Genomic DNA, 120121 nt, shown 5'->3' on the forward strand with positions numbered 1-120121 from the left:
TTGTATTTATGCTGACCAAAGGTGGAGTTCCCTGTTGCAGGTTGCTGTGTTTTGCTGCTTTGGGAATTTCCAGAAAGAAAGAGATAAAAATAAGGAAAGACTGAGTGTGGATGTGGAGTCTGAACCATTCCAGCAGTAAGCACCTGAGGGCTGAAACCATCTGTGCTCTGGTGGGAAGGATATATCAGTGCAACACTCCATCCATACCTGGCAGTGCTGCACGCTGCACCAAGGGACAGAAATAAAAGCACTTTCCCACCCTCCTTTCTCTTCTCCCCCTGTGCACACCTATAGCCTTGATCACAGCAACCATTCCAGACTGGGAGACAAGGTGATTAGTAAGCTTTTAAAATCTTCTCTTTGAGAAGAAAAAAGTTTTTGGAAAGAAGGATTAAAAACTCTGCATCATTTTCCACAGCTGAAGGGCTCTCTGCATTGGTTCTGTTTTTTTTTAAAGCCTGGAATGCTTATGCTGGTTAATTTGGGGAGAGCATGGGACTTTTTCAGTAAACAACTTCAAATTTCCCTAAATTAGAAACACATTTAAGTTTTAAAAAACAATTGTTTGGCAGTTGCTTTTACAAGAAAACCATGCTGCAAACACAGCTCCAGACTGTGCTACGAAGACTTTTCATGTTGGATTGCACTGAGCAATGCAGGAGCAGCACTGCTCAATATTTGAGCATGCAAATCCAGGGCTTTGACATGTAAATGTCAAATGTTTACATGTAAATGTGATGCTTGGTTCACACTCCAGTCAGTCTCTTCCCCAAGGAAATCTGTGAATAATTCCAGTGGGGTTTTGTACTTTCAGAAAGTCCAGGACAGATTATTTTTTCAGATACAGATTCATTACTAGTTCAAAAAGGGTTGCATGGATATGGGCAGGTAATAGAGAATAATGGAAGCAAGAATAAGTGAAACTGAAGTGACTGCTGAGGCCACTAAGATAAAGACACATCAGAGTGATTCATTCCTTCCAATAATATTGAGAGGCAACAGATGACAATTAAGTGTTCTGTCATCACAAATAACTTCAAAATTAATTTAGAGATAGCATTACCCAAAGAGATCCTAGTTTTTAATTTAATCCCGGTAACACACTAGATTAACCAAGTCACTAAATCCATTATTGATACAGATTATTTCTCATAATAATAAATCACAAAAAATCATAAGAAATCATAAATATAGACAATAACTGTGCAGGTTTTCTCCTGTGAAGTGCTTGCACTTGATCAACATGAGGGAGGACGAAGCCTTTTCCAGCACTGAATATTGACCTGGCAGGCTCTAAGCATCATATGCTCACTCCAAAGCACATGAGGAGCCCACTCTACAGCAGCACTGGAAGCACACCCACCAAGTACAAACCTGTCCCTTTGCAGTATTATACTCTTATCTCAAAATTGCCAAATTGGGTATCATTTGGAAAACTCAGACTAATTTTCAAGAGAAGTATAGGACTAAATTGCCAGTGAGAATTTGGGAACTCCTGCAATTCACAAGAAAAGAGTTCAATATATAATGTGTGCCTAAGAGTTAAGACAGAGAAATGCATAAAATCTTCTTTCTTTGAGCTTTGTTAAATTTTGAAGATATAAAGTGGACAATAGCAGCACCAAAAACCTTCACTGTATAGCTTTGAAGGTCTCTGCAATCATCCTCTATTTACTCACAAATGACCACAGTTCAGCTTTCAGCAGATTAGATAGGAAGTCTGTGTGGAGCACCATGTCACATTATAAAGAGGAAGGAAGCTAGGAGACTTTTGGAACAGAAGAGAGAAAGTTGGGTTTGGTTTTCTTACATAAACCCTTACAAGTGAGTGTCATGCCCTTCCTTTTGTCTGGTAAAGATTTGTGGTAAAGACCATGGGGAAATACAAATATAGGAAGTAACATCTATAAAATCCTGTTTTCAAATCTCACCACTATCAATACACAGAATTTACTGTTCTCTCATGCTCAGTGGCACTGTATATGCTGAGCTTTCAATGAAAATAGGAAAAAACCTAACCCTTATTTGCTTTATCTCCATTACATGTTTTCATTGAATTGCAAAGGCCTGAAGTTATGTGTTTGGGTCTCCTTCTCACGAATTTTTCTCACACGTACAACTAAACTTAAGACTAATGTAAACTGCTACAGAAAGCACTTCCAAGTACACACAACATGCAAATGGATTCAATCACTCAGAGTTTAGAACCTAAGTTACCTTCTAAAGCATTGGAGAACTAGGGAACATTATTTCATTATGAGGGAACATTATTTCATTATGAGGATGAAATACAGATATTTCTAGTATGACGTTCAAAAAAGCCATTCCAGACATGTATTAGTCAAATATTCATTTAACAACCTTTTTTTTTTTTTTTTTTGAGCATTCCAAGTTCTTGCAATAATGAGTCTTTAAACTGAGGTTCCAGGTCTCATTTGCTATACCTTAGGTACAGATATAATCTGGGGAAATTCCATAGTTGAGGAAACACATTCTTGGTGTGTGTCTGAAGTGATGCAAATGTTAAGGATGTGAGGAACAGGCAGGATCATTATGCAGCACATTGCTTCCTCCCTTTGCCAGTTTGATTGGCCTCAGTAGCTGTCAGGCTACATTGTCAGTGCCAAATCAGACAATCGTCTCACTTGACTTAACAGCAAGCATAGTCTTGCCTGCAGCTGACTAGAATTCTCCAGTTCTAGTACTATATAAAGTACTATATCAACTCTTAAGCTTCATATAAAAAGCAGAATAATCCCCATGAGTTTACTTACAACCTTTCTTGTGGGTTTTGCTCACAGGTTTCCTACAGCAACATATGCAAGTACCAGTTAGTCTTACCCTTGCTTACTCAGAGAGCCAATAGTACATGACTGTTATAGTGTAAAGTTACAAAATATAGTGTAAGGTATAATCATTGAAACCACAAATTATCCTTGCCAGATGCTCAGAATTTGCCAAGCTGAATTAAGTGGGATTTCTAGAACAGCAAAGATAACTTAGGGACATCTCAAAATGGCTAAACAGCTCAAAGAAATCAGAAAATGGTTTTTTCCTCCTGCATTCGGCAGAAAAGAAAGAACACTTCCCTCTCTCTCTAGAACACACCAAAATACCTAAGATTACAACCATCAGAACAACTGGGGACTCTTCCTCACAGCTTAATAGATGAATGACAGATTCCAGTATTATTTTAAGCCTCAATTTTTGCTCTGAGTATGCATCATGTTCTTAACAAGGAAGAGAAGGGTTGCTCTTCTGTGATATCCAGAGAGCAGAGAGAGTATTTGAGTACTCTCAGATTGCAGCATTTCATACTGTTTAAGAAGATGTTTATGAACAGTATTTCCTGTATCAAAAAGACGCAGTGTCTCAAAGTGCTGCTCCCTTTATAAATTCACATTGCTGGAAATACTAAGGGTTCTCTTTTCTACTAAACAGCCTCTGTAAGGTCACACAACCCTCTAGACATAACATCAGGACAAAGACATTTTTGGCTGATGATGTTTAAGTGTTCTTTCCACACTTTCTACATTATTTGTGCTTTCTCTCTTTCCATCATCATGCTGGGAAGTTTATTAGTAAAACAGAATAGGATGATAACAAGCATTAAAATGTTTTGTAGGAGACATTAGACACCCATGTGGATCTCTGCTGAATGAGACTTCAAAGACTTGCTTATCTCTTCATGCCTAATTTTTTCAGTGTGACTTCTGTGAGATACATTTTGATCTTCTGTATGTAACTGTTCTAGCAATGCATAGCCATTGTGTTCTGTCTCAGGACTCTGAAAGGTTCAATTCTATTCCCCTGAAATCTGCTTGAAAGAACTATCTACTTTGTACAAACCCTGTTTATATTCCCTGACAGGATTTTGCATGGAAGAACAATTGATATGATTCTTAAGGACCAATGCTCCCATTTAAAGGGCTGCTTAGTAAAAATTATTCAAGTATCAGAAATATAATAAAATTTCACTGACTTTCTAAGCTGCATTCTTCAATATTATGTTTCTACAAAACTGAAAATTATTTTAAAATAACATATGACTCTGGAGTAAAAGGAAACTACCCACTTTTGAAATATTACAAAACTCTGCAACTCTGAAATTAAAATGAATGTCAGTCTCTTTTCCCAGTTAACAAGGGAAAAGACAAGAGGAAATGGCCTCAAGTTGGGGCCAGGCAGGTTTAGATTGGATATTAAGAAAAAGTTCTTCACTGGGGGCTGTCAAGCACAGGATAAGGCTGCCCAGGAAAGTGGCTGACTCACCATCCCTGGAGGTATCTAAAAGATGTGTAAATGTGGTACTCAGGGACAGGGTTTAGTGGTGGACTTGGCAGTGTTAGGGTAATGGTTGGACTCTATCTTAGAGGTCTTTTCCAACCTAAACAGTTACATGATTTTATAATTCAAATAAATGACACCCATGTGCAAGGAACCATACCTGTTCTGAATATGAACAGAGGAATTAATAAAATGAAACATAATATAATTTTAAAAGAATGAACATATTTATTCTCTATTAAAAAGAGACAACACATCAAGGTAAAAAATATAAATATCAAAAATCATTTAACAGTTAGCCAACCACCCTGACTTGGCAGCAATGTTTTGCAAAAATCATTGCGCAAAAATTTCTTCTGGCAGATTAAACTCCACAAAATCCATGATGTGTACCTTTTCTGTTTACATCATAAATCATCCTACAACAGTAAGGTAACGTTCTGGCATATGTATAAAACATCATACAGTAACATGATACATGCTTTATGAAAGCTGGAAAGAAGGAAAGGAGAGAGAATGTCTCTTAATGCTTCCCTTAAACCTCAGACTCCTATTTAAGCAACAGATATTCACTTTCCCATTTGCAGTCACTTAACACAGGCAGTTCCAAGTACACACACAAATACACAAATATATTAAGAGGATTTGTTATAAATAACTATTGCTTTTGTAGGCAGTTTCAAATATACAATCTTCTGTATGTCTTTAAAAAAATAATGTCCCAGTTTAGTCTATAAAAAATAAGAGTTCATCCACAGGTAAATATTCTTAATTAGAATGTGACTCCATGAATGTCCCAAAGAGTTTGTCCCAGTGTGTGAAGTAAGGAGCATAGTTTGATTTGAATTTCAGATGGTGGAGATCATGATGTGGTGCTCCTCCATACAATCCAAAAGGCACAAGTCGGTGAGTTGACCATGGGAAGTCATACCCAGAATGGTCCTCCACTGACAAACCAATGTTTACAAGGAAGAAAATCATTTCTGTCAAAGGATGGCATCCCAGGAGTAGTGGATTTATAGCAGCAAAAAATCCCAGTGAGAGCAACTCCCATACGCTGGAATACTGTGTAGTAAGGGCGAACGTCGACACGTGCTTGTGATGCACCTTGTGGAAGGTCTTGTAGAGCCAAGGCACCTTGTGATGAAGCAAATGCCACAGGAAGTACTCAAAATCAAATAGCAGCAAACAAACTGCTACTTGCAGCAGGACTTCAGGCAGCTCTGGAGCCATCACTGGTAGATGCATGGGTCTCCAGCACCAGTGTAGAAATGTCACCGGGAAGATCAAAACAACATGGTGATATACACTCTGAATAATGCAAGGCACCATCATTCCAAGACTTGGGTAGTTCTGTGGCTGGATTTTGTATTTTCTCAAGTCTGGCAGTCTAATGCTTAAAAAGTCCAGTGCAATATATGGAAGACAAAAAGCCATGTATGCTGCAAAAGAAAAGAGCACTGGAAAAAACGGTGACTTGATCAAAGGCTCCTTTGCGATGATGAAGTCCCAAAGAGACTGCAGGCACAACCTGTCCTGCTGTGCCTCCATCGGAGAGCTGAGCAGCACTCGGTGTGGCAGGCTGTAGTTCATGCTGATTGCAGTCTGACGCAGCTGGAAATCCTGCACGCTTTTATGCAGCCTGCTCAAGCAGTGACTCCACCCCCAGAAATTCATACATGGCAATATCGTTAAAGGGAAACTTCCCTTTCCTGTCATACAGAAGGTGATATAATGCATTACAATCTCAGAACAGAATTAGCTGGCCAAGGTGATCAGCAGAGCTCTACAAGAGACTTGCACAGTAGGAAAAACAAGCAGAAGTGCAGAACTCTAATGCTGAAATTCAGAGAAAGAGTTGGCATATCTTCCATTACACTTAGTGCAGACACTTCAAAAGTTACTCTTTCTTTGTGTCATCCTTTGTTATTCTTTTACCTTTATAGATAAGGCAATAAAAATTAAAATTTTGGGGTTTTTTTATGTGACTGCTACCTAAACTCCAGTCTGACCTGTGGATATCTGGTGGGTAATGGCTATATGCAAACACACATTTCCTTAATGATCCCTTAGTTATGAAATAGCCTTTGTTAAAACCTTAAGGAGACCTACAGTACACTTCTAGTCTGGATGTGGTGGCTGTGATTTATCTCCCTCTAACATGACATTTGAGGTTATGTTCTCCTTTACGTACCTGTATCTACCTGACATGGAAAAACTCACCTGACATCGCGAAATGCAAAATTGAGTCAACCACTTTTGAAGATCATAAGATCCCCCTGCTGCAGAGAAGATTACAGGGTTAAATCTTATTACGCTTCCAGACAGGTGTTTAGTGGCCAGTAATATTACAATATTCATTCCATATCTCAACAGCTCTACTAGCAAGTTGATAGGAAAATCTTTTACCCATGTATCAAACTAACATATGCACTTAAAAGATTCACCCATTAGTCCTATGTCCTTTAAGGATCTTCCTCTGACCACAGCAAAGCACACAACAGGCAGAAGCCAGCAGGCTTGACTCCAACATTCCTAATTTGCTAAAACCTTTTAGAGATAAATGATGGAAGTTTTGATTTAACTACTAAGACATCACTTCTTTTGTGCTTTTAGAAAAAGAAAGCTTTGAACATCTAGGGAAACAAAACTTGCCATAAGCTTCCTATGAACTCACCTCTTTTGTCAGCATTTATTGTCAGCATTATGTAAAGCATTTAGTCTAATATTGGAAATGAGGTAAACTTCCTGGATGCCTTTATTAGCTTGTTCAGATGATTTTACTTCTTTGATATTCAGAAAATAAATCTGATGGGGCAAATGTGAGACTGTATTTCCTTGCTTCTGAATAATTAAGAATGATTAATTAGCAGTGACCTTTCCTGAATATGCATGAATTTGTAGCACTTAAGTTTGCTTTCAGTTTCAAGTGGTTTCTTTTCAATAGATTCTGTTGTCTCCTTAGACTCCAAGGATTTTACTTTAGCAGTAACACTATCTGTGCCATTATTCAGGCAATCAGTAGGTCCTTATTGGACATAGATATAAACCTGTTCCACATATACTTTGAAATTCAGATTCCTTGCTGTTATGAGACTGTTCTGTTGAATTAATTCATTTAAATTATTTAAACTGCTGTGAATTAAAACCCAGTGCAAGACACTAATCTAACAGGTGATGATTTATATCCAAGAGCTTTGTTTCAATCTTCTGATTCAATTTCACAATAAGGCATTTATAACATGATCTCCACCTGGGTCCAAGAATATTCATGTGATTTCTGTTGATTTATACAGTCACAATAAGAAATTAAGTCTCCCACATGGGATAAGTGATCCTCTCTTATTAGAATTATACAGGGAATTAATTTATTTTACAATGTATTCCAAGTCTCACTAAAGGGAGATTGATATAAATTGCTCAGCTGCTTTAAAGGCACTCCTCTGACTAATCCCTATAGACACATCAAGTCTCAATACGTTGTAGAGCCATTGCTGCCCACAAGCCATATTTTAAAGAATAGGCATTGATTGCCTGAAGATTAGGTCATAGAAAAATATGCTTAAGTCCCTTAAGGAAAAATAACGGAATTCTGCAGTGCTATTTCTAGGATATCCTGCAAGACAAAGCCCAAGCAAGGGGGAGCGAGCAGCACTTACCTGGGAGGCTGGCGCCACCCCGAGCCCGCTCCGCGCCCGGCCCGGCGCCGCAATCAGTCCCCGCATCACAGAGCACCGACCCCCATCCTCCAGAACCCGAGTCCAAGCTGGCTGGCTTAGCCACCAAACAGCATTTATCACGTATCTCCACCCTGGTAACTTCAGTTTCCTTGTCAGCACATACCTTGTGCATACCAAATAAAAAAGGACGGAGCACACACAAACCCCTTCTGTACCTTACTCAGCAACACAACCCCAGCTTTTTTCACTCAACTTACATTGCTGCCAAACTTTCCCATGTGTTGCAAAAATCTCTCAAAAACTCACTCCTGCTACAGAGTTTAGGTTGAAGGGCACATAGTTTGGAATGAGGCCCCACAAAGGTTCTTAAATAGATTCCACATGAGCACAAGATGCAAGCACCTACCCCAGGCTGCACTGTTAGGTACGAGCTATAACGTAAACAGCACAGTACTACAGTGGGTAGGAGGAAAATGAGGAAAAGTTAGCTGGAGAGAAAATTAGAACCAACATACTGAAACGAATGCAGCGTTAGAGGGAAAAATTATTTTTCCATCCTCCTCTTCTATCCCTCTGTATGGTAGTATTATTGTTGTACCAGAGATAAAGCAACATCCCAGAACACGCCGAGCCCTCTGCCGGGAAAGGCGGGCTGGGGAAGAGGAATGGAGACTTGCTCAGGACCAGCACCAGGGAAGCAGGACAGGCACCAGGAGCAGCGGAAAGCGCGGCGGTGCCTGCTCTCGTTGTCAAGGAAGCTGTTCCCGTGCTGGCACAACGCGGTGCTCACACCCGGACTCACCTGCGCGCCGAGCCGGTGAGGGGCGGTCCCGCCCGGCCCCGGTCCCGCCCGGCCCCGGTCCCGCCCGGCCCCGGCCCCGCCCGGCCCCGGTCCCGCCCGGTCCCGCCCGGTCCCGCCCGGCCCCGGTCCCGCCCGGCCCCGCCCGGCCCCGCCCGGCCCCGGTCCCGCCCGGCCCCGGCCCCGCCCGGCCCCGCCCGGTCCCGGTCCCGCCCGGTCCCGCCCGGCCCCGCCCGGCCCCGGTCCCGCCCGGCCCCGGCCCCGCCCGGCCCCGCCCGGCCCCGGTCCCGCCCGGTCCCGCCCGGCCCCGGCCCCGCCCGGTCCCGGTCCCGCCCGGTCCCGCCCGGCCCCGGTCCCGCCCGGCCCCGGCCCCGCCCGGCCCCGCGCGGTCTCCCGGCGAGCGGCAGCGCCGCCCGGCGCCCACCCGCGGCACCGGGTGTTATCCTACTGCCAGAAAAGTGTATTTTCCGAAATACACAAAAACGCTCCTCGGCTCAGCGCCCCAGGGATAACCAACTACACACTGTTTTGCAGCACCGAAAGTTGGTAGGCACGGGTCTGTCCCAGGCTTTATGGGTATAATGGGTTTGGAGGGAAGGAGGGCGCTTAGAGGTCTTTTCCAACCCTAAATGATTCTACGAATCTAAACTCCAGTCCCCTTCTGTTAATCTGCATATTCAAATGCAGATTCGGGATAAAATTAAGCGAGATAAAACTCTCCTCCTCGCATCCCTGGTAAGCAGCTTGAACTCTGAGACATAGAGATGCTGAGAATTTCAGGGTTAAGAACACACATTCCTCTTCAGTTTTGATTAAAAACTTTAGCCTAAACACAAAATACTTTTCATAACAAAACCAACACATTTTCTTTGGCAAATTCTTGATCTCCACCTCCCCAGCCAAGCTTCATTGAAAACCTCTCCAGACAGTATCAAGCATAATCAAAGGTCGCTTTAATTAATTTCCAACAATAGCTGATGATAGAAAACTGCCAGTGAAGTAAATTGCTAATTCTCAAGCTTTACCTTAACAGGATCAATTTTCAAAATAATAACCATCAGGAGAATATCCTAAAATCCTTTCATTCAGAATTCAAAACTCAGGAATGAGAAATTGATTTGTATTCTCAGCAGCATACAGACATAATTTATGGAAGAGTCAGAATACAATGCAGACACTTCCACTCAGAAAATAATTAGGCACCATGTTACAGGTGTGGTTAGTGTCCATCCAACCTTCATAAATTTTTATTTCATTGACAATTTCAATTATATTGGTCACATGAAGTTTATGAAAATAGGCTGACAGGAAGAAAGGCAAGCTCCTGACGGGCAGTTCTGCTGCATGAGTTTGTATTTTATAACACAATAGAAGGAGAAACTGTTATAAATGCTTTCCTTACCAGAAAAATCTTCCACCAGGAGCCATTTTATTAGGTATCCAAAAACCTATCCAGTCATCAAGGTTTCTCTCTCACATCTTACAGAGTAAAACCATTTGTAAGTTTTAATGATATTAAGGAACTTCTGTTTCATTTGGAGGGGTTTAGTTTATTTTGAGGGGCTTTGGGGTTTTTGTTTGTTTATTGGTATGACACATTCACTATAAATAATTTAAAGAAAAAATTGTTCCCAAGCTGACAAAACTGTTTCTCTTGCAGGGCCCAAGTAGGAAGTCTGTTTTACCACCTCTTCCTATGCTGAGGCGCTTCTATACTGCTTGAGTCAATGTATAAACTTTCATTAGTGTTGTGGAATCACTAACCAGTGTAAAAATGCTCTGTGTGGAGCTAGTGCATCATTCAGTACACTCCACTAACACACACTCCACCATCCTCAGGCCTTCTGCGTGAAACGAACACTAAATATACTTGCAGATGACTGCAACAAAATCCTTGTCAAGTTCCAAGCATAACATGAGGACAAAACCAGGTCTTTCTGTCTGTGTTGTCCCTGATATGCCCAATTGTTGTACATCTCTCAAAGCCCTGGACCATGCATTGTCTTCAGCTGCACACAGGTCTGTGAGTCTGAGGATCCATCAGCTGAACAGGGACTAATTTCCTCTGCCTTTCTAGCAGTCACTAAATGCTGAGACCCAGCCAGCAGGGAGTGTCCCACGCCCTCTGTTAAGCCAGTGCATTTTTATACTGTCCAGAGCTGATGTTCAGCCAACCTTCAACAGCACATACCTGTACCACAGAGGTCCACAGAACAGGCACTCAGTTTTTAAGATCTGCTTAGAAAAACATACTATTCATCACTGAACTCTTACTTCCTCACAGGTGATTCTAGATAGACCAAGCTTCTCACTCATGTCTATGTTCAGGGTGCCTTATTTTGCACAATTCTTTCCACTGACACCTCTTCAAGTTTGTCACACAGGGCCTGCAACTCCAGTGAGTCAGGGAGAACTAAAAGAGCTCACAATTTCCATATTCCTTATTCCAGTGAAGCAGAGAAGCTCCATAATGACTTTTGTGTAAAGCTTCCAGTATTCTGGCTTTATTTCCAAGCACACAGGAGTGTTCATCAGCTAACAAAGGTGGCAACACGTAAGATTTAATACACTCTAATGCACAACTACAGTATTCAGAATGTACAGAAAAGTACAGCCTGAGCACATTTATTATTGAAGGTGACAAAGGTCAAAAGCTGGTTCCTGTGTACTGTAGCAAAGTTTAGCTCCCTGCCTTACTATGTAATTAAATGCCTATTATGAGATTACCAAACAGTCTGTTAAGCAATCCAATTACCCAAGGTTTAAGAATATGATACAAGAAGCTTTCCACCACGTCAGTGGTTTAAAAGAAGCCTCACCTGAAGGCTTAGAAAATTACTCCCTCTTATGAGTAATTATTAACAATTATTACCTTACTTAAAAGTCTCAGAGAACTTCACTTAAATAAGAATGGCCTTTTAAGCTTGGGAAAAGTTTCTTTCAGGGAAAAAGAAGTTTACCTAGCTATTTTACTTTTCTCTATACTTGTTCTATGGATTAATAGTTGTGAAAAATAGACTTGGCTTTCTGAATTCTGTCACAAACATTCCCATGCATTTATGAAACAGGAAGTGAAACACCACACCACTCCAAACTCCAAGCAAGTCTCATGTTTATTGAAATAGCTCAAGCTTAATAAACATGATGCACATGGCTCTTGCCATACCACACACCCTCACAACTGCTAAATTAACCACCCTGCTTTCCTAAAGAAGCTTCCCTTCAGCATAGCAAAGTAAAGCATAAAATCTCATGAACGAATGAACCACTTCATCCCTAAACACCACCTAAGAACTCCCTGAGTCTGAATTAGGAATTACAAAAAAATACCCAAAGAAACAAGTCCTAATTTACAACCTGTGTCTATTTCTGCAAATTTTTTTTATTTATTTTTAATTTTTTTACAAAATAAGTTTGCATCAATTTAAAATGCATTAATTCCTATGACATGTAGAAAGGCTCTTTATCCTGTTGGGATTACTGAAGAAATCTGAGTTGAATCCAACTATGGCACAAAAATTATCATCTGGACTGAGGCAACTGACTCTGGAGATTGTTCATTTCGCACAGAACTTTGATGCATCTCAGAGAAACCGAAGTCCTCTGCATAGTCAATGGAAAGAGCTCCAAAGTCAGCCCTCTGAGGCAGATGTGAATCCTCTTCCCCATTAAATGGGGTCTTAGCCCCAGTTTGAAGTAGACAAATCAAGCTGCTGTAATACTGTCAGGCTTCTGCAGGCTGTTATTTGGATCCTAAAAACAGTGGTGGGGAGCACCCTGTAAGTGGTTAAGAAGTAAACAGATCTTCAATGCAGCAGACGATTAAGGGGAAAAGTCCACAGAAATTAAATCATTCAAGCTGTAGAATTAATGCTTTGGCTCTTCTCTCACCAGCAGTAGACTGGGGGAGATTGTTTTCTAGTTAGTGGTCAGTGCAAAACACAAGCATGTTACATCTCTCTCCTTGAAAGCCACAACCTATTGACAAAGTTAACTGAAAATGGTTTTGTTTGAACATTACTCTTGTTCCAGGAATCTGCCAGGGTGAATTGCGACCTCTATCCACAGGTGGTATGTGAAACATTAAAGGTTTCAGGGATACCACCAAAGAAAATGCAGCAATGAATCAGTCCCAAAATGGAAGATTTTAACTGATAATGGCTTCTCTGGCTTCACCGCAGTTCCTCTGTCAATATTGAAAAGGGAAGTAATCTGATTTTATGTGATTGGCTAAAATAATACCACAGCAAAAAGTCACTAAGTGCTTTGTAAAGTGTCAGCACCAAATAGGTCACTGCAGTACAAGAAGTACTTCTCAAAGGTACTTAGAAATGGCCACATACTGAGAAATGGCTGTATTTTATGCACAGTGAAACACTTGCTTTAAGTGTCAAGCACCTGAGGTGCTGAATAGAATAACTTGTCTTATTTGTCTTTCAGACAGGTGACTAAATTTATGTGCACATGACATACTCTTTTTATGCTAGATCCTACTGCTGTGTTTTGAGTACCATGCCACTGTGTGCAAAATAAGCAAAATACTGTGAAGAGGGAGAAAATACTGTGAAAAAACAACTAAATATTAATCCAATTTAGTAGTCATTGCTGGCATTTTAAAAATGCATCAGCCTAAGTAATGTATCATTATTGCCAGTAAAGTGTATTTTCCAAAAATTGACAAATTCCTGGTGAACCAATACCCATGTCAGTTTAGAGATAACTTCCTAATCATGTTAATTATTTCATTATACATGCGGTAAGGTGCATCAAGGCCCCAGATGAAATCCAAATGTTCCCATTCTGGAATGTTTTTGTGGTAAACCAAATTGCTGATCTGAGTGAGCAGCATAGCAACATCCTTTGGGTCTGCCAGCCAGTCCTGTCCACCAGTCCACACCGCAGTTGGTACAGTCATCTCTTTTATTTTGTAGAAAGGGGGAGTAGACTGAGGAGAGGAAAAGTGAAAACAAAGCATTAGAAAAAAAAATCTTTAGTACGATCCTATGTCGCCCTGATTTTTAAAGATTTTCTAAAGCCTTCTGAGTTTCCATTCTTGTAGCAAACTTTCTCACACAACTTTCTGTAAATAACTTATTGTTTTACATTCCTTCATAGAGGAGGAGAAATTTGTTAGACTAGTAGTTTATCCAGTGTTGTTGGAGAGGTAGCACTTTCACCCTCTAATCCACTGTCACCTTTAGAAAACTATAAATATTAAGAGTCAAAAATAAACTTCTCCCTTTATACCTTCACAGAAATAAAAACATACATCGTATTTTCTCATGTCCTATAGTAACAATCCTACATGGCTAGTGTAATGTACTAGCAACTGCAAGAATATGTCAGATACTCATTCTCTCTTGGACAGCTAGAGATGGAGTCCTGGCTCAACCAAAAATTGCAAGAGTCCTGCAATCTCATAGCATGTGAAGCAGTACAGATGTGGTTTGAGGAGTTTACAAAGATAACAGAGTAGCAGGACCTCAGAGTATGCATCCCATTCAAGGTATTTAATCTAAGGCCAAAAGTGACTGCTACTCTGAAAGTATGATACTGCAGTATGTTGCAGTCACCAAGAGACAAGGGGCAAAATACTTTTGGCATTGTACACAGCAACTTAGAAACAAAAATGCATGGAGACTAAACAGACTAAAGATAAACAATAAACATGAACTGACAGCCTGTGTCTTGTGATGAGAAGTGCAGGAGGATCTCATGATCTAGACTGGCAGGACTTCCCCTCAAGAAAGTGTGTGCCACTACAGCTTCATATCCAAATGTGAGCCCCACACTGACTTAGGACCTCTGAGCTCTACAGTCCCAGCTGGTTTCTATTTTTGTTGTTTTGGAAAAAGTGGACCAATAACCCAGTCTGGTTATTGAATAACACCAACAGCTTTTTAGCATGCAGCATAAATACAGCACCCAGAGAAGTGCCCAAGGACTATTTTCTGCGACACTCTAGAATTATAGATGTAAAAGAGGTCTACCTGGTTATAATGAGCCATATTTGCAGCTTTGCTTCCCCAGTCATAAGCTTTGAGTTCCCCAGTCCTCACAGCCTAGAAATAAAAAAATACACATACAAAAAAACTGCAACACTGCTACCAGAAGAACTAAAAAAGTGTAGTCATCTGGAGAACTGGCAACCTACAAGAAACAGTGGAATGCCAAATATTAACAAGGACAAGTGTCACTGCTTTGCCCAGTGTCACAGGAATGGAAAACATTCAATACCCTTTGTCCCTTAAGATTTCATACCCTCTCACAGCAATGGTAAAACGATTATGGAAAACAGTTTAATGTATCCAAAGCCAGGATGTGGAAGCTCCATGTTTACTTCTGAAATATTTACCTTGCTATCTAAAGCTGTATGAATAAAGCAGGGAGCTTTCTTAGCAAGCCTATTCTACATAATTTACCATCTACTATTTTTTCTGAAACAGAAGTTTTTATAACAGGGATCTGGGAAAAAAAAAACTTCACACATTTCTTTCTGAGCCAACCCCTGAAGAGCTGTGTACAATAGAACACATTGCCTCTGATTAGGTGACCAAATCCAGCTACGAGATCAGAAGTAGCACTGACCACTGATTTCATGGGAAATGTCTCACTTGTCAGCCTGCTGACCAAGCTTCAGGCACAACAGCATCACAGGCATGAAACTGCATTGAGACAAACATCAAAATACACTAACAAAATATAAAATGAAGCCAAACAGAATAGAACAGAAAATCTGCTGCTTTTCACTGTCTAAAAATACAGCCTGTAATCAAAACAGGGTTTGCTAAAAGGGAAACAAATACTCTTTACAGCATTTCTCTGAGGGAAGTTATTCTGCCATATTTTTTTGTTGGTTGAGGTACTTCCAGTAACAATATTTTCAAAGAAATAGCAAAGAGGGGTGAACCACCATAAATCCTTATCATGCAGTTAACAGCTGCCATTCTAACTTTTGGCAGTTCCAAATTTCACTTGGGCTAGGCTGCACAACTATTTTGGCCTTTTATTTCACTTAAGTATCAGACACATCAATATTCTACAAACAAACCAGAGTCATGGGCACTTTTAGATTCTGGAAACCCTACCTGGCTCCAGTGGATCATGTTTTGTACAGATGTTCCCGCAGGGCAGTGTGTTGAATACACATCCACTCGGCTCTGCAACAAAATCATTAACATCGTTTACTCCTCCTCACAGGGCATCAGTTCCACCCATTGTTGCTTCCTGAACAACTAACAGACTATTCCATTCCATTTAAACTGTTATAAACAAAAGTTAACTGAGTCATTCATACACATGAGATAAGAAGTTAAAACATTTGGGAGATTAATTACATTGAACAACAGAACTCTCAAGCTGAATTTTAAACCTAATAATGGTATCCCTTAAACATTTTTTATATATTCAGTCAATACCGTGTTAGAGTTCACAATAACTTAGCTATTAAAGAAAGTCACTAGAACACACCATATTCAAGTTTCTCTCATTAAAACCGCACAGAAGAAAGAACAGGTTGCCACAAAGGTCATCAAGTATTCTGTGAGTGCAAACATGGGTAGCAAGCCACTTCAGCAAGAAATTCTGGGGAAGGAATTGTTTCTTTCCAAACATGTCCTACAAAATAACAAACACATAGGACAAGTATGTAATTGAACAAAATTATCTATATTCAGTTTTTATACGACAACACTCTTGAGGTAATTATTTGCATTTGCACTGGTGACAGGTGTATCATATGAAAATCATTGATCTCCTTACCAGCATTGTCATGGTTAGTGCTTCTGCTACAAATGGTGCAGTACATTCAGCCCACAAAGAGTACATGGGAGCTAGGAAAATCTTGCAAGAATCTCAAACCTAACCTCAAATTCAAATAAATTTTAAATTCAATAATTTGTACTTATACTGTACAGCTTTTTGTCATTAGATTGTTTAAGACTAAAGTATGTTAAGCTCTGCCTACTAATTTTAAATGGCTTTGTACTTGCAACTTCCTCTCTTCAAACCATAAGAGAAAAACAAGTTGCATGAGATGGGGTGACCTCTTCCTCTTGATGACTATTTTTAAATTGTTCAAGGATTTTAAAGTGTCCCACTAAAAACTTCCTTAAAAGTGACACAGTTCTTTAAAGAGATGACTGACCCATGGGTTTGTAACTGTCACGTTCTCCCTCCACTGCAGTTTTTTGCAAGTCACCATGAGAATCAAGTTCCTCTGCACAACATGAAAGTCTGCACAAAGCACTGATCAGCTGCCAGGCTCATTAGACAAAGTCCATTATGCAAGGAATAGGAGATCACAATGATTAGTGTTGCTTTTATGTTAACTGCCTTTAGAGCAAGGAACTAGTACTACAGACAGACTTTAAATCAGTACAAGCTAGATCAGAAGGGGTTTATGTCACAGAACAAACAACTCTGTGTGGGAATCTCCAGGGGTGGTGGAAAGAAAAGTGATAGTTAAAAATGACACACAGCAGGGTGTTCACCATGTCTGACTTCAGGCACTCACTGCAGATTGCCTCATTCCCCTTGATGTTACTGGGGAAGAAGTAAACTCCACCAGAGGATGATTCACAGCACCTAAATAAAGCTGTTGCTCTTAATCACACTCTGAAGGACCCTCTCCCTATACTAAATGGTTGATTGTGAAACAATCTGTTGAAGTTCATGGGCAATTCATGAACTGTATTCTGTATAAAGCTATTATACAACTCTTCTAAAACATAGTGACTAGTTAATCGTATGATTTTCCTAACTTAAATTCTAGAAACCTGTAAATGGAAAAACAATTTTATTCCACCTATTAAGCTGTAATTGTAAAATATTATTTTCAACTGATGCAAATTGTCTCACTAGAAAGCAATAAAGCTACAGAAGATACTGTTGACTCCAATAGCATCATTATGGAAAAACTGACCCAGAATCCTTATCATATGTTACTCTCTAATCCACAGCTATTAACATTCTTTCCTATGCTATTTTCAGATAGAAAGGGGAATACCTCATTTGGCTTGAAACATTTACACTCAAATACAAACCTTGAGCAGCATGTCAGGAAACAATCCCAATTTTACCAGAGGGCTAGTGGCAAACTTGACTGTAGCTACTGGTGCCAAGGCAAAGAACATTTTGATTTTCTTAGCCAGCTGTGGCAAAGTTGAAAAAGCAACAAAAGCTGTAAATAACATAAGAACAATTAAAAAAACTCAGCAACACAAGTTATATAAGAATTTTATCTGACAGAAATTCTACAAAAATCTATGAGAAAGTGTGCTAAAGTATTTTTAGATTTATAGTTTAACTACATTGCAGTATCTAGGATTAGGTTATATAATGTAAATTAACCTTGTAACTACAAAGCCTGAATTAAATGCAGTAATTCAGAGGACTTGCTTCCTTCCAGAAAGCAATTTGATGCTTACTAACCCAACATGCCTATCTCTTTCTACAAGAAAGTCTAAAGCACCTGAGGTAGGCATTACATGCAAAATATTCTGGAAATGAGAATATTTATTCTCTGTGTCTGATGAGTCTAATTTTATTATGTATATATAATTCATCAATTTTTAAAATAGAATCTGTACTGCCAGCTACCTGTAACTTCAATTTATCAGTCCGACAGTTTTCTACTTTTAAATAAACACTGAAAGATCATGTCTTTTCATTTTCATGCTGACTAATATTCCAGAAAGCCACTAAAAACCAAAAGCAGTAGTTTTCAAGGGCCCTAGTTTTTAATCACTAAAACACCTATGTGGAACTCGATACTATTTCAAACACAATATATCCTAATAACTGCATCTCTCCACATACCCATTGTGGTGCCCTGTGAATGGCCAATGTAAAATACTTGTTCCTGGCCAGTTTTCTTCAAAATAAAGTCCACTGAAGCTGGAATGTCATACTTAGCCATTTCATCAAAGCTACAAAGCAAAGACAGAAAGTCAGTTGTGTAAGAAGTGAGTGAGAAACAGCTACACAGAGCTTTCCTGCACAGATCCATTGTGTGGACATAAAGAAAAGCTTCTTTTGGATTAAACAGAACTCTGAGATTGAGTTTTCAGTTTTCTACTGACCACCTATGAGTTTCAGCACACCAAACCAACCTCAAAACTCCCCTTCACTGTCCCTGCATGTGTTTTAATACATGTAACCAGAAAAAAATATCCTGCCACTTCACAATGTGACTGAATAGCAAAACAAGGATACCTGAAAACCCAGAACTCTTCCTGCTTCACTGTGAAGTGTGTGTGTTTCCTGGACCAGGTGTTCCCTCTGCTGTTTCCCAGCCATACATCATAGCCAGCATCTGCCAGCACAAAGCCAAGGCTGTTGTAATCCAAGTTTGTGATCCAGTTGCTGGCATCTGCAAGCAAACCATGCTGCAGAAACACTGCAGGTCTTGGACCTGAAAAAGAAAGTGTTTATGATAGATTCCTCTTCGTTAGGCATTGCATACCTAAGAATAATTCAAGTGAGCTATTGAAAGTGTTTTAGGTTTTCACTTGAGTATTTAATCTACTTGACTTTATCTACTAAGAACAGCAATTTGCATAATGGTCGGTCATAGTGCCATGAAATCACATGCTTTTTCACCAAAAGCTACTTTTTATTATTAAGGGTTTTAAACTAGCAACTTCTTAGTTTCATAACTTGAAGCTCAAAACAGACAAGTGTGTAATATATAAACATGAGAAAAACAGGAGCCACAAGAAAAATACAGGTAGCCCTTACAACTGTTTCAAGCTCACAGACTCAGAAAAGTGGCCCAATCACAGCGGCAGTTTTAATAATTATGAACTTTTCCCTGCTCCCACACTTGGGGAAGGCGTTCCAACAGATGTGCTACTGAGGTCTTTGTTTTCCAGTCAAAGCAATGCCAAACTTTTGTGCTGAGCTGTGGAAATCTCTGCAACTGGTACTGATATTATCTCTGTGCAACGCCCTTCCATCACCAAAGCTCTGGCACAACCTGAAGAGCAGTTCAGTAGCCAGTAAAGGAATTTGTGTTTCAGAGGACTTTCTCTCTTTAATTAACTAGTTGTAAGAACCACAGTTAATAATACTCCCTTGACTTCCCCATCCTGAAAAGGGAAACAGCATCTTTATGTGGAATACATATTTTAAAACTGCAGGTTCCTGCTTCTACACAAAGAAAATCAATTACCATCTAATCTCTTAGGAGAAAAAAGGCCTTCAGAAACCACAAAGACCTGTCTCTGGTTCTCACAGTAGCACAGGTGTTTTAGCTTTAACTTCTGCTCTGAAAACTGAAAACAGGTAACATGACAACCAGCTCAATGCCAGAGATTACTCAGGAATTTATCTCCTCCAGTGACACATTAATCTGCCAGGATAAAGACTCACACAGTATTTCTTCCACTGATAATTTAGACTTGGATCTTAGAGCAGAAACAGATAAATCATAACTTCCAGTCACCTCTATCGTCCATCATAGGTCATGTCCATAAATGTTTGCTGCAAGTTTCATATTCCAAATTAACAATACTCCCCCTTTTTTGGAAATCTTTATACCTGTGGCAAGGAACCTTTTGAGTGCCTGCTTTTCCCACTTTGTTAAAAAACCCACATGGCATACTGTCCAGGTAAGCAAAGCAAGTGTACCCAACTGGCATTGGTGACAGTTCAACATAACTGTTTACTCTGCTGAACTAATAATTTATTGTCTTATAAACAGGATTGTCAAGCCTTACATTGAATTTGTATTCAGTAATATTCCTCTTCCCATTGACATCTTCTTCCCTTTTACTAAACTCAGATCAACCAACTTCTGAATTTTTGAAGAACACGCTCTCTCAAGCTGCTATTTCTTGTTTTGTAACATTGGAAGGGAAAAACTGTTTAACTGCCTTAATGCTTTAATTCTGTTCTCATACTAACCTCCAATATCTGCCACTTCCTTTTTCACTTTACCAAACAGTCACCAGATCTCCATGTGAACTGCACAATCATATGACAAACTGACTTGGATGATAATAATGACTTTCTATCACCTATGATCCTAAAACCCCAGAGGGGAAATAAAAAAGGTGAGTCCTTAACCTATCCTCTCTGCATAGAACATTTTGTTCTCTTTGCTACAGACCCAAGAAGCTGAAGACAGATTTACTTCCACACCCTTCTTACCCATGCTATGCAGTTGTTTTAGGGTTTTTTACTAGCAAAACAAAAAATCCTTGATGTTTTGCTTTTAGGTTCTCTTTTTTTTTTTTCCTGAAGAATGGTGGATTTTGTTCCAAAACATCACATGGTACGTAATTCCAAGGAATTCGATTCACATTATGCAGGTATTGCAAAATAAAAATACAGCATATATATGCTAAGTCAGCAGTAACACATCATTGGTATCTGTCTGAGAAAAGATACCAAGTCTATAAAAACTTAAGATCAACATGAACTTTGAAATCTTCATTCTCCCAGAAGCTCATGCTTCAACAAATGTGGTCAGTAGTCCTCGTCTTCTCAAATTAAAGCACTCTGCAAAACATGAACTTGGGGTCGAGGGCGTGGCAAGGGGGGGTATGTGGAGAATTCCCAGAAGTCAGGAAACCTCTATTTATTTATGTCATCGATGAAGGATTCAACAAAAGCAGCATGTACAAAGGTGGCCTTTTTCCTGTGGGCTTCTCTGAAATTAAATACAAAGACAGCTGCCAGTTTTGATGGGGCTCGTCCATGCACTGATCTTTACACACTCCTTGTGAAAGACAACAGACAGTGCAAACATCCTAACTCATACAAAACCAACAGATAAGCTCAGGAAGGCTGTTGCTTGGCCTTTGACAGGGGAGAGGGTTTTTCCACAGGTCTCGTTCACACCCAAGGCTATAGGACAATCATAAATTTCTTTTGGGAGCTTCATGTTTTTATCCGTAATCCTAGGATTTTTCCAGTCCACATTATTCTGAGGCAATCCTTAGAACATATAACTCCTATGCAAGTGGGCAGCTGTTATATGAATGTGTGTAGGAACTTTATCTATAAGGGGATGGTGGCAAGACTGATAAAAAAATCAGCCACTGCACAGACACTGTTAATTCCATATGCAGTTTATGAGGATAGCAAGTCAAAAGGTATGTGTCTCTCGTCTTCACATCTGTCTCATTTTTAAAGCATTCTATCATTCAGTCCTCACAAAAGCCTTTGCCCATATTGCCCCCTTGTAATTTTGAGCTTACAGTACCACTATTCTCTCTGTCCCCTACCTCCTCACCTGCACCTCCTCCATGGTCTTAAACCACAGTAGTCCTTTATCTTCTTCTGGATTATTACAGGAACAAAAGTTTTATAATGCAAAGACAGCATTTTCTTTTTTTTGTTTTCCAAACAGACAGAAATCTTACCTTCGCTTCCTTCACGGCCTTTTCTTCCATAAGGTATTCTGTTAATGGAAAGAATATATCCATCTTCTGTTGTCACTTCATATTCCTCACTAGGGTATCCTCTGAAGGTAATAATTTCACTCTGAGGAGAGAAAATAAACTATCTTGGAACCAGACTGCCAGGCTCCTCAGTCCACTAACACATGCAAAGTACTCTGGGTTTCTTCTAAAGACTGGAATGTGGAATTAAAGGGCATGATAGTAATATGCCATCTGCCCGTCAGGCAGATTTTCTTAATAAGACATTCCAGTACAGACTCAGGAACCAACCAGACTGAATCCTAGAAATCTGCAGGGATTCCCTAGACTGTCCCAGCCACATGGTGCTTACAGCGAGAAAGAAGATGTAGTGTTGAAAAGGAGACTATGGTAATAGGGCAAAACACCACGAGCCAGATCTGCTCTCAAGTAAACAAGTAACATACAAGTGAAGACAGAAGAGAGTCACTGGCATCACTGCAGCATACTGGAGGAGAGAAGGATGTGCCATTTCTTACCTTTCTCCTCAAACCTCATACCCAGTGCAGAGCTTTAAAGTGACCTTGCTGTCAAAGCAAACAGGAAAATAATAATAAAAATCTTCACACTTGTTAAATGCCATTATTTCATTATTAGATTTAATTTTTTGTCTCTTCTGTCTTGGGCTTTATGTTATTTGGATGCTGCTCCACTAGGGCAGTGAACTTGTTATGTCATTGGTTTTATGACACCAACCATGCCTTGAGAAAAATCTAGGAAATGCAAGACATGATCAGAGTTCTTTTCTTAGACTGTTGGGCAAGGAAGAGGAGAAGCCCTAGACTAAATTATTATTTTCAGTCCTTTAGACTATATTTACATGATCCAAGCACTTCTATTCTTATACATCTTAAGCATTTCTATCTTGAAGCATCTTCTCACACATGTGAAAGGCTGGCACAGTTTAGATAGAGCGGAGGAAAGAGCAACTAATACCGGCTACGGACAGAAAATATTTCAGGAGTTAGCTACTGCAGCAGAAGGAGAACAAAGTTACGAGTGTAAATCCCAAATGGGGAGAAAAGCAGTCGTGGGTAAGAACATAGGAGCATGGTGCTCGTTACTTCACCGTGCTTCACCAACACCCGCTTTTATGAAAGACTCTCGCAAAGAGCCGCTAGCAAAACTCCACGGGTCTGCGTCATTAAAAACGTGAGAGAAAGAACAAATATAGGCAACAGCGGACCAAGAGGGCCCCGAAGGAGGAGTAGAGAAAGAGGACGTGAAAGCCTTGGGTGTGAGCGGCTGCAGCAGCGGGCGGGTGGCTGAAGCCGCCGGGGCTCCCAGCCGGCTCCCAGCCCGCCGCAGCGCCGCAGACACGGCTCGGGACCCCGCCCCGCGGCCGCAGCACTCACGATGTTCATGTTGGTTTCGGGGTCCACGTTCCTCCGCCCCGCGGCGAACGCGCCCGAGCCGGCGATGCCCTGCAGCAGGACAGCGGCGAGCACCAGGCCCCGCATCCTCGTCCTGCCAGAAGGAGCCGGGACACGACGGCGCAGCAGAACCCGGCGCTGCAGCGGCTGCGGGCGGGCCCGCTCGGGCTTTTGTGCCACCCCTCGGTGACAGGGGCGGGAGCAGCGGCCGGGCCGGGCCGGGCCCCGCGGGTCGCAGCCCGGAGGGAGCGGCGGGGGCGGCGCGGCCGGGCCGGGCTCGGCCCACACGGCGCGGCCCTATCGGCGGTGCCGGGCCCGGCGTGATTCAGCGTTTCCGCAGCAATCCTGCGGGAATCCTCCCGCCCACCGGGCTGCATTTCCAGGAGCCTTGCAGCTCCGGAGCCCGCGCAGCGCCGCCAAGCCGCGGGCCGCGCTGTGCTGCGCAGCGGGCTCCGAGCAGAAAGCGGCGGCAGCAGCCGCGGCGGCGCCGCCCGGCGCTCCCCGGGCCGCAGCGAGCATCCCCGCCGTGCCCGCGGTGCCGCTCCCCGGGCCGCAGCGAGCATCCCCGCCGTGCCCGCGGTGCCGCTCCCCGGGGTCGCAGCGAGCATCCCCGCCGTGCCCGCGGTGCCGCTCCCCGGGCCGCAGCGAGCATCCCCGCCGTGCCCGCGGTGCCGCTCCCCGGGCCGCAGCGAGCATCCCCGCCGTGCCCGCGGTGCCGCTCCCCGGGGTCCCAGCGAGCATCCCCGCCGTGCCCGCGGTGCCGCTCCCCGGGCCGCAGCGAGCATCCCCGCCGTGCCCGCGGTGCCGCTCCCCGGGGTCGCGGCGAGCATCCCCGCCGTGCCCGCGGTGCCGCTCCCCGGGCCGCGGCGAGCATCCCCGCCGTGCCCGCGGTGCCGCTCCCCGGGCCGCGGCGAGCATCCCCGCCGTGCCCGCGGTGCCGCTCCCCGGGGTCGCGGCGAGCATCCCCGCCGTGCCCGCGGTGCCGCTCCCGGGGTCGCAGCGAGCATCCCCGCCGTGCCCGCGGTGCCGCTCCCCGGGCCGCAGCGAGCATCCCCGCCGTGCCCGCGGTGCCCGACACCTGCGCCCCGGCACCGCCCGTCCCTCCTGAGCGCCCTGCAGCGCCGACAGCAGCCGCTGCTGCTCTCACACACATCATCCATCCGTCATCTGCCAGCATTGTCTGAACACAGCCTACCTTATTCAAACAGGCTTCAGTTGCGTGCAGGGTTACCATCACAGCTTCCTGCAAACCTGTGTCATTTTCATGCTCTGCTGTAACTGATTTGCAGGCACTGCATTGCACAGCTGTAATCTCCCAGAGAAGCCTGCCTGTGGCCAGGGATGTGTGACCGGCCTTGCAAAAACTTGGACCAAATTCAATCCTTTTAAATAAATATTCTGTTACTCTGCCCATTACTGTGGAATAATATCCATAGAATAATACAGAAAACTGATACTAAACACGAAGTGCTAGAGCAAGAGGGTGTCAAGAACAGAAATGTTTCTGTTTATTTAGAAAGCATCAAGATTCTAATTGAAAAATCATAGAAGTTTTCATAGCTTCCCTGTGTTTTGATATATCTAGTGACATATCTACATATGTCACTAGATACAGAGATACTATATGATCTTTCACATTTCTGGATGCTATTTCTTAAAACTGTTTAATTTTAAATAACTTGGATGAAAGAATTACTGCTCAGTGATTCATTTAAGATTTTTTGTCAAATTAATTACAGGTTACTCTTCCCTGCCAAGGGAAGACTCAAATTATAAAAGGCCACAACTGCTGCTGTCAAACATAGTAATTATATGCTAACGAGTATAATGGTTTGACACTGGCACAATGCTAGTGTCCCTATGCAAATATACTTTCTCGAATAAGTGTTGTGAGATGTGATCAGGAACAGAGAAGAGTAAGCTCAGTTTAGAAATAAAGGGAAAAAACTTTATGATAAAAGACATCCACTAAATCTACAATGAAAACTTTCTAAAATATTCCTCCTCTCCTCACCTAAATTCTAACAAACTACAGTGAGACACAACTTGGACTTTCAGTTAAGTTACTACCCTTCAGATAATTAATACTCAGTCTATCAAGGGAGAGAGGAGTTTTTCTTGTACTATAGATTCCCAGGAAACACAATTGCCACCTTTTCTATTTCCAGATTTTCTCCATGGCACTGCCCAGAAAAAAATCTGCCGGTCTGACACTCTGTTTTTATGTTACAGTGTTCTTATTACTGTGCATAGACAGACTGCTCATAGGGCTGCTTTAAGGACTCTTTGCCAAGGACTAAAAGAAACAAGTTTCGTTTCTCATTTTGGGACCACAGTCTCTACTAGTTTCCTCTTCTCCTGGGGCCAAGGGTGTAAATAAAGATTTTTTTTTTTTTTTTTTTTTTTTTTTTTAAGACAGAGGGCGTTATCACATCCTCTTCAGCTTCTCTCTGTTCACTCCATTCTTGTGCTGGTAGTTGCTGAAGCAGGTTTTTTAGCTTACTCTTGCATCTCCTTAAAAATGCAGTCTGTTGCAGGAGAAATTGCTTTAGTCTATTGCTAACAAGAAAAGTCCAGCTAAAAGCCACTCTATCATCTCATCCCAACTTTCTTTTCTTAACATCTCAGGTCTTAGACTGTCTCTCTTCTCTTTCAAATTGAGGAGGAGTAATATTTCATAAAGCTTTCATTTTTCAGGAAAGGGTTAAAAGGCTCGGACTCAATCTTGCATGGCTGCCCCTGCCCACCCAGCCAGGCTGGGCAGGGGAGGTCTGCTCCCTTTGATGACCAGAATCAAAGAGACAGTTCTCCTGGGAGTTCTTGCTTTTAACCCCCTCTGTTCTCAGAGGAGTGCCCAGCCTTCAGCGGTCACTCCAGGTGTTAATATCTAAACCTGACCACTGATTAGTTTTACTCTCTTCTTCTTGAGAAAATTCACTTCCGTGTCAAACCATGACACCTAGGCTAAATGAGAACCAGTGTAAAATGGGATATGTAAAGGGACCCTGTAATTTACTATGGTATAGTTAATTTACATCATTTTTAAAAAGGAAAACTGCATTTCAGGCAATTGTTTGGCTAACCTAATGCTTCCAGGGGGAATTCTTTGTCAGCATGTATCCATTTCAGCTCCAAGAAGATATCCAGATTTGAATTTTCTCTCAAAAAATGTATAGATGTGTTTGAAGACATTTCTTATTCTTCTGCGTGTACAGATCACTCCAGTAACCAAAGACTTCTTATTAAATATGAATGCATTTGTTGTTCCCAGCCCATTTCCAGACATGTTTTCCAAGGAGGTTCTGCATTTGCTGCTATGCAGTGCAGCTCTCCCTGAGAGCAGTCAGCCCAGCTGCAGCTTGCTCTGAAGTGAAAGCAGCAGAGCTGTAGAAATATTTCTGAATTTTCCTGTGCAGTGCCCAGCAAGTTACAGAGATGGCTGCAGAAATGGTTTGCATAGCTTTCTCTTACTTATTCTAATTTAAGCATTTTCCTGCATGTAATTTATTTAATAGGCATTTGTGTCAAACCACAGCATATAGATGCAACTAAATTAATAAAAAATAAGGAAACTAGGGCAAATTTCTGTATTTCAGAAGAAAGATGCCTGCATTTTCCCACATGTACCAAGCAGTGTACATTTCAAGGAAATCGAAATGTAACTTTAAATTGAAATTCAACTTGATTTCATCATCCAAGATGGATATCATGGAAATCCTCAGACAGATCCATGTGAATGCAGCCTTCCCGTAAACTCTCATCAAGAATTCAACTACTCCGGACATTGAATTATTTCTCCTCATCACCAAAAAAAAGAAAACCTATAGACTCTGAATAGAAGAAAAGACTAACTGCTCAAATCTTGGCCTCAGGCGGAGTTTTCCCTATAAAAACTGCCTGTGCCAGGATGGAAGTGTGTGGGCATAGGAGAAAACCTCTGCTGAGGCTGACTCCTTGTTGCACACCCAGGGTCGACCCCGGGCTCGGCTCTGTCCTTTCCGTGTGGCTGACTAGATAGAATTTGACCGCAAATAAAATTATTTTTATTTTTAATCTGGCTGAATAAATTCTCATTTATAACAATCACCTATCAGATATCTGGTTGCTAGAATCTTGAATGCTACTCAGAGTAGTAGCTGTACTAACCTTTATCCTGAGCTCTGAAACATCAGCTCCAACAGTCCCTCCACACACACACACACACACCCCCACACCCACACACACTTAAATAAGACACAAAGGCGGGGCGGGGGGGGGGGCGGCGGGTGTTACCAAGGCTCTCCAAATTCTTGTACAAATCAGAAGTTCTAATATATAAGACTGGGTTAAGAACAGTTACCAGGTACTTCACCTTTGCCATCATGCTGCGGCTTGTAGTTTCTCCTTCCTCTCACCAGGTCTAGTCTGAGTCATTTTTATAAGTTTGGTAAGACCTTTCTTTTTTTCCCCTGGTCTGCAGCTTCAGGTTACATCTGAATTTACTACATATAGTGCCATTTATTTATGTTACAATCTATTTGTTGGTTCTCTTTGTTACTCCCAAAGTCAAGTTTACAGAGCCAGGTCTGCATTTTTATTTTTTTTAAACTAAGCATCAATGAGTTGTTCATAGATCCTCTAGTCCCCAGGCTGTTCCCATCTCTGTTGCCATGTGTGTAGCCTGTAGCAGCATCAGGCTGTAAGCTTTGCACTGGCTTTGCATGGCCTGGGGACCAAGGTCTGCTCAGTTTGACCTTGTGCTGACCTGTCTTCAGTTTTGTTTTGCTTGGCACACCTGTGACAGCAGTTTCTAGTGTGATTTGTGCAAGGATAGTCATGGGTTTATGTAGAGAGCAGCAGCAAACATTTCCTGTAGATAGGATACTTAGTACTCTTAGACAATGGCATAGTGCAGAAAAACACAGGCCTGGTACAGCAGCAGAGACCTCGTGGTGTGAGGCATAGGATGAAGGAGTGCAGAGGGAGATAAGGGTTGTTTGTGTGTGTGTGTAATGTGGGTGACACAACACCAATAAAACAGGAGCCTACAGCACGGCACAGAATTGTGCAAAGATGCATCAGCAGAGACACGAGGGGCAAATGACCCTTCCCTATCCTGTGCATGATAACCAGGACAGCCCCCATTAGCCTGAAATATTCGCTTTATCATGGATGTCTCTGCCTTTGAATATAGCAAACGCTGGGAGCATTAGGAGCTGTTCCCACATTCTCCGCAACACTAAGTAATGCATGGCACAGAGCCAGGCTGAAACAGAGCAGCTTAGGAACTCAGTTTCAATTCCCCACCGGCAGACTGACCATTCTGTTTTGGCAAACCAAGAGAAAAGCGAAGTTTCAGTTTCTTTTTCTCAGTGATTTCATCACAGATCCCATGAGGGTGGGACCAAATAAAAGGGAAGGCATAACAACGGGGGGCAGCACTCCTTTGGCTTGGGGCGATCTGGAGACAAGTGAGCAGAGAAGGAAAGCCATGAGGTAAGAAAGCAATCCAGTCTCTGAAAGATGTATTTTTTTCCTTTATGCCACAGGAAGATAATGCTTATTATTTACATAAATGTAAGCAGTGAGGGACTTTGAGCATCTAAACAATGGAAAATATTTCACAGAATATTTAGAGAAGAATCAAAATAAAATAAGGATGCTCTTGAATGTTGTCGTTATTGTTTCTCTAATGAGGTTCAGTCTCTGTGAGTAGAACAGAAAGTCAGAAAAAGTTTGTGTGTGCAGTGTGGGGATGAAATCCAGGATGCAGCAGGTGCAGCCAAAGAGGTATCATCTGTCTCTCAAACCTGTGTTTGTGATTCCTTCTTGATTTGCTTTCTCATAATTTTGCAGTCTTTCCACTCAGTCCCTTTTTTACCCAAGAGATTTGATTGTGCAGTTGAGCAGCAGCACATGTGCCCCACAGGGTGTTAGACCTGTTAGGAGTTACAGGAGGGACAGCAAGGAAGTGTTTCTCAGGAAGATTTGACTGAGAAGCCTCAGTCATAGAATTGTTTGTCAATCCTTCTTTAATTAAGGGAAAGCACAGTGTGGACTAAAATGTAATGTCTGTGTTGTAAAAATGCCCCCTTGATTGTGTGAAAAAGGCCAGTCTGTGCACCCACACAGGTAGGCAATGGCAGCAAGGGAAAACCAAGTAACACCCTGCCCTGCTGGCTCCCAGGCCCCATTTGGGAAGAAAAAGCTGCTGAATGATGGAGAGGGATTGTCCTGATTTCATCTGGTAGAGAGTTAATTTCTTCTCAGTAGCTGGTTTTGGTTTCATTATGCCAATTACATGTATAACACACTCACAATTTGTTTGTAGTTGTATTTATCCTACTCAAGGACTTTTTTGTGTCTCATGCTTTGCCAGTGAGGAGGTGCACAAAAAAAAGCTGGAGAGGGCACACCTGGGGCAAGTGATCTGAACTGGCCAAAGGGATATCCCACACTAGAGAATATCATGCCCAGTATATAAACTGAAGGAGTCACCTGGAAGGGGGCTGATTGGTGTGCAGGGACAGAGTCTGGCAGCAGGTAGTGAGCAATTGTACTGTGCACCCCTTGATTTTGAGTTTTATTTTTTCCTTTTATCATAATTATTAATATTTACTATTACTATATTTTAGTTTGTTTCAGTTATTAAGATTTATTAAATTCTGATCTTAACCTACAATTTTTACTTTTGATTCTCCTCCCTGTTCCACCAGTGAGGGACAGGAGATGAGTGAGGAGTAGCATCATGCTTGGCTGCCAACTGGGCTTAAACTACACCAGGGATACAGGAGTATTAAGGATCAGTAGAATGTCACCAGGGTCTGGTTAATAAGGGTGTGTGAGTGTGTGTGTCTAGGGATGAGGCACCTGGGGACAGAGAGATGCTCCTTAATCTGCCACTAGACATCCAGAGCCAGCATCTGAGAAGCCACAGGGGTTAGTGAGTGAGTGAGTGTTTTGCACCAGCAAGTGGAATGGGGTTGCATACTCATGGGCTGTGCATCCAAGTGCCAGCAATGGGAGAGGCTGGTGAGATCTGGGACCCAATTCCTGGATATATTAACCATATAATCAGTATAACCATTACATAAGAATGGTGCTATGATCGTACAAGGATTTAAAAATGCAGGAAATTCAAAATTAAATTCATAATACAAACCACAGCATGTACAAAGGTTTAGGAAATGGACTAAATCACATTATTTATAGTTTAAGGGAATCTTATGTGATTAAATTTTTCGGATAAGCTTCAGCAATTTGTTCCCAGCACAGGAAATATGTTCCTGAGGCCCAAGGGTGTGCCACCTGTACTACAGAGACCAACCTTCCATTTTAACATCCACAGCAACATCTGTTTCTGTGTAAGAGGTGCCATCATACACTGGCAAGAAGAATTACTAAAATCACTATTCAGCACTTTGGACCTAGGGCTCCCTACAGCTTTGGCTTGTAGTGTGGGGCACCAAGTGAAGTATTGCCTGCCTTTAAAGTACATCATGCCTGGTTTAAAAATAAGATTAGCAAAAGGTAAATGGGGTGTAAATAACTTTTTCTTTGATTTCTTCTAGTACCATTTCCAAGGATTCCTTGAAGACTTCCCTGTTGCAGTTAGAATGTCATTTTACGTGGGCTTTGCTGAAGAAGCATGTAAGTCTTGAGGCCCTAGAGGAAACCATACTTAATCATATCAAGTTTTTGTCAGAATATGAGATTAAAGATTATAATATGCTCTCCTATGTAAATCACCTAAAGAATTCAAATGAGAAAGCCCTGGAAAACCTCAAAAAAGCTGAAGAAGCTATTCAAAAACGTCATCCGGATGAAATTGCCAGGAGAAGTCTTGTTACCTGGGGGAACTATGCCTGGATCTATTACCACATGCAGAGATATGAAGAAGCTCAAACTTACGTAAGCAAAGTGGAAAACAGCTGCAAGAAGCTTTCAAGTACTGCTCATGGGAAGATGCAGCTTCCAGAGATCTACGCTGAGCAAGGATGGGCATTATTGCGTTTTGGGAGGAATTACTTTGCGAGGGCAAAGAATTGCTTTGAGCAAGCTATGGAGAGTGAGCCCGATAACCCAGATTTTAATGCTGGCTATGCAACAGCCATGTATCGCTTGGAAGGTGACTCTCAGTGGTTTGGTGGAGAGCTAACACCATGCCTCATTGCCCTGAGGAAGGCAGTGGAACTGAATCCACAGGACACTACTTTAGCGGCATTACTTGCATTAGAACTTCAGCGATTACATCAAGGTCATAAAGGGGAGAGGTACATTCAAGAAGGACTGCAGAAAACCCCTGACTTTCCTGTTTTCCTGCGACATGCTGCTAATTTCTACAGAAAGAAAGGAGAAGTGGACAAGGCAGTGGAGATTTTGAAGAAGGCCCTAGCACTGACACCAAACTCTGTCGTTCTGCATCACCAACTAGGACTCTGCTACAAATTCAAGGCACTTCAATTGAAAAAGACAAGACACTCACCTCAAGAGGAAATGGCAAATTTTATGCAGCTTGCCATTTTTCATCTTAAAACAGTGATTGACAAAAAGCCAGTATTTTTTTATGCTTATAATGACCTAGCAAAAGCATATGCAATAAGCAAGAGGTATGAAGAAGCAGAAGAGATATATCAGAAAGTGCTTCAGAAAAATGATATGGCATGTGAAGAAAAACAAGAAATCTACTTGAATTATGCCCATTTTCAGCAGTTTCACATGAAGTCAGAATCAAAAGCCATTAAATATTACATAGAATGTCTGAAAATTGAAGCAGGTTCCTATGCAAGAGAAAAGTGCAGTGAAGCTGTGGAGACATTATTGAAACAGAAAATTGAGAGCGGTTTAGGAGATGCCACCGATATTGGTACACTTGGACTTGTTCATAACCTAAATGGTAAGAAACAAGAAGCAATTGAATGCTATGAGAAAGCCATTGCTTTGGATCCCAACAATGAAGAATATCTGAATACATTAGCTGATCTACAACTTTCCATCTCAAGCTAAAGCTCACAAAAATCCTGTGTACCAAAAAATTGTGTACCCCAAACCAAGGAGGTTTCAACACCATCAAAACTTTTTTTGTTGTTTGTTTTTCTTTTGATAATATAGAAACTGCAGACAATTATTGATTTGTGCATTGACTAACAGAGCATGCTTGGATAGCTATATATTTATAGCTCATCTAACTTAGTCTTCAATGCTAACATGGGTATAAATATTGTATTTAAGTGATGGTCTGTAGAACTTCTATGCTGAAATCAGATACTACCTTCTTAGAAAAAGATAAGGGAATCATATTGTTGTGTTTTTCTCTATCCTTTAAGGGCATGCTTATACACAAATAGATTTTTAAGCTTTTTTAAGTGTATCAAAAATGTCTTATGTAGAATAAACTCCTGTTGAAGGCTTGTTCAGTTTACTACCTCGTGTGCTGTTTAATTATGAAAAATACTTTTTAGCTAGTCCACCGGAAAGTTTACAAAATGTGTATTATTGTTGTGAGTTATTAAAGTCTGTTGAATCTATAAACTGTTGCTTCTGGGTATCTCTCTGATGACCAGCCTTCATGTTAGTAGATTAAATAAAGAGAAATAGCCATTCAAAAAAGTAAGAAGGATAGGGTTTTGATAGGATATGAAAGGCTGAGGAGACAGCCCCATTCATTTCTCTGAGCTCTCAGCAAATCTGGCTCCAGGGGCATTACACCAAAGAATTAAACTGTGCACAAAACAGCATTTGTCTAGTTTTCCCAAAATACCCTATCAGGAACCACAGCAGCAAACATCTGGAGAGGAAGGAAGGACACTCCTTGAGATGCCCAAGAGATGGTTGTGGCCATTCTAGTCAAAAAAGCCAGGGATAGCAAACACACACAAGAAATTACCTAAACTGAACATGGAGGGGAGAGTACAACCAGAGCACATTTGGGTGACCACCACAGAGCAGGGCAGGGGAACATAAGGGGCATGTGGAAAGAGGGGTGGATGCCTGAAGCAGCACTTCAACAAGTCCCAGAGACCAGCCTGCGCTTTTGGGGTCTGGAGCACACTTGCAAAAAAGCTAATGAAGAAAGGCAAAGGACAGATCTGTCTTTGGAGTTCCAAAGGCTATTTATTGCTCCCAAGACAAAGAACAGGGTGGAGGGCACAGGGTTAATTATGAGAAAAAAGGGGTGGATCTGAGGCCAAGGACCAATGGGAACAGGGAAAAGTGGTGCAGGGGAGGAGCAGCAAACAAGGGGGACCAATGGGATAACAGGGGCAGAATGCTGCAGCAAATTGGGGCCAACAGGGATTGAGAAAGGGGAGATGATTCTAGTGCATGTACACATATGTGAACAGGGGCTGAATGGGGGTGGAATTGGGAGAACCAATGAAACTAGAAATATTAACATATGCATGTGAAGGCCCATGGGAGGGAGGCTTGTGTTTCTCCTAGCTTGTTTCTGCTCTTCCTCAGTTAACGTGCTGTTGCTTCAGTGGTAGGATTTTGGGCCTCCACAGGTGCCTATAGGGTATACATGATTGGAAGAAAGTGCTGAAATGCCCAAAGTCTGCAACTGTCCAAGTAAATTTTGATATTTTTTGTAGTATTCTGTTCTAAATAGTGACAGCAAACTGGCAACAGAGCCCATCAAGAAGGATGTGCACTTTAGTTTCTAGCCATCCTGGAGCATTCCCGCCACCACCAACAGCACCCCTGTACAGACAGGATGACAAGCTATGAAGGAGTGCAAAACACCAATGCCAGATCAAAAAAATAACAATAAACCTCCTTCTTCTTAGCTCTCCTTCAGAGAATCTTTCATAACATGAGCAAAAGCAAATCTTGAGGGCTTCTAAGCTCAGCATCATTGCTATCTAAACTCCATGGAGGGCCTAGAGAGTGGAGGGCAGCAGAGAAGAATTTGAGGAAGAGGTGGTGCAAGCCATGGTGACACATCCATTCTCCCCTCTACACTGCCACCAGAACATCTCCTGAGAAAAGAACCTTGGAGAAATAAGGATAAGCTATAAATTATTTTGGAGAAAAAAATAAGAGCCGGAATTTTTATGAAGAGTCATAGTAGCTCGATCTGCACAGTGAAGAAACTGTGAGACATAGTAATGCAAAAAGTGTATTTGTTGTGGTTCACCTTCTTTGCACTCTGCAGGACTGCTCTGGACCACAGATGCCTGGGGATGCTCCCAGATATCCTCCAGCCTTCTGGATTTTGCCTGTCTTGTAAATGAGGAAAAACGTTATTTCCCACTGGGTGGTGCTGCTGCATTGCCTGATATGCTGCCATGGGGAGCAGGTTGAGTTGGAGCTTTGGGAGGTAGAGAAAATAAAACACATTTTGGAGAAGTATGTGGGTTTTTTGGGCAAAACTAGAGCTGTACAGAGGCTGAACATACCTGTTAATTCACACCCAAGTATGAATACATTACTGAAGCTAATGCTAGCAGTGTAGGGAAAAAATGAGTGACAACAACCCTTCAGGAAGTATCAATTTATGACTCACAAGCACCTTCTAAAGTATATAGAACATTTTACTGAAGTATACCAGAATAATCACTAAGACAGTATTATTTATTGAGGCAAACTAAGCAATTTGCTATGCTGACCATGAAGTAGTGTTACAGTTTAAGTTAAACAAGCTCTTCCTTCTCACATAAATTTGTAACACTTTACAAAGCAATAATGTGTGGCAATGTAAAATATATTAATCATATAGTAACACAGCCTTTATCTTTCAGGAGATAAATTATTATCCAAGCTGACAGGAATGTTTCAGGAATACTTCTTCTGAAAAAAGAGTCATTTTTCAGCAGAAGGTGCTTGACTTTTCCAATGATGTTTTCACACAACTTTCCAAGGCACAATTTATCAAATGTTCCAGATTATCACTAGAATATAAATAATTTCAAAATAATTATTATTTCCCCATTTCAAACCTCATGGAATGAAGACACATGGGATAACTTCAGCAGCTGTAAGCAGTTTCACTTACTTACACTGAACTTCTATCCACTGCACAGAACAGAGCATAATCCCAGGTGGGATCCATCTGAGGCAGAATCTGTGTTGGACAGATGTTACCCCAAGCCAAGTCCCACCACGCTGTCCTGGGAAGCTGGACAGGCTCAGCAGTGCAGTGCTCCAGCCGAGCTCATATCCATCAATGCTTGTGTCCATCGGGGCTGGTGGGAACATAGAATTACAGGATCATTAAGGGTGGAAAAGACCTCTAAATCCTCAAACATTCAGTGTTCATCTGGCAAATTGTTCACAGCTAGCTCGGGTATCTTGACTTATTTTCCTACCAAGCCATGCCAGGAAATGTCCTCCATGGAGGACAGCCTGAATATTATGATCTCTGAAAAAAAATATTGCCGATACCATAAATCATTCTTTAAAACCATTGTAAGCCAGAGATTTCTATAATGCATTGCCTGAAATATTTCACATGGCAGGATGAAGGTGATCTGTTCAGCCTGGGTTCTGTGGGGCAGGAGCTAGAAGTTAGTCCTGAGGCTTCACCGGCCTGGATTGTATTCCCATTTCTTCCACTTGCAGATCATCTCCTGCGATGCTTCTCTCCTTCCGCTTCTTATTGGGAGCATTCATGACAGGGCTGATATTTCACAGTGTGCTTTATACACAGAAGTCTTTATTGCAGTATATAAGCTTTTCTCCATTGACTTAAGTCAGAGCAGAAACAGTATTGGAAAGCCCTGAAAGAATTTTACCATTTTCTACAAAAGGTCTGTGGATAAAACCAGTTGAATGTTTGCTGCTAAATAAGATATTTAAAACACTAAGTACTGCTTAAAAACCATAAAGGGAAAAGCCTATGAACAAAAATGTTAAAATAATAAAAAATGCTAATAATGTATTACACAGGGTAATTTACTATGATAAAAATGCACATAGCATTATTCCAACAGGCTTTTACAATATGCAGTTCCGACATGAACAACAGGTAACATGTTATGATGTGGTAAACAAAGTAATTATATTTTTGTAAATTTATTTACGGTGGGAATTTAAAACTTGTTAAAAAATTATATTTTTGGTTCACCACACTATTCTCTACTTTTTAAAATATTAAAATATTGTATTAAGATCTAAACCGTTATTTTCATCAGTACTAATTAATAAAACAAATTAAATTTTTTTCAAAATATGCATGTCTTTCCTAACACATTAAGATAATATTTGGCTTTTTTTACGAATATATGTTAAAAACTAAACTGGGGACCAAGACTCAATTTTCATGCTGAGCTGAAGAAAAGTTATGTCATTGGCTTTAAGAAGATTTTGCACTGCTCTTGCTTATTCTATGGTCTGTGCACATAGATCATCCTACTGGCTCTGACTACATTCCTGAAGCAGGACAGTGAGAAAGGCTTCATTTAAACACAAATTATTTTGTTATATTTGAAATACACTTGGATAATAAAACTACTTGATACACATGCTATTCATATATATATGTGTGTGCATATAAATACATTATACTCCTATGGCTGTACTCTTGGTGTAAATCCAATTGATGAACATCAGTCTATGTTGCTTTCTCTTCCAAGGCACAGGGTGGAAAAGGACACCATGAGCAGCCACTGAATACACTGCAGACTAATGAAACTACTAGTTCAATGTAAGTGAAAATTACTTGGACTCTGATCAATTTGTTAATGAACAGAATACAGCTTGATACAGCATTAAAACACTGAAACTATTTGTATTGTAGAATGTGAAGTTTTCCATTGCTGACAATGTTTTCACTCTGTAAATATAGAAAATCACAGTATTTATTAGACCATCACATCAGTAAGTTACCCCAAGAGCTACATTCACTCCCTAGCTCCGGTGAAGCAGCCAGCTGGAGTATATTCCTCACACAAGCAGCAGGAAACTATCAGCAAGTCACAGCTCTTGTGTTCTGGCCATCAAGGAAAAGTGACCTAACAGCTCTTCAGATGGTACAAATGAGCAATTGGCACCACCTGAAGAGCAGCTTCTGTGTCTGAAAAGAGACAGACTTGCACTGCAATACACAGAAACAATTCTGCCAGCATCCTCTCCACGATCAGCCTGTGGGGTGGGCAATTTCTCAGCCGTCTGGTTCCATGAATTCTAAAGCTCTCTAATAGGTGCTGATTTTACACGAGGAAGAGGCTCTGTGTTTGAAAACACAGGAGCCTCTCTGGTCTCTCGGGCTGCCTTTGGGCTTCTTCCAAGGAATGCAGTTAAAGCACATTTGTCTGTCATCGTGCCTGGTCCCATGGCACAAATTTACTCCTCTTCAGATAAGCAGAGCCACCACAGCACATTTTCCACCCTCCAAGACAAGGATCATCTGAAAGATCATACCCAGAATGTCAGTGTTTAGAAGTTCAAGTTTAAAAGGTATCCAGAAGAAAAAAGAAAAAAAGTAAAACTTGATATAGAGTGTGTGGGAAAGCAGATCTAAAACCATATTTGAAATTAAATTGCAATGTATGTACAAAGTTCAGGCACATTGTAAAAATTAAAGCTGCTCCAGAGATACTTTCAGCATAAATCAGTTTCCTGCCAGATTTTCTAAAAACAAAAACAAAACAAAAGCAAAACAAACAGATGACTTTGGGATTTGAAACACTTATTTGCAAGGACTTTCATGCAGACTGATAAATGCAGAGATTTTTTCATGGTGTGTGTTATTAGTCCATTGAAACATACTAGACCAAAAAATGAAAAAGCTTGTGTCATTAATAATATTTTTAAAAGTAAATGTTATTGTTCAGTTTTGGTCCTGTAGAGATCCCTGTGGAGTCAACATTGTATTTCAAATAAATCTGTGAACACTTGTATCTACAAACTGTATTTTCAGTCTAGCTTTCTTCTATTGCTGCATTAACTTGGCATTACTGTTGCCATATTTAGATTTAAGCCACCTAAAACATGACAGAAGAATCTAATTAGAGGTCTTGTTTCACAGGGAAAGTGTCTTCAACAGTGTAACACCACTGAGTGCCATGTCTGCCTCAGGCTGTGCCCTACTGAAACTCAACAGCCCCTGTCACCTGTTGCTGAAGCTGTTTGTATCCACAGCCAAAAATTCAACATCCCTTTGGTCTAATTCTGCTGTGACAGAATAAGCTATTGCTCCATTTGTCCAGATGTGCTGTTTCAAGGCCGTGTTACCAGTGAAGGATGGCAAATGTGTTTTTTTGATTTTCTTTGCTAGTCTTGCAAAGCACAATAGTGCTGAACTAAATATCATAGAAAATCCACACAGGAGAAATGATGCAGTATAGCTGCCAGTTGTGTCCACAAGCCAACCTGTAGGGGGAAAAAAAATTTTTTTAGAGGTCCACCAGTATTCTCATGGATAATTTACAAATCCTGTTACCCAGTTATAAATTTCTGGAGTTATCACTTATATATACAATCAAAAATACAGATTTACATCACCATCACTATAGTTTTCCATCCTGGGACAGAGAGGGATTTATTCTCAGCAGGAAAATAATATCTTTATTGCCTTTTGTTTGGAGGTCAAATCCACAAGAAAAGGCAGAGCAGTCATCACCACACTACTAAATAAACATCATCCAACTGCCCGGATTTAACTGGCATTCTTTAGAGGGCTTAGAGAGCTCTAAGATCTTTGTAAGATGCAGAAACATTTGTTAAGCTATGACCATGTTTCACTCAAAACAATTATATTTGGCAATATTTTTTGCTATGGAAAATTAAAAGTTTCATGAGCAGTAATTAATTGGAAATTGATGTAAACATCAGACAAAATATGCAAGATATATATATACTTGGTTGTTTGAAAAAGATCTCAGACCTTCCACAGTATTAAAAACTGTGTCAAGTGTTTTCTAAAGAATAATAAGGATACATCTCTCATCCTCACTTCACTGTAATGGTACGGATGGGAAAAATTATGGTTAGATATTACAGGGATGAGTTTATGACCAAACAGGAGTGGAACTGACTCACCCACCTGTTCAAAGAAATGTAGAGAAAAAAGAAAAGAAAAAAAAAAAAAACCACATAAAAAAAAAACAACCTTTGAATTAAACTCTCTTTAGAGAGATTTAGATTTTACAAAATCATGTCATTTGACTGTGAAATCTTTTACTCCTTCTACTTGCACACTTTCTAAACTACATGAAGTGGTGATGTAACAACTCTTAGAAGCCCATTTCATACTGGTTTGTGTTTTAAATTTCATCTCACTCTATATGTAGAAATTTTCCCACTAAGACCAGGATGGGAGATCTAAAGAGTTATGAATGTCCAGGTGTTGCCCTGATTTTCAAAAGTGTTAAGTCTTCTTTTATAGCTCTTTTGAAAGTTTTAAAGTTCTTTTAAAAGTTTTGTATGCCTTCTGATGTTTACATAGTTCTACTGGAGTTCTCACGCACTGTTCATGTAAATAATGATTGTTTTTTATTCTTCTTTGTGGGAGGAGAGAATTGATGGATTGTTGGTTTGACCAGTGTGGTTGGAGAACTGGCAATTTCATCCTCCAATCCACTGTCACTTTGGAATTCTATATATTGTGAGGTCAGAAATAAAATTGGCTCTTTTTCTCTCTTGAACTTACCAAGCTTCTGTGTACTTATTTTGTGTCCAATAGTGACATCCAGGTGTGTTATTCCTTTACCCAGAGGCTGCCTTCACATTCACTGTGCATTTGCTATCCTTCTTCCCCTTATATCACAAAACTAGGTAAGTCTGAAGTACTGATATGGCTATAGGAAAGTCATTTGGCAAAACTTACCTGCCACAGGTGGGCTCACTAGATATGGTATGGCATGAAGAAAATACACAACCCCCAGTGCTGATGATAACAAAGGAGTTCCCACTACATCTGCTGTCACCACAGGGATCAGTGTTACATAGGCTCCATCAAAGTAGCCAAAGGTAAATGAGAAAGGCACAAGCAAGGGGAAGCTTTGGAGAACTGGCAGGAAAAGACAAGAGAGGCCATCCATTCCCACAGCAAAGAGGTAGCAAAAGTACCTATGTTTCTTCAGGCACCTGCAAATTTCAAAACAGAAAAGAAAAATATTAACACTGAAACCAGCATTTTAGCTTCTATGCCCTGGCATGCTTCAGTCTCTCTCTCTTTTCTATAGCTCAAATTTAAGTCAATTGCCTTACACAAGTCTTCACTCAGCAGATGAGCCCAGGTCGGGAAAGTTGCCCACCTACAGCTGCAGAAACATCAGGCCAGCAGCAGCTGTGCTGCCTGCAGTGTTCTTCAGGATGTTCCTAGTGACAGAACGCTGCTGCCAGGATTTTGCTCTCCCCTGAAGTTTCAATGTTCAAAGCAGTATTTCATTGGGCTTTACATCCCACCTCAGCAAGGTGTTCCCAGTATTATGCATACAATATTGCAGTATACCTCTCTTAGCTGTCACCTTTCCTGTCAGCCCTTAAATGTGAGTTAATGTGAGCTAAGTGAGATGGCAATTCTCTTCCTTCCTGCTCCACAAAAACAGTAATTTATTTTTCCCACAAACTAAGTAAGTGCAAAGAATGCATCCTTTTAGAATACAAATCCTTGCTAATTTGGCCAGTATCTACTGATGCTCAGATGCTGTACACTGACATTTGGCATGAGCTGAGTTCACAAAGCATGGTGAGTTCTTATATACTGGAAAATGTATAACAATTTTCAGTTAGTCCTTCCTAGCATGTGCCTAACAATACTGGGCCAGACCCTTGACCCTCATCCATAACTTCTGTGCCTCCCCAGCAGCACAAAAGAGATGGAAAGACAGAGGAAGCAGGGTGAAGTCCCCTTGGAAATAGATATGGAGAATCACACTCAACATATCTCGGGCAACGGGCTACATTTCCACTATCAAACATACAAACACCTCATTTTTCAGGAAAAAAGATATTAAACCAGCAGAATTGAACAAACTCAGAAGAGGCAAAAGATTAAACAGCAAGCATTCCTGAAAGTTAGAGTGTGTTGTTGGGGTTTTTTAAGTTACACATGCTACAGAAAGAGTACATAATGTTAACTTTTATATATTTTATACCTTGCTTGTATCCAGCCTCCCACCAGCTAAAGCTTACACTTGATCAGCCAGAAGCCCTTACCTTCTGTCTGTGAGCCATCCAAAGGTGATATTACCAATGATGTCTATGACACCCAGTATGGACATGAGGAAGGCAGCCTGGTGATGACTCACTCCAACATTCAAAGCATAAGGCACTAGGTAGACAAAAAGAGGGCTGCAGCCATATGCCATAAATAAAATTGACACCGCCAGCACCATGAAGCCTGGCATCAGCAAGAAGTCATATTCCTTCCATGAACAGTAGCATAAACATTCATGAGGCCATAATTTGATTAAAGGTGAACAGATGGACATTCGCTTTAAGTCTTGTTTCTCTGTTTCAGGGACATAATTCTGTTCAAGCAACTCAGAAGCAGTTTTACAATCCTCCTTAAGAGAAATAGGCCGCATCAAGGCACCACAGACACAGAGGTTTAAAACAAAACCTCCCAGGATGAGCAAAGCTCCTCGCCAGGAAAACTGCTCAATTAAGAGCTGGACCACAGGGGCCAGGATGAAGGTACCAATTCCACTTCCTGACATGGCTATTCCATACGCCAGCGCTTTCCTTTTGTTGAAGTATTTGCCCACCATCGCAATGGCTGGAGAATAACAAAGTGCAAACCCAAGTCCTGGAAGAGAAAGCAAAGTGCAGATGGCTTAATACTAAACATGATATATGGAACATATTAAAACAAACCACACAATGTATTTTCGTTACTAGAAATGAATAGAAAGCTTTTTCTGATTCCGTATCACGCAGCCCAGTCTGAGTGTGATGAGAAACTAGGATGATGTCTTTCTTCCACTGGCATGGTCACTGACTTAACAAACCTGATGACCATTAATCCACAATAATAAGACTCAGACAGAAACGATGGGGTTCAGTTCATAACAAGAACAATGATGATCACTAAACATGAGAGAACTGGTGTGCCAGCCTCTCCTGCATACAAGATGAGGTCTTGCCCAAGGGTCTGCACCAGTGGTGGCACTGGACACACTGTCCTGACGAGGCACCACTTTGTGTTTGGGTCTGTTGTAACCCTGACCATTAATTTTCAGGTCTCTGAAACACAGTACAAAGAGCCTATCTCTGTTACTAATATTCTACAAAAAATCTCTCTTGGTCCACTAAACAAACTCCTTGCAACAGCTGCTTGGAGTCCTGACCATTTTAAATCCCTGTCTACAAGTAAAGAGGGGAGGAAAGCCTGAGAAATCCAGATCCAGTTGAGTAAACAAATCAGATTAATCTCTTGGATGGAGAAAAAGATTGTGTTCTCTGCTGCAGAACCAGAGAGCAGGTTTTAATCATCAAGTGGTTGCCCTAACAATAAAATATGTATTTCTGAATCAGTAATAGAAATTAGTTCCTGACTAGGGTTTTGGAACATGTCCTACATTGAGGGTAAAACAGTCCCCAGAGACTTTGGCAGAACTTGCTGATAGAGGATAAAACAGTCCCCAGTGCTGTAACCGGCTTGCCATATCCTCCTCAAAGGCCACACTTTGTGGGGCAGGCACTAAACCTGCCAGGATGGAATAAGAGGATTAGAGGGACTCTGGGCAGCGAGTGCCCAGTCTGGCACCCCTCAGGAGGCAAGGGGACAAGCAGGACACAGAGCTGGGGTTGGACCTGTACAGGCAGCAGAGCCAGTGGAGCAGCCCTGAGCTAGACATCATCACTCAAGTGCTATGAAAATCATGCTTTACTAGGCATACACACCATTTATTTTTCAGTGAGTTGGCAGGGAGAAATAGGTCTCAAAAAAGCCAGCAAATATCCTCTGAAAAGTGGAAAGTTTAGAGCTGAAAACATTTTAATGCCTCTTAAAAGGAACTCTGCTACTTATTGATACTCCCCAATCTCACCTCTGCTTCACTCTTTGGTTTCAAGTCCTGCTGCTTTTGTGGATTTAGACATTTACTAGTTGTGGTCTCATCTGCTCTCTGGGTTGGGGGCACCACATCTAGCCTTTACCAATCAGTCCCCACAGGTTAAAAGTTCACTGCTTGTAATGAAGTTGGATCTTTACCACTCCATGTACAAGTTATAACTGCTTTTCCACCTTGGTATTCACAGCAACTCCACTAAGGAAGCCTCAGAGGTATTAACATGGTTTGTAGCACAGTTCCTCGAGTTACAAGAAGCCTTTTTATTTGTTATGAACACATTTTGTCACAGATTAACATTGCAATACAGGAGCAGCATGCACTAAAATAAGGATTTTTTTTTTTAAACAAATAAGCTGTTGGCAGCATGTGAACTGCAGTAATTCCACCAACTTCTTACTAAACTCCAGGGGACCAAGTACAAGGTCTTATATCACCGTGGCTACCAGGTCAGTATTAATGAGGAAGGAATGTCAGTGTGACCGTGGGCCCCTCTCAAGTTCCTCTGTGCACAACAAACACAGGCAGATAGGACAGAGCAAAGATTTGTTTTCACCATACCTGAGCAAAAATGGAGGAGCTGCTACAGCAAGACTACCAACCAGCAATTTTTTTTGCTGTTCAACTGGAATATAATGCAGACAAAAGTAAGGCATACAGCTGAGGTGCCTGGTATTCACAAAGAGCTCCTCTATCTCTTACTTACATTTATGTTTTGGTTTAAACTTTTTTCCCAAATATGCAAATATATTAGGGAAATCTAGAACTTCTGCTATAACAAATTCCTCCCAAATCCCAGACAAAACAGGGAATCCTTTTCATGTATACTAACTGCAGCAGTCCTTCCTGACCTCCCATAACTTCAGAACTTTATTGACAGTCCTCTCTAATAGAAGGTAAGAGTTGCTTTTGCAGGGTGCTTCATTTGTGTGATACTAGATCAGTCAGTGCTGAAGCTCTTGCTGGCACAACCTCTCGTCTACAATCATGGGATCAAGTCTGAGTATTTTCATTTGACCAGTGCAGTGTCAATATGACATGGAGGAGAGATTACCCATTGTTTTTAGCATTCCTGTCTTGTGTTCTGGCAGCAACAAAGGGGCTGAATGCCTCCTACCTGTGAGGACTCCTAATGATAAGTAGAGGTGTTCCAGACTGGTGGCGAATGAGCTCAAAATTAGTCCAGTAGATGCAAGCAGCCCTCCTAGCATGATACCAACTTGGCAGGATACATGATTACTGATTAAACTCCCAAGCGGGGCTTCAAAGAAACAAATAAAGCAGGTAGTTAATGGCAGGTCTTCACACACAGTTCACTGCAACAGTTAAAAAAGAAAAGGAAGCAGGGGGAAGCAGGAGAAAATAGTATGTGCAGCTACAGGGTAGTCTTCCAACATAACCCTGTCACAATGGCATGAGCACCAAATATAAAGAAAAAACCTTCTAAAAGTAATTCTCCTGAAAGTCAGGATAAACCTGAGATTTACAGGAGCTTTCTCAGCAGCCATTTCTGTAGCTCAAAGTCATTATGGAACACAGCCAGTCTGCAGTGTCAAGGGGTCAAGACAGGCCACAGGAACAGCCCACACTGTTCATTACTCCATGCTTACAACACTCAGACTTTTCCCCACCTGGAATTTGCACTTCAGCCCTCAGTAACTTTATGTGTCCTTCCTCACAACTCCCTAGCCTTGTGGGCTCTGGGTTAGACCCAAACAGGAGAGGTCTCACATCTTTTGGACAATCACTAGGGCTGCTACCCTTCTCCTGCGCTTCTCCCAACACCGATGTCTTCCAGATCACCCTGCATAGGATGTCATCACCAACCCCCTCCCCTTCTACTACCTACAATGCCAGGGCAAGGTTACCCTTATTTCTCTCTTTTACCCGAGATATAACTGGTCACAGGAGAGTTGTTGCATCTCATTCTAGCTCTGCCCCTCTGCCTTTCTAGCAATTATTATGGATTAACCTCTTCTACAGGACTAGGGCATGGATTTTCACCAAGCTGTACAGCTTTAAAGTAAACTCATGAGAAATTCAGTACAACTGCTACATTGATGTACATGATTTCTAATAATAGCAAATTTTCTTTTAAGAGAGAAGACTATTTGTAAATATACACTTTTGATAAAAGGAGGATGGTTGTGACTTGATCTGAAGGCAAGATGTACATCCTGTTCTACATCTCAAATAAAACTCCAATCAAAAGACAAAAGAAACAATTGCTCATTTAATAGCTCTCAAACATGAGGTGTCCCAATAGACCTAAACAAAAGTACGTTTCTGAAAAATTAGATCACTTCACAAAACAAAGTTCTGCTTCTTTTCTTTAGTATGAAGACACTCCCTTGCACAACTGTACTGGGGGAAGCAGCTTGGATATACCATACCCCAGAGATCCCACAGTATCACTCTTTTCCAGCTGACTCCACCAACATGTAAGCATGCTAAAAACAGATGGAGCTGATGCAAAAGTAGCCACATTACTCTTAAAAGGGTAATACACACCACAAAGCATTGTAGCACAGTCGACAATGGAGTGGATCCAAGCAGTTCTGGCATAATCCTGCCCAAAGTATGCCTGGAACTCCACAAAAAAAATGGAGATACACCTAGGACAGAGAACATAAACACCAGTCTGTGAAACATGGAATATTTGCCTCACGGGAAACACCGTTCTCACTCTTCAGGTATAAAAAAGTATCCACTTGAAGGTCCTCTCCAGCTCCCAGGTAAATCAAAATTGTGGTTGTGAACATTATAATTTTCACATTGACTCAGGGGTCACACAAATTCACTGGGACTGACAAAAAGTGAGCATGGCTGTGGGGTCAGAGGGACACAGTGAACCCAAAGAGACCCTACATGATTCCTCCCTCCCCAGCCAAGCTGAAATAGCTCTACCTGCCCCAGGCCTTGGTTCTGTAAGAAATCAAGGAGGGGGTGCTGAAAGCTGGAGCAGCTGTCAGAGGAGGCGAGACTAAAGCCAGAGGGCTCTAATCCCTTGGTTGCCCCCGCAGCCTTAGGGGTTTCAGGAAGCCTTGGAAAAAGTAGCAGGAGAGAGTCTGTACCTAACCAGAATAACCCGCTCAGCTGCAGGACATCGGGGGAGATAACAGACCCTCTTCCCAAGGTGGAAAAAAATAAAAAAGCCACAAAGAGGCCAGCAAGACAAGCAGCAGTGCTTGTACCTCGTCACGGCCCTGGTGCAGATGGTGACGAGGAAGCAGCCAGCAACAATCATCCAGCCCCAGCCGCCGTCGGGAGGGCCGGCGCGGGCCCGGCGGCGCGGGGCCATGGCGGGGCTGCGCTCCTCGCTCAGCGGCGGCGCGGAGCCATGTCCATGTCCTCGCCTCAGCGGCGGCGCGGGGCCATGTCCATGTCCATGTCCTCGCCTCAGCGGCGGCGCGGGGCCATGTCCATGTCCATGTCCTCGCCTCAGCGGCGGCGCGGAGCCATGTCCATGTCCATGTCCTCGCCTCAGCGGCGGCGCGGGGCCATGGCGGGGCTGCGCTCCTCGCCTCAGCGGCGGCGCGGGGCCATGTCCATGTCCATGTCCTCGCCTCAGCGGCGGCGCGGGGCCATGTCCATGTCCTCGCCTCAGCGGCGGCGCGGGGCCATGGCGGGGCTGCGCTCCTCGCCTCAGGGGCAGCGCCCGGCCCCGGCTCTCATGCCCGGCCCGTGGGGCTGCTCGGCACACAGAGCTGCTGGGCGCACGGGGCTGCGGCCATCTGCGGAGAGAAACAGCCTCAGTCAGACATGCTGCACACGCTGGAACGCTGGGGCTGGGCACGGCATCCTGCCTCAGCCCTCCCTGCCATAGAAAAGGGAGCGCTTCCTTCCACATGCAGCTCATGAACATTTGTTGGAAGCAAGAGGGCCATCAGAATTTGAGCCAGTGTCTGGTATCGTGCTTTTCATGATAATTTGGGTGATTTGTCCAGCAGTTGCATCCTAGCACACGGTACTCTCTTCCCCGCTGCGTGCCACTGCATAGATGTGCGAGTCACTTGACTGCTGCCCGTCACTCATTCACCTCCGGCAGGCTCCCCACTCATGCCAAACCTGGCCTGATCTGTATTTTCAATTGCAATCTCTACTCAAACTAGCTACTCTTCCTTGTACACAATTTAGTGCAAAAGTTTTGTTTTGAGAGAATACGGTTTTCACCTTTGTACGCTAAGGGAATGTTTACTCCACAACCAGAACAGATCTGATGATGAAATGACCTCTGTATTCTCACAAGCTAAACCCCAGATGAAAGCTGTAATCAGCAGGACACAGCAACTTAATTTTGTGAGCATGGATAGTTCACCAAAGGTCAGAGCTAGCCTGTCTCTCTCTCCTAGCCACTTCAATCAAAACTGCGTCTGCATCCAGGCCACAAAATGTTCTTTAAACACACACTGGGTGCTGCAGGACACTGCAGGAGAGCCAGTGACGCCCACTGGATGGACCCTAGGTGAGGAACCGAGTCATGGTCTTTGCTAAGGGGACCAACAGCCCTCAGTCCTTTTGCATCCGTGACTGAATGGCAGGGCTCGACTGAGGGATGGGTGCCCCGATTTTCTCAGTGCAGGAACACGCAGCGCTGGCTGTCAGTGCTCAATTTCAGTCCATACTTCCGCCATCACCAGCAAACCCTTAGCCTCTGGATGGATAAAAGGTTTATAAGCAGAATATCTGGGATGTCTTTCCATTTTGCTTGAAGAGAAAGTTTAAATACCTTCTATCTCACCTAGCTACAGCAGATGCTAAGTATGCAAGGCCACTTCAAATGGCAGTTCAAGAAAGCAGCTACATGGTTAACAGTGAGCATCCTTGTCCTTGAAGCTGCTCAGGTGATGCTCCAGGCTTGACTCTGCAGTGCCTAGAGTTTCCTGACCCAAAACAGCAAGACACTCTAGAACTAGCCCTATACACCACCACATCTGAACCTTTGAGAAGTGCTCATCAGTGACCTCCTTGAAATATCCAGAGTTGCAGCTCAAAGCCAAAACCATAATTATTTTAAGAAAACATATACACACTGCCAAACTCAAAGGTGAGCAAAATAGGAGAAAACAGGTATGACAAACAAAAACCACAACACGATGAAAGCTTAGTTGAATTCCTACTAGACTGTAAATAATATCCTGTAATAGCACTGTACAAGAGGACCAAAAGACTTTTTTTGGAAAACAAAATCTTTGGTAGTGTTGTCACAAATAGATTATATCCTGATTTTTCAATGAAATCTACCATGAATTTATCCTGCCAAATTCACTTGAACAAGCAGAGCCAGTACCATTGCTTTGTACCATGTGGCCACCACATTTTGCATCTAACACTGAGGGACTTGAGGTAGATACACTGCATTATTGCAAGTTCAGTAAGTTATGTTCAAATGCCTGGAAGACTGAATAGCCCATAAGAATCCATGAATTAACAGGGTACTCATAAAGTTTAAGGTATTTAGCTCAAGAGTTTCCTGGCAATCACAAGTAATATAGTTAGGTGGAGTTTGCATAAGCACATGATCCATCACAGAGGGATCCTGAGAACTTCTGCAGAGTCTTGGCAAGGAGAAGCTTCTTATTTTGGGTCTGAGCAGTATCTTTCAGTGCCCATTCTACAGGAATGAAGGTTTTGTTTTTTTGTTTTGGGTTTTTCTAGGGGTTTTTGTTGTTGTTGTTGTTTTGGGGTTTTTTGTGGGTTTTTGTTTTGGGTTTTTTTTTGTTTGGTTGGTTTGTTGGTTGGTTTGGTTTTCTTTTTCAAGTTTTGATTATTTAGGGTGGAGGAGAAACTTCCAGGAATGCCAGAATGGATAACAATAACCCTTCAATAAGCAGAAATATATACAAAAATTTTCAGAGGAGTCAACGATCTCTACATACATTAACTTTAATGCACAGACAGTAGTAGCTGGGTGGCATGACCTCAGCCTAGATCTCTGGCCCAACTTCCCAGGCAAGCTTCAGCTCAGGTTGAGTTTACATTTTTAGCTGTACATTAACGTACTTGGGAAAAATTTGATGACATATCAGGCTAAGTAAACATAGATTAGGTGTTTCGTTACATAGTTACTTGCTGTTATTTTCCCAGAACCCTGGCAGCAAACATTTAATGAGGTTACAAGCAACTGAAAACAACCATAGTATAAAAAATGCCTGGCCAACAGGAAAAGGCCACCCAGCCTCCTTACAGCAGATTAGTGCAAACCTCATCTCCTTGACTCCTTGACTTGCTTCAAGGAGTGCTGTGCCTTTGACAGACACTGAACGAATAGGCAAGTTAAATAATTACCTTTCTTGTTGCTGCACATGTCTAAAAGCACTTATTATGTCAACCTGAGAATTTTATTCAGAGGGTAGGAAACTTCATTTGCTTACACCCTGGTGCTGTTTTCTACTTATCTGTATGGTAGATAGTACAGATTGTGGACTCTGCAAATGAAGCTGAACAGCAAGAAAGCACACTTTATCTGTGCAATCATGTCCTCCCCCTTCCCAAATGCCAGTTTACTCTCAATGTTGCATCTTTTTCTTAACCTTTCTGGTATAAGATAAGACTATTTTTTTAATATTTGTTCCACTGTAAGGCCTGGCAGCATTGACTGCTATTATAACATATCTCAGATGTACGTGAAAGTTCCTGCTGCTTGAGACAGATGAAGGAAAGCAGGGTTAAAATATAATCTCATGAAACAGCTCTATACTTTGCTAGATAATTTTCACCCAAGCACTAAGTAAATGTGCTTTGCTGTGAGTTCAAAGAAGATGCAAGTGAGGTAAAGATGGTACAAATTCTGCTGATCCCTTAGAAAGCCTCAGTTACCCAATGTGCCCTGGCAGCTTACTAAACAGTGACTCTATTCCCCCAAGTTAAAACATTAGGTTTAATTTGGCAGGATAAAAAAAACCCTATTAGTTACTTCAGCAGCTGTTTTTGAGAAGCCTAGAAAGAAGGCAAGTGCTCCTGAGAGCACCTCCCTTACTCAGTCTTTCAGCAAGCAGAAAGGAGGGGGTGAGGTTACTAAAAAGGCACTACCATAACCTTGAACCTCATCATAAGGTCCCTTTTGCCAGGAAAAGGAGCACAAAAATCCACAGCAGCTTAGCAACCTGCCAGCACAGCAACAGGAGCCACTGACCTTTTAAACAGCTCACGGCCAGCAAAGTGTTCACTGCTCCCTCTGCCTACCTCTCCTGCCACCCTAAAGGTTTCCTTCTTTGGAGTAATTCATTCAATAATGATATCACAACGATGTGACAAAGGACAGAGGAGCAGCAGGTACAGTCACTGTGGCCTGCCTGGGGACCAGGGGTGGCACTTTTCCTACCTTGCTCACCTGCTCCATATACAGTGCTGGCAACTCCCTCATCTCAAGAAATATCCCCTACAGTGCCTGACAGTTTGGATGCTTTTTGAAAATGCTCCATTTGCAGAGGGATACAGCTTCAGCCAGAGGAACAGGCAGAGAGTGGTGTTTGTATCACAGTTGTCCCACAGCAGGAGAACACAGAACATAGTGGGCATCCCACTCTACTGCTTTCTTATTCTTCACCCTATCCTGATTATACAAAATAATAATAGTTCTGTGTGTTTAGACGTCTTTGCAATTTCTTTCACAACTGCATGGAAGGATTCTGTGCAGTTTATCCCAACAGAACTGGGAACTGGTCCAAATATCTATTACCAGCATAAATAAGCACAGACTCCAACACTTTTACCTGTTCCATAATGCAGAGATGTACATCTCAGAAAAATGAGAAAGAGACTTATCTAGATTTTTTTTTTTTTTGTGGACATACAGTTTATCTATTTGGATGTGAGATACATCCAAATAGATAAACTGTATGTACCACTTGCTGTCTTTACCATGAAAATGGGGTGGGAGAGGCCTGAGAAACCTGTGACAGTCTCTGTGCCCAGCATGCCAGGACACGCTTCCAGAACAGGTTCATACACACCAATGAATTTAAACTGTACTTCTCTGGTGAACAACAACACATACAGATTTCAAGGTCACTTTAAGAACATTCGTGCAGATGAATTTTATGAAGAACAAATATAAAGCAGCTTAAGCATAGCTGGAGAAGATTCATTAATGCGTGAAAGGTAACAGAATTGCATATATTTACTACATTTAACCTATGCACCTAACTCTAGGGCAGTTTAATAGCTTCTTGTATTTACCCTGTTCACATAGCTTTAGGACAGATCTTCGTTCTTGTTCTTCAGATTGTGCCAATTATTATTTCTAGGCACTTGTTACATTCATGTTGATCTCTTGTTTTAATACTCTCTTGCTTTCTTTTCTCTTTGACTGCTGCATCTTCAATGAAATGAAAAATGAACAAACTAAAGAACTATCAATAAAAGAAAAAACCAAAAAGGGTGTGGTATGAGTATTAAAGAAAGAAGGGAGAAGGAGGAAAAAGCTAGCTAACAAAAATATGTATGTTCTATGGCGTAGTGGAGCATAAGATTAAATATTTTACAGGTTTTGAAAGAGTTCATTTCTTTTATGTGTCTTGACGGATCAAGGATGACCATATCTGACCACTGACCAGAGCCCTTCCCAGAAGGTGGCTAGCTACCTTAACTTTTACAGCAGAGCACATTTAAATGGGACATGGTATTTGATATGAGAACAGCTCTATTGACTGGTCTAGTGAGGACAAAAGGAGGTACTCTTTTTTGGGGTTTTTCCTGTTTGGAAAAAACAAGACACTTTTTCAGCCTCTTTTGCTTCCCCATATTTTCCCACTAGCAATCATGGCAGGCACTACAGCCAGCAGCATTCTGGCAGACAGCTAAATTCTAAATTGTTCTTAAATACATGGAAAATAAAGACTTAAATTCTGTGCAGCTCTTGGGATGCAAACACTATTTCTAATCTAATCTATTTTCTCTAGTCAACAGCTGTCCCATTCTGCACCCCAAGTTAGCTATTTAACTCAAAAAGAACAGCTTGTTTTGATTTCAGCAATCTTTTTATCAAGAATCATATGATTATGACTTTGACTTGTTTAAAAACAACCCAAGAGGTTTTCTGCAACCCTATGTTCCTAAATAAAAATAACTCTCTTGAGCATCTTAAGGCTATTACTCTATATTGTCAGCTTTTTTCTGTTTAAATATGTGTCTGTCCAGTCTCTAGACAAAAACAAAGTTTATGTTTTTCTGAAAAGAATGGCTGATGAATCCATGGAAATATTCATTGTGTGAGTAAGTAATCTTACAGATTATGCACGTCTTCACAAACAGGGTACACATTCTGCTTCTCTGATGCCATACAGTCAATATCTGTCCAGCATTGTTACAAATGGTTAAAAAAATAACTGCTTACCTAAAAGTTCATTTAGGGAATTGTACCAGAATCAGTAAATAAACAAATACCTAAAAAAAAAATCCCAAAACAAAACCAAAATCCAACCTGACTTTTAATTGTTGCCATAGTACTACGACAAGAAGTACATTAAGACAGATTGTACTAAGTGCTTCATACTTTTTCCAGTTTTTTATCCATATTATTCCTGAATAAATCTGGATGTTTTATTTTGATAATGTGTAACCACTTTTATACTTTTAAGGAGGGATTTCTCTATGATACCAAATAAAAGCAATATTAATCATCTATTTTTTTGCAGAAGTACTTTGAGGCTTCTAATCATAGAGCAGTGTCACAGGACTGGGCATTATGCAAACATCTGATAAAACTTTCCCTCCATCCAAAATGTATCCAGATAGAGAAGATGAAATGTGTAACAGCCCAGCTTATTGACTCCTGTCAGTATGCTGAACAGCAAATGTTCTTTGTTTGCTTCAGTTAATGCATTAGAGGGAGGTGGTTGCTGGAGACAGACTGAACAGGAAAAGCAGTCTGGGAAGCAAAGGGGTGCTAAGCAGCTGGTAGAGAGTGGAGGTGCCAGAGAGGGGATATAGGTGAGTGGGGTGACAAAAGAAGGGCGAGAGTTTAGAAGACTCTAATTTACCCAAAAAGTTAAAATACTAAGGGCTGAACCATGAAAAATATGGGAAAAGGAAGGGCTGTAGAGTAGCACAATGTTCATTAGCTGCTCCTGTACCAAGCAGTCACTGGGAAAGGAAGGGCCTTGCTTGCCTCCCACAACAATCACTTTGCCACACAGGCTCCTTAATTTGTCAAAGCTGCCAGAAATTGCTAAATCAAATGATGCAGCTGGAGCTACAGCAGGAGTAGACACTGTTAGCAATGAGAAATGCAAGGTGAATGTCGCTTGTCTCTTAAAACCATTATGTGGGGCTTACAGAAAACCAGCAACCTGACAAAAGGGGTCTACAGAAATAGGTTAAGCAAAAGATAATGGAACCCTCTTGACTCTTTTACATAGCTCCAGGCTAGGTTAGACCTTAAATAATGTAGTTTAACTACAGAGGGTAAAGACCGCAAAGGAATATTTTTGTAGGAAAACATCTTTGCAGAGAAAGCTTGACTTTAACTTAACTCCACCTGAAAATGTGCATTTTTGATGTATACTCTTAAGGATTTTTAAACAGGTACAGTTCTCACCATCTCATTTCTCACTGTGATGAAAAGAATAGAGAGTCAGATAATTTTCCTTGAGCACATGTCTGTTACTGAAATCTGAGCTGAGACTGCCAGTGAGCACACCCTTAGCAAGGCTGTGGTCACACATGTTCTATCTTATGATGTCAACATACATATGTGTCAAAAATCTCTGATGTTTGCTATTTTTCTAATATCTCTCATTTTTTCAATATTCCTACATTTTCCTAATGTAGAAACAGATGGTGGGTAGACAATGGTTTTTTGAATGTTTTTTTATTTACTTATAATTACATTACATTTATCTGTTAATTTTTAGTTTGAAAATATATCATTAATGATGATTAAACATTTCTTCAAACACTTCTCATTTACTGTTAAGCTTAAATATGTGCTAGTACAATAATTTTTCTGAGTTGTTCCTATCTTTTCAAGGATCTGTGCACTTCTCTGGATCAGGAACTTATTAGTGCTTTCTTACATCCTTAAAAAATGTTAACATCTGACCATAATTGTTTGGAAATTCTGAAAAAGCTTCTTAATCAAAGTGGTCTTCAAGTTTTCATACATCTGGTATAGAAATTTTTCCATCTCCAGGACAATCTTGCCCTGAGAAAGAATGCCACTGCAAAGCTGCAATGGAACATGAGTGAATAGCACATGTTTTTTCAGACCATTACATAGTTGGTCTGTGGAAATCACTACTAGCCCGTTTCTTCACTGATTCTGCACCCCAGATTCTACTTTGGTGATAAGGATCCAAAAATTAACCTCTCTTAGGTCAGCTGTAGATGACCTGGTGAATCATATAACAAAAAAATGCTGTTCTGATCCCTGAAGAGAAAATTAAGGTGTCCTCAGGCACGCCAGGAGTGCTCAGGCACCAACAATGCAGCTGTGCCTGGGTAAAACTGAGGGGCTGACAACATGGAGACACATCTCCCTGAACATACCTGGAAGTGCCAAAGGCCACACAAAAGCTGAGGTTGCTGCCAGCTTTTGTGTCTCATCTCTGAAAAGAAATGAGTGCTGACAAACACCAGTTCCAGCAAACCTCCTCGGTGGGGAGTCCCAGCCTGGGGAAGCACTGACAACCCTTCTGCAGTGTCCTGGGAGAGGTGACACTCAGTCCAAGCTCCTGCTCAGCAGAGGAGATCCAGGAAAGCAGGAGCAAGGCCAGGGGACACTTGTATGCCCTCACCTGGAGCTCTCAGTGGTATGCTTAGAGAACTTGTCCCTGTACTAGGAGCTCTTTCACAGTTATCACCTTTTCAGCCTTTCTGTTTATGGAAAAACCTTGTTCAAGAGATGCAAAACTAATTTGGTTTATAATGTCCATGATGTGCCTGGCTGGGTTTTAGTAAGATTCACTTAAACAAAGACATATATTCCCCATGTTCTTGAAGAGCTCAGAGCCCAATTGGCATTGTTGGGTTTTTAACAATTCACACAGAAAAAATACTTTTCACAGTTCATTTTCAAAATGTACATCTTATACAAGTACTTTCTAAAAGGAAAGGAAATTATTGTTTTAGAAAACAAATTCTGTACCTACAGAACAAGTTATCCAGAAGGTTGTCTCTATTTATCTGATGGTTTAGGGCTGCTGATAGCATCAATTCATCATCATCTTCAATGTGCAATATTTGCCAAAGCTAATCAGGCATGCAAAGGCAAGGCCGGTTATTTCCGTTTGTTCACACAAACTTATGTTCTAAAACAAAGCTATTAGGATCCTTGATGCCATGCCTGCTCTTCTAATGGACAATATGCACCACATGATAGCAAACTGTCACTGTGACTATTAGGGGGTTTTCAGCTGAAATCTTAAACTCTGTAAAAAAGTCAGCCCTACTATCATGTCAGAGCCACAAATTATTTTTCCTTTAATAATGTTAATATATAATCATTGTATATTGTAACTGTGCATTAAGATAATCCTCAGCAGGAACGGTGGGAAAATATCTAAATACTGGACAGACAACTGTTCAAGACAAAAAAACAGGATGTCTGTAATTTCCTGAAACAGACTTTCAAAACCAACTACTGATGAATGTGGCTTTACAGGGTTAGGTATTTCTGAGAAGTCATTGCACAAATCACATTTACCTTACAAAAAGAGCATAATATATTATAATAGATCCATAGGTACATTCCAATGAACATATCTCTGCAAGCAGGCTCATGTGTGTCCCTGAACAAACCCTCAGAAAGTAACAAAGGGGAAGCTACTAAGTTGGGAAGGAAGCATTAAATACTAAAATGAAAGACAAGGAAACAGATGACTGAAGTCAAGAGGAAAAACTTCTAGCATGCCATACAAAATACATCTTTGACCAGGAAGAATGTACACAGTGAAATATGCATCTACTCACAAGTAACTGTTTTGGTGAAATCACATGCTGGAAGTTAACAAACAACTGAAGTGTCTTGGGCAGATCAGCACATTCTTCATGCTCGGTCTTCCAATCAGCCTCACTGAGCCATCCATGTTTCAACTAGATCCTTGCTTAATACTGTATTTTAGTTTTTAGGAAAACTTAAAAGCCTTGAGAGAAGCGCCCCAGGTCCCCTTTTCTGAGTGAATACTGGTGCAGCTGCTCGATTACATCATTTTCAGAAATGATCAGCAGGAACTTTCCATGATACTTAAGGGTGTGCTCCTGCTAGTCAGCAGCCCAGAAATATAGTTTCTCAATGTTATTTTAAAGAACATTTCTCTTCATAGAATGTTTTTGCTTTGATAAGTGAAACACAGAAAAAAATCACCCTGTTATACCTTAAGTATGTTTTACCATTGCTCTCCAGATTTCTATTTTAATTTCTTTAAAAGTTAGTCTCCTTTTTCATTTTCTTAGATGTTCCCATACATATCCTTAGCTTGTATCCCCTCAGCTCCACAGACACACAGAACTGTCAGCAAGCAGAATGGTATAGTAAGTGTTCAAACAAGCCTGGGATGGAGATGTGATTGGAAAGAATATTTGGAAAAATATCTGACCACAAGAAGCACAGGATTATCTTAACTCATAAAAAGCATGAGACCAAGGGCTTTGCACCAAGGGACTCAAGAGTGCCTCTGGCAGGAAAACAAACCTGTAAGTAGTGAGGGCAGAAATTTTACAGAAGAGAAGTTTGAGTTACTCTAATAGTAAATGAGACAGCGTGTAGAAAAACAGGAAACCACTTTCCCCAGATTGTATCACATTTGTCTTTTCTCTTCACCATCTACACTGTAAAGGCAGATAGCTATAAAAGAAGAAGGAAAAGAGCCCATCTGGAGGAGCAAGACATCAGGGAGTCATCTTGTTAAATGTTAGAAAGCAACGATAAGAGAGCCCATGAAAGGTGACATTTTAAAGTACTTGAAAACTGAAAGAAAGAAAGAGGCTGATGCTATCTAAGAAAAATAACCTAGAAATTTATGTAAGAACTGGTTATAAAAACATTGGTAAAAATTCTCTGTTTCCTCTTCCTTTTAAACCCAGCCCTAATTACAACAGCTGAATATTTACAACCCCAGAACAAGCGCAGCCTGCCAAATCTCCCATAAAACACCCAAAGGCTCCTATGAGCAAACTCTCAAATGGAAACATTTCAGAATCAAACTATGTAGCCTCTGCTTTTTCATCTGATCCTACAGGCCAACTTGCTGGCCATTTATCATAGCTCTTGAACCACTGAATTGGAAAGTTTATAAAAACAAAAATCTGGATAAAAAATTCAATAATAGATTGTAGAACTAACAATAGGCTTTCAACCTGGTACCATGCTCAAGGATCTACTCTATACAAATTAGAAGAAAGTTTAAAAAATAAAAAAAAAAATTGTCCTGGCTTTTTGCTCTCAGCTTCATTATTCACATTACTGTCAAAGAGCCATCGGGAAGAAATGCATTTGCTGCCTGTTTAGACTGGAGAGTCAAATGAGTGTTATTTGGTCAAAGCCTCACCACATGTCAGCTTGGGAACAAAAGAACAAGATTTAAAAGGACAACCCAACAGTTATCCTCTTGTCCTGTTATTCCAGCGAACCTTGTAAATGTCTCTTACCTAGATCTTGTTATCAATAATCCTTTTAGTGGGATCAGTTTCACTTTAAACAGCTTATTACATGGATGAAAAAAGGAGCAAAAATAACTCACGAATTATCAGAAAGCAAAAATAATTTCTAAAACCAATATTCATATATTGATACACAGAGGATGATATTCCTTAAAATCTTCTCACTGTGAAGTTAATTTTTTTCTCTAAAAATGAACAGGTTCTAGTGATTTTTTCAAGAAATCTTCTATTGACAATGGAAATTCACCCCATGTAGAGAATAAACTGTAACTATCAAGAAGGCATTATTTAAATTGCATCTTCTGAATTACCTGAAAGAGTAACTTGGAGCATCCCAAAGAAGAGTTGTTACAGGGAATTTTTGGTTTACCCATAAATTCACTGGCACCATAAGAACAAAGGGATAATCTTGATCTCACACTAAAACTGTGCAAAAGCAAAGGTTCAATTAAATTATTATATTGTTTTTTAATGATGAAATCTCTCACTGAGTTAAGTTTCCATTTCCAATTTAGTACCACTGGTGTATCTTGGTACCCTAAAAAATATTGGAAAGGTATTGGCAGCAACACCTGCCTATGAACCTAACTAAAAAAAGCTCTATTATGCTCTCCAAATCCTTCATCATTAGGTAGTTTTTCTTCTTTTTTTCTTGAGTGGGCATTTCATGTTAGGACAGGTTGCATTTAATACATTTTAAATTGTTACGAAGTTCTAAATTCACCTGAAGCAAAAATAGAATCCAAACAAACTTTTAATGAGTCCAAAAGCATCAGCAGATTTCCTTTTCCACCTCCACTGCCGCCCTAAAACACCTTCCACTGGTTTCACACACTGTCTTGTCTGTCACCACCTTCACATCCTCTGTTTTTTCTCCAGACAGATTTTAGTTGGTGCATTGGTGCCTTTTCTGTCAGGAGGCATTGATACACTGACTACAGCATTCACATGCTTGCTATATTCTCTAAAAATAATAAAACTAGGGGATTTTTTTTTTTTATTTTCTAGGAGTTGCTTCATGTACCAAGTTTTCACAACTGTCACCCAAGATTTACTTTCTCATTTAGGTAAAAGTAAAAATTGCCTACTCAAGGAGTACTCTGCAAAATACCTGTGCTGATACACACAAGGTGCCCATGCAAGACTTCTCATCTGAAATAATTTGTTAACCCACACTTTCTGGTAAACAAAGCTTGCAAACTGACAAGTGTCATTTTACCAACAGTCAAGTGTGGGCTGATTTTATGTAGCTTGCATGATAAACCAAATGCAGAATTACATCATATGGGTTGCAGTCCCTCAGAGATTATTAATTTCATTAAAAATAGACCAGATGTGTAGGATAATTCTATTTATTCTTTCCAACTTGCTACTCCATCAGGTTAAATTAAATGGGCACCGATAGAAAGAACCCTGACCACGAAGAGGAGATGAAACACTGGCTTCATGAAGAGCAGAGGATGGTGGAGCAGGCAGGGAATGAATCACAGCTCATCCTAGATTTCCCATTCTCACTTGCACTGCTTTGCTCTACTGCCCTGCCTACTCTACACCTGGCTCCCTAAGCTAACCAGAATGGGAACTGTTCAAAGCTTTGGATCTGTGCTGTGCCCCACAGAGCTAAACAGGGTACAGAAACAACGTTTGCTTCTACAGGAAGCTGGCTGGCATTCACAGGGATGTCTCTGCTAACAAAGCATTTTTGCCTTGCCAATTTGCAGCACAGCCATGTGCCAACCTGCAAAAATGAAAATTAAATTTGACCAATTTAATTGTTCTCCAACTGCATCCTCTTTTGACTGCTTAGAATTTCACGTATTTAGGGTGGAAGCCAGGTCCTTCAATACATAATGACAGAAACTGCATATTTTTGCTGAGAGTTTCAGGGTCCTTGGTGATCAGCTGTGATGCTGCAATCAACACATTGTTCATCCAATACTAATTTTTCTGCTGTCATCAAATTGTATTTTATGGCAGCTGCATTTCCCAAATTAAATATTTGGGCTGCTTTAAATGCAAAATACCAGATGCACAGAGAAATAGTCTGAACTGATTTAGATGAGGAAACAAAAAAATTGTTAATTCTATACTTAACACTGAAAACAGCTTTCATACAAATAACTCCAGGTGCTATTGGAGCACAGTATTGATATTGGTCAAGTGGAGAGACTACCTGGTCTTTGTAGCCACTCAGTCCTTTCAAGAGGGAAAGTGTTGCTCCTCTCAGCTGCCTTTTCTTGCTCAGCTGATTTCCATTCCAATATTCTCTCTGCCCTCAGGACAGAATTCGAGAATTTTTTTCAGTCTCTTTAAAAATGCACTTTGGATTTCTGCTAGGTTATCACACTATAGCTGCCCCAAGGACCATTCAGACTAAATAAAGAAAAATTATTACAAAAGTTTAGAAAGAGAGCAAAAGGGAGTCAACAGGCAGAGAGCACTTTATGGAGAAGCTTCCAAATGGTCTTTAGTCAAAACAAGTAGTGTTGACTTGTTAGATGAAGCAGGTCAGATAGTGTATCTTTCAAGCTTTTATGGAAAAAAGTGTAATTTAAGGAGATATTTGCATGAAAGCAGGGTTGCTGAGAGACAGTCAACATGGAGAGAACTCTCCAGGAACGTGTGGCAGCAAGAACATGATCATGGTCAACACTGATAGGCAATGGTTTGTTATCCGAACTGACAGGATTGCATCTGGAAGGCTGCAATGTTTAAAAACAAAACAAAACAAAACAGGAAAAAAAAAAAAAAAGCTAACTACCAGAAATGTTTATTTCTTTAAAAAACTGAAAAATAACTGCCTATGAGAAGTGTAACAACATCAACATATTCAAATGACAATAGCACATCAATTCTTCAAGGGCCAGCTCAGACCAGTTAGCCCACATGATGAAAGGGAAACCTTTATGCCCATCAAGCTCAGGGCAGTAACTAATTTTAAAACCAGCTGGGGATGTTCATTGAACACTTAGGCACGCTGGTATGGCTGAGTGTAATGTCCCTGGCCCAGCAAACTTCAAGCTTAATAGCTGAGAGGCTGGACTCAGCATTTCAGTGACAGAAATTCAGCACCTGAATGTGGGACCATTTTGGGTTTAACTCTCCTTATTTCAGGCCTTCCTTTTCCTGTTCTCTTAATGACTTTTACGGGAAATAAAGGTGATGAGCTTGAAGGGCTGATAACAGTGGCCTCTGGAGGAGGGGAATAAACAAAAAGTCAAGAAATTACCAATCCAGATACTGTGGTACTTTTGGAAGTGCATAGGAGTAAGATAAACATGGAACCCACGCTCAATTGCAGCATCAACCAAAGAAGCCAGAGCAGAAAGGAGCTGGACAGTGACCCAGAGCAGCAGCACAGCCCTGCACTGCCCCTTCTCAGCTGTGCCCCCACCAGCAGGTCCTGAACAAGCTGCAGGCACTCCTCTGCCAAAGGAGCTTGATATTGTCAAACACGACAGCTTGATGAGATGAGGCCTAAAACAGGCACGAGCAGGCATTTGACTCTGCCTACAGATTAAATTGAGGACTTTTGTGAGGTCCTCAAGAAGCTCTCAAAGCCAACCTAGTTTAAGGTGTGTTTATAATGAACAATCTAAGACATGACTTATTAGGTACTGAAACAGCCCCAAAACACTGTGGCCAGTAGGAAAACTACCTGAATCAGGAGAGATGTTAACTAGGAAATCCACCATCACCACAGACTACGAGAAATCCCTAGAGAGGCAAGGGATAGATCCCACTTCCTATATTTGCATTTCACATCTGGGAAAAGTGAATCATTACATCAACATTTAGAAAAATCCAGAAATAGCAGAAGGAAGGAAACTTTGTATTAAAAAAAAAAAAAAAGTGAAAGACAGGGGACTGTTTTCATCTTAAATAAAGGCAGAGAAAGATGTCACCACTGCACTACTTAGGATGAGAAGCTGAATTCTCAACTCCAAAAATACTTCCAACTCCAAAAATACTTAAATACTTCCAGGTCCTATTCAGAAAGGGGGATGCAGGAATTTGGTGGTTGCTAGATAAAACATCTTCTCTGTTTTGATACTCAAAATCTGCCTCTAGGATCTTCTGCAATAGCTGGGAAAGCACTTTAATTTTTTAAGTATCCAAAGAAAATGTCTTCTTCTTCTATTTGTTTTCTATCAGGCACTTTGCTTCTGACTCTGCACTCTCACCTAATGCTTCAAACGAATTTGAGAAAAGATTTCAATCATTATGTACACAGTTACCCCAGAAGAAATGGAGTGTAAGTGGTGTATGTAGGCAAGTACATTGGCAGTCTGTGACAAAAGTTGAGGAATCCCTGAAGTTTGGTCACATCTCTTGGGAAGATATGGAAATAATTTTGATAGTATCCCAGTCACTCACAGATTGCACAAGAAACTTGGAGAGCTGGAAAGAAAAGGGTGGCAAATGGATTCTCTATAATTCACCTACCTGTAGGTTAAAAAACCAAATATGTACATTATAAATAAATATCCACATATGGTCTAGGGCTTCCCATGATCATTATTTCTGGACAATTATGACAACTCTCTGGTAGCAACTAATGCATTTACCATTCAAAAAGCATTCGAGGACAGTATTCCCCAGAAACTGAATAGATGCTACTAATAGATGAGAGCAGTTAAACAAAATACTGTTTAATAGCAAAAGGAGACCAGATTATTTCCCATGTCTTGTTTTACATCAGTTTTTAATCGTATCCACTTAAAGAGCATTACCCAACTTGGAAGTTGATGCAGAATGTAAGCCTGATTTCTGGTGCATAAAGGCATGCATGTACATCCCTCACACAGACTAGACATACAGTTGCTTCATTTTTTCTTATTTGCATAATGCTCTGAGACAGCATTCACACCAAAGCCCAGAAAATCATGTTACAATAAAATACTAAAAAAGGAAAAAGACCAACAGTTTTTCAGTGCAAACAGGTAAAATTGTCTAAAAATAAGCACTAAAGACTCTTCATTTACTGCTTTCTCACTTCAATATCTCATCAAACAAAATAAGCAAAACCTAATAAATATGACACATAAACCAAATAAGAACAAAAAATTCTTTTACTTTTTTTTTAAAAAGTCAAGTAAAAGTAGCAAGAATATCTTGGTTTGTGGATAACCAATAGTAGTCCAACAGTAAACTGCAGCTAAGAAATAACTATGCCATAGCATTTGTATTGTATGCAAAGTAACCCATAGAGTTTTACTAACTAAGACTAAATTCATCCCAACTCACAAAATACATTGTTGCATGCCCTCAATCCAGTTCTACAATTCCCAGCTGCTGCAGGCTCTGGGGAAGAAATCTGCCACAAATTGCTGGCTAATCTTACCAATGAATAGCTCATCTCTCTGCTGAAGAGATTATCTGCTGCCTCAGGGGCCTGCACAGTTTAAACTGCTGCAGAGGCAAAAGTGATGGATTTTGATCTTACAGTGTAAGGAAAGAGAAGTTCCTCCTGGCTATATCTGAGTTCTGTGGGCTCCTCTCTACTGCCACAGAGTGGGTGCTGAAAAATGCTTCTTCCAAAAACAGGAGGATGAGAGACCTGAACACCAAAGATTTCCTACTTAGAAGATCACAGCTCTCCCTGCATGCAGTTATATCCAGCATCCTACAAGCTGCAGAGAGACAAGGAGCCAGTCCAGGAGAGGAGAGTCTCCCCCTGGGTGTCCTCACCCAGAGCAGCTGACTCCTTGCCCCACTGCCACCGCTCTCCCACTTCCCAGCAAGTGCAGACTGCTTCCGCAGAGGAAAACTAAACCAAGAGTTCAGTAAGCTCCACAGGAGCACCTTCATTTCCAGTGAAGAAAAACAGAGTGATTAGCTTGGACAGCTTCAGTTTTGGTTTTTAAAAATTTCATCTTTCCAATGTCTCCATCCCACAGGCTGGGAGCCCACCTACTGCAGGCAAGCTTAGCTTGCAGTTGTACTGCTCACAGTCACATCAATGTGTGCCAATTACCACAGGTAACAATACAGCTCATAAAATAGGTCTTTTGCTCTTGGAAGGCTGCTGTAAAGAAAACCCTCTTAAAAAAAAAAAAAAAAAAAAAGATAAAATTAAGATTTTTGTTTCTTTTAATCTGCTTTTTTAAATTGACGTGAGACTTTATAAAGATAATCCAAACTGCAGCTGTAGTGGCCCACCACAGGATAGAAAAGGTAAGATATTTTTCTTCAATGCCATGAACTTTCTTGTTTCAGGTTGGAAGGAAAAAGTTATTTTTCTCTGTTGAATAAAGACACTAACAGCATGGAATTTCTTCTTCAAGTTCTATGAACAGGAACACGTACCATCATCCTCTAAATACCTACTCCTGCTAAATGGACAATGTGCTGTGTTTTCCTACTGGTTACAATAGGATCATGACAGAGAAACAAAGTGTCTCAAGTAGAAATGAAAACAAGTCCTAAAGCAAGGCACAAAATCATCAGTGCTTTCCAGACTAAAATAAATGGTAGGAGATTATAGAAAGCTTACATTAAACTGACTTCTTAGTCTCACCATATCAATTAAACCTGTGCTATTTGTCTAATTGCTTCTGACATTCATAATTTAACAACAGATCTACACTACATTCAAAACTATATTTAACAATTTAGGTAAATGTTAAACAGAGTAAAGTGCATGCATGTAACAATTATGCTCTCTAGGATTAGAGGCACCCTCTTAGAGGTGGTTTCATCTTCCCTTTCAGAATTTTAGGCATTCACCTATTCCAGCTAAATATAAGTTGATTAATAAAATCCATACTCTTATCATGCCTAGATCTATATTCCAGAAAAGAGAGAATACTCCAAGAGAGAACAGTATAGGGAACATATCCTTAAGTTGTACACATGGCTATACATCATGAAAGTGAAATCATTAGGTAAAAACTCAGAGTTACAACAGAAACAGATAATCGTATTTTTGTGTATACAGCTAACTGACTGCACGTGCACACAACTGCACTAAGACATCTGAGCATTCAGCTACATTTTTCAGGCAACTGCCATAGCCACATGTCATCATCCCCCTCTGACCACAGTTTGATAAGCAATTACTTCTTTCAGCAGCAGTGATGCTAGCAGAAACAGCCCTTACCTCCTGCTCCCTGCCACGTGTTCCTTCCTTTCAGGCCACCTTCTCAGCCCTTGATGCAGCAGCCACACAGTCAGATAGATCAGGGTAAAAAGTTATGAATAAAGAGAAGAAAAGGTGCTTTTGAACCCAGTGCAGCCCCCGATGCAGCTCCCCAAGAGCCCCAGGAACAGTTGTGCTAGGCCGGCTCAGAGGGTGGCAGGGGGCTGCTTACGCAAGCACGGTTCTCTCAGGAAACACATGCCAAATCTCTCCCGCAGGAAGCAATTGTGTTTGCACCAAAGCATCTGAAAAATCTTCCCCCCCTGTGCCCAGGCTGTTGGACCTTGGCCTGGGAATATGGATCCGGAAGGGATCCCTGGGGGTGTCCTTGTCCCTTCCTCGCAGCTGCAGGCAAGAACCAGCTCAGCAAATCCGACCAGCGCCGAGCCTGGGCTGCAGCAAGGCAGCTCTCAGGTGAACGGTGCACAGCTTGAAGCTGAAGTGAATGTGCAAGCTGGGGCAAAAAGAAAGTTCCTGAGGTTTCCCCTGTTTACATATCAGCTGAATCAATTCTGATAAAGCTTTGTAAAATCAAATTACACATTGGGCTATATTGTTTTTCATCATCACTTTCTACCTTCAGGTGAAGGCAAAAGTCAATGATTGAATTTTAAAGTCATTAATTTGGAAAGCCCTTAGGGAAGCCTAGAGAAACCTTCCATTAAAATACAGCTTCTGTTACACTGCTGCAAAAAATGGAAAAGTAAACATTAAATACAATGCAACTGAAAAAAATATTGAACAAGAACAAATTATGAGATATATAGCACTAACAAAAATACAAAAAGACAGTTAACAGCTGATGATTTGAGGTGAGCAATAACATTGCCCTAAATGAGGCATAATAGAATCACTCTGAGGAAAATGCAATCCTGTTTCACTTCATTAAGTTTCATGTTATCCTCCAACTTCCCAGCACTAACAGAAACCTTTCCTCATTGCCATTGTAGGAGTGGATTTACAACAACAGACTCAGCTCTGCCAACCAGCTTGTTAACTTAATAAAATCAATTCAGCCAAAATCCTATCACAAAAACCCAAATTCATCCCAAATACCTAATTAACAACTTTCTGATAATTTGCCGCTCATTTAGAACAGGTCGATACATGAGCGGCAAATTATCAGAAAGTTCAAAATAAAGATAATACTTCTTTTTTTTCATTGAATCAATTCCCTGAATTTAGTCAGCCTGTGTAAACACACAATTTCCTACAAGACACATACCACTTAGCCCGAGTCTATTAGTGCACACCTGGTTGTCCTACAAGAGACTAAGAATCCTCCTGGAAATACACTGTGTTAATATCCCAGAAGAAATATCCAGGCTGTCCAGGACACGGATCGCTGTGATTTAGCCACTTCCACAGCTCACTGTGCCTGCGGAGGCCCGAGGGCAGCTCTGCAGCTGCATGGAGCAGCCTGTGCCTCGGGTTGCGGAGCCGTGAACACACACAAACACACATAAACACACACAAACACACACAAACACACACAAACACACACAAACACACACAACGCGGGCATCCCGGTGACAGCCGCGGGTCCGCACGCACGGGGACGGCACAAGACGCAGCACAGCCTCTCACACCCGCCTCGGAACAGGTTTGTTCTGCTTATGCAACACAAAGAAAAGATACCTGAGCTTCCTTGTACCATCCAGCAACTTGAACCGCTGTTTATCCTTAAACGCTGTTTACCTGACTAGCATCTTACCTAACCAACAGCTTATACATATATATATATATATATATATATATATATATATATATATATATATATATATATATATGGATGTATATACAGTTCTGTCGTTAAATACTGGGGTTTACATTCATTTTTATTGATTTTTCAATGTTTCCGCAGCTCTAAGGCTCACGGCACAGGCAGGGCACGAAAGCGACGCTGCTGCAGCCGCACCGCCGGGGAGCCGCGCTGCCCGGGGGCCACCCCGCTCTGTCCCCGCTCTGTCCCCCTCGCTGCTGCCGGGCCCCACGCCCTACCTGCAGGCTGCAGCCCGCGCCCGGGAGGAGCCCGCGGCCGCCCGAGCAGTGCCCGGGGGGCGGTGGCTCCGCGGGCCGGTGCGCCCGCCCCGCCGCCGTGCCCGCGGCCCCCGGCACTGCAGCGGGCAAGCGGCTCGCTTTCGGCTCAGCCCGTCCCGGGACAGGAGCGGGGAAGCGGCTCCCTTTCGGCTCAGCCCCTCCAGGGACAGGCGCGGGGAAGCGGCTCCCTTTCGGCTCAGCCCCTCCCGGGACAGCGGCGGGGAAGCGGCTCCCTTTCGGCTCAGCCCGTCCCGGGACAGGAGCGGGGAAGCGGCTCCCTTTCGGCTCAGCCCCTCCAGGGACAGGCGCGGGGAAGCGGCTCCCTTTCGGCTCAGCCCCTCCCGGGACAGCGGCGGGGAAGCGGCTCCCTTTCGGCTCAGCCCGTCCCCGCCGGGGTTTGCCCGGCCGCCCCGCTCGCCCACCTGGCCGATGCTGCCCCTCCCCGCAGCGGGGCCCGGCCGAGCGCTGCCCCTCGGCGGCTCCGTCAAGCTGTTCTTGGCGGCAGCCGGAGTCCCTCCTTCGTGGTACCTTCACCAACACGAAGTGCGTCTCAGCAGTGCCACGGGAGCTTTCATCGCATTAAGAGGGATTTTTTTTTTTTTTTTTCCTTCCTATCGAGGCAAAGTCAGTACTGGGATTTGTGGATCAGCGCTTTCAGGTTTTTTGTTAAGTTATTTTGAACAGTTCCCAAGTCAGGCAACATTCAAGAGTGGAAATAACACCAGCACTTGTACATAAGGAGAACTTATAAGAACTTGTACTTTCTCACACCTACCAGCCCTTCCTGCCTATTAGGGATCATGCTGCTGTTTGGCATTTTTTAAATTTTCAAACACAGTTCAAAACCCCAGACCAGGGGAAGGACTCACACCGATTTGGACCCTAGACTCTTGGAACAAGTTTCAAATTCCAGCAGCCTTCTGTTTATCTAAGAAAGATAAACTAAGTGGCCTGCTGAATACTGCATGTGTTTTTGGGCAAGATCTGGAAAGCAGCAGGTCTTTGCTCAGAAATGACACTAAACATCCTGTGACACTTTCCATGAGATAAAATGAGATTTTTTTCTTACCCTTCTTGTTGCCAGACAAGAGCTGCTTGGTCCTTGTCTTTCCCCAGGACTTTGCTGCCTTACAGTGCTGCTATGAAGAGCAAATGCAAAGCTGCCAGGAGTGTGGAGGGTGGCATGGAGCTGTTTGCTCTGCAGGTCTTCAGGAAAAGTTCAAGCATACATGATTTAGGTAAGCGTGGCAGCTTCAGGGCAGATTATTAACTGGAAAAGACTTTGCTTTCTAGATGACTTTAGAGCTACTCTAAGAGAGCCAGGAGAGATTGATCTTTCTTCTCCTTCTGCACATTGTGGCATGAAGCTGCACACCACATATGCACATCTTCCCTAGTACCAATACACACGCCCCTGTGACATGTGGCCCACAGCAGTCTAAGAAAAAAGGTCTAAGTTTTCCCCACCATGCACGTGGCTGATAAAAACTTGTCCTTGAACAAAAAAGCTCTTACCTTGCAGCTCTTATTTTCTTGTTGAGTTTTTAATTTCCCTCCCCACTCCTTCCCCCCACCACCTTTTTTACAGTTCTTTAATATTTTGGAAAGATTTTTAATCTTACCTGTATTATACTGTGCTTCATGTTGGAAGATTTACTTTGCCAAAATACCCTGGTAACATAATTGCAGCAGGCTTTATTTGAACTGCTTAACACTGCAAGATAAAATTCTGAACAAGAAGATCTGGCATCAAGCTGCTGATCAAGAGATTGGGAATCTCAACATTGCAGTGAACTTCCTCTGCAAGTCTGGTTGGCAGCACCTCTGTGACAACTCCCCATCAGCAGGGGGGAACAGCAGTGGTTATCTGTGTTGGCTACTGACATTTTGACATCTGGCTCAACAACAGGTAATGCTTCTCTGTGGTGTGGAAAGGATATTGTCAGAGCACTACAAAACATTGTGCATTGTACATGCCAGGGAAACTCAAGACAGGCAGAAAAACCACTCACGCTCTGCTGACCTGTCCTCAGCGCTACAACAACAACTTTAAAACACTTCTGTGCTAATTAATTTTTATATAAATTAATTTTAAGCACTGAAGTGTCAGAAGCTAGCTATCGTCAAATTGAAATGCATGACTTCATTTGGTTCTTGGATCAAAACTCTTACACTAATAGAAATACCAGGGTTTGGGTTACATGCATGTTCACACATTGATGACAGGCTTTCTTTTCACACTGATTTTTCTCATGCAAGTTTCAACTGCTGACACCACATAAATGAGCAGGCAACAAAAGAAGTCACAGCCTTAATCTTCCAAGATGGCAAGACAATGAATGTTGTATTCCCTAGAACTGCAATCAAAATAGGAAAGGAGCACACGCCCCCACCTGGAGTGCCTGACCAGGCAAAGAAAACACAACTGGGCAAGGGCTTGTTTTGGTTTTGTTTCTGTGCAAACAAGAGTAATTCCTTTACACTCTTTCACACTTCGCAAACCACAAAAACAAAGTATAATACTATAGAATTCAACATGTAAAAGAAAAGTTTTTGTAGTTTGGAGAATGGTTAGGTGCCATGAAACAGTGGATGAATGGCCTTTCTACGCAATGAACGTCCTAAATTTGAACCCTTATGTACAAATACCTGTTAAACACTGAAAACCTCACTGCCCTTCTCTCCCAATTCCCTGGGAGCCAATCAGCCCTGCACTTGCAGCCAGCCAATGTACAGGGACAGGCTGCAATGGCATGCTCAGAGGAACATTTCCAGATTGGGTCACTAACATTTGGATCTACAACCTTTGGCATTCTATAGCCAAAGGAACCCATCTTCCCTGGCATCTCTTAAATATTAAGCCAAAGACAAGGGAAACTACAAGTCCCTGTGGTCTCTTCAGCCCCCTCTCTGTGTCTATAGTCCAAATTTTGCCAACTCCAAGGCAAGAAGGCAAAGTATCTGTGCCTTGAGAGCTGAGGCTCCTTTCTGGAGGTGAAGGCAAGCTCTGCTCTTACTGCCACACAAGATTTTAGCAAGAGATCAAAAGACTCTTACGCATTCCTAAAAATACGTGGCTGTGTAATTCATATATGTAGCTTGGGAAAGAAAAAAGAGGGTATGTAATGTTCTCCTCACTTTTTCATGGACACTAGCAATTCCTGGAACATAAGACCATCATTCGGCATCAGACCAAAAGATGCATTTAAAACCAGGCAGTTTCTAATGACAATCTAAACTAGATGAGGGAATGCCTTGCTACCTACAGAGTGTATCATCTTCAGAATATTGAGAAATTTTGGCAGAACCATCCTCTCTTTCTCAATATGAAATAAGTATAGGCAGATCAATACTTAGTTGAACAACAGGATGATTCATCTCCTTTTACCAATTACAAACTTCCACATTTCAAATCTTTAACCCACGTGTCACAGAAGTCCTTGCTCCAAGCACACACTGGAAGACTTCTGGACACATTTATATGCACGTATTTTAAAAGATCTCCATTCCAGCTAGCAATAACTTTTCACTGGAAAACACAGATTCATCACTAAAAATGTCCTATGGAAACATAATTTAACAAAATTTGGCTGTAGAAGTGCAGAAGCTTTTAAAAAACTTATATTTCAAATGACTTGTTTTTGGCAGCCTGCTAGGTTTCCTTGCTAGCAGGCTTTATTTTGGTGGAGAAAATGAAATGAAATGTGGACATTTTGAAATTTCCCATTAGAAGAAAAACTTAATTAGACACTGGAATTTTTCACAGCATGGGAATAATAAATTTGTATTAGTCTTACTTGGAAGCAAGCCTTTGCACAGCTATTCCAGTTCCATATTCACCAGAAGCTTGTGCTATTTCAATCCATACAGGAATCTGACACCAAATATAGGCTGTAGTATCTCTCCAGTCTGAGGAGACCTTACCATTTTCATTGTTCTTCAACTTTTCAGTGCATCATGTTTTTGTTCTAGGTGACAAGTATGGCTTGCTGTGCTCTCAGAAGAAATGGTGTTGGCAGCTTGTCCTGCCCATCATGAACACCCCTGCCTGTAGCAGCTTTCAGGGAAGTGCACAAGCTAAAGAAGGGTGAACTGGGGATCAAGGCCTGAAAGCAGTGCAGGTGGTCTTTATCCTGTTCACAAATCAGCACACAAAACCAAGTAAAAGAAGATGGCACACCACCATCAATTCTTCACACCCCCACAACACAGAAAACAAGTCCTTTGGCAAGAATTTTCTGCACTTCAGACAAAACTCTGGCTGGTGGTTGCTGCTGCTGGGGCTTTCAGAGAGAGTTCCTACCCAGCCTGGGGTATACTGTGTCCCTGGGCAGGTTTTTGCTCCAGCTCAGCTGTAAAATACACAGCTTAACACCTAGGACTACTTTCAACAATTCAGTTTTTACTACCTAATTGTTGTATTTGTTGTGTTCACAGGCTTGGGGAGAAGCTTCTTTGGTTTAAATTTTAATACATTACTTTAAATAAAAGATTCCCATTGATAGTATCTACAGCAAACATTTACAGAGTTAACAAACACATAAACTATTGTCATTCCACACAGAAAGTTACAAGCATCAAAGATTTCTGTTTTATTTGGAGATGTACCAGATTATTTCCAGGGGCACTTACGCAACAGAGAATCCTACAGATAATTTTTTTCCACCTGTGCTTGGTTCAACATTTTTTCCCTCCATTCATTTGCTTTTTTCTCTGAGTTATGCTTGTACAGACACAAGCCTAAACCAGAGCTAACTAAAAGAAATTATCTGCTCTGAGTAGCCCAATATTTTGGTAAATATTACAACATTGATTATCCATGGTCTTGCATTTCAGTATCAGCCACGTGGCTGCAAGGCCGCTGCCATCCCAGCACTGCCAGGGCTCAGCATTCCACACCTCTGTGCTCTCCAGCCAGGGCTGCCAGCTTTGGAACTGGCAACACAAACTTCATTGACAGATTTCTGATTCAAGCCTGAATCACAGTTTAGTACAGTGTTTTCTTGTGTTTTAAAAAAGTTCTCTGCTGTTCTGCCTTTGTGTGTGTGTGTGTCCCAAATTTCCCTTTACTGAGTTGCCAGTCATACACTGCTGCTTTCCAGCATGGCAGGGGAAGTGGAATGGTCAGGGACTGAAAGGGAACTGACTCTGAATTACCTGCTCTCCTCCAGTGGGTCTGTAAGGCAGCAGGCTAGAAAAGGAAGAGCCAGTTCTTACACTTTTGTGAATAAAGATATTTTAATGGCATAACAATCTCCACACAGGACAAACTTTTACAGTGTCTCATGCCCATTGTCAATGGACTCCAGAGGAGAATCAGGAACAGCTCTTCTGCTCCTAGCCTGATCAAGGGGCTTATCATGCCAGACTTGGTGTCTTAGAACTTTATAGTAATGTACATAAAACAAAGCTTTAAGCAAATTCCCTTAATGCTGTGAACCAGATGTTCACAAAAACCTCATAAAGGCCTATAATTGCCTTTCAGTTAGGAGAGATGGAATAGAGAGGTTTTGTGGCACCTTAAAAAAAAAAATCAAGCTCCAAATTGAGGAGGAAAAGATTAGAAATTGAAAAAAGTTTTCTTGACTAAAACTAAGCTGACCTCTATGGTTCATCCAATCAATAAAAGGTGAATTAGTCTGCAGGGTTTGCTGCCTTTTCTGCTTAAATTTTTTTATACAATTTCTTATGTGATGAGAGCAAGGAGTGGAGAGGAAATTTAGTTCCTGAATGTTTTCTGCCCTAGCTGCAAAAAAGGTGTGAAGTGTATTACAGGTCAGCCTGCAGCCACCAACAGCAAGCAGCTTTAGCTTTCCTTGCACTGCTTTTCTCCCTTCTAAGAGGTAAACCAGTGATGCTTAGGGGCCACTACACTGCACAGGCAAACCTGCTGGAGAGAAGTTACAAACCTCCTATAATTGAAGAGAAGAGAAAACTTATTTTCTAAGCTAAAACAGAAGTGACAAACACCGGGAACTTGGGAGTGGTTTTGGTTTATCTTGTAAATACTTCTGGATTTTTTTGTGCACAGCCTTTTGTAGCCAAGTGCAATATGCTGAAAGCTAGCTGGGTAACAGCATGCTCCATGCTTAGGACATAGGAACAGCATGTTTTTGTTTACTTATTCAAATAGCAGTAGGGGTGAGGTGTTCAAAAAACAAAACAATTCTACTAAAAGGAATTAAAGTTTTTTAAAGGACACTCAGCATTTTGTGATTCATTTAGCCAGCCACCTGTGAAAATGCTAAATTCATTTGTTTAGGGGCTTTCAATTAATATGCAGTATTTCACAGTTAATTTATAAAATATAAAAAAAGAGCAATTTTCAAAAGAAGAGAGTGTTCTCACTGTTCAAATCATTACCAATAACAAGGTTTTATCTCCAGGTGAAGCCTATCCAGTCTTTTCAGAGAAGCCTCTCATAGCTTCAGTTGCCTTGTCCACATTACACGACTGCATTTCACAAATCAGATGTTCACAGACCACTTTGGCTGGGCTGCCTCCATTGCCTCCTGCTGGCAGCCAGCATGTCAGTGGGGCAGTGCCAGAGGGAGGACAGAGGGGGCAGATGAAGATAACACCATTATCCCAACTCAGAATTACATCTACAGCTTGGTAATGGTTTACTGTCTTCATGAGAATATTTCCATTGCAGTCTCCTAACTGATGCAGCTGTTCTAAAAGCCTGTAGGAAAGCATTTTGGTCAGCATCTTTCCTATGGGCTTGAGATACTAATTTCTTCATCCTTACTGAAACACAGGTATTTCCACTTCCACCCAACCTACCACCTGCATTAGAAACTCCTACAAGCTGAGACCAGCTGTTTTGGTTTTGTGCAATTTGTTAACATATTAATGCAAAACAAATCTCCTGACCAAGTCACAGGACACCAGTGGCCACAGCACCTTGGTGCTTGAAGCTCTGATATGTCTGTTGTGACAAAATGCATTATCAAACCAGTGCCTGCCCATGATGAGACTTGATCTAAGCATTGCACCCCAGTGTTTTCAAAGATGCAACAGAAAATCTGTATTCCCTTGCAAGGAAAAGTTAATCTCACAAAAGATTTTAAACCCAAAAAAGCATGCCATTTTGGAAAAAAAATTCCTAACATATTGTATGAGAAAGTGGTAACATGGTTAGCTGTGACCACATCTTCACGTTGGCATAAATGGGAATCTCGGGAATGGGTAAACTCTACTCTGGATGTGCACTGCCAAGGCTGCTTTGGTACCTCAGCATCTGCTAAAGGGCAAATTCTGCTTTGTATTAAATGCCCAGATTTGCACAAACTTTTAAGTTTGAAAAGAAATGAATGGGTAACCCACTCAAACATCTGGAAGACTGCAAAGTTGTCAACTTGGAACTACGCTTCTGAAGGTAGAAGTCATCACAACAAAATAAGCAAAACCACTTAAGAGCAGGGGATGACACATTGTTTTAAGTAAAACATGATGCCATTTCATGCTGTTTACCCACCTTCATTCCAGGTACCAAGACACAAAAGAGACTTTTTCATAGCCTGTGTTTCATTTAATTCCAAATTCAAAGACACCTTGTACTTTAAAAACTGAACACAGTAGAACTCCTCATCTGACTGGAAACAATCATGTATGTTTATTCTGTCATCAGTTCAACCCCATATGGTTCTCCCATCTCTAAAGTTCTGCTGTGTCCTGCCAAAAATCACTTGCAAGTATCTTGTGACAGTCTAATGGGAAGAGAAGTGCTGATAACAGTGAAACACCACGACAGCTTTGCTGAGGTTGGAATGAACTGCAAGCACCCTACTTGTCCTAGAAGTCAGATTCTTGTATTGCCCCCATACTAGCTTTCTCCATCAAATCTGATAAAGTAAATTCACTTAGTTGTTTCTCACTCTTTATCTAGCATTAGGGGTTTTCCTCTAATACTTTTGTCCAGAAAATCTTACTTTAGAACACAGACCTTTCTTCCTATGGGATGTAATTAGACTTTTTGTCAAAACCATTTGAAACGGGGCTGTCTTGCTGGTGGTGGGGAGAGAATGAGGAGAGTAGCACGTGATTCAAGAACAAATATTCAAGTGCAAAAGAAGAATAGACGATGAAAATTGAGAGTGATGAGTCTGACTCACTCTGCTCCAATTTACCTGAATAATTACCTTACCATATTTCAGAAAGAGAAGCTGGATTAACAAAGCTTGGTCTCTTTAATTTATATCAGTACTTTCAACACATACTAAATCTGCAGACTCACTGATATCCCTTAGGGAAATATGCTTCTTCAGCTTCACCATTTCCAAAACAAGAAAGAATCCAACAAGAAAATCCAAGAACCTGGATACTTCTAGGTTCTCAGTAATACTCTTGGATAGTGCTGGAGTTGAACTTTGCTTGCACAAACTTCCAGTTTGTACCAGTTATAGGAGAGGTTTATCTGTGTAGTTGAGCAAGAATGTTTTCAGATTCTTTAGATCCTCTGGATGAAGTGGGGAACGTTGGGAAACCACTTCCAACAGGTGACTGTAGTCAGCAACTGGATACCAAACACAAGCAGAAAAATTCAAGACAACACCAATGCTCTCAGAAATGCCTCAAAGGACTCCCCTGTGACAAAAATACTGTAACAGTGCCAGAAATCAACCATACTGTCATTTATCCAATACCTTAATTACAGAAGGGGGTCATGAAGGAGAAAACCAAGAGCTGGCATTAGTAGAGGCAGGCACAGTCTGAAGGTAAAGAAGCAAGTTCCAGTACTAGCAGATTCATATTGGGGAAACAGGAAAAAGTAGTAAACTGTAGATTTCAAGGAAACAAAGAAATTAGGCTTTTCTCCCTCAGGAAGGGAAGAACTGAACATACAGTGTTACTTTCCTCTAGTTTTTCCTACTTTGTGACTTTCCGAAACTCTCTATCCTACTTAAAGTCTGCTAGTATTTTTCCCAGTCAGGCGTACTCATTTATGTAATCTACAATTCAGAGTACTTTTTATCATTCTTTAGCTACAGAAATTCACCTATCAAACTCTTTAAATTTCAAATCAGATTTTTAAGGTAAAGTTCTATTTGTGTTGCTTTTCAAACTGTGATCAACTTCCCTGACAGTCCTAAAATCTTAGGGCTAACTTCAGGGCTACCACGATTGTGCTTTTCTTCTTCAACCACACAGCCTCAATTCGTGCATTAAAAGTCCTTATATATTTCTCTGAATGGCTTGCTAGGATTTTTTCAATTTATGTGGATTTTTTGGGTTTGTTTTTTGCAGAGGACTTTAATCTTAAAAGAACAGCAGTTTTTTCATATTATTCATCCTTCACAATTCCAAATGTGAAGAATGCAAGAACACTAAAGTGACAGACATTACCATGTCAAATCCCCTTCAGAAACAGACACTGGAGAGAAAGATCCTTCTCTGAAACAAGCAGTTACATGGCTGAAGTCGTGCTTCCCTCTACTGGTAATCGTAAGCACAGTTACCTCTTAACATTCTGAAATTTTCCTTAAAAAACCAAAACAGTGTACAAGTGAATCTTTATTCACAGGCAAAACTTAGCCAATAACCTTAATCACAGTTTTCTTTTCTTTATTAAAAAAATAGAGGCACTGAGCAGAATCATCTGCACTTATCTCAAACTCAATATTACAGAAAATACCAACTTCAATGTGCTAAAATTATCTCCTATTTTTGTTTACAGCCCTTTAAAGTCAACTTCAAGCAGGCAAGAGGCTTCAAAGAATAAAGCTTTGTTATGAAGAGTAAAAACATGTCAAGAACCAAACCATTACCATAGAAATAAATAGCCATGTATGGCACAAAATAGTGCTATGTATGTCACAAGAAAAGTGCTATGTATGTCATTACTTTCAAGAAATGAATTCCACAGATACATTAAAACTGTCAAAACAGTAGTGAGTCTTTATTTCCATCACACAAGTTAACACTTCAGTTAATATTACCATCTTTCAACACTTGGGAGATAAGTAAGTTAATTACTTAAAAAAGTGAAATATACCCCTTCCAAAAATATAGTGAATTTTATACTGTCCCTCTGATGAGTCATTTACATTATATGACATCACATACAGTCTTGCAAGACAAAATAATTTATGAATTGTTTTTCAGCCTCTCATTTATGAACCCTCAAGGTGTCTGAGGAGACCAAGTTTATACATGCTCCGCAGCAACCTAAGTACATGGATTTTAAAGGGATCTCAATTCAACTTGGGAAAACCAATCTAGAGAGGTTCACAAATCCAAAAAGGTAGAAAATACTGTCTTGGAATAAACACTCAAATTTTAGTGTCCTGGAGAGGAAGTTAGCACTAGCTTAAAAGCAGAAAAAACTTTAGTCAGTATTTTTCTAATTTTAGTAATTAGGCTTTTAATAATGATGTTATCAGTTGTTTTCAATTAAGAACAAGTTAAAATTTGCAGACTACAGAAAAATAACTGAAGATAATCGCCCTTTCCCATCTAATACCAAGTGTGAATAACATCTTTACTACAGAACTCTTCATGTTGATCAGAGGATTTGTTCAGAAACTCATTCTCATTTTAGTGTCAATAATTAAAATGTTAGTTCACAACTTCTTTAAAATTTTTTATTATAGAGAAAAATCAGCCCTGCAGAACCAGTTGGCCTTCTCTCCCTGTTGTAATTCATGACCACTGAAAAATTACAATCTTAAACCCCCTATTGTTACAAAGCTTCCTCACAGTCCTTTGAAGAAATGCATTTAGCCACAGAATGATTTGCAAATTGTTTTGGTTTTTTTTGAGGGGGGGGTGGGGCAGAGAGATGTTAAAGTATCTCATCTAATGAGGAAAGGAAAGGCAAAAAAAATCAATTACTAGTTTTCACAGTAAAATGCATCAGCTTTGTAGTTTCATTTGAAACCAAGAACAAATCATGAAACGTCATGAAAATAAGATTAAAAAAATCTCCTAGAGTGATTACTAAATGAAGTTAAAATTACCACACGAATCAGTAAACCCCAGAAGAAAAGCAGATGCCTCATATCACAGGTCCTACATTAAACAGTATCCATTTTTTAAAATAAATCCATAAAATCTGTATGTTTGGCCACTTTGCACATTTTTCCCCTATAAAATACAGTGTACAGAAAAAAAATCTTGTCATTCCCAGTATGAATTCTGAAATATAAGGTCAAAACTCAGAAATTAAAGATCAGTTAAAAGGATTTTAAATTATTTACAAATCCAGCAGGTAGAACTACCATAATGGCTTCATTTCCATCCTTGTAGTGGCTTTCACTCTTACCCAGCAGCATCTGCAGTAGGAATATCTTCAGACAGCTTCATCACTGATCATCTGTCATTTTAAGCATTTCTAGAAGAGCCCCAACAGCTCCAAAATAACCCTTTGAACAAAGGCAAAATAAAACCAAAACCAATCAAATTCCAAATTAAGACATAACATGAACACAAAGTTTTCAGTTCTGTTAAGGCAACTAAAAGAATGTCAGCCCTGCCAAATATTTGCTCTCTCTAAAATATAATTTAGTAAAATCATCCTTAGATAGAAGAAAGGGCCTGATACTGGAAAAAGTCTTTATAGTTCTCCAAAATTATAAAAAAAAAATTACTAAACCACAATAATGATGCTGTACTGAGGCAGGGCAGTTTCCACTATGGACCTGTCCAGCTGGTAGTCACCTCAAAATTATGCTTAAAAAATAATTATACTTGAGGTTCTCTTATATCAGTCCACAGAAATGAACATTGTTGCTGTCATGGTCAGAAAGCAAATATGATAAATGGGCAATGTTTAACAACACATATAATGAGATTAGTGATAAAACCAAGGAGTTAACAAGTAGTACTTTCAAATGAATTTGTAAACTAAATAACATTAATGCAGAACTTAGCTTGTGCGTTCAATTCAAAGCAATGGCATTTCTCCCCTTTCAAGTTCACCAAAAAGAACTACAAGAATTTTGTACTTACAAATACAAGTTTAACACATATTTTCTTACCTCGTGTTCCAAAAACAGAGCTTTTAGCTGTCCCTTGGACCAATAATCCATAGCATATGCTAGGACCTTCATAGAAATCATATTAATTCTGAGAAAGTTGCCAACAAACACCACCTTATCGATATTCTGTAAAATTGAATTTGAAAAACATACAAGAGAAATTATATTCAGCTACATTATTTGCCTCATTTAGCATGTACCTCTGCCTCTACTATAAAGTTAAATGGGAATTTTAGGTTACATTTAAATACTTCAAACTGAAAAGTCAAAAAATATTGCAGTTAGTGATTGCTAAGTAAGAGACATTGCAAGAGCAGGGAGGTGCAGAGTTTTATTTCAAAGAAAGTGAGAGGCTATTATCATAGATGAACAATATTTATTTAAAATATTGAATAAATGTCACAACTTTCCCAACATGATTCAGATTACGAGTGTTTTGGTGGTGGTATTTGGTGTTTTTAATTGTATATGGCTGCACTGAAGACATCCTTCCGCCCTTGCATGTTAAATGAAGCAAGTTTCCAGAGATCACTGTGATTATTAAATCCAGATGGAGAACCTCTGAAGGGTATCTGACAAGAATTACATTAGAGATGAGAAGGAGCATCTTTCATTATCTATTATCAGGACTGTGACTCCATTTTCAAAAAGCAAGTTAAATGAGGCCAACATAATAATATTTGATATGTATGGCATTCCTTTGTTTCAAAGCTCATTTGAACTCAGTTGCCACAGGAAATTAAGATTTTTTGAACCATCAGCACTAGGCTGCCAATGAGAAAGCCACAGACCATCCTTACTTGTATGTACATCACTGCAGTAAGCAGTTCTGTGTGGTGTTTAAACAATGCCCCCAACTATCTTACCAAGGCCAGTTCTGCCTGTTATGCACAAAATTGCACTTGCATTTTGCATTGCTGTACCAGATGATGCTCACCAGACACTAGAACTGGTCTAGCAGATTCAGTGGGAGGCCACATCCTGGAGGTAAAAGCTTTTACAGGAGCCCTGAAGAGCCCTAGGAATGTATCTTCGAGAGTCTTCTGCAGAAGTTTGCCAGAAAGGCTGCACAGGGGCTAGAATTAGCAAGGGCTACCCCTCTGCTTTGATGCAGCTCCATAAAGCCCAACACTTGGCTCTGCAGGAATTCCTGTGCTACAGCCACAGCTGTGCCCAGGGCCATTTCTGTGTCACAGCCCAGGGGACATTCCCAAGGGAGTGCTGGAGAGAACCCATCCCAGCCACCTGCGCTGCCTGAGCGAGGGGCAGCCCTGACTGCCCTCCAGCAAACACAGCAACACAAACTTCACTGAACCATTTCCCTTCAGCCATCTATCTCCTCAGGCTCTGCAGTCACATCAGCATGCATTCATACTCAGGAATTTATGAATGAAAATAAGAACTTCTTAAATTTCAAAATGCTGCTATGGAACACGGCCAAGAGCACCCTGTATCCTTGGATAAGGCAGTTTTGTGTCTGAAGCAGCTTCGGACAAAGGAGGGACAAATATGCAACTAATTAATTTCCTGTAATGCCACAGATAAAACTGATTAGAATCCACATTTCAATTTCACATGCATATGATTTTTTCTGAATATAAAAACAAAGGTACTGTTAACAGAAGCAAGACCTAACACACAGTATAAAAATTACTGCAGATTTTTAATCTAAAAGTACTAGTCATATCTATTAGAAAAACAGTGTAGACCAGCATGCAAATTTCAATTTTGTTTCAAATATTCCTTGAGCTGACAAGGTGAAAAACTGTATTAATGGAAACTTTCCTAAATTTCTGATCTGAACTTAAACAAGTTTAGCATTTTTCAGAAGCTGAAATGCTACCCTTAAGGGAGTTGTGTCAATTTACTTTTAAATTGTCCACTGCTGAAACTTTCAAAGCAGAAATCTTAAACTGCTGAAGAGATGGTGGTGACAATACTTATTTAAGCTAATTAAATTACAGCATCCTGGAAAAGACATGCACTCTTTCACTCTGTGGGGTCTTGTTAAATTGTTCAACTACCCTGCAGCAGAAAGTTATAGTATAGCTTTAATATAGCATATTCACAGTATTTACCAATATAATTGAATAGGGAAATCTGTATCAATAACACAATAAAAAACCTGCACATATTTTTGCAAGGCAGCTTGTTCAGATGCAAACTTACATGTTCTAAGAAAAGTATAAACTATAAACCAGGAGATCAGTTTCCTTTATGCAGTTCTGCTGTGCCTAGGACAGGCCATTTCAAAGGGTCTGTGGCCAAATGGTTTCAGACTATGGAATTTTTCTACCCCACTGCCAACTTTGTGCAAGCAAATTTGCTTTGAAGTTTTGCAGACAGAATATTTCATTTATTCCCCAGCCTCATTTTTTCCTGCACATATGCAAGTCATTTTCAACACAATATTAAAGCTGCAATCACTGGGAAAAAACTTATCAAAAGTCATGCTCCAGGGCATAAATTGATTCTGTCAACCTAAAAGTGAGCTTTAACATAACCCTAATCTAATACATACAAGCTCCACAAAAAATATAATATTCAACTGTTTATGTGGCTTTTATTTGAGGATTTGATTAATCAGGCTTACTGTAAGTCAGGGCATGTCTCCCAAAGGCAATTTAGGTGTCTAGATTATTTAGCAGAGTGATAGCTTTCATTTTTTTTTTTCTCCAAGAGCAAGCTAGCTGAAGATTAGCTTACTTGAAGACTGCATGTTTTTCTTATTAATAGTATGTAAAGCAACTAAGTGAAGTTTTCATTCTCTAAAATTACAAAATCATTTACTTCAGGTGTTGGAGAAATTCTGCTTTGACACTGTGAAATGAAGAATATTTAACACATCAATTCACATTTCTCCATCAAATTCTATGGATCACATCAGTTTTTAAGAGGCCTGCTCCCACAACAAAGATGTTAAGAACTTTTTCACAGCGACTCAGAAGTATTAGTTTAGTTAGCAGCCTGTCTCCTCCTCTGTGGTTCCCTGCTGCAACTCTCCATGCTTTGATAGCCCTGTACAATGCTGCTTGAACTCCATGCCACAAGGCAACACTGTAAAGAAGCTGAAAGCAAAGAGAACACTGAAAGAGAATCATCCTGACTGAAAGAGTCAACTTGCCAAAAAAAAAAAGTCAGTCTGTAGCCACTTTTCACAATGAAGGAAGGTTATCAGTGGCATTTGATAGGGGCAACACTACAACTTCTGCTGATCAGGTCCTCTAGGGAGGAGTATGAGCAAAAAACAAAATAATGGCATACAAAATCAAAAAGAAAATAAAAAATGAACAGCCTAGCAGTGCTGAAGAGACTTAGATCCCATGACTGAGGAAAAGATGGCAGATGAAGTTCAAATTAAAGAAGTGAAATGACACAACTGAAAGGGGGAAAGACAAAGACACTTGATTATGCAGACACAATGATAAGCTCCAAATTAGCCACTTTTAAGATGAGACCATGGAGGGACTGTTGATGATTTCTTAGAAATTCCATACTCACAAAAATGAAATATTTTGAACTGTTAGCAAAGGAGCTCTGAACACAAAAATCTATCCATATGTCATCACATAAATTCACTGAGTAATGACACTGAATATCATATAAAGAGCTGATAACTCAATCCTAAAATCACAACCATAAAAAGATTAAAAAGACAAAAGGAAGCAGTGCATAAAAGGGCATCTTGTCATTTTTTTGTAAGGAGACTAAGTATTAGGACCTTTTGTCTTTTAAAGACCAAGAGGGAGAAATAGCAAAGGTTGATTAAAAATCAAATCAAAACCCACACCCACAAAAAGCACTAGTGATTAATTGTTTACTATTTCTGATAAAGCCATAAGCTAGATAGGACCCAATAAAATGATCAGATGGCAGTTCCTTGCGTTTGTTTTGTTCAATTTTTATGATTCTGTGTGTGTGTTGTTGATTAAAAATATAAAAGCAGCAGCATTTTTTTTCTACCAACAGAATGCTGTGCAGCTAAAACATCTATGTATTAAAAAATTGTATAAATTCATTATCTGCTCAAAGCAGATAAAAGGTATTAGTTACCAAATAATGGTATAGGATGAAATCTGCAGATAAAAGCAAGGGCCTGAATGCTTGGGTCTGTGGTGGGGTTTGTTTTTGGTTCTTTTTAACTGCTGGAAGCTGTAGTGTATGGATGGAACAAGCCATCCCTATTTCTCATGCCTAATGCAAAGAATGTAATAAGCATCTGACAGGAGTCTCAAGCAGGAAAATGAACTATATTTTTCTTCTTCCTGACACAATGCAATGGAACTTGCATCTATCCAAACATTTAACACAATACACAATTTGAACCCATCCTACTATGGAAACAATCCAAGCAAAGTAGTATTTAAAAATAAATTCTATCATGCTATAGTAAAACCTGTAAATAACCACAAAGTAACAGAGTAATAATTAGTATTAAAAACATGTTAATATCTATGTGTTACAGCTTGAGAACAAGCAAACACTCCAGGCTGAAATTCAATGCCTCAAAAAGATCTTTACAGACAATTTTTCTCCCCTCTTCCCTAGCTTTGAAGCTTGAACAGCCTTACACTTTGCATCAAAGCACACACATAACAAGCCACAAGACTTATGACATGACATTAAATATATGCATATTTACCAAGGCCAGTGACCCACCTACCATGTCAGCAATTTGCATTTTTGCATACTGCATTATGTTGTTTCTAAAGGTTTTAAGTTCATGGCAAATAACTTACCTCATTCAATGCACACATGCGAGCAATAGAACCTATGTTGTTGGTGATGGTGACCAAAGTGGCTCTGGCCAAGTCCTCTTTACTGATGGAATCTCTCTTTTCTTTACTCATCATATGACCAAAGCTGCACGAGAAAGATCATGTCTTTTAACATGAGATATTCAGGACTGATAAAAGCCCTTAAAATTTCCTCATTTAGCAAGCTTTGCTTGGATTTGATAACCATTCATTTGTGTCAGATTTGAAATGTGAAAAGGGATCTCATTAGAAAGGCAGAACAATGAGTAAGGACACTTCCAAAATAACTGTAATTTAAATGGAAGCAAACAGTATCAGGCATTACTTACACCTGTTGAAAAAAAAGAAGCACGAAGTAGGTGAGAGATCTAAGGACGAACCCCATGACACATGGAGTGACATTTCCCCATGGACACAGTGCATAGTCCAGGATTATGCACTCAGTTTAGCATGCACAGGAGGTTTCCCAAGGCACTGCTTACAAACAGCTCAATTAACACGCACCTGGACGCTACAGCAGAGCCCTGAAGGCCAAAGCGCTCGTAGTCACCTCCATAAATATCCTTCACCAGTTTATCCACGTTGGTGCTGTCTCCTTTTGCTGCCATTTCCAGAGCTTCTTCAAACGTCTCGCAGCCAGTGAGCAAACAGCACAGGCCCAGGAACGTTCCTCCTCCAAGGCTGCAAAAGCACAGTGCCTTCAGCCCAGCAGCTTCAACCAGCTTTTACCACAGCCCTTCAGAGTGCCATTTACAACATGCACACAGGTGCAGCTGTATCTCACAGCTCCTCCCTCCGAGGAGCAAACAGGCACTCTGCACTGAGCTCCTATTTAACACAAGTGTGGTTTTAACCGAACTAGACTTGTCTTTAATCCCTGAATAGGAAAAATTATACTAAAGCGTTACCTAAGAATAAGGTCCAATCCAACACCTCAGATACCACTTTGCTATTTGTAGCACTCTAACAAGTTTTCTGCACAAGAATAATTAAGCAGCAGAGCATTCAAATGTATGAGGAAAGAATGAACAGTGAACAAAGGTAAATCTATATGGGCTGGCAGCCAAGACAGATCTTGTCCCCCCAGCCAATGGCAGGAAGCAGTCTGGTTGGCTTCTTTACAAAGCAAGCCCAGCATCAGCCCTGAATGTTCTTTCCCTGCAAGAACTCTGAGCAAGGAGCACTCACTTGAATATTTTGTAAAGGCTCAAGTACAATATTTACCAACTACTTAAATTTAGCAGGGAGAATTTAACTGTGCATAACATGTTGCTAACTCATTAAAGCTCTACTTTGAACTTTTCAGTCTTACAGACATGAACTTCAACTTACTAATCTCTACATCCTTGCTCATTCTTTCTTGGCCACTGACAAAGTTTGCTTATTTGCAGTGACTGCAGTCACAGTGACTGGAGCCACTGAAAACAAGGGGATCAGTGAGAGACCACACTTGCACTTGTTGAAAAAGGCACAGGAGGTCACATAGGAACACTATTTAGTCCATGTTCTTGGATTATTGAGTTTTTCAGAACGCCTCTCACAGAACTGTAGTATACTCAGTATTTGAACAGTAGAAAGCTCTGCATACCAGCCACAAGACAGTATTGATTTCATCACCTGTAACAAGTCAACAATACACTGCAGTCATGTTTTTCCTTCCATAGTGGAAAGGATTAGAAGCACGTCTACCAAAGATACCAAAATCTCTGTGCTTGAAAAAGATCCAGAACTGTAAGAAATCCAATGTCTCCCACTGAACTTGTATCCATCTGTACTTCAGACAGAGAAATGGCTCATGGTTACCATTGTGGCAAACGTACGCCCTCGGTAAGGCAATAGAAGATACCTAAGCACGTCATGTGCAGCATACAGGAAAAACTTTAAAATGTATCATACACCAAGAAACAGAAGGCAGGGGAGAGAAGCCTCATTTGCTGGGACAGTTTTATTTTGGTAATTCACAGCAAGAGATGGGAAATAGGTAAAAGACTATCAAAATAAGACTAATAAGAAGAGACTAAGGCAGGTCTAAAATTTAACAGATCAATGATTTCCCTGACATAGATTCTCCCTCTGAAGGTATCCTAGGATATTTTCAGCCTTGCTACTGGTAGGCTTTTAAAAGAAATGGGAATACATGCACAATTTGGAGCTGTAGCTACTGATCACACTCTCAAATTCTACAAGTTCAGTTGTGAAGGAGAAAACAATTTAAAAAAAATCAGAAGTCAATTTACCTGGATCCTGTAACTCTTTTGTAATTGTCCTTAGAATACACAGCTAGGATGCTGACCCCTGAGCCTATGTTAACCAGCAGCATAGGATATGGATTATCAAGGCAGTAAGGCTTTTTCTGGCACTGTTCAGGATCTGTAGGATTTTCAAAATAATAGCACTCTGGTTGGCCATTGAAACCAACAGAATCAACATAAAGGAGGCCCTGGATCAAACAGTCCAATTCATCCAGTTTATAGAGCTGTAGATCAGCCATCTGTAAAAGAATAACAAGAAATTAAGAAACACACATTTCCTGGCATAATACAACACTCTGAAGAACAAAAGGTTCCACTGAAGCACTTTGATCACTTTAATAGTAGCACATTATGCTATTTAAGCAGTACAAAGATCTAGGCGTGAGGTCTGAAATAAAAATTCACTATCTGCCTGATGACAGGTACCTCCCAAAACAGTGACGTGCTGCTACACAGTAATGCCATCCAGCTCCTTTGCCTTTGAGACATGCTGGGCTCTGCAAGCAGGAAGTATTTCTCCTCCCTCATATTCTGATGTAATAAACAGCTTCCCCCTCATTCCCAGCCCAACAAGAGCTGTGTCCTCCAGCTTTTGGGCAGTATCAGACATATGCCTACACAGCAGCATTCTTCAGGATGCAAAGTACTTTAGCTCATCATCCAACTACATTTCCCAGCAATTTAATGAAATTTTCAATAGAAGAATTAAGATGTTCATGTTATGTAAATATGCATTAAACATACAGTGGATTTTTTTCATACATATCACTAGTTATTCCGGTTACAATGAGCAGTTTAAAATGCTACATGAAAATGAGAAGCATAACCCCTGTTGGGTGAAAAACCATATAAAAAAATCCAAACAAAAAGATTGTCAGGCCCATCGTCTCAGCAAAATATAACTTCAAGAGAAGACAGATGACCAGTAACAAAAGCTGACAAAAGACATTCCCTCTGAGATCTCCAAGGTCACCATGACTGTACTTCAACAGACAATACCTACTTGCCATAGCATCCCATTTACTAGAATTAGAAATAACAACCCTTTCTCAAAATAGGATACACTGACCAACTGTAGAAACTCTCCTTTCCATTGTTCGGCTGAGAAGAGGGAAAAAAACCCCAAAACTCTAAAAATCCTGAGGTTATTTCCATCTTCATGCATGCAAAGCAGGTCATGCCTAACTACTTTCTAGCAAAAAAAAAATGCAAGAGTGTATTTGAGTTATACAGTTCACAGCTGGTTCTTCAGCATTTGCATACTGCAGGATGTTTTAATAATGGCTAACAGAAAAGATATACATGGGTAACTGTGTCCTATTTTTAATTCTGGAAGCTATATTAAGTCACTATAAAGAGGGAAGATATTTTTGTGGAATAGGCGTGGTCAATAGGCTACATTCTTTCAAGCTATTTAAATCTCCCCGGTTAAGACATTGCTCTACTTGTACACAGCTCTAGCATGCCCTAAGTGAAAGCCATCCCATTCTTTGGGTCTGTCCTTTTGTTTTACTTGTCACTCCTCAAATCCTAACCTGGGAAAAGAAATAGGACCAAAAAGACCCCAAACCAGCAGTCTCAAAGACCTCAATATAGATCCAGTTACTCATAGGACAAGCAAGAGAGGTTGAAATCATTTCTTCTTGTTTCTGTCTTTCCTCCTGTAACTTCTGCAATACCCTTTTTTTTTTTTGATTACCACATTGCTACACAAATTAAAATTAGAGAAATGCAGCATAAAAGACTTGAACCATTTAGCTAGCAAATACAAAGAATCAGCATAGTTTGTGAGAAAAAGTTTTTCAAGAAATATTAGAAAATTCTTAAGGGTACTTTGCAAATACCTTGGATTTAATCAATTTCTAACTATTAGACCTAGAGGAAAAGCTCCAAGACAAGGTATGATGCAAGATATCAACGTAATAAACCCTTCATGCACTCTTTATCACAATGAACATTGCATGGAGTCCCCCAAGTCCTCACTCCTTACAGGATTTATTTAGTTCAAAAACCACTGCACATACCTTTGACACGAGGAAATATTCTGTCCTACCCATGACCTTTCCCTAGGTTGTGTGCTGTGCAGTGTCAGTTTCCTCACCTTGCTGTAGAAGTTGGATGCAGCATGACCAAACACCATCTAAGACATGCACAAAAGTGCTGTGAACCAGGAGCTGTTGTACAGACGAGCCATTAGCAGGTTTATGGCCTCTACTGTCCAAACCTCTGCTCTAATGTAATGCAAATACCAGCCACAAGCTGCTTGTGTCTGATCCATGCTATACTTTTACAAGCAGGCAAGCACTAGCCAGAGAACTTGCAAGACACAAACAAGTAATGCAATTCAGAGTAGAACATTTCTGACACCAGTACAAAACCACAGACAAAACCCATTGATTCTACAAACTTTCCAGTCACCTCACCAACTCTGTAAGAACAGAACAAGAGAAACTAATCAGGTTCTTTCTCAAGCACTACACATAGGGGTTTTATTAGATCCAGCCCTCCACGTATAAAAGACACACTAAAATCTGTTCTGCTTTTTATAGCTCTGTGCTATATTTAACAGATGATCTACTGTAAGCAGAGAAGTCCTGTTACTGCTTTCTTTTATGTATGATATTCATAGCAGACTGAAAAACTATTTTCCTGTGTCATTGCAACAGTCTGGTTTTGATTTTTGGAATAATCATTGCAGGCATCAGTATTCTATGCAAACCACCTTTCTTCAGAGAACCAAAAGCTCTGCAGCCACCAGGTTCCAAATATCTTATTGAGCCACCGCTGTTCTTACTTCTAAATAGAAATTAGGGTGAAGTTTCAAGAAATGTAGTAAGCTGGTCTTGAACAAGAAGCCACGATCGAGCCACGGTCACAATTGAGTCCCTTTCCCTGCCTACACAACTGTGTATTTGCTCACAATGTCTCAAAGCACCAAAACTGCACTGCAGAATAGAGGCACCTGTAACCATTGTAACTAATTTGCAAGTAGGCAAATATTTCTTCCTGCTGCCATAACCTGACCTACCACACTCTACTCACGCTAACTTTCAGCTGTTCAAACCTCTTCTCCTTAGAGGTACCAAAGTTTATATGCAAATATGTATAGCAAAAATGGAAGCTGTGGCTAGAAGCACATTTTAATTGGATGTTTTTCCTACAACATCTACAAAATGCATTTTCAGGTATTTTCCAGCTCTTTACAATTCCTAATGTGCAGGCAGACAGTAAAATGGTCAACTTACCTACTCTGCACTCCTGTACCTATATTGAGCACAATGCCTCTCTAGAGGTTATGTCAGAAGGTTGTGCTATGAGAACATCAACTGCAGAACAAAGTAGTCTACAGGACCCTAGAGGGAACATTTATGATGATTACAGAGAAACTACATGTACATTTTTAAAAGAATAATTTTTCTGCATTATAGGCAGACTGTAGCTATTCCTCTTTTTTTAAGACTGTTTTTTAAATACTGGGAAAGGGAACAAAATACTTTAGACCTCAAGAAACTCTCCAGGACCATAAAAGGAGTGACTGAGGACTTCAACATGCTTGCAAGCAGGTGCAACACACCAAGAAAAAATAGCCAACATTTCCCCTTATGACCTTAGCATCAAACTCCTGAAAGACAGGTGATTACAAGGATACAAAAAGTCTATTGCTACTGTGTACAGATGCTATTCCAGGAAGAATGAAAGACCATCACTGATACCCTAGCAAGAAGTGCTGGAAAAATGCGTTACCTGCTGAAATTTAGATTTGGATTTCTTTGCTGTTTACCTTGTTTGTTTTTTAAATAGTGTGCATAACATTTTTTTTAAATTATCTGTATTCAAGTACCAAGCAATATAAAAAGAAAAAACATGATACCAGCTTGTCTGTGCTTTCAAGTACGGAAGCAAGTAAGTCAAAGACTTGGGTCCCATTTGTTTCTTATTAGGGGTGAGCAAATCCATCCACTTCAGAAGGCAAACAGGAAGCAGCTCAGTCCTCTAGAAGTGAGCTGAGGGCAGCCATGACATATATGCTCTGGGGTTGAAGTATAATGTATCACCATTGGTGTGCAGACATATCTTCACTGAAACTCCAGCTCAGTAAACATTTCAACCACTTTTACTGTATTCTGGTGAATACAGAAAAGTCTGAGCCTATGTGCAGCTGCAAGTTCATATTTCGCTTAGACTTTCAATGAGAAATATGATTTCTTTTTCTGTAAAAAAAAACTGTTAGAAACATAACATCTTGCAAGTTTTTAATTATCAATTACAACAGCCTCACTTACTCTATCACTCTGGCTTTTATGTCTGCTGGGCATTGCTCCAGTTTGTATTTCTTAGAATAGCTTACAATCTAGCTTTTCCTTCTATCTCCTCCACTTTCATAAAGACTTTGTTTTCTTTATATTTTGATTATCTTAATTTCAAGCCCCAACCATACCACTATGGAGCTGAAAATAAATATTCACATTCAAACAAGACAAAGTCTAATACAAATAAACTTCAAGTCCAACATTCACCAAGACAGAAGATTCACTCTATATCAGCTTTGGGCAAAAAAAGCACTCATCAGGAATCCTGTGCAGAGCTCTGCCCCCTTGCACAGCAAGCCCTAAGGATCTCTCTTCTCTCTTGGCAGGGAAGAAATGCACATTGTTTCTCCCCATACCCTCTCAAGAGGTTACTTTACCAGTTCTGGATGCCTCTTTTAACTGCAGCCCAGCCCCTGAACAGCTGCCTCCAGCCTCCTCAGCAAGAGGATTTTTGAGTCTCACACTAACTGCGACAGAGTTACACAACTTACTCATCCTACAACACAGGACAGTGAGTTTATTTGTTCTAAGATGAACACAGTCTACAAGTCATCCTCAGGCATTCAGCTCATACCACAAAGTCAAGCCTTAGAATTAGCTAATAACTGGCACAAGAAAATCACTATCCAACAGCCAAGCTCACTTTTAAATAATTTTCCTTTACAGGAAGGTCAAGGCCTGAGTTTGAGTCTGTGTTGGTAAGAGATTTCCTTCTTCCCCTGTCCCAAACGTTCTTGATTAAGTGACTGGGCGTTTTCAGCACAGATGCTGCTCCCACTGAAGACAGCAGTAAAATTTCTATTAAGACAAGTCAGGTTCTGCAGGTGTCTGTTCAGGAAAGAAATACAGAGATCCCACCTTTGAGACACTGCAATCAACAGCCATTTTATAATAGAGCAGGTTTTAATCAAAAGTCTGAATAGCCCTTCCTCCCGTCATCCTGCCCATCCTTTACATTGAGTTGCTTTACAAAACTGAGTGGCAGCCTAAAAATTTATTCCTCGTTATTAACAGCAAACTTCTGTGCAAGTCACATGTCTGTGCTACCATGGAGGAGTCACAGAGCACAGAGAGATTCATCTCACAAGCAAGTCTAAGTACTCCTTGCTTTTACAGAAGTGGTTACTTGAGCATTTACAGAATATGTGAAGTGACAGTACCTAGCTGGGGAAAGGAGGAAGGATTATCAGAATTAGGCCGCAGATTCATCCATGCCTTAACACCATTGTAACCTGAAAATAAACACTGCCAGCTATAAAGACCATTCAGAGAGGAAGTAAAAAAAGAACAAAAATGCAAGAAAAAAAACCCTAGGCTGGAAACAGTCCTTTTGGTGAATTACTTACTGATGTTCTCTTCAATGAACATTAAATATAACCATATGGTTGGTAAAATTATTTCTGTGGTCTAGTTTAATGAATATAGTCAATTTTCTTACTTCTAGGGTAAGCACTCAGATCTTCAGAATGAGTCACATGATTTGCCAAGCTACTGACTGACAAAAGATCCAACATACTGCCAGCAATCAGCAAGCAGACCATGGAGACTTCTTCAGGTATCCACCTCTCCAACACTGCAGATCATATAAGGGAGGTGAAATAGCTAAATCTAGGTAGCTTTGTAGATTTAGTTGCCTTTTTATAGAAAAACAAACAATCTTAAGGTAAATAGAATATGTCTCACCATTGTATGTTATTTTTTAATACACAAAAGCAACAGACATGTCTAGATCAAACCCATCTAACTCATTTAGGGATTCAGAACCAGACAAAAGAACAGAAATAAGTAACAACAGGATATTTGCCGCTCTATTTTAAGGTGAAAAAGCTTCTATAATCTTATAAGGCTTCCTTCCTTGAGATTTGAATGTTGTTTCGCAATGTATTGGATCTTTTGTCCTAAATCTATGCAATCTTACAGTCACATTGAGAAATACTGTGAAAAGACTTAAATCATGTACAAAGGAAAATAAAGGGCCGGAATAAAAGCATGTTAGCTAGATCAAGTGAATTTACTAACATTTGGACAGATTTTTTAATGGAAATAATAATATTCACAAACATACCTTAGCTTTTCCACACCGCTTCTAAGTAAAAAACAGGAAGATTTAAAGTCTCCTCCATATAAAGCATTTTACAAAACTGAATCCTGCAGTAGCCAGATCTAGACTTGGCACAAATTCTCTACTTCTAGAGGTGAATTAGTGACCACATACTTGAAACAGATATTTCAGAGCTTTAACAGAGCAGTCCTGAAGTTGTTGTCCAGTGTCAATTTATACACAGCAGAACACACTGATAGCCAGCTGCTGTTACCATGGCTAATGAAGGGTGACAATTTAAGTGCAGTACCCAGAACACGCTGCCCTTTGAGAGAGATTAAGCAAGCAAACTCCCATGTGTTGGATAATATTCTGCTTCTGTAATTCTCTGAGGATATTACAGTTTGAGCCAAGAAACACTTGCTATAAAGAACTGGATAGCTGTAAGAGGTGTCCAAAGCACTCACTTTAGTGGGAGTGTACTTCACTGATAGCTTTATGCTAGAAAACTCCCCAGACAGCCTTTATATGGTTTGTCTTAAACTACCTGTAAGTGTTGTAGCACACAGGATGTTAACAACACTGCAGAGGTGTGGAACTTCATGCCTAAGTCAACCAGTCATTTGCTATGTGACCTCATATTTGTGTTCAATAGCTGGCAAAACAGCCCCAACTCCTCCAGCCAAGGCTCCCCTTGCTATATTGACTATACTGCAGCCGAGACAAGACTGATCTCTCGCCATGGATTGCATATTTACAGCCTGTAAGGCCAAAGCTACAGAGAGAAATGTTCAGCTGTGAGAGCCAACAGGTAACTTCCAGTTCAGTTCTACAGCTGTGGGAGCAAGGGACATGAACTTCCTTACTAAGCTATGGTAGTTTTTATTACATGATGCAGGAAGAATGAATTTGGAGAGACAACCATTCCAAGGGGATAGTCAACCTCTTCAGAAAGTCCTGAAGTGACCTCCCACTGTCAATAAAGAATATGGCCTGAATCATTCCCAGGACATAAGAAAATATACTCAAAAATACCTCAACTGAGGCCACACTGAGTATAATTAAAACTCACATCCTACTGTGGTGCCAATATCCTTCCACAATGAAAGGCAAGCAAGTTTTTGAGGACTTAATAATCAGAAACTTATAAGGGACTTGCAGTCAGCCTAAACAACACGAAATCTTGCACTAGTAGTGGACTACTACACCAATTCAGAAACTTGATAGCCCTTTGTTGGACATGAAAGCAGTCTAATACTCTCTGAAAGTGACTGCACAACCTAACAGTTGGAGTTCATGTTGAGCTCTTACAGCATTCTTTATCCCCCTAAGAATCCTGGTCATCCAGTATGTGAGGATATTGATGATGGAAGGATATTGACATAGAAAAAATCCTCTTGTACAGCAGGAATGGATGCTTGGGAGTTAAAAATGAAGCACGCAGAGCCAAGGACTGCAGTCAACAGCAGCTGGTGATTCAGTATGAGAGCTCCCTAGACTGTAGCAGAGACAGAAAAGCAACTGTAACCTGCCATACCCTCATGATCAGGTCAAAAGTTAGGGACAGAAGTGCCAGACCCATCAGTCAAGTAAATCATTCATATTAGTCTTAGTGACACTGTTCTGTGACAATCAGATTAGATTCTTTTCCACAGAAAATAAATGAAGATATGTCCCAATGCAGATGGACACACAATAGACAACTGCCTCCTGGATGCTTTTGCTTTTCAACACGATTTGTACATGTTGAAAAGAAAAGCTCTTCCATGCTTCTGCACCACAGCCAATTTTTGAAGAGTACTCTAGTGCAAAATTTCACATTTACACCAGCTTCTGGAGTTCCCTGTAAAGGCTATTTTTACAGCCTTGGGGATCTGAGACCTACTCATCTCATTGATTGCCCTTCTTTAAATGGCATGCTTACTGGTACTACTGTGCTCCCACACACTGTCGCAACCCCGTGCTCCAAGAGTCTTCCAGACTCTTCACGTCAGTCTGTTTGAAGGTTAATAGAAAGGGAAGGGAACCTGAATCAAATCTCCAGTCTGCATGATTTCATATCTGGTTTCCAACAGATAACCAGAGTACCTATAGTGTCAGGCTTCTAGGTTGTCATAACATACCCTCAGTTGATTATGAAACATCTGATCATTGCAGCCATTGACTAAAAAAACTCCACATTTACTAAAAACATCCTGCACAGCAATACTTCAATAAAATACCCAGCAAGTAGAATACCCTTTCCTCCCCACTTCACGTTCTCAGCAATGTTGCCAATTAATAAATGTGAATTGATTCTGTTGCTCCTAATCAGTTAGGATGGACTAAAAAAAAAAAAGCTGTTTTCCCAGCAAGTTTTAATAGACGAGCTCTCATGATTTTTTCCAGTTCCTCCCACTGAATCCATGTTCACGTACCGTTCTAAAGTCTTCCTCAAACTTGTAAGCTCCACCTCCCGTGGCACAGAGCGTAGTGTGCAAACTGGAGAAGTTCTTTTCACTGCCCATCTGTATGAACCTGTGCATGGCACAGCTGGGAAAGCGGATGAAGTGCAGGTTTCCTTTGCGTCCACACATAGTCAAATTTTTCAGTTCCAGGTGGACATCGCGAATGCCAGTTTTACCATAGGCTGTATTGGAGGTCAAGTATTTCCTAATGCTTTTCAGGTTTTCCACCTCCTCCTGCTCCTCCTCTGCAGTAATGTCCTTAGGTTCAAAGTAGACCAGTTTAACCAATGTTCCACCAATATCCATTCCAAACCATGGAAATGCTAAGAAAAAGGGGTTTAGGAAGGAAAAAAGAAAATGTTACTATAAATATACAGGGTAGACAAATCACTTAAATCATTTGCTGAATGACAATTCAGTGCAGCCACAGTAGCAGTATCTATTCCTGAGAACTGTGGGTCACTTACGTCCAGCTCCTATGCTTTAAACACATCTCTAGGCTAAGCCTTCATAGAGCCTCAGTGACAAAAAACATAAGGAAAATCTCAAAATATTCTTGTCTGAAGAATCAGGCTTTAATAAAATTAAAACATTTTTTCCCAGGAAATAATTTTATTCTTCAGTCACCACCTCTTGACAGAGCACATTTACTGCATTTCACTCAATCAGCATCAATGGGTGAGAAATGAAATGAAATTGTATTTCACCCCATTGGCTCCAATTCTGCTAAGAATTAAGGGGATGAGGAGGAAGAAGACACAACAAACAGGAGAACGAGATTTTTCAAGTTATATTCCCACTGCGTATCATCTACAATTGCCTTTCCCAGCTCAGTCAGAATTTCCACCATCCCAAGGCTGTGCCTGAAGAGCAGCAATACAGAGCTCCATTATGCTGGAGGCCTCCAGACTCCAATCCACCAGAACCAGCAGCTCTGTTGGACTGCAACACTTGTACACAGCAGCCAAAAGTGAGCTGGCTTATGTTCAGTGTTTACCACTGACAGACCCATCCTTTGAGTGTAGACTCCCTTTGCTGGTATATGTGTTAGTCTATCACATAATTATGTAAGAAATGCCACTATTTCAGCTTGCCACAGCTGGCCTCCGTCCTCCAAAATCTTTGTTTTGCTAATAGCAGGAGAAAATGACTATGGAGAACACCCAGCAGAAGACAGTAACTGAATCAAGCTGGTCTACCTGTTCCACTTATAGATATACATATATTTTAAATAGCAAGCCAGGTAACTTTATGAAACAATAAAAATTGAAAATATAAAAATCTATACACAGGCACTGCAGATGGAGCTAGAAATGTTTATTTTAAAAATTAAAAGTACTGAGTATATGATTAACTTCTAAGGCACACTTCTAAAATAGCAGTCACACAGTCACCTTCCTGCTTTTTAGGGAGAATCAGGCAGACTTGCTGATGAAAGAAAAATGATTCTACCAACTAGGGCATCTCAACTTAGTGTTGATACAAACTTGAAGCCATAAATACTATATGCATAGCTGTTTTTTCTGCCAGTAACCTAAAAATAAACAACTTGGGGCAAACACTTTAATATGCATAGGAGGTACTTATCACACTGTCCTTCCTCATGTGATCACAGATCACAATTAAGTTACTCATCTTCAGGCTGAAAGAGGCTTAGTCTTTTTTTCTTACCCTAAGTGTCTCAGCATCAGCTGGTTGAATAATTTGAAAGTCTAAATTCTCCAATTTTTAATATGCTCTCCCTGCCCAAACCAATCCTTAAATGTCAGACATTTAAAACAGTTATTTCACTTCATTGCGGGATGCCAAGTAATTGAATCATCAGTTTCTCCTCCCAGTTCCCCAAGGACAAGGCAGGCATAATGCATAAACTCTAATGAAGTAGCTGTTATCTGTTGTAAGGTCTAATTTTTTTTCCCATGCTATGCAAGCTGCACAAAGACAGTTAAATTAAGTCTAATTTTAGGCTTGGGAAGACACACCATGCTATGCAGATACATGAAAGTTCCCTGAAATGTGAAGAATTCAAAACAAGTATATTTAAAACAGGATTTATTTTAAAGAAGAAAAATGTTACACATTTTTCTGCAACTCAAACACTTGGGAAAGTACAAGATAAATACTTATGTGAAAGCTGTCTCACCCACACTGCACAACATTGCAATGTAGTGGAGCTCAGGCTGCCAATCCCATTAGTGATTTACACAAATCTTTATTAAAGCTACTGAAAACTTTAATTACCTGTCCCACTGGAACAGCAAGCCTCCTCCTCAGATGTATCTTAACTATGCAAGCAGGAAGCTTAATTTTAAAAGCAGCATGGTTGGACTATGCAATACAGAACCAGACTGTAGCTAAGTATAAGCCATTCTCTACTATATTTCATTAAGGGCATAAAACCTATTACACTCTACCTGCACCAACATTTGTTTGAAAGCCATAGTGTAGATTTCATCTTTAAAAGAGGCATTAAGTGTTCCATCCTATCAAACACAAGCCCAGCAACAAAAGTGTTAAAGTAAGCACTAACAGCTGAGAGTTATCCATAAATGACTGCCAAGACATTTCATTTTACATCTTAACATTTTAAAGAGTTATAACCAAATAATTCACAAAGAATAAGTACTGTAGAAAACAACCATGAAGCTGCTTCAACTCTGCATAATTCTTGGAATAGCTACACATAATGCTCGCATTTATAAAGTGAGCAGAAATACCAGGACACTTTTTTTTTAGTTTATTCTCTCTGTGAATCTAAGTTCCTTTCATTTTGTTGTGAGCCAAATGGACTGCTGCAGAAAGAAAGGAACTTTGCTTTTAGCAAACCAGCCATTTTCTTCAGCACAAATAAAGAGCCCAAGATCACACAACAAAACCAGATATTTAAATTATGCAGAAAACCAGCTTTGTTTTCTCCTCAACTTCTAACACCAGCTCTGTTGGAATTACTTTCAATAATTCAACAACCATCTTGACTGGTTGACCAATTAGGAAAAAAAAAAATCTCAAAGTTTCTAACAAGTCACACTGAAATTCATATAACTTCTGCACAACTGACGTGAGAATAGAAACACTCGTATTCCAGTGATTATTTTAAAACACATCCATTGTTTCTCTTGTTACTAACAGTATGTTCCAAACCAAAATGCACCACTGACCCACCATTAGCTTTTTCATATCTACATATAATTAATCTCATCTTCCTGGTGCCACTGAATGTGGTGCTAATGGAAGTATGCACACAGACTGAAGGTGCTCCTGGGGTTTGCTGCCTCTGTGAATACAGAGAGTAAGATGATTCAGAGGCCACCAAAATTCACAGTGCTTGCCCAGTACTACAACCAGGGGGTAGGAAAGAAAAGTGTTTGTGTAGATAGGTTTTCCACAGACTTGAGGGAAAATGGGGAGAAAATTGTGGATGCTGTTCTTTTTTTGTTTGGCAGGGGGTTTTTTTTTGTTTGTGGGGGGGGTTTTGGTTGTTGGTTTTTGGGGTTTGTTTTTTTTTTTTGGGGGGGGGGGGTGGTGGTGGAAGGAAGCAGTGTTTGAGGTTTCCTGTTGGTTTGTTTGCTTTAAACTGGAAGTCCTGCATTTCATTGATGCCCCGAAAAAGTGTCCCTGAATTGTGAAAAGACAGGAAAACAAGGAGGGGAAAGGAAAATCCATCCCACCCACATCTCAGGCTGATCATAGTTAGTCAAAACTGTGTGATTTACTATTATCAGTAAAGACACCAGATACGTTGCAGAAATGTTCTCACAATGTAAAAAATGCTTTTTAATTAAAATTGTCTGATAAAGCTAATGAGCTAATTTCTCTCTTTTCAGTAGTATGCAACATATCTATTGGATCAGTTGAATCTATAACTGGCAAAACCAGAACTATTCTACTGCATTGCTACACAGAAATAAGTCAAAAATAACACTGTAAAATCTAGTTTTAGGTCCCCTAGAATCAATACAGAAAGCATCAAGACACATCACATGTTCTTAAAAGTCTAACATAAATCAAAGACTCAATTTATCTATTTTTAAAACTTATTTCTCTTTATGTTAATAAACTATGCCAACCAATTAGTGGCTTGTTATTGTGAGATAAAAATCTGTACTACTCCAAAATTTAGCTGCAGAAGCATGTGACAATGCAAACAGAAGGTATCTACAGCATTGCATAAGTAGGTAATCTGATGCACACCAACAGCTGTGTATCTGGGGCAAAGGTTCACTCACGAGAAATTCCATGATACATTTTACCTAGTTTCTGCATTAACTCTGCAGTATCAGGCTATTCCTACAAGGCATTATTATATTCAGATTTCAACACCTTGTATTTTTAAAAATCTTCTGCTTAACACTCAATATAACGGGGGCATGTGTAAAGTAAATATCAAATCGCAACATTCTCTTCACAGACAAGAGCTCAGGAGAAGCAAGAATGAGAGGGAACTCCTGGGTCATCAAGTAACATCTACCCCCATCAAAGAAGATAACCAAGAGGAATCATTTTCATACATTTAAACATCCACCACATAAGGTTAGCTGAATCTTTTTACTCCCCAACATTCAGAAAGAGATTGTGCTCGAATGCTGATAGTTAGAACTTTCTTCTCCCTGAAGCCCTGGATTTATTCCTGACCAGTTTGCAGCAGTTTCTTCTTTTGCCAAAACTGTTTCAACTTGTACATCTTCCTTACAATACCTGTATTTCCTCAAAGACAGACACAGTATTTAAATTTTCTTATCAGTAATTTGAATGGTAGTATCAGTACTTTGATACTTAGTCATAAGTATCTCAGATGAAATACCTTAGTTTCATCTGCTTTTCTTTCTGAACACACATACGTTGAAATCCTATTATTTCATTTACATGTCATTTGCATTGCTTGACACTGACGATCTAGGAAATTCCTGTGTTAACTGGGTCCAGAACAGGTGATCCAAAAACAGTAACAGGGGAAAAAAAATCAAAACAACACACACATAACATGGCATAGTATTCTTACAGCTTCTGAAAGCTGATTTTTTATTTAAAAAATAAAGATAAAATAGTTTACACATATTTTTCAACTACCTCTTCCTATTTTACACAGTTATAAAAAATTAAATGGAAGCATTTTTTTCTTCTAATGAAACTAGAATATGCAACTCAAAAAATGTATTGTATCTGCTTAGTAATTAACGTTTCCTCAAACCTTAAAAAGCTAGAGCTAAATCATGCACACATATCAGGTGAAGCCTTCCAGTTCATCTTCAGTAGCAGGGACATACTGAATGTCTTCCTCCTCACCAGAAGAACAAACAGAACCCAAAAGTTACAACCAACCCCACAAAGAGTTCAAACCCAAAAGCAGAGAGCTTTTTCTTAAAAAGGTGCGACAATCCACACAAATGTAGTTATATTACCAAAAACCAATTTGAAAAAGAAAACTGACACCAGCCTAATATCCCTGACAACCCATATAGTTAAATGAAGAAAAAAAGAAAGCCAAGACAGAATTCCCAGCAGAGGCTGTACCAGGCTTATCAGCCAAACACACTGATTTCATGGGGAACCTTCCCTTCTGAGAGGGGAAAAAGACTTGTGAACATAGAATTCTACCTCACTTTGTCAGAAGCTAAAAACAAACAAGAAAATAAGGGTTTAAAGGAATAATTGCTGCAGAAAGATAGGTTTCACTTGTTGAAATATTGGGAAATGCCAATTATCTCATTAACTTCTCCACCACACACAGCAAACCTTGCAATCAATACTGGTCTCACATGCAACTGCACTTCATTTTGCAATCTGTCCTTAAGAAAAGAACAAACATCTGCAAAGGTCAGGATTAAAAGCACCAAACAAACCAGTAAAAATGGTACTGTGTAGTATTCACTAGGGGAGGATGCAGTAGAAAGGCATGCAGTACCCAAACAATTTCAGTAATAATGTAACGAATTTTTTAAATGGCAACAAAGTGTTTGCATTATTTCCTGTATGACTAATACTAAATTTCAAACTTTTTTTTGTACAAAATAAACCATATATATTAAAAAGCAGATCAGCAAGCATTCACGTATTTTAATCAGCAAATAAACTGCCCACAAAATATTTCTACAAAGCACTTCCCTCAGCTGCTGTTTTCATTAAAGCCTCATTTCACTAAAACTCCACACCTGAAGATTCAGCTTTCATTCATCTTGGGCAATATAGTCAGTCACCTATGCTTTTTACTTTGATGGGCTCTTTCTCCCCTCAAGATGGGATGGAAATTCCAAAGCCTTCATTCTTTCTTAATCAAGTGATTACATGAATCCCTAAAAGACTTATTCTTTGCTTCAAAATAGTTTTTACTATTATGGAGAGTTTGATATGCAAGTGCTGACTCTTCTTAGTCACACCAAATCAAAATGCAAGCCAGTCCAAGTTCTGCAGGTTTTGTTCATGAAGAAAACGTGAAGCAGGACAAAGACTACAAAAACACTTTGTGACAGAGAACAATTTGGTCATTGATAGGTTAAATTTGATGCAGGACTAAATTAACTATCAACAGGTACTGTAAGCACTACATGATTAATCAATCAGAGAACATTCTCAGGGAAAGTGGCATGCGTAGCTCACCAAAAGCATTGTGAAAGTCGGAAAAGGCACTGGCTAATATGCAGTCCTGTAGAAGGTGCAGCTCTTTAAGGCTGTTTCTGAATATTTTGTTCTGTTTAACCAGAAAAGGTTGTTTGTTGTTTTTTTTTTTTTTTTTAAATATTCACTTCAAAACAAAGGAAAAAACGCAAAACCCAGAGTAACTGAATGGACACTACTTTGAACTGAGTAGAAACATCTTTAAATTTTAGCAGCAGGCAGCTATGATACTGACTATCCCTATTATCCTTTTGGAACATGCTGAACTTGCAATAAAGAACCAAACACTTGTGGGTTTATATGAAGGGCTAGCAAAGTGAGAGTGAAAAGAAACTTTTCCCCCTAGGTTGTTTTACTTGCAGGGTTTACCATGGAATTATTCAATATCCCCAAGTAAGCAAGACTACTAATCAAGAAACCATAGAGAACTAAGGAAATATAGAATTAACAAATAGGACGTTTGAGTCTCAGCCTTAAAACCAAACCCGAAATAGATAACCAGTTTATGAACACTTTCTAAAGGAGAAGCACATTACAAATTTAAGCTGTTTAGAAATATCTTTCCCCGCCAGTCCGGGCTCCCAGATTCACTTTTTCCTTCATTCTAGCAACGCCTGGGAAAGGAGCGCACACTAAGCCCGCGGAGCCTTCCCACGCTCCGCAGCGCCCCGGTGGTCCCGGGCGGCCCGGCGTTACTCACAGTGTTTCTTGGGCACTATGAGCTTCATGCGTGCGGCGGGGAGGCGGCGATTCGGGCAGGAGCCTGGGCACCGCCCGACGCGCTGCTCGGCAAGGAGCGGCCGCCCGCCGCCCGTCCGCGTTTGTGCCGGGCCGCCGCTCCCCGCCCGCCGCCGCCCCATTGGCGCAGGGCGGGCCCGGCCCACGCGGGAGCGGGGCCGTGCCCGGGCGGCGCCGCCGCATTGGCCGGCACGGGGCCCTCGCTCCGCCCGCCGGCAGCCGGCGCTGGGGGGCGGAACGCCCGCGGCGCGGAGCCGGGCGGCCGTCAGCGCGGCCGGGCGGCGCTCCGCAGGGAGAGAGGGAGGGAGTGGCGCGGGACCCGCGGCCGCCCGACACCGGGCCGGGCTGCGGCAGCGCCGCGCGGCGGGGGCCGGGCCGGCGCCGCTCCCCGGAGCCGCCGCGGTCATCACTTACGTGGCCTGTGCCGCCGGCCCGAGTCCACCCTCCGGCGCAGCCTGCATTTCTTGGCCGGGGAGCCGTGGCTGAGCGGCGGCAGCTCCGGGCGTAGCAGCAGCGGGTGCGGCGGCTCCCCGCAGCCGCCGTTGCTGAGCGGCGGGCCCGAGGGGTGGAAGCCGTTCTGCAGCAACCCGCCGAGCAGCGAGCAGGACGCGGCGGCGGGCGGCGGCGGCCCCGCCGGGGCGGCGGGCTGGGCGCGGAGCTGCTCGCCCATGGCGGCAGCTTCTCCCCTTTGTCTCCGGGCTCAGGTCCGGCTGGGCGCGGCGAAGCCTCCGCTCATGCCGGCGCCCGCAGCTCCGAGCGCTGGGATGCGGCGCCCGCCCCCCCGCACGGCGCAGGCGTCCTGCCCGCAGCGCGCTGCAGAGGGGCGGCCGCCGCCCTCGCCGGGGACGCGGCGACCCCCCCGCCCGGGCAGCGTGCGCGCTCCCGGCGCCGCGCCCCGCACCTGCGGGCTCCGCCGGCGGCGCGCCGGGGCACGGGCACCGCAAACTGCCCCCGCTACAACTGCGGCGGCCGCCACCCCGCTCGCCGGTGCGCGCTGAGCAGGCTGCCCCCGGCACCGGCTGCCAGGTCATTCTCGCTTCGGCGTGCCATGGCGCACACTCGTATGTGACTCGGGTATCTGTGAGTCGGAGGCCTCGGTGCGTGTGCTCCCAGGTAACGCCTGGCACCTCACACAGAGTTACTTGTGCATCGGTAGGAACGTTCAAGTTTTTGTCTACGAAAGTTCAACTTTTTGTCTACATTGTCTCGTGTCACTCAAACGCTTAGAGGGACTAGTGTGACCTTGAATGTGTCCTCATGCTTTTTTAGTATGTTGGCTTTCACTGCACAGCACTGATAATCTTGTGACTGTGATTTATTCTTTGACCGCTGAGATATCAAAGTACAAAAATGCATTTTCTGAATGGAATATATCAACTCTCAAGTGGAAACTGGATGAACTGTGCTCTGCTGTCATGTGTAGACTTGAAAAGAAGTACTAATTGAATTTTGCTTTGCACATGAAGGTCATTTCTTTATACAAACTGCCAGTCACGATGGCTGTCCTTAAAGTAAAAACACGTCTCATAGTGGCTCCTTCTTACACCTAGAATTAGTACAGGACATGAGGCCTCCATGGTAAAACTCATACCAAGAATTCAGAACTATTATAACTGCCTCCAGAAAGGAGTACAGCATTAAGAAACTGCTTCATGGGAGGTAATCTGGCATTCTCTCCACTTCTTGGCTGGGACCAGAACATTATGTTTAGGTAACTGGGAGCAAGCAACAGAAAAACATGCTCACCAAGTTGGGGAAAATGAAGAAAGACTGTTTGAGAACAAAGTAAAATTTTCTTCCTAAAAGCTTGCAAGTAATATTCTGAAGATTATTTAAATACTTAGAATTTTCTTAATATTCTCATGCATAAGCACTGGTAATTAACAGCCCCAAAGCAATTGTCCTGAAGAGGGTAACAAGGAAGACAGACTACAAACATTTACTGCTACATGGGGGCTTATTGCTTCCAAAACAGTGGAATTCCTTGAGAAGTCCCTAATTTACCGGATTATGTTTAAACTACAAAGCAGAGGCTGCTGCCTGGACTGGCACAGACCTTCGTCATTTAACAGCAGATCTAGGCAGCTGGCTGGGTACACTTCATGAAATTGTCAAGTCTAACCTCTTGGGGCATGAGGAATCCTTGCTGCTACTGTCCCCAGCTGGTAACAGTTGTCCCTTCTCACAGAAACTGACTGCACATACAGCCAGCCCAATATGGAACAGGAGATCAAACCTGTTTATCTCTGCATTTGCTGGGAGCCGACACATGAGCAGTTACTGTATCTCAGCTGAAAGGTGACAACTTTTTACTTTACTCCAATAAAAGCAATAGCACCTTTAATTACACACTTAAATTTTATTCTGCTAGAAGAATAGTCCTTCCACTGACTCACTGGAATACTGTACTCAAGTACTGTGTCAAATTTTAGGCTTCTAAGAAACCTTTGGAATAACAAACAGAATGAAATGAAAACATCAAGTTTTAGTCTGTGAAATGAAAGATTTCAAGGGGTATACATTCTGGAACAGGTAGCAGCAAAGGAAATCATCACAGTTGTTGAGAAATAAGAAAATTCGTAAGTTGCAACTGCAGGAAGGGAAATTTACTTTACACTGGAGGCAGACATTTCCTAGCATGAACTTAGACAAGGATTAGACCGAACTGGAAGCCTTGACTGTTCATTGGTGGCATGTTTTTAGAAGAAGCTAAGTATCTGTGGACAAATGGTAATGGTTTATGTAGAACCAAGCCAGACTTGAAGCAAGGAGAAGGCACCTTTCTGAAGTTCCTTCCAATCCTTTATTTCTAATTAAGTATTTCCCTAACATTTTGCTGCTAATTCTGCACAATTATGCCACAGACAGAAGTGGATTGGAACATGTAAAATCTGTCAATGAAGTCATGGCATGTATTACAATTGAAGTTTCTAACACCTTGTGCAACTAAAGTAAAGGTTTTCTCTTCCTTTTACCCTAGCTTTCTAAACAAACCCTGTTTGCCAGATCAGTTTTCAGTTAAACTTGCAAGACAATCTAAATAGAATCTAGGTGCAATATTGACAAACAAAGTCAAGGATGATTTCAGTTCTTGCACAATAAACATTTACTCCATATTTCTGTCTTTCTTCTTCAACTGAAGCAGGTGGAAGCTCCTAGTTTGTATTTTAAAATATTTTCTCACTGTAAGCCAGCGATCAGGTGGGAAAAGGACTACAAACACATTGTATGCTCAACAATCCAAGATACAAACGACCTTACATCACTGAACAAGTCTGCTGTACTGATTCACTGTATATTATATATTTGCACAGTCAACACTTCATGGATTATTCCATATCTGCCTGTGCTTCAGACACTCAGCTTTCTCCCACCTCTTTTTATTTGTTTATAAACACAGAGGGCAGTGTGTAATTCTCTCTGTCAGTTTCAGCAAATTATTGACTCCCTTGCAGTTAGGATACTCTGTCATGGATCAGAAGTGCTGTGCTCCAGGTGTTACAGTTTCAAAACCAATGGAACTGGAAAAACAAACAAACAAACACACCACCTTTTCACGCATATTATCTTCAGGCAGCCTGGCCTGAAATTTTTTAGGAGCCTCTGAGCGTTGTATCTCCCTCCTTCATTCCATGGGACTCCTGTATCTAGAAGCTAAAATAAGTATCAAACAGGTGCAGTCCACATGTAAAGCTGTTATCCAAAAACAACAACCAAGAAAAGATTTTACAGAGCACCAGTGATGTTATTTAATTCAAAGCTAACCAGCTATAAAGGTTTGGTCATATTCTGGAGAGAAGTGGTAACGAGACACATGCACAAATCTTCTCAAACTACACAGACTGCTTTATGCAATGCAAAGAATGTAAGGAAAGAGACTTCTGCTATAGCTGCCTTAGGATTTCTATTCAAGCAGCTGCTGGCACTCTGCCATTCCTGCTTATATTTCTATACAAATTATTTCCATGTTTATCCTGTTTCTATATTGCAGGCCAGTACACTAGTTCTTACTTAATTTTTCCTCTTTGAAATAAATCAAATACAGTAAAGCAGAATAAACTATTTAGAACATTCCTCATTAAAAAAAAAAAAAAAAGATACTGTTGATTTGTTTTAGGTATATTCACATATTGCACATATCAAATAGAAAGTGCCAAGTCTGAAAGTCTGGTATTTCTTCTCAATTTCTCTTCAGAACTGGAAAAAAACCCATACTGTTTTGGTGTATGCAGGACTTTTGGTAGACACATATTTTTTCAAGTTATTTTTCTCATAAATTGCAGGGCTAGAAGACCAGCAGTATAACATAATTATATAATGACAAGTGATAGATGTGTAAATCAAATGGGACAAAACAACCCTAAAACTGTGTAAAATTCTTACCTGGAAAGTGCAATGTCAGAGTACTTAAAAATGGACCTCTGGAATTATTGGTGTGACTCAGGAAAGCTAAGGAAGTCTTACTATGACAACAGCTAGCTCACATGAGAATTCTGCTTCCCCCAAACACTAATGCATCAGAGAGGGGAAACTGACTGCAAATGACAGAGGAAATGAATGGCATAAATTTAGTCATATGCCTAAATCTTTGTCTGATTGAGGCCAAGGAAGATCATATTGAGACCATCCATTCCTTCCCTTTTCACCCACCTATTAGTACAGGCTTCTTTCAATTATGCCTTCTGTGGCACTTAAAGAACAGCTGTTGGTGTCATGAAGAAAAGCCCTGCATAGAGGGAAAGCTCATCTCCCCCTGTCTTTCATCAAGGGAGACAAACACAGAAAAAGGCACTCTGCCTCAACTGGAACGTTGCTTTGGCAGTCTGAACAGCCCTGAGGAGGAATGCTCTTTCTCTTTGTTGATGATAAATAGATCGCTCTCCTAGCCCAAGTGCCAAGCTCAGTGGCCAGGCAAGGCAGCATGAACGCTACCTGGAATCTTGTCTGGACTAGGACACAAAATTGTTTGGGGTGGAAGGGACCTTAACCACCATGTAGTTCCAAACCCCTGCCACGTAGAGGGACACCACCCACCAGATCAGGCTGCTCATGGCCCCATTCAATCTGGCTTAAACGCTCCCAGGAATGGGGTACCCACAATTTGTTTGGACAACCTTTTCCAGTGCCCCACTATCCTCTGAGTAGAGAATTTCTTCCTAACACCTAATGTAACGCCCTCCTCTGTTCCCCCTCCTCCAATCATTATCTGCCTGTGTAACAGACGACTTACAGATCTAACAACAGCCAAGACTAGGGAATAAGGGTCAGAAGAGTACATAGGTATAGGTTGGTCTTACCATCTTGCCCATCCTTCTGGCCAGACTTTGCAGCAGTCCGAGTAGTTTCTACAGTTCTCCTCTGGCAGTTCTGAGATGAGATTAGGGATTGTGGTTGCTGTCTTTCATCCCAACTGAAAAAAAACATGCCGCAGTCACAAAGCAGTGATAACCTTCTCTCTAAAGCCTTCCCTGCCAATACCTCTGTTTCTATGTCCAACTGGATAATTATAACTTAGTTCACACTTACTCTCTCCAACTTTAACTGATCCCCGGCAGTTAAAGAGCTGTTGGTGCTCTTCTTTTACAGGAAACAGAAAATGTAAGTGCCTTAGTTCAGACATTTCAAATAAAATTCCCAACATGTATAGCATTTAGGGTCCTTCATTATTTCTTTGTGAAAATAAAGCAGCTGTTGGAGGTGAATAATTTTTTTTCCCATGCCACAGTTTATATTCTGCAGAGAACTTTTTTAGAAAGAAAACAAACATGTAATGGACTCTTAGGTATGTAAAAAAGCTAAAAACCTAATTTCCAATGCACTCTCCTTTGCCCCATAAAGTCTACCTTGTACCCAAGTATTTGGCTCAGTGTACTGCTGCTTATCTTAAACTATCAAACTTAAATATACAAAATGTGATTGGAAAACACGCAAGTTCACAACCCACTGATTGAGAAATAATGTTCATCATTATAAGAAAAAATAAATTATTGCAACAAGTGGCAGAGCACTTAGTAGAGAAAACAATGGCCTTTGCTCCTGACTGTTCCCCCACAGACAATTACCCTCATGTATGTGTACATACTGGTTTTGCTCAGCTGAATGTCTTCACTTTCTTTTCAACTCAGCATTTTCATGTGGTCCTTCACAATGCAATCAGGAGGTAAGTGATAGTTTCAAAACAAGCACTTTGAAATAATGAATGGCTGCCAAGTACAAAAGACTACCTCATCCTTATTCAGCACTGCCACATCTGAAGAGGAAGAGAAACTGGTTCTCCTATCAACAGCTGCACAAGAGACTTTTTACTTGCATTGCTCTGTACTCCCAGAGCTTAAATGCTGACAGGAAATTTCCATGGATATTAATGAAAATTAATCAGGTAACAACAGGGAATCAGAGGGAATCAGATTTCCCATGCCTGTGTTTGAAGAGATAAAAAAAGCATCTCTTTAAACTATTCTAACTGCACACACATAACCTCCAATGCAGACAAAACTGGCTTACTCCTCTAACTCAGGAGGGAACACACAGTTCCATCAGAGCCTAGAAAGGACACAGAGGTTTAATTTTCCTTCTTCTAAACTAGCCCAGGGATGGGAATTGGTGTAAAATGGAAACACACCACACCTTTAGTATTTCTGCAGTAGCAAGGAAGCATTATGTCTAAGAGAACATTTAAGCACAGGGTTTAAGTCCAAATAACACAACTCATCTGGAGCTAAAAATTTAGTAGAATATGTGCTTTCAGAAAGATAAACCAAAGATCTGTTTAGGCTAAAAAAATATTATTATGTCCTTGTGAGTTTAAGTTGAAATCAGAGACAATAATAAACAAATGCTAATATTTTTAAAAATACCTTTGTAATTCAGTTTTTTGTAGGAAGGAGCTATGCTACAAATGACAAATTTATCCTTAAACACTCCAACTACCTGGTAACAAAAAAGGGAAACAACCTTATGCTAGCATTGAATGGGTTTGCTATAGTTATATCTTCTGAATATTCCCCGAATATTTACCTTAAAGTATGTTCTGTGGTGTGCATTTTATTATGTTCAAGAGGCCAATTTAGACCTTTCAGGTTTTCAAAAGGTCAATACAAACTATGTGTACACTAAAAAAGAATACCAGCACTGTAATTATAGACTCCTGTTTTTTCATTAGATATATTGTGAAAAAACCTCAACCATTGAAAGGAACTTTCAGGGGCTCTTCTGCATAGGAGGTGATTTGTATTTCACTGCAGGGATCTTAGTGTCACCAAAATATTTGTTTTTTGTAATAAAACATATCTAATACAAACATATGCTTGGTCTAATGGAAATTTAAAACTCAAAGATACCATACGGGTGATCAAAACAAGTTCTTTGGCTCAATTATTAACATGGAAGTGTCTAAGAAATATATGCCAAGTACCATGGAGCACAAAAGATTTTGTATCTTGTAACATATGGCATAACACCCTGGGATGTTACTTTGACACTCACTCACATTTAAAGTTCTGATTATACACATTTATTGTTCTTTTCAACCCAAAATGGTAAATCAGACTCCTTGATCTCATGAACACTGATAACCAAATCTATTGTATTTATCCTTAATTTTGACATGGATGTTAGATAAAAAAGCTACCACTTCTTTTGGTGCCAGTGATCTCGAACATCAAATGAGAAAAAAAAAGCATTGTGTACCTCCTGTAAAACAGGACACAAAGAGACGTTTTCTTCAGTTTATGAAACCTTTTTATATTCACTGAAAACAGAACACATGCAGCAAAGATATCTAACTCTCATATTTTTTTCCTGGCTGCTCTAAAAGTAGTAAGCACCAACTGATTTGCTTTTTCTTCATTTATAAAATTTAATTAATATACCAGAGGAGACATGTCTCTTATCTTCATTCCATTTCCTCTTAGAAGAAAAGGGGGAACCAAACAAAAAACCAAAACCAACCAAACAAAAACCAACCAAACAAAAAACCAAAACACAGACACACACACACAAAAAAAAAAAAACAACATAATTTCGGTGAACTAGAAAGTCTGTGATTAAAACAAAAATCCCAAAAGTCACCACCCCTAATCACCAACCAAGTTTAGATTTGATTATAAGCAGTCACAGCATAGACTGACATAAGGAAAAAGGAAGAAGACAAAACATAGTTCTGAGTTTAAATAATTTTCACCTACATAGTGCTCTGTGCACACAGATCTTCAAACCCTTTACGAACTGTGAATTACTGCTCTTCTCACCTTCCACTTAAAGAAAAAAAAAAAAAGGAACAATTCTAAAATAAGAAGTAGCAAGAGAGCTGAGAAAGGACTTGCAGACAGTTCTCACTTCCAAAATGAAAGCTGTATTTGGATAAGTTTGGCCCAAACCAGAAATTTTAATGTCCATGCCCCTCAACTGAAAAATTTAATAGCAGAATTCCAGAGTCATTCTCAGATATTTAACTCATTTGCCTAGGCAGGGTCAGTGCTGAAATGGAAATCTGAAAGACTTCTATTTGAAAAACATTGGAGTATCTTAATTTTCTTTAAAAAAGAAATTAGGAAACAGCTTCAGTTCCCCAGAACTGAACTGAGAAGCTGCATTGTCAAGAAAATTGGCTATTAATCTAGCAGTGCATTAGGCAGGCTGACTAGCAGTCAAACTTACATTTCATCAGGCAGCGAACAAGCCGTCTTCCATTTGGCATGGCAGTGCCCTGGAAATGCTCCCCTTTCATGCTGTTTATTGGAAACAGGATCCATTTAAGTTTGAATACCAAACAAACAAACTCCCTTGGTTGCAGTTTCAGCAAATTAATTCATCAGTATTAGCTTCCTTTGTTGAAATTCCTTGAGCATATTAGAAACACACGTTTTCACTGACATTTCTTGTTCTGCTTGAAAATTCAGTGAAAAGCTGCCTATTTATCTTTGCTTGTACATCCACCCAAGTTATGTCATCTGGCCATTACCAGCGTGATCAAAGTTCCAGGCACACAGGTAATTGACCTCAAAGCACGGTGTTTGAAGTCCCTGTTTGACATGATTTGTGTTATTCTCTGCGTCAATAATTATTTCATCTGTTGTCCGCTATACTTACAACACAACAAAACAAAGAGAATACAAACTACTATTCAGTGCAGCTTGCTTAAGACATTTCTCCTGTCTCGCTACAGGAATCATTTCAGCTATTCTAACAAATAGCCTACTTTCTGAGAATAAGGCTGTATAGGTATCTGCAATAATTATGATTAATTTCAAATGTTACTATAAACTTAAATTCTCAATTTAAAAATCATAGTTGAGAAACATGAGCTTTGCACTAAAATATGCCTGACTTTCCTTTTCATTGCTTCAGCTGAAAATCATTCAGAACTATTAAAACAAAACTGTTTTCCATTTTTGTTGCAGGATGAACTCCCACCATGGAGGTAACATGTGACTTCTTTAGACTGTATGTACACCCAAATGAAACTGAGTTCCCAGGAAACAGTAACACTGAACTTCAATATGAGTTAATAATACAGAGGAAGAACAGAAACTAAGGGAACTGATGGTGGGGAAAGGGAAAGACTAGCAAAAGACTTGCCTATTAAGAGGCCAGAAATCCCGAGTTTATAGTCTGGGTTCTCTTCCCATCATAGGCAGGCATTGGCATTAGTTGTAGTTTCATCAGATCACACCTGCATTGTGCTAGTACTTTACAGCTGCAGCCAAGGAGGAGCGGGGAGGGCATGGAAAGAAAAAGAAACAAAACAGAGAGAGGATTACAGCTAACAGTCTGGTACTACATTAATCCCAAGGAAATATGGCAGGAATCTTCCCATCATCTCCAGATCAATATTCTCAATCAATAATATTCATCAATAATATTCATCAAACTATTTATTAAGAATCTGAAGTGAAAACTGTAATCAGATAAATGCTCCTGTGATGAGGAGCATTCCTGGATGGAAAGAAATACATACCAGATTAAATTTTGCTTGTCCAAATATATTCCTGAGATTCTTGGTGTCCATGGCTGCTTCAGATACCCAGAAGCCAGCTACACCATCCTACCTCAAAAGGAAAAAAAACACATCAGATGGAAGAAATCTGCATACATAATATGCCCTCAACCAGCACTATGGCATAGATTGCAGGATATAGCTACATTTTTATACACCCAAAATCATGCCTCATGTTTAGTTGTAACAGCAATAGCCATAAATCTATAGCATCTATTTCTGAGTCACTTGTCTTGGATAATTAGTTTGCCAAGAGCATGAGTCACCAAGTTAGAAATAAGTTAGAGTATGACTAATTTTGGATTTTATACTAATATTATCCTTAAAAATAAAAAGGATTCCTCTCTTCCACACAGATTTTAAAAAGTTTTGGTTATTTTTATAATGCCAAAATGTGCTTTATATAGAATATCTGGATCAAATGTTGAAGTAATTATCTCCCTTTTATAATGCCTTTCACATAGAAGGATCTCACAGTAATTTTTAAATGTATGTGTGTTCTTCAGTGATCCACATACACAATGAAGTGAGGCAGTATGACAGTACTTGGCAGCACCGTACAAAGCACCTGACTAAAACTGAAGTCAGATCCTATAATATGTTTAAACATGACAGGAAAATTCAGATGCACAAAAGTGAATTAGCAACAATGGAATTTCACCATTTACCTCTCAATTTTTGCAAAACAGGGTTTATTCTGACTACTGATGGTCAGATCAGCCAGTACTTAGTCGCACTCAACTTTTCCGTTTCTTCAGATTTCAGCTGTGAGCAAAGTTTCAGTAAGGAAGCCTGTCCCATTTCAAAATTCTGCTTATCCTTTACTGCAGCATGTTGTGACAACATCAGGCAGGGCAGCATCAAATTGAGAACAAGATGTTAAACTACCTTCAGAAACACTCTTCTAACTCTGCAAGTCTGGATATGCTCAAAGGCTGCAATCCTGGCAGGCACCTGCACATTCAAGTCCTTGCTGAAGAATTGCCAAACATGCAACTTTACAAACAGTTCAGTCTTTCCAACACTGCCTAAGACAAGAGAAGCAGCCCTGCCCTCCTGTCCCACCAGCATTTCTGCCTGCTCTTCTGCTGCCCCAGCATCTGTTTGGCCACAGGATCTACTGGACAATTTGGCTAAAAATAATGGCATTAGAATGTGTCAAAAAAATTATACTGCTCATTAATCCACCCTTTGAGAAGAATTGAGACTTCATGAGTTTTCATAGCCTTTCATCTTCTTCACTTTGAGTGAAGAAGACTGTGTTTCTCTGCAAGGGCTGCAAGGAGCACTGCAGTCCAGTTGCATGGTACAAATGCAGACTCTTCTATTCAGGACTGTGTTTTTGTTTTATGCAGGCCAGTTGTCTAGCATGCATTAAGCTCTATGCCTTCTGTTTGTTTTTCCTCCAGGATGGCCAATGTCCAGCTGGTAATACAGTAAAATGTAAGCCCTGGCCATTTCCTATTGTCAAAGAATCATTATTTGCCAGTCCTTTAAAGGTACGTCACTGGTTAAGAAATTGGTTTTCTCAATGTCTTGCCCTTTTATCATGCTGTAGGATAACCAAAACTAGACAAAACTGTTACCCACAACTAGACATTCATTTTGACATCTAAGCTAAGAGGCTAGGGAAGAAAGGAAGAAAGCAAGGCTCCTCCTGTCCGAGATTGGAGCACCACGACGTTTCCTATTACCATCTGAGTAGTAGCTGCCTCTGGGCACTTTTCCTTATCTCCTGTTAATAGGCCCATCAATGTCTTGCCACATGACTCAGAGATAACACTCTCAGGAGCCAGTTCCGTTTAACAGGTGATTAAGGACACACCTCATGACTCAGAATAACATCAGCCCGTTGTGAGATGCACCGCCCAGGGGGGAGGAGCTAGGCATTCCCACCTGGATAAAACTGGGGCTTTCTAGACAGAGAGGCAGCCTTTCCACAGGTTACTGAGAAGACACAGCAACCGCATCTGCAATTCCAAGAGGACAGCAGCCACTCCAATTTGGACTGCTACCAGCACACTGGCCAAAGGGGTGTCAGGCTGTATTCTGACTTTGTCAGTGGTCTTCCTTTTGTATCATTGCACGTATTTTTGGTTTTTTCCCTTTTCCCAATAAATTGTATTTCTGACTTGGAGTCTCTCACTGGTTTTGCTTTCAAACCAGAACACCTCCAAAGGGTAATCTGGGATACAATTACATAGCTTAGCTGTACCATGTAGTTTAAGTGCACTTCCAGAACAAGAATTTAACATAGGCCTGAATCCATTCTGAGTGTTTCTCAGGACAGGCTGTACAGGAAGCCCAAGTTAAAACATCTGAAGGTCAGTGGTGTGACTTTCCCACTCCAATCGCATCTTCACCTGAGTTAGAGCAGCTGAGTGCCCAAAGCCAGGGTGACATTCCAAGGAAAGGTATATAATGTCAGGGAATGGCACTAATTCCTGAGATCAAGACAGATGTTTGACATTTGGCAAGAATAAAATAAACTCTGTCTTGTGTGTCAGAGCCAGCAAGATGAGTAATACTACACTAAAACATAGCCTGCTCCTTGGATTTACCCCAGGTTATTTGAGCAGTACATGTCTTGCTCTTGACCCACTTCTTTATGAAGCACCTTATATTTCTGAGACACACAACTGTCCAGTCCTCTGGCTTCTACAGAGAACTTACAGATGTTTGTATGCATTTCTTTACCGGAATTCTTTCAGCTTCTTCACCTAAAAGCTATATATCTGACATATATTTAGTGGTATCTTGGCCAGTTTTCCTATTTCAGAATTGCATTACTCCAGATAAGTATTGAATTCATGTTCCAATTTATTTATCTTGTTAAGCTTTTAGTAAGATGACAGAGTAACAATTGAGAATGTAACTTTTAACAGAATGTCTTTGGTAAAATTTGCTAGGGCTATTCTGAAGGTTCTGGGGCCATTAGACAGCTATTTAGAGCCTGCATTTTACACAGAACTACAAAAAAAAAAAAAAAAAACCACCTAGCAATATTCTTCAAAAAGTAATACTAAGGATTAAAGCTTGAATTTCTTACACCATGAAGAATTTCCACAAGCACCTTGGAAGTGAAGTAAAATTTCTGAAATGTCAATTGAAATAAAACTCAAACATATGTTTCATTTTAAGCAAAGCCAACCCAGAGATTTTACCATCAAATTATAGTAACCCTTGTTGGTATTTATACAGCTCAGCAGATGATTGAAAAAGAATCAATAACACATGGGGAGAAATAAAGTTTTACTAATAAGACTTGGAATGCACCTCCAGCACACTGGAGGTGTACTCTTAACCTGGAGCTAGCACACTGTCTGCAAATAAAATAGTTAACATCATGTATACAAAAAAGCAGCAACATACCTGGGTTCAGACCTGGAAGGTAAAAAGACATTATGCAAATCTTTGTAGAACTTAGGCACAGCTTTAGAAATAATAAAAAAGGGAAAAAAAAAAAGCAGGCAGCATTTCAAGAAACCAAATAAAAGTTGGATGCACACTTCAAATACTCTTCATGAAATATAAGGAACATACATAAAAAAAACTTCCTGAACTGGCAAGTGTTTCTGAACTGTATCTTCTGTATCAACAATACAACTGAATTTTTATGACAAAAGGTTATAAGAACTTGAAATCCACAGGAAAACTAAGATGCAAGATCCAGACTATGGGATAACAGTGCCAAAGCTCATCCTGATTTACACTCAGTACAGTATTCAATTTAATATTCCACCTGTAGAGCCACTTCTAAGAGTACGTCTGAGGTATCAGTATAATGCTGACTAGGAGGAAAGGATATTAACCAATTATTCAATACCAAACACCAGTCTTCCTGCTTGTGGATTCTCTGTCAACATTTCCAATTACGTGATTACCAGTAACTCAAAAATGCCTCATTTACAGGACTCAGCATGATCACAACCCAAAGGGTTGTGACCCACAACTGGTTTAGCTGGGCTGGTGCTCATTTACTGGGGCACAACAAATGCCCCACTGACTATATTTAGCTATGGAAAAACCATCTATGGACACTTGCTCCTAAAAATCACACAGCACACAATTTAAGAGTAGTCATCTTTTCTCATAAAAATCACACAGAATAAAATTGTTGACTTTATATTTTATTAATTATATTATTATTTATTATTCTATTACATATTATTATATTAACAATAGTTTTACTATTGAATACACACATCTTAAACACCTAAAAACTAACAACACCATTTCATCATATGACTGCTGTCAGAAAAAACAGCTGACACATTTATAGGACAAATACCTGTGTCACAATGTGAAAACAGTTCTTACCATTTGTGAGAGGTAGAAGGTTCCGATTTCAAAATGCAAGATCCGACCTTCAAAGCAGTGATTATTTGTATTAAAGCATTACAAAGAATAACTCAAAATTTTTGGCTTAATTACAAGATTTAGAGGTTGGTTACAGCTGAAATGATCTCTTTAGTTCATCGGAGAATTATGCAATAATTCAAAGAGGGACAGAAGGAATTCCAGAATATGGGGGGAGAAACAGGAAGACACAGCAATAGCTTTTCTTGTCTCAACTTTCCAAAGACAAAGTCTTTAATTATGCAAAGTGAAAATCTCAGAAAATATATTTCAAATGTCCTCCTATCTAAGACAACATAGCTCTTGCTGAAGGAGTAATACTCTGTTTGCCATGCACAGATTTTTATGTGAAGCTTTGAAGATTTAAAAATGGTATGCTGAGCACATGTAGCACATTTTCATTACATAAAACGCCAGCATGGGACCAGGTGGCCTCACTCCATTTGTGAGAAGCACAAGCATGGCAGTATCCAGAGGACAAGCATTAAGGCCTAAGTCCAGCCCCAGATGTTAGAGGTGCCTCCAGCTGCCCATCTGTGATCCTTCCTTCCTTTCCAGGCTCCTGACCAGCTCTCTCATGTTTGAATACGCCCCTGAAGGCCCCTTTTTGCAGTGAGCCTATGATTAATTTTCCAAGCAGTATTTTACATTCCTAGAGCACCTCAAAGGAAAAGCCTCATAACCATCTGTGAGTTCTTTCCAGAAAGTTTCCTCCTACCTCACCTGAAACCCCACAATTACTGAGTTAGCAACACTGGCTATAAAACAGCAGCAGTATTTGCAGACTGAGGACAGAAAGCTCCTGCCTCCCCCAGAGAGGGGGGGGTCTGATGCCTCAGCCAACTGCTCTTCTTAGTCCAGCACCAGAGATCTCCCCGTCCCAAAGCCACCTGTCCCCTGGGGCAAAGCCTTCCATGAGAAGTAGCTCATTGCTTAAAATAGATGATAAAGGGAAATATACCTAAATTGCTAAAGAAAAAAAAAAAGTAAATTAACAGCCTGCAATGTTAGGAGTTCCTAAAATCGGCTGTATGTGCATTAGAAGCCGGAAGGCAACTGATGGGAGTGGGGCAATGAGGGTACAGGATCAAATTAAAGGAAGTGTGAAATGCATCCACCAGACTGTGCAAGTAACAGGATAAATTACATGTACTGCTCTGAAAGACAGGAATTCAAAAGGGCTGGCAGACTACCAGGAGGGTTACACAATGCACCACTTTCTTCCAAGGTATCTCTGTGACAAGGAACAGGAGTGCTCTTGCCAGTCAGCTCCTGCAAAAAGACTTGGCTTGCACCCAGGATGAAAGGCAGCACTGTCAGGGAAGCACAGAAGAACCAAGAGTGATGAGAGAAAACTCACTTGGTTAATTCCCTGGGGAAGGTGAGTGGAGTACAAAGAAACTGAAGCCACCTCTGGTTTGGCTGCTACTCAGGTGTGCTGAAGGATGCTGGGGACTGCTGACTGTGTCTCTCATTACTTCTGACAGCAATGTAAAAGCAAGCTGAGATGTGCTGTCTCATAGAGCATCATCTCACTGTCACGAGTAGAATATCCTCAACTTTTGATGCTTGTTTCAAATATAAGGAACATAAGTTTCTAACAAGTCCTTTATAAAAATCTTTTCCTCTTGTAAGTTCCAAACGTGCTATAGAAGTTGTAAAGAGTTTTAAAAGAAACATAATCAAATTTCAGGGGTGAATGAGTTACTGAATGCTGTTTTAGCAGCAGGTATTTTTGTTGCAACTGGTGTCCTTGCACAAACCATTTTAAGAAGAACATTTTGGTAGAAAGCCATAAAGCTTATTTACATAGATGGAGTTTCACCATCTCCCACTCCAAAGCAGGCTGGATTGGTTATGCTGACCTAATGTTTTCTTTACCATGGTTTGCGTGAGGCTGGAAACACATGTCAGGTTGTGGTTTAGTTTGCCATTTCAGTATCCTGATGGGAGTCCTTTGAGAGTCTAGTTTAACTTATAACAGCACATGCAGTATCATAAAAACAGCTTCAGAAATCCAAAATTAAAACAAAATCAAAATATTGCCTGTACAAGGAACTTTGTGATGCCCTGACTTAGCAAGAATAATGTTCTGCTGGTCATAAACCAAACGCTTTTAGGAATATACCTTGTAAAATATTTCCTGATCCTCAGTTTTCTTTTCTAACAAGTAAAATACAGGAACTTTCATGTTTTCTCCCAGGAGCTAATTTCTTCCCATATTTTCAGAGGTATTCTTAGTCCTCTCTTGGCATGAAAAAGGTGTTCTGGTATTCGGTAACTTCAGTAGTTTGTATTCAATTTAAGATGGAAACCAACATAATTTTTAAAATGTTAGCTGGAGTTTTACAGTATGATTTCAAGAACTTTTCAGTTTTGCTAGCAAACAATTTCAAATTCAACATTGCATCATTTTCTGCTGTTAAAACAGACCAACACTTACAATGTGGCCTACAACCAAATTGAAATATTTTAGTATATCCCTTTTACTGATATGACACAGCCTCTATTTAAAGAAAGATAGGATTTAATGCTAAAGACAACCTCATAAAAACAGCTGATACAAAATCTGTGTAAAATTACTCCTTTGCAGAATTACTTGCTTTTGCTGGCAGTCTTTTCTTCAAATGAAAAACAAACATTTAATTTTGGCAGATACTGACTACTTTCAAGTTACTTGTCCTTTTATTTCAATTCAAAACTGGCAGACATTTCTTATTAAGGTTGAAAGAATTTCTGTCTGATTCTAAAGAGAAACTCGTGCTGATTTTTGTTACCAAGTTCTGTATATTTCCATACCCTGACATTCCAGAAAACTGATGATCTCATTTGCATTACAACATTGTTTTGAAAATAAAGCCAAAGAATTTAGCTCACTGCCGATTAAGAAATTAAATGACCATCATGCAAACCTGGCAACCAGCAACAATTTCTGCCTGGGGAAGCTTTCAAACAAAGGTACCATGCAAGTGTCTTGTAGAGCTGTCACTTGCCAGGACTGGAAGCCAGGGCAAGGCATAAACACATCCTGATCTCAAAGCGGGAGTTGCCCGATTCAGCTGGTCCCTGCTGTGTACGAGGCATCGAGGTCACTGGCCTCTTCCCTCTCACCACCTGCAAGCAATGACTGCCCTGTTTATAACAGGCAGCAGGAGGCCGCGATCGCCCACAGCTCCGGCAAGCTCCGACTTACACTCGTCCTCCTGCCGCACCTCAGAGAGGCCAAGTCGGGGCGCCGCACGCAGTCAGGGCAGGCCTGGCGGGGCCAGGGCGCCTTCCCGCGGCCGCCGAGCTCCGGCCGTCGCTGCGGGGCCGGGCGCTGGCGGCCCCGTGTGGCGGCGG

General features: G+C 40.7%; 5 protein-coding genes across 12 annotated transcripts; 1 reads left to right on the forward strand and 4 right to left on the reverse strand.

The window, feature by feature from the left end:
* Positions 1 to 4500: 4500 nt before the first annotated feature.
* Positions 4501 to 6650, reverse strand: CH25H (cholesterol 25-hydroxylase). Its single transcript, XM_077784479.1, has 2 exons — positions 6511 to 6650; positions 4501 to 5999 (listed from the first exon to the last, which is right to left on the reverse strand). Exons 1-2 carry the CDS (start codon positions 6515 to 6517, stop codon positions 5056 to 5058), a joined length of 951 nt encoding a protein of 316 aa, XP_077640605.1. The 5' UTR covers positions 6518 to 6650; the 3' UTR covers positions 4501 to 5055.
* A 3047-nt stretch (positions 6651 to 9697) lies between these two features.
* LOC110475305 (putative lysosomal acid lipase/cholesteryl ester hydrolase) lies at positions 9698 to 24832 on the reverse strand. Of its 3 annotated transcripts, XM_021539380.3 has the most exons (10): positions 24762 to 24825; positions 23549 to 23617; positions 22137 to 22257; positions 18982 to 19180; positions 18586 to 18695; positions 17811 to 17947; positions 16237 to 16383; positions 15855 to 15926; positions 14757 to 14828; positions 9698 to 13711 (listed from the first exon to the last, which is right to left on the reverse strand). In XM_021539380.3, exons 1-10 carry the CDS (start codon positions 24798 to 24800, stop codon positions 13472 to 13474), a joined length of 1206 nt encoding a protein of 401 aa, XP_021395055.1. In that variant the 5' UTR covers positions 24801 to 24825; the 3' UTR covers positions 9698 to 13471. The 3 variants fall into 3 exon arrangements, with proteins under 3 accessions (XP_021395055.1, XP_021395047.1, XP_021395039.1); XM_021539372.3 differs by lacking the exon at positions 23549 to 23617 and having other exon boundaries at positions 24762 to 24832; XM_021539364.2 differs by lacking the exon at positions 24762 to 24825 and having other exon boundaries at positions 23549 to 23807.
* A 3095-nt stretch (positions 24833 to 27927) lies between these two features.
* IFIT5 (interferon induced protein with tetratricopeptide repeats 5) lies at positions 27928 to 32578 on the forward strand. Its single transcript, XM_021539893.3, has 3 exons — positions 27928 to 27939; positions 28887 to 29041; positions 31117 to 32578. The coding sequence occupies exons 1-3, from the start codon at positions 27928 to 27930 to the stop codon at positions 32549 to 32551; spliced, it is 1602 nt and encodes a 533-aa protein (XP_021395568.2). The 3' UTR covers positions 32552 to 32578.
* Positions 32579 to 35024: 2446 nt separating this feature from the next.
* On the reverse strand, positions 35025 to 46911 carry SLC16A12 (solute carrier family 16 member 12). 3 transcript variants are annotated; one of them, XR_013340262.1, is made up of 7 exons: positions 46698 to 46909; positions 46015 to 46118; positions 44621 to 44764; positions 41648 to 42239; positions 40314 to 40573; positions 35545 to 38857; positions 35025 to 35436 (listed from the first exon to the last, which is right to left on the reverse strand). XR_013340262.1 is itself a non-coding variant. In XM_021539408.2 (7 exons), the coding sequence occupies exons 1-7, from the start codon at positions 46802 to 46804 to the stop codon at positions 37889 to 37891; spliced, it is 1470 nt and encodes a 489-aa protein (XP_021395083.1). In that variant the 5' UTR covers positions 46805 to 46911; the 3' UTR covers positions 35025 to 37888. The 3 variants fall into 3 exon arrangements, 1 of the variants encoding a protein (XP_021395083.1); XR_013340261.1 differs by having other exon boundaries at positions 35541 to 38857; XM_021539408.2 differs by having other exon boundaries at positions 35025 to 37892; positions 38599 to 38857; positions 46698 to 46911.
* A 30254-nt stretch (positions 46912 to 77165) lies between these two features.
* On the reverse strand, positions 77166 to 119038 carry PANK1 (pantothenate kinase 1). 4 transcript variants are annotated; one of them, XM_077784632.1, is made up of 10 exons: positions 118908 to 119038; positions 112382 to 112468; positions 111082 to 111152; positions 107721 to 107833; positions 95044 to 95396; positions 86261 to 86514; positions 84528 to 84704; positions 84006 to 84129; positions 79267 to 79392; positions 77166 to 78651 (listed from the first exon to the last, which is right to left on the reverse strand). In XM_077784632.1, the coding sequence occupies exons 1-10, from the start codon at positions 118968 to 118970 to the stop codon at positions 78592 to 78594; spliced, it is 1428 nt and encodes a 475-aa protein (XP_077640758.1). In that variant the 5' UTR covers positions 118971 to 119038; the 3' UTR covers positions 77166 to 78591. The 4 variants fall into 4 exon arrangements, with proteins under 4 accessions (XP_077640758.1, XP_021395097.1, XP_031361117.1 ...); XM_021539422.2 differs by lacking the exons at positions 112382 to 112468; positions 118908 to 119038 and having other exon boundaries at positions 111082 to 111356; XM_031505257.2 differs by lacking the exons at positions 107721 to 107833; positions 111082 to 111152; positions 112382 to 112468; positions 118908 to 119038 and adding an exon at positions 102838 to 103174.
* Between the last annotated feature and the right edge of the window lie 1083 nt (positions 119039 to 120121).

The sequence above is a fragment of the Lonchura striata genome, chromosome 7 (genome assembly GCF_046129695.1).
Source record: "Lonchura striata isolate bLonStr1 chromosome 7, bLonStr1.mat, whole genome shotgun sequence".
Classification (NCBI taxonomy): Eukaryota; Metazoa; Chordata; class Aves; order Passeriformes; family Estrildidae; genus Lonchura; species Lonchura striata.

Excerpts from the sequence above, each read along its gene's own strand:
- PANK1 (XM_077784632.1), bottom strand. The coding sequence starts at position 118,970 with ATGAAAGTTCCTGTATTTTACTTGTTAGAAAAGAAAACTGAGGATCAG. Across the intron at positions 111,153-112,381 it reads GACAAGCAAAATTTAATCTG|CATGAAAGGGGAGCATTTCC; the intron begins GTATGTATTTCT and ends TCCAATAAACAG. Across the intron at positions 84,705-86,260 it reads AAAAGAGTTACAGGATCCAG|CCTTGGAGGAGGAACGTTCC; the intron begins GTAAATTGACTT and ends GTGCTTTTGCAG.
- IFIT5 (XM_021539893.3), top strand. Across the intron at positions 29,042-31,116 it reads CAGAGAAGGAAAGCCATGAG|TACCATTTCCAAGGATTCCT; the intron begins GTAAGAAAGCAA and ends GATTTCTTCTAG.
- LOC110475305 (XM_021539380.3), bottom strand. The coding sequence starts at position 24,800 with ATGGTAACCCTGCACGCAACTGAAGCCTGTTTGAATAAG. Across the intron at positions 19,181-22,136 it reads AGGCCGTGAAGGAAGCGAAG|GTCCAAGACCTGCAGTGTTT; the intron begins GTAAGATTTCTG and ends TTTCTTTTTCAG. Across the intron at positions 17,948-18,585 it reads TTCACAGGGCACCACAATGG|CTTTTGTTGCTTTTTCAACT; the intron begins GTATGTGGAGAG and ends TGTTATTTACAG.
- SLC16A12 (XM_021539408.2), bottom strand. The coding sequence starts at position 46,804 with ATGGCCCCGCGCCGCCGGGCCCGCGCCGGCCCTCCCGACGGCGGCTGG. Across the intron at positions 46,119-46,697 it reads TGCACCAGGGCCGTGACGAG|GTGTATCTCCATTTTTTTTG; the intron begins GTACAAGCACTG and ends TCTCTGTCCTAG. Across the intron at positions 44,765-46,014 it reads CTGTGCTACAATGCTTTGTG|CCCCGCTTGGGAGTTTAATC; the intron begins GTGTGTATTACC and ends GTTTCTTTGAAG.